The sequence below is a fragment of the Colossoma macropomum genome, unplaced genomic scaffold, assembly GCF_904425465.1.
Source record: "Colossoma macropomum unplaced genomic scaffold, Colossoma_macropomum, whole genome shotgun sequence".
Lineage (NCBI taxonomy): Eukaryota > Metazoa > Chordata > Actinopteri > Characiformes > Serrasalmidae > Colossoma > Colossoma macropomum.
Window position 1 is genome coordinate 50,543 of NW_023495570.1, and position 135,985 is coordinate 186,527.

A 135,985-nucleotide genomic window follows, 5' to 3' on the forward strand; every position below is an offset into this window, starting at 1 on the left:
AATCCCCCAGCTGTATATTATTACTCAGGTCCAGCTCTCTCAGATTTGAGGAGCTTGAGCTGAGAGCTGAGGCCAGAGCTGCACAGCTTTTTTCTGTGAGACTACAGAAACACAGCCTAGAAGAGAAAAGATAAAAAACTGACATCTCACACACACAAACAATGCAAATTACATTTAACTAGATAAATTTCGGCCTCATTGGTTGCCATTTTTTTGTAAGCTATCTTTCAAAAATGGCCATGAGCAATAACAGTTTACAATTGTTCTGTGTTGATATCATTCAAATACTAATTTTTGATAACATCTATGAAAACAATTCACATTTGTTATAAAACTTTGAGATATGAAGTTACTTTATTTTACAAACACACACACACACACAAATTAAAAAATCAGTAATTTGTTGGAAACTGTTTTGGGTAACCACTGATACTGCACTGTGGAGAGTGCAGTATCATCCAGTGTTGCATTAAATTAGTAAACACTGCAGTGACACATTTATAACTGAAAATACTCACTCAGCTCCTCTGGAGGCTTCGATCATTGGCAGCAGGCTCAGAACACCTTTATCCGATCTGTCATATTTACCCAGTTTAAACTCATCCAGCTCTTCTTCTGAGTTCAGCAACACAAACACCAGAGCTGACCACTGAAGAGGAGAGAATTTGAGTCCCTGGCTATGACTAACAAAGCTTTCATTTCTTCTATTTAGTATGTAAGTATGTTTGTACTTCCTGCACTAGAGAGTGATCATTCTGTTCATGCAGACAGTGGAACAGGTTAATGGATTTCTCTGGAGAAGGATTCTCTCTGATCTTCTTCTTGATGTACTTCACTATTTGATCATTTTTGTAGGAGCTGTTTCTTGTCTGTGTCAGTAGGCCTTGTAAGGGAGTCTGATTGGACTCCAGTGAGAGGCCCAGAAGGAAGAGAAGAAAAAGGTCCAGGTGTCCATTCTTACTCTTTAAGGCCTTGTCCACTGCAGATTTGAGAAAGTCTGACATTTTGGACTTTTTGAAAATATCAGAGAGATCAGTAATTAGCTGTTTTGTTCCATCTCTGCTGATGAAGGAGAAAAATGCATATAAAGCAGCCAGAAACTCCTGAACACTCAGGTGAATAAAGCTGAACACCTTCCCCAGGTGCAGCTTAAACTCCTCTCTGAAGATCTGAGTACAGACTCCTGAGTACATTGACACTTCTTTGACATCAATGCCGCACTCTCTTAGGTCTTCCTCATAGAAGATCAAATTGCCCTTTTCCAACTGTTGGAAAGCCAGTTTTCCTAGTGCCAGAATGTTCTGAAGGTCATGTTTTCCATGGTACTTTTGGCCCTTGCTTTTGATCTGGAAGATCAGGAAGCGTGTGAACATTTGAGTCAGAGTTTTGGGGATCTCTTTCCCCTCTGCTTCTCTCAACATCTCCTCTAGAACAGTGGCAACAATCCAACAGAAGACCGGTATGTGACACATAATGTAGAGGCTCCTGGAAGACTTCATGTGTGAGATGATTTTATTGGCCAGACTCTGGTCACTGATTCTTTTTCTTAAATACTCCTCTTTCGGAGGGTCATTGAACCCTTGTACCTCTGGAACCATTGTGATCTGGCATGGATGTTTCCATCTTCTAAATGAAAAGTCTCTGGTAATCAAGTCAGGAAGTATACTGCAGTGCTTATTAATTTATTTTAAACACAGAAACTGTTTTTAAACCTCTAATCACAAAAAGGCCCGTGTTCACCAAGACTCGCCATGCTTTTCCCCTAAAGTTGTTTATGTTCCTCTCTTCTCTAAATGGAGTGCTGAGTTACACTTTCACTAAAACCGGTTTGGACTGGTTTAGTTCCTTGAGAAGTGTCGGTTTCGAAAGGGGTGAGCAGTAAAGAAAAACAGAGCAGAACAGGGGGGTGGAGAAAGAGAGAGAGAGAGACAGAGAGAGAGAGAGAGAGTAATTGAAATAATTGGTAACTGCAAATTGACTGCCATGGTAACCAGTTTAAATAGCAACTTAAAGCTAATTAACTAAAATAAACTTATGTTTTTTTTTTTCACATTATGAAACATCATATATGACCTGTCTACATAATGTTATGCTAGAGTGAACAATACAACGCTGACAAAATCAACTCTAGCCAACAAAACAAGGACTTCAACCATGGGCGCCAACTTCGGTTAAACATTGGGGGGCATAAAAAGAGAATTTTGAGTTTGTGTTCTACTCTGATGACAGACGTTCTATTTGGAAGGTGGATTTACATTGAAGTAAGAGCAGGAATCATGGGTGAATATAAATAAATAATTTATAAATAATTATTTTTTTATATTTATAAATAATTCTTTTTTATTAGCCAGGAATTTCACTTTTCAAGTTACATTAGCAAAATCCTGGTAGCCCAGCAAAGGCAGTGCTACATTAGAACAGCAGCAACTTAATCTAGATGTAATGCCAGTAGGATCAGATGCACGTAGCAGCAAATAAAAATAAAATATAAGAACACAGTACAAAGTGATATGACTTATTACACATAACTGCTTAATGTCTTCAGTTGTGTCCTAACTAGGCCTGGCTTACTGATTCTGGCTCAGTAGCTAATAAGAAGAAGGCTGAGGCCCATAAAACAGGAGGGAGGCCACCACTACCCCCTTTCACATAGGCAGAAGAGCTGACACTGTCCCAGAACAGTGGCAGGCCTATAACTGATGGAATCCCTGGAGGAAGCTCGTCAGAGCCAACATTGCCACAGGATACAAGTGTTTATGTTCAAGGCAGTTTCATTACATTTAACTGTCATTAGCTCCTTTCTAGTGCAAAAACTGTGGAATGAATACAGTCTGAACACTTCTGTATGTAATACCATCTCTCCACAGAGATTGAAGGTGTTGTTGCAGTATCTGAGCTTCCAGCAGTTGTAAGTGATCCGACTGTCCCTAGATCTTGCCTGTTGGGTGTGAATATCTTTCTATAAAACAATCAATCATTGTTACAGGATGATGAAGAAACCATCTCCACTGCCTCATTTCAGGATTATAGTGGGAGTCATATATAGATATGTGTATAATATAAAGCATGGCATTTTATTTGATCTGCCATGATAATGTGTCTGTGACTATCCTCTAACAGAATGTTGCCAGCCATTCCCAAGCAGATGAAGGACCATCCTCCACCAGAGCTCAGCTTGGAACTGTAAGGCATCTTCATGTGCCTCACCAAATATATGAAATATTTAGAACATGCAATGCTATTTTTTGACCATAACATGTTGTAGCATGACTGTGGTCCAGGCTCAGGGTCAGGGTATGGTGTCATCAGGGCAGGCAGGGATACCCTCTATCTGCAAGACAGACATTGTCTTATTGGGGGGACAAGATGGTGGCGAGTTGAGCGGACATGTGGTTCTCGCGCCCCCAACATACGGCAGAAAATTAACTTTATGAGTACCTTGCAGGATAACTTTATTGACTTCGCCATCACAGGATAAACACATCTAAACGACAAAATGCCAAGAACATTAAAGACATTAACGAATTCTCAGGCAGAATACTCCAGGCAGAGCAAAGAATCAGCGACACAGAGGACAACATCGACAAGCTTCAAACAACTGTAAGAAGTCTCGAGAAAAGAGTGGAAACGCTCACCTCCGCGCTTGATGATCTCGAGAATAGAAGATGCAACGTATGTCTCACCAATCTACCCGAGAAGGCGGAGGGGAATGACCCGGTCTCTTTCCTCGAGAAATGGCTGCCGGAGATTTTGGGTCCATCCACATTCCCCGCACCAGTCATCATTGAACGAGCTCATCGACTCCCTGGATCAAGGGCGAACTACCCGAAAATTCTGATAATGAAGTTCCTCAACTTTCGTAATAGAGAAAGAGTACTGCAAGCAGCCAGGGCTGTTTTTCCCTGACTTTTCGGCTGAGGTGAGATGGCAAAGGAAAAGTTTTGATGGTGTTAAGAAGCTACTGAGAGAATTAGCGATCCAGTACAGGCATGTTTATCCAGCTAAACTCCATGTCCTTCATGGAGTACAACCACGTATGTTCAACACGCCAGCTGAAGTCGAATCTTTTATTGAGGATTTGCAGTCTAAAGATCGCGACAAATAACCAAGAAACTTTGAACTGTGAATAAAGAAATCTCCTCATCACTTTCAGGTGACCCCCTTTTTTTTTCTCTTTCCCTGTATATGTACATAGTTTTTTTTTTTTCCTCTTTGGGTCAGCCTGATGAGGAAGAAAGGACAAATTTTGCTTTAACTTGTGATGGACCAAATAGTAAGATGTTTGTTTTAAGTTATATGTCACGAAACTAGGTGATGGTGCTACTTGTTGACTTACGACCAATTTATCAAGTAGCCGTTGTGTGGGGGAGGGGGGTGGTACGGCGTTCGGCTTGTTTAATGACTGCTCCTTATTATAGGATCGGTAATGCCAGTTGTTCACTTGTTAACTATTGAAGGGAGGGGGGTAGTTTGCTGTTCTACACAGAGTAGAAATGTTCTAGTGTCATCTCAGCTAACCCTACTTAAAATGTACAAATTGACTTACAACTTTGATTTTTATTCACTTATTTTAACAATAATTTTAACTTACTCATTTTGTTCATTTATAAAGGTTATTGCAGAAGCAAAGGCTTTAAATAACTAGTTATCTGACATGAAGCTACAAATTCTATCATGGAATGTCAGGGGTTTAGGCAGACTCACTAAATTAAAACACGTAATGACGCGTATTAAAAATAGTAACGCCTCAATAGTATTTCTATAAGAATCTCATTTGATAGCAGGAGATATACTAAAAGTAAGTAGGAGGTGGCCTGGTCAGGTATTTGCCACGTCATACTCTTCATGCGCTCGGGGAGTGCTTATATTAATTCATAACTCCATTCCTTTCCAAGTGACTAAAGTTACCCCAGATAATTTTGGAAGATTTCCTATTGTACAAGGCTCTCTGATAGGAACAGATATAAATTTGATCAATGTCTATGGGCCAAACGATGATTCACCCAAATTTTATGACACCTTATTTCTAGCTACAGCTTCTTTACCAGGTAAATTACTTATAGGTGGAGACTTTAATTGTACATTAGACCCTAGGTTGGACAAATCCACGGGTATAGATAATACTCATTCTCAGTGTAGGAAGGTGAGACATTGCTACGTGAAAGATCTAAATCTGTGTGAGCCCTGGAGAAGTAAATACCAGGATAAGAAAGTTTATTCCTCTTATTCTGCTGCAACAAAATCACACTTGCGAATTGATTATTTCCTAATTTCAAATGATTTATTCCTTTGGTGCATGACTAATTACCACTCTATTGTAATCTCAGACCATGGTGCAGTTGCCCTTATCTTAAACTTTTTAAAACTTGCATCTAACCCATCAAGATGGAAACTACACCCCAAATGGCTCTTTTATCCTGACTTTATGAAATATATATAGACTCACATTGATTTATATTTTGAAACTAACCAATGCGAAACTTCGGCTTCCACTTGATGGGAGGTATTTAAATGTTATATAAGAGGCCAAATGATTAGCTATTCTAGTTCACAAACCAAGAAACTCAAATTGAAAATGCAATCTGTAGAAAAAGATATTAAAAATAAAGAATCTGAAGTTTATACAAACACAGTAGGATCACAGTATCTACAAAAAGAACTTACCTCTCTTAGAACACAGTATAACGAGCTCTCTCTTGCACAGGCAGAAAACAGCCTTATACATTTAAAACAAAATTTTTACGAACAGGGGGAGAAAGCAGGAAAACTTTTGGCATGACAGATCAAAGAGCTAGATTCAAATAGGATGATTACTAGTATACAAACTCCATCAGGAAATATATCTACAGACCCTAAAACTATAAGCATCACATACCATCACTACCTGCTATTATAAATTGATCAATGTGGCTTTATCCAAAATAGGCAGGCTTTTCGCCATAGCAATCAGAACCTGCTCAGATATAAAGGGTATATGTTTGTACAATCAGGAACACCGCATAGCCTTATATGCTGATGATACCCTCCTGTTCCTATCAAATGTCCAGAGTACTATTCCATCTCTTATACAGTTGATTAAGACATTTGGTAAATTCTCTGGATATAAAATTAACATGGCTAAATCCTCCATCTTATTTCTCCATGATAAAGACAGACTACAACCACCAATAAAACATCCATTCACTAACACGCTGGAAGGATTCAGATATCTTGGTATAAATATTACGGTTAACCTTAAAAACCTCATAGCTGCTAACTATGAACCTATCATAACTAAAGTAAATGATGATATAAAAAGATGGTCACACCTTCCAATTTCTTTAATTGGTGGGATAAACATTATTAAAATGAATATTTTACCAAAATTTCTTTATCTGTTTCAATCAATCCCACTTGCCCCCCCTTGCTCATTTTTTTCCTCAATGAAGAAATTGTTTACCAACTTCATTTGGATTAATAGAAGGTCTACACTTCATCTAACTTTACTTTATCTGCCTTATGAAAGAGGGGGGTTGCAAATGCCAAATCTGCTATGGTACTACCAGGCAGCACAACTGATATCATACTTTTTTTGGATTTCACCTCCATCTTACATCCCTTGGGTCCAGATAGAAGCAAGTGCAGTAGATGAATTAGCTCTAACTTCATATCTATATTCTGATTCTCCTAAAAAACTAAAAAGAAAGACACTCAGCCCGTATATTAAGAATACTATAGCTGTTTGGTATGAAGTGCATGCAGCTCTGGGTATTACACCAGAATTATCTCAATATTCTCCTATATTTGGTAATTCATCTTTTACTCCTAGTAAATTAATTGCTGGTTTCAAATTATGGATGAAAAACGGTATACATAAATTAGCTGATATTTATAATGATAACATACTCATGTCATTTGAAGAAATCAGGAGAAGATTTAGGATCCCACAAACCCATTTCTTTAAATATCTTCAACTTCAGAGTTTCATAAATTCCAAAATCCACTCTTTTCAGTTACCACCTAAGACTACTATAGAGCAACTAGCAGATAATAACACAGTCTCTAAAGGTCAAATCTTAACTCTATATGACATCTTGCAAATAAATCAAATGAAGCAACAAATTCTAAGAAATTGGCCTGGAGTCATGATTTACAAAGTGCCATCAGCAAAGAAGATTTGAATTATTGTTGCCTGTATACTCATAATCTTTCAATAAATACACGTCTCAAATTAATTCAGTATAACTGGTTGATGAGAACTTATATTACTCCAGAAAAAATGTGCAAAATTAACCCATATCCCAGACACATGTATAAAATGTACAGGACAAAAGGGAACATTATTTCATTGTTTATGGGAATATATAGCAATACAGAACTTTTGGAGGCAAGTAATAGGAATTATTTCCAGGATTATCTCCAAAGAAATACCCATCTGTCCAAAAATTTGTATTCTAGGTTTGAACCCAGAGACCCTATTGTTTAAAAAACATGAAAGCAAAAGGGTAGACCTCTGTCTAATATATGCTAAACGCCTGATTAGTACGCATTGGAAAAGTATATATGCACCTTCGGTGAATGCATGGCTGAAAGAGTTGTCTTCCTGTCTAATCCTGGAAAAGATAACTCAATAAAAGGAAAATGTGAAGTTTTTTATAAAATATGGAAATTGTTTCTGAAATTTATGGAGGAGGTAGATATTGAATCAGCACCCTGATATTCCAAAGCAAAATGTGTTCTTTAATTGATATATACATATTCATTTACTTATTTATTAATATTATTATTGTTGTTGTTATTGTTTTTATTTATTTATTTATGTATTTTATTATTATGTTATTTATTTATTTTTCTTTCACAATATACTTTATGATTCTGCATCTGTAAAGCCTTGTGTAGTAACGTCAGTTTGAACTAATGTTATAAGCTATACGATGGCAAGGGGAAGGGGGAAAGGGTAAGGTGTTTTTATGTAATTTATGTAATTTGTTTTAATTGGCTAAATATTTCAATAAACACCAGGAGTGTTTTAAAGGAATACAACATTACACTGAATGTGAGCCATATTTCTAGCAAAAGTGCCACAGGCCTACACTGATCAAATCTGTTGTGTGGTGTAGACCCCCGAGAAATCTATTAATCATGGACAGAGCCAAATATCATATATGATCTTGATAGAGGAGGTGAACAGTGAGCAGTCCATTAAGTGCTCATTTTTATTGAGGCTATAATAGTTATTGCCTGTACATTAATGCTGTGGAAGGATTTTCTGTTTACTTTCTGAAGGTGCTGTAATGTGAATGTTGGTTCAATGACCCTTGTAAACTGCAAAAGATTGAATGAATTTATTGTATGTTGTTTCTTCTTTTTTTTTTATTTGTTCTTTGTTAATAAAGACAAACCTGCAATTTTGTGTAATTCCTATTTGATGTGAAGTACTCGCTTGTACCCAGGGAACACAATAAAATTGTGCACAAAGCATTTTAATGCTAGGCATATTTTTCAGATGGACCGAAATACAGTCACCTTGCCAATGTGTTCAGCATCTGCTATGTTGTACAGAAAACTGGCAGTGGCAAAAAAAAAATTGAAGAGCGATGCACACAATCTGCTGATAAGTGAGGGCTCATCCACAATGTGTGGCTAAAGAATGTTGTTTGTGTATATCATTAAATGTTATGAGAAAATGTTCACAGAGATATTCATCAGGAAATGACATGTCTAATCTGGATCTAATCACACATTCAATGTCCACTGGGTCCTCAAGAAAAGAACACACCATGTTTGCATGAGTAACAGTACTGTAATCCTGGGTTAGGGTTGAGTAAACCTGTCAGAAAGAAGGATAGCTTGTGCAAAAGTGTGTATAGGCTGTGGTCACTTATTTTCACCTAGAAAATCAACAACACGTGCACCCAACCTTTGCATGAGACTGTAGCTTAATAGACTGTGTCAATCTGTTCCAACAATATTACTCCTAATTCTATTCTCAGTCAGTCCCCTGGACTGCTTAAGATTCAGCAATAACTGTAGTCAATGTTTTGGCAGATACACACTGAATAATGCATTCAACATCGCACCTATGAGCAAATGCTCTTTTATTTCTGAACAGGCACTTCAACAGGTGAGGAAATGCCCAGCGCTACCCTGACATGAACCCGGGAAAGGGGTAATGCAGGACATGTGGAGGGTGGGCAAACACACACACAAAAGACACAATTCACTACAAATAAACCAACTACACTAACAGCAGCATAAAATCAACAACAACAAATGTGTCTTTTCAACCCAGGAGCCTGGCACATCATGACAGCCACTTTGGATGGCCACACCCCCTAAACTCCTCACAGCAAAGAAGCCATGGTCAACAGTACATTTAATATTAAGAACATGGCTTCATTTACATTAACATTTATGGCATTTAGCAGACGCTCTTATCCAGAACGACTTACAAAAAATGCTTTGTCTATCCAGAGAAAGTATCTTTGCTAGTTACCAATAGGTTAGAAAGAAAGCCAGGCCTGAGCTCAGATACTGCTAGAATCAGAAAGTCATTATAGACACCTAGAGAAAAAGGAACAGAGTTGAACACAGACCAGTGCAATACAATACAATACATAAATGCAGTACAATACTTTACAATCAATACTTAATTCAGTGCTCATTTAAGTGCTGTATAAAGAGATGTGTCTTCAGACTGCGTTTGAAGACAGCTTGCCTTCCACGCGCCTTGAAGGATGGCGGGTCAAGCTGAGCTGTACTCGAAGCTTGAAGGGCTCATGGTACAGTTCGAGATTTCACCATTGCCATCAAGTAGGGAGGGGCTGGTCCATTTCTGGCTTTGTAGGCGAGCATTAGGGTTTTAAATCTGATGCATGCAGCTACAGGAAGCCAGTGAAGGGAGCGCAGCAGTGACGTGGCTGAACTTAGGGAAATTGAGGACAAGCCGTGCTGCTGCATTCTTGATGAGTTGCAGAGGCTTGATGGCCTGCATTGGAAGACCAGCCAAGAGCGAGTTGCAGTAGTCAAGCCTTGAGATGACAAGAGACTGCACTAGCACCTGGGTGGCCTCTCGCGTGAGAAAGGGTCGAATTCTCCGGATGTTGTACAGGAGAAATCTGCATGACCGAGTTAGGTTCACAATGTGAGTCAAGAACGATAACTGGCCATCCAGAACCACAACAAGACTTCTTGCCTCTACAGACGGGACAATCGGAGAGTTCTCAAATGAGATGGCAAGATCATGAGGACCTGTAGTTGCAGGGATGAATAGCAGCTCAGCCTTGCTAGGATTGAGCTTCAGGTGGTGAGCTGTCATCCATGAAGAGATGTCAGACAGACATGCCGAGATCCGACTGGAAACCTGTGTGTCAGAGGGCGAGAAAGAAAGCATTAGTTGAGTGTCATCAGCATAACAGTGATAAGAGAAGCCATGAGATGATATAACATTGCCAAGAGAGCTAGTGTAAAGAGAAAAGAGAAGAGGACCTAGCACCGAGCCTTGTGGGACACCAGTGGAGAGCCTGCATGGAGAGGATGTGGACCCTCTCCATGTTACCTGATAAGAGCAATCCTCCAGATAGGACTTGAATCACTTCCATGCAGAGCCAGTGATTCCAAGGTTGGTGAGGACGTCCAGAAGGATTGTGTAGTTGACCATGTCAAAAGCTGCTGAGAGGTCAAGAAGAATCAGGACAGATGACAGACTGGCTGATCTTGCTGACTGGAGCTTCTCGGTCACTGCTATAAGAGCATTTAGTCTTTCTGAGAAATATTGACAAACAGAAAGCCTGTATGAGGAGCAGCACCAAAATGGACCACTGAAGCTCCACCCACAAATGTACCATGTGCCGTTTTTCACTTCAGCCCTCAAGTGATGGTGAGATGATAGTAGGAAGACAGTATATTTTGGTTCTGTATGCATGTAGCAAGACCTCCAGCAGCTGGAGAACATTCTGACTGTCCACTGCAGTGGGTGAAGAACAAGAGAACAACAGGGATGATAATGCTATTAAACCAGCTCAGTGATGATGGTTCAACTTACACTATTTAAAAAACAATAACCAACAGGGTTGTTGGACTTACAAACTGTAAATATGTGTTGTAGTTACTTTTTGTAAAATGGACAAAGAAAGTGCATTTCAGTGAATGAAAACTGTTCGACTCAATGAAACTCAGATAAACTGCACTGAAATGTTTCAGTTCTGTTCCATCAGTACTTTAAGTTGAGGCAACAAAGTCTGTGTGCACTGAATGGAATTTGTTTTGAGTGGACAAATATGTTTATTAACCTTTTATATTTAGACAGTCAAGTTCAGTTACAAAACTTTCCAATCAAAAAGTTCCAGATACAATCCAGTAGGTGTTTACTTTACTATTTAGTTACTGATAACTAAGAGATTTTGTTATGAGATGCTCACAGTTGGAGAACAAATACTAACAAACCTGCACTGCTGAAATTAGCTTTATTCATAATTTACAGTTAAAAGGAGAACATTTTACAGTTACTACATGTACATAAAGCTTTCAGGACATATATATGAACAGTAGAGTAACTCTACATTTTAGTTACATCATTTTAAAACTTTCATTACACAAATTACTAATGAGTGTATAGTATAATACACTATAAACACACTCAGTATATTTTAAATTCATTAAAATAAAATACTTTCTTTTCAGTGAACTAATGTAACTGTAAGTGCATGATATTAAAAGGTATCACTTTGATGGCTCTCCTGCTACAGAACACTGACATAATCATGCCATAGAAGATGACATATGCTGCCATGACAGATTATGTCCATTTGTGTAACACTGTCATATTATCATTAGTGTTGTCATTACAGATGCTACATTGTTTGATATCATACTTTAAATTATCATGTGATATTAGATGTCATAACATCAAAGATTATCATATCAGTAATTACAGGTAATGATAACATTTAATAACCTGTCATGACAGCTTATGACAGCATATAATATCTGCTGTATAACATTCTATTACAGTTAATGAACAATAACAGAATTAAAATACAGTATGATTTATTTACATGCATTTAATCTCCTTATTTGCAGCTTTTAGCAAGAAAAAAGCAGAAGTTTTCTCAGGATGTGGTCAGAGAGCTGGAGGAAAAACACCCGTTTCACTTCTCGCACTCTCAGAGTGGACACTGCTGAGAGAGAGAGAGAGAGAGAGAGAGAGAGAGAGAGAGAGAGAGGTGAACAGTTCTGTTCTCTCAGTAAAGATGTGGCTCTGTGTGTTTCTGCTCTACTCTGTGCTGCAGGAATCTTCAGGTGAGTCTACACGACTGTGTGAGTTACTCTTCATGTGTATCACTGCTTCACTGTAGTGAACTGTAGACAGTGAACTGTAGATGAAATGTAGAAAAGTTCAGGTTCTAGATATGTTGTTATTATCATGTCTTTATTGTCTCTTTCTCCTCTCTGTCTGATCTCCTTTTCTAAGGATTGACTGTATTCTTGTCTGAAACTGATCAAAGCTGTTCTTTAATGTTCTGTTCAGTGCTGCTTTATATTAATACAGGCTCCAGTTCTGGCCTCTCTTATAGACTCAAAAGACTCTCAAGTCACTGAGACGCTTAAACAGAAGCTCAACACTTTAAACAATGTTGATCCAGTTCTGTAGATAGAAACTAAACACAGTCCTGGACAAAAGCACTACATTAATGATGATTCATACAGAGAAAAGCTTCAACACCTCAGGACTAAAGTGTGTTTGACCATTTCTAAAACTCTCCTGGAGGAAGTCCAGCATTTACAGCTACCTGTATGTGTGTGGTTGCTGCTGATCTTCCCCATGAGTTTGGCTAGTTGCTATGTACCTGATATTTCCAGTAGCTCTTCTAATGACTGTCACTACAGAAGTATAAAACCATGTGTGCTTGTTTTAGTGGAGTTTTTCCATATTTGTTTATTTATACATGTTTATAGAAATCTAGTGTGGTACTGGACATTTTAAGGTGGGACATCTTTAAGGTGGAGAATCGAAGAAAAAGTTAACTTCAGCCTTGAGAAATAAGCGTGACTGTGTGAATCTGCCCACAATACTATCGAGTTTACTGTTGGCTGAACAGAACAGGCAACTCTACAGAGTTTATTACATTTGTCTTAAACCTTCAGTTCATTATCAGCATTCCAGTCTCTGAGTTTGAAGCTGATTGTGGTTAAAATATTAACTGATGGCATCCTAAAGCATATCTAGCATATCTGCTCTTAAAGTAAATTGTTTTCTCCCCGTCTAAAGGCGAAACAATGTAAACAATGTCATCGCCAGTTTTCTGTGAGTCTAGTACTTACAGATGGCTCTTTTACTGGAAAAGCTTGGGCTCTGTGAAAATGTCAGCGCGAACATCTAACATCAAAAATGGACCATAAACAGTTTCATGCCTGCCATGGTGACATGCTTTTGGCTACAATTAGGTTTAGGTTTTTAAGATTGCTGTGTTTTTTATCAGCTGTTTGATTTAACATGCATGCCATCTTCATTTGGGTCTGCCTGCTGTGGTGGTTCTGTAAGTGTCTGATTTTACCTTGGTTTTGTCGTCTTCTCTGGACAGAAGTTGTGTCTGTGGTGAACAGGTGAATGACTTAGAGTCAAGGTGCTGCAGTGTTGGTTGTGTTTATGTGAATCCAGGTTTCTGATTGATTGATGTTGCAATATGTAGAGTGATGACTGCACTGATATTTGGAATATTTAGCCTGATGTAATGACACTGCAGGACTTTAGTACGTTGTGTGTGGAGTTTGGGGTGGGCTGGTCTGCATCATGTAACTCCCAGTATGAAAACAAGTCCCACTCTGGCCCTGGTCTTACTTAATGGAGTTATTTCATCTGGTGTTCAGTTTTGGCAGCTAAAATAAATATCAATAATTTTATTTCTTAGTAGAGATTCCAACAATGTACATCTCAAATTCTTGTAAAGATAATAATAATTCCAGTTTTTCACACTTTAGTTTTGTTTGACAGTTTGTTTGTTTTTTTTTGTTTTTTTTTTTCTCTCACAATGATAGCTGTCTAGTTAACTAACTGACAGGTTTTTACAGTGGCACCTTTCTACCTGAATGATTTTGATTATTTTGACTATTTTTTTACAGCAGTAGCTGTCTGGCTAATTAACTTACATTTTTTAATCAGTTACATGGTAAGAGATGTATTGTTTGATTATAAACTTTGAGCGGTTTAGGGTTTACTTACTTGAGATAAAATGCTGTAAGGTTTGTTTTCTAAATGAAGCTAAAATTTGCTTGTGTAACACAAATCTGTGAAAAATCTTATCTGGACCTGTCATATCTATAGTTTCTATATTATAGCCCCAGTTCTGAGCCTCAAAGCAGCCCAATGTTTTTAATTAACTTAAAAGTATAATAATCTAATGTAATAATGATATTTTTATTACAGTTAAATCTCTTGTTTGATGTGGGTCCCAATGTTAAATCTTAGTGTGTGACTGTGGGCAACACAATCGGTTACTGAGACACACATCAACAGTATGATTGGTCACCACTCAGTTCATTTGTATGACTTTTGTCCAGAACGAGAGAGCAAAGAGAGGATCAGGGGTTTGAAGTGTCAGTTATATGTATATATTTTCATCTCTCAACACATTAGAACATGTTCTGTTTGATGTCAATTATCAAAAAAAAAATTATGAAAAAAGGCAAATCATTTTTTTACATGGCATCATCGTTCACATACATCCTGCTTAAAACTTCAGCAACTTCCTGCGTCCCTGTGGGCGGCCTTGACTAAGAGATCAGTCTGTTCTGTTGTCTAGAGAGTGAAATGAGACCTAAAATCCTGCAGTGTGTTCAGAGATCATGAGTGCTCATATGTTCTGAATATAATGTAAGTTCTTGGTGATGTGATGTTTCTGCAGGTTGCACTGTAGAGCGAGGTTTGGGAGACACAATCACCAAATCTGTGGGAGATTCTGTGGAGCTGCCGTGCTCCTGTACAAAACAAACAAAGGTTGATCCACAGACAGTTCAGTGGGGATTTACGAGAAACTTCATACAAGGTCAGTACACAGCTGAACACTCAGTGTTTCCAGAGAACAGCAGTCAGAATCAGCGCTACAGAGACAGAGTTCAGAGACTGAATCAGAATAAACCAGGAACTGTAGCTCTAATCATCTCTCACCTCACTGAGGAAGATGAAGGAATGTATCTGTGTGGTAACAATGGGAAATATAACAGAGCCGTCACTCTCTATGTCTCCACAGGTAAGTCTAACAGAGGCTTAACTGGGATTCATTTTGTTGGGGGTCGGGTTCAGAAGATATGAAATTTAATCATCATGTATTATTATTTTACTTCTTCAGCCTGACACTTTCCATTAAAGATTACAAATGATTGTTATTGATAAGTCATTGATTTCCTGTTGCTGTATTAGTTAAGTGTTCTTTAATTATTAGTTATTACATAGTACCTTATTATGTAGTTATAATAAAGTAATTGAGTACTCTGTTAACTGATATACAGTAACTACATGTACATGGCACCTTCATGGTCATAAACAGTACAATATCATTTCATTTCAATTATATCAGCTTTAAAACGTTAATTAATGAATTAATTAAAAATGAACATGTAACGATCTGAGGAGCATAAACTTGAAGATATGATCGTGAACTTAAAATTTTTTCAAGCTACAAAGATGAATCTAAGCACCTGATACTGAAAAGACATTCATGTTACATTCATTACCGATCCCACATTAAACACCGTTCATGACTGATACAAATGAATGACATTTCACATTTCTATACATAACAGTAAACTGTGCATGAGCTTCATCAAATATTCACTAATATTTCATAAGATGATAATACTGAATGTGTAATATTACTGTACTGTACAGTTAATAAATGCTGAAGGAATATTTCATGTGTGAGTAAATAGTGCAGTTTGTTTAGATTTCCTATCAGTCATCAATGAAAATAAACACTGTGATCAATAATGAATGTAATCTGGATTCTTCTTACAGTGAGTTCAGTGTGTGTTTAGTATCATAGGCTGTTTATTCTCTGTACTGTTTATTAATATGCCATGAATGTATATGTAGTTCCTGTAAAGCATTACTGATTAGTGTTCAGTTTGTCAGTAGTTCCAGCTTATTTACTCATTAACTGTGTTTTAACTGCTGTTTATTACACTGATAATGAACTGATAAGTGTGTTAATGCATATAAATATGTAAGATAAGAACTAATGATCTGTTAATTAATCTACTGATTTATTCCTCTATTTTCCTCTACTCTGCAGCCCAGTATGGATCTCTGTCTTTGGGTTAAGCTTTTAGATTTTCACTACTTATTAAACTATGATCTCATGATTAAAACACGACTTGTTAATAATATCTTAATTAATCTACTCATTTAGTCTCCTCAAGTAAAGTGAGAAACATTGGTGAACTCTCCTGACATAACCATAACATACCATAAACATGACATAGCAAATGTCACATGCTATCACAGTGATGCAAGATGATAACAGAATCATATCAGTATCAACAGATAGTTGCTTAAAAACAATTATCATCAACTGTTTAGATTTGACATATAGTTCAAAGTGATATTTGATGATGGAGTTATTGATCTCTAAAAGAGAAGAACGTCTGAGATGCTGGTCTGTCTGCACTAAAATATCTGAATTTTATTAATTTACTCCATTTGTAACACTACAGAAATAAATGTTAGATTTCTCTGTAATATAAACTCCACAGCAGTGAGTGAAAATGTTTTTTGTTCATGTGTCCAAGTTCATGTGTCCAAGTTTCCTGTCTCTGTCCCACAGACCAACACAAGATCAACCCTGACAGAGTCACATGGATTAAAGATCAGACTGCAGTGTGTAATGATACAGAATCCTACAGAGGCAGAGTCTGGATGTTCAACCAAAACCATTCCAGAAATTTCTCTCTCCTCATCTCAGATCTGACTAAAGAGGATTCTGGACTCTACACCTGCAGCCCTGATGAACACACATCATCTGTTGTGCTAGAGGTCATAGGTCAGCCACTCAACTCAGTATACAGTTTCAGTATTGATCACACTGCACCAGTGTAACTGACTCAGCACCAAATCTGTTTCCAGAAGCTTCTCTCTGTAAGACTGAAGAGAACAGTAACAGTAACTGTAGCTGTGGAATGTGATGGTAGTGCAGATGTGACTGCTGTAATTAAACACACTGGAAAGTATTTTCATAACTGATAATAAAATATCTGAAAACAGAAAAAGCCATTTTAAAATCTGACACATTTACTACTTTTATGGAGCCACACTCTTCTGTGGAGATACAGATGTTTGTTTATAGAACTAAACACTCAGCTGGTCAGCATTAGTAGCACAGTTGCAGCTCTGCACAGTAGCCTCAGTGAAGAGTGTGATCTGGCTCAGCTTGTGAGACTCTATTCCTAACTGTGTGTTTGAGGCCACAGTGTGGATCTGAACTCCAGCTGCAGTTCACATAAGTTTCCTACTGCATGTATTACTGAGAGTAAATGAGAGCGGCTGCCCGCCAGCTGTGAGCTACAGGAGAATTACTCAGACTACAGCGGCTGGTAAAGCGAGCGTGGCTGAGTTTAGTGAGTGTTCTGGTATAAAGTGGTTTTGAGTGAAAAGCTGATCAAAACATTCTTTTCAGTTTAATCAGATGGATAAAAAGACACTGTTTCCTCTCCTGCAGAGCCCACTGTTCACACAGAACCAGCAACCTGATTTGTGGAAAATAATTATTTATCAGTGATTGTTTTTTTTACCTTGTGTTTTGGTGAAGTTATATTTAAAAATATAAACCCATCAGTCTTGTGAAAGACAGCCCTTTGATTAACATCTTCAATTGTTCTGCAGGGTCTGTCTCTGAGAGAAGACCCATTAAAATCAGAGTCTTAAACCTGCATCTCATTATAACCAAATATGAACTGTTTTAAAATGTAAAAGTGTAAGTCAGTAGTATTCAGCACTGTTTTATGAGGCTACAGGGTCTGTAAGTATTCGAGTTATTTCAACTGTACAAAACACCATTTGATTTACAGCTGTGGCATTTGGAAGATGCTCTTCTCCAAATTGATTCACATGTACTGGATGGTGGTGTCATTTTCTATATTAAACCATCAACAACAATGTACAATATACAGAGAAAAAATTAATAATGAGATCCACATAACCTGATCCAGATAACCAAGGACCTGTGAAGTATCTAAATATTAATGCCAGTTGTGTTTAACCTGAAATTTCTACAGCAGTAGATCTTTGGGGCCAGAGTTGGAAGCTCTTGATTTAAAGGCCACATTGGGAATTATTCTTCATGAATAAATGAATGTGATGTGAAGACTAAGGTTTGAGTTATTTTTTCACTGTGTGTGTGTTACTCTGGTTGCAGGCTGATGGTGATTATGAAAATGATCTTCCTCAAAACCAGAACAACATCAGCATAGGTCCAATCTACCAGAGCCTGGACCCCAAAACTGACCAATCAGATTCAGTTTACCAGAGTGTAAACCCCAACACCATCCAATCAGATTCAGTCTACCAGAGCCTAAACCCCAAAACCAACCAATCAGATTCAGTCTATCAGAGCCTAAACCCCAACACCAACTGATCAGATTCAGTCTCTCAGTGTCTAAACCCAAATACCAATCACACCTGATTTCTATTATGTAATCAGTTGGTCTTAGTCTGCAAGTCAAACAGTTGATCATGTGTGTTCCTCATTTATTGGATTAGATTGGACATCCCTGTTTTAACACAAACAAATGTGATCCAACCTAACAGAGCTGAAACCCAAGCACTGACAGAGCTTAAATCAGATTTAGCTGTCTAATCCTATTCTCAAAGTATTGCAGCAAAAAATAATTTGCAGTTATATTTTGTCTCGATCAAGATGAAAATGTGTATACATTTCTTCCAACACTGGCTCATGTGAGAAAATCAGAAGAATCCTGTTGAACTTGAGTGCAGTTCTGTAAGCCTTACCTATGTATTAAATTTAGTACGTTATAGATTAGGATTATTGCTTTCAGGAAGTATTGGTGAACTTGTTTACAAATTGGGTTCTTTTTTTGTCATGAATATTGTGATGCTGTGGCAAAGAAGAGTCAGGTGAAGCCTTGATTTCTGCTTCAAAAAAAAGCTTTTTATTAACAAAACAGCAGAAAAAGCACATAACACACACTGCTCCTAACACTGCTCTTAAACATAAACATGTAGGTACACACTTTACTTAAATGAACAGCACAATAACATAATACAGTCCCCTGCCCACACAGTCCAAACAATTTTTTGTGCATTGCCCCTGCAGTGGTCTCCCTGAGTGGGGATTTCAGTATGTCCACTTTTTTGATCAACAGAAGAACTGGGGAGCATATGCTCCTTGCCTTTGGGTGCTTCCAACTCCTCCCCTGGCCAGGCCCTGGAGGTGATGGGTCCTCCGGGTCTGGTGTGGTCTCTTGTTCATGGGGCTGGTATGGGGTAAGTCTATCTCTATGAACTTCAACAGTCCGTCACCCCATCCAGACCCAATTCACTACCTCGCCCTGGCATTCTTTGACCACACAAGGGTCCTCCCAGAGTGACTGTAACTGACCATTGTGGTCAGCCATTGTCTAGTACATATGGACTGCAGCACTTCTCTCCACTGTCTCAGCTTTCTCCTAAAGGGATGCACAATACTGACACCCCTCCCCTGCACAAAGGCGATGAGACATTGGTATTACCATATAGGTGACTGGCATGATGCTGAATGTATAAGTTGTACTTTAGTAGCACCGTGATCAACCTCACCACCTGACCCACAGGCTCTTTCAACTGTATGAGAACTGCAGATCAAAGAAGGCGTGATCAGTGTACAACATGAAGAGAACAACATACAGGTAGGACTGGAACTGGTGCAGTCCCACCCCAACAGCCAGCAACTTCCTCTGTGTTACACAGTAATTGCATTCTTATTACCCTCCTACACCTGCAAGAAAACAGCTCCAATGCCCTTGTCACTAGCATCAGTGTCCAAAATGTGAGAATGTCAGTTCCAGTACCAGCTGGACATGGATAGCAACAAGCACACACTTCCTCATCCCTGTGGAAGACAGCACACTTTTCCATAAGCTGATGTAACTGTGTGGCTATGTCCACAAACACACACATAAAGAGCTTGCAGTATGAGGGTAAGCAAAGAAAGCTATGCATGTCACTGATGTTCTGTGGCATGGGCTGCTGCCATACTGTGTCCACCTTTCCTGGGTCTGTTTCTACCTCCACATTGCTCACAACATGGCAGAGAATGTTTATGCATGAAGGACATTAGACATTTCTTATGGTGCAGCCACAGGCACGATACTCTGGAGTACCTGTTCCAAATTTGCTAGCACCGCATTGGAATTTAGTGTGTTGACCAACACATCATTGAAATAGATGATGCAGAAGTCCTTGGGGATGCTGGCGAGCACTCGATCCATCAGCTGCCTGAATGTATCTGGTGAACTTCAGAGGCCATTACTGTGAAATGCCATAGCCCGGTGCCAAGTGTGAACGCTGTCTTTTCTCTGTTGTCTAGAGCCAGTGCCACTTGTAAGTACACACTCTGCAGTTCCAGTGAACTGAATCCTGAGAAATCGACAAGCCGGACCACAGCATCATCAATCCATGGGGGCAGAAAAGAGTCAGGCTTAGTTACTTGGTTACATTGAGCCACTCGTAATCCACACAAACCCACCAGCTTCAGTCCTTTTTGTTTGTTAGGATATTGCCCTGGACATTGCCGCTTCTGGAGAGGAGCGGTCAGCGATGTTAGGTCACAAGCAAGTCCTGAAGTGCTTGTCCTTCCAGGGCCAAACACAGTTGAATTGCAATGTCTTGGTGGTGAATATTTAGCTTTTGTAAATCTCTGAATGTTTTTTTTTAAATGGTTGAGCTTGTATGATTATTTTATCCTTTATTATTTTACTTGAATCTGTACCTTTTGTTTCCTATAAAATTTTCTGAATAGTAATTTTACTTTAGCAAAGGTTCTTTCTGCACATTTATATCTAATTGCTGTTTGACAAAAACACTTAAAAAATAATAAATATAAAAATGAATAAGTTAACTATCAAGAAAAACACAAACACTGTTAAAAATCATGATTCAAATTCATGTTCCATTCATGCTCCACCCAGGCTGCACTGGAAAAGCACACAAGTTCAATGGTCATCGGAATGAATGGTTTGTCAGTGACTAAAGAATGAGGGTAACAGAATTCATGAAGGGGTTGGTCGCCAACCCTAAATAAGAAATAACCACACATTATTGCCGATATTTAGTTTGAAACGGATATTTTACCGTTTACCTTTTGTATATATGTAGAACTATTTGGGGACTAGTCTACCAAGCATATCCCCACACCCAGTTTCAACCACATCCACATTTTTGCCATTTGAATCATGCATTAAAAAACACACCAACCAGAAATTACCGTATATATCAGAGCAAAACAAATTCCTCTGCAATGAGCTTTAAGCAGGTATAATGAAACAGTGTCACCAGTTTCCAGAATGTCCATCTCTAATTCTTTTTCACTGCTGTATGAGATGATAGTTCATCAGTCATCCAACTGAAGTTCAGTTCTATTTATGATATTTAGCAAACACTCTTATCCAGAGCGACTTACATTTTTACACAGGTAGGTGAAGGTAGTGTTGGGAGTCTTGCCTAAGGACTCTTATTGGTATAGTGTAGGGTGCTTATCCAGACTGGGATTGAACCCCAGTCTACAGCATAGAAGGCAGAGGTGTTAAACCCACTACACTACACCCCCAGATTCACCACTTTTCTTCTGCTTTTCCTCTGAAGTCCATTAATAACAGTGCAGGATTCTGCACCAAAAACAGTCATAATTCATTTTTACATTACCATTTCAAACCTCTCTTTATCTCGTAGAATCAAACTGTATTCAGTACAGATGTATATTAATGAGCTCTGTTCTGATTGGCTGTTCTGTATTGTGCCACATTCAAAAAGTAGTCTGGGCTAAAGCATTCCTTATAATGTCAGTGTGAGTGGGCGGGGCTAAACTCCTTTGGCTGAATAGAAAGAAATATGTAAATGTGCTGGCTGTTGTGACATCACAAAAAAACACTGAATTCTAAAAGGGTCTCAAAAAGTGATGGTTTTTCTGATCTGAGCGCTTTCAAGCTGCATAACTACAGCCTCCTCTTCATCACTTGCAGCACTAAAGCTTAAACTGGTTGAGCTATTCTTAGGTTATAGAAATGTGTAATAAAAATTAGGCCCTGGCCATTTAAGGGGTTAAACAGGTTCCCAGGCATTTGTGAGCTGACCTGCTACTGTACATGTTTCCTGTGATTTGCTCTTCTCTTGATGAAACATTACGGTCATTTGTAAAACTTTGAAAACCATCAGTCTGCAATTTCTAGTGCCAATTTATTTGCTAAGTTTAATAGATATAATATGACATTTAAAATAACTTTTGTACAGGCCACCTTTTTTCTAGTATGTTAAATTCAGCAAATAAAATGTAATTGTGCATTAAGTTAATAAATATAATTAATAAAGTGTGTTCTCTTAGAGGATGTGTTAACTTATGTTGGCAGATTTATGCTGAATCGTGATGTGATATATTAAGAATGTGGCTTCAGTCATTTAGTCTTTCTGAGAAATACTGACGTAAACACACTTGAAGCAAAACCCACATGAAGAGCAGCGCCAAGCTCCGCCCACAAATGTACTCTTTCACAGCAGCCGTTTTTCACTTCAGCCCACGAGTGATGGTGAGCAGATAGAAAAATGGCCTAATGCTCTGTAAGCATGCAGCACATTACTGTAGTACAGCTTGTGAAATACACGTCTGTATTTTACTCAGTGTAACAGCATATGCAGTTATAATGGATATATTGTTATTACACATGTTTGAAAGATAAAATGCTGGTTTTCCAGCAAGGCTTTTCTGATAATAAGTGGAGATTAATTACTACATTATAATACCCTTCAAGATACACTACTGTAATTACATGAGCAGCACTACAGTAATCCATCTGTAACAGTGACTACATCAACAGAGCTTACATTGTTACTGAATATAAAGACCAGTCTGTGTGAACTCACTCCACCCTATTTGAGTGAATGGAAATCTGATTGAATTAAATTTGAGTGGACATATATGTTAGCTAACTTCTTATATTTAGACAATCAGTTTCAGTTCCAAAACTTTCCAGTCAAGAAGTTCCAAAGAGACACCGGTAGGTGGTGATGTTTCACAGAGTTTCTGGTAACATAAGATCAGGAAATGAGAAGAATATGCAGATTACACTGAACTGAATAACAGTCAGATGTGAATGTTTAAAGGAAACAAGCTGTTCAATTGTTCTATTTTCTTCTTTAATTATGAGCTCATGACTATTTAGTTACTAATCTTTAAGAGATTTTTATGTGCAAAGTTAGGAGACAAATACTAACAAACCTGCACTGCTACAATTAGGTTTATTCATAATTTACAGTTAAAAAGGAAGAACATTACAGTAACTACATGTACATGAAGCATTCAGGGCACATTCATAACACTCTATTGCAATTACCTCATTTTGAGACACTCATTACACATATTAATTAATGACGAATGAGTGTATTATAATATATTATAAACACTCAGTAATGTTTTAAGTGCATTCAAATAAAATACTTTCTTTTCAGGGAACAATTTCAATTCTAGGCTCATGATATTAAAGGTATCACTTTTATGTCTCTCCTGTTACAGAACACTGACATAATCATGCCATAGAAGATGTCATATGCTATCATGACAGATTATGTTCATTTGTGTGTCATAACAGATGCTACAATGTTTGATATTATGACTTTAAATTATCATGTGACATCAAGCATTATCATATCTGTCATTACAGGTAATGATAACATGACTGTTACATTAATAGACATAATCTGTATCGACAGCTCATAACAGTATATAACATCTGCTGTATAACATTCTACTACTGTAAATGAACAACAGCAGAGTTAAAACACAGCTGGATGTGAATCTGTCATTCATTCTCTTGTTTAATGCTATTTTACTGGCTGGTTTATTGAGAAGTTTATCCATCAGGGTTGTGCTTTGTTCCTGTGAATGTAGTTCAGTTTGAAAGCTTTTAGGAAACTTGGACACATGAACAAAAAACATTTTCACTACTGCTGTGGTGTTTATATTACAGAGAAATCTATTATTTATAATTTATTTTTGTTACAAATGGAGTAAATTAATAAAATGCAGATATTTTGTTGCAGAACAGCATCTCAGACGTTCTTCTCATTTAGAGATCAATAAATTAAATCAATTTTCTGCTGATACTGATATGATTGTTATCATATTTCTGTATTGTTTATTAACTGTACAGTATAGTGATATTACACATTCAGTACCATCATCTTATGAAATATTAGTGAATATTTGATGAAGCTCATGCGCAGTTTACTGTTATAGAAATGTGAAATGTCATTCATTTGTATCAGTCATGAACGCGGTTTAAATGTTACTGTGGTTTCAGTAATGAATGTAACATGGATGTTTTTTGAGGATCATGTGTTTAGAATCATCTTTGTAGCTTGAAAAAAATATTTTAATAAGATGATTAGATTTAAAGAGATGATTAGAGCTACAGTTCCTGGTTTATTTTGATTCAGTCTCTGAACTCTGTCTCTGTAGCGCTGATTCTGACTGCCGTCCTCTGGAAGTGATCAGCTGTGTATTTGCCTTGTACAAAGTTTCTCCTAAATTCCCACTGCACTGTCTGTGGATCAACCTTTGTTTGTTTTGTACAGGAGCACAGCAGCACCATAGAATCTCCAGCAGATTTGGTGATGGTGTCTCCCAAACCTTGCTCTACAGTGCAGCCTGCAGACACAACACATTACAAAGAACCTACAGTACATTCAGAACATATGAACACTCATGATCTCTGAACACACTGCAGGATTTTAGGTCTCATTTCACTCTCTAGACAACTTTTCAGGGTTTGGTGTGAAAACGGCTCCTCAGAGGTTCAGCTGAAGCTGATGGTCAGAACAGACTGATCTCTTGGTCCAGCCCTGCCCACAGGGATGCAGGAAGGTGTTTTAAGTTGGTGGTACTGAAGTTTTAAGCAGGATATATATGAATGATGACAGCATGTAAAATGATTTGCCTTTTTTCATTCTTTGATAATTGACATCAAACAGAACGTGTTCTACTGTGTTGAGAGATGAAATCGTCATTGGAGACTCTTACCATCTTAACACGCATATGAATTTAAGTGACATCCCATTCTTAATCCATAGGGTTTTATATGATGTTAGCCCACGCTTTGCAGCTATATCAGCTTCAACTCTTCTGGCAAGGCTTTCCACAAGGTTTAGGAGTGTGTTTACAGGAATTTTTCACCATTCTTCCGGAGGCACATTTGTGAGGTCAGACACAGATGTTGGACGAGAAGTCCTGACTCACAGTCTCCTCTCTAATTCATTCCAAAGGTGTTCTATCAGGTTGAGGTCAGGATTCTGTGCAGGCCAGTCAAGTTTTCTACACCAAACTCGCTCAGCCATGTCTTTATGGACCTTGCTTTCTGCACTGGTGCGCAGTCATGTTGGAACAGGAAGGGGTCATCCCTGAACTGTTCCCACAAAGTTGGGAGCATGAAATTGTCCAAAATCTCTTGGTCTGCTGAAGCATTAAGAGTTCCTTTCACTGGAACTTAGGGGTCGAGCCCAACTTCTTTTAACTTTTATGTTAATCCAACTTGACATTTGTCATAATTTCACGCTGCTGAGACTGATGTTTCTGTGCCAAAAAAAGAGACACATCGCAGCCACTCCGTGTTCGAAGAGGTTTCGGAGGAGACTGAGGCTGCAGCGTCCACAAAAACTTTAAAGTGGACATGAACCAAAAAAGTGGTCTTGGTGGTCTGATGATGGCTGGTGAGCTTAACACCTTTTACTGCAGGTTTGAAAAGCTCAGCTCCACACACCCATTCAGCACAGATTCACACCCTCCTGTTATTCAGCCACCTATTCAGCCTGCCCTGAAGGTCTGCAAGAAAGACGTGCATCGACTCTTCAGGAAAAAAAAAAAATACTGACTGATATCTGTCAACACAAATATATAGTTGAGCTAACATAATAATATTTGTTGTACTAGGTACAACTAGTTTCAATCAATAATCTGCCACTGTTCTAAGAAAGTAATATATATACATTATTATATATTAAGCCACTACATACTGTATCATGTCTTGAAAAGTTTGCAATTATTAATATACTCAGCTCTTAACAGAACTCTGGTCAATTTGTTTGTCACTTGCAGTTTGTGAAGATGGATTCCTCATGAAAATGAAGAAATAAGTGAGCAAAACTGGTAATATACACTCACCATACAAAACATAAGGATAAAGAATCCTGAACAAACAGCAAACAGCATTAAAAATAAATCTACAAAGTAACGAGAAAAAGCAAAGGTATATGAAAAGCAATACAAGAAAGAGCAGGTTACTGTGAACAACACTGTACTGTCTTTTTCAATAGCACACAAACTTCAAAGTTCTATTGTTTTCATACAATAGTTTTGCGAAGTAAAGAAAAAAGCAAAGCAAGTGAGTCAAAGATGTACTAATATTACAAAGAGCAGTACCATAAAGATACTGTAAATTAAAGCACCTGGGACAATTCCTGATCAGATGAGAACCAGAAGCAGCAGTGGAAGGATGGCTGTATAAGATAAAACATTTGGTAAAGGTTTAAAAGACTAGCTTCAACAACTGAAACAGCTACAGCTCCTCCTTAGATTTCTGTTTTTATCCTCTAAACTCATCGAAGATGCTCTTTGCTGGCCACAAAACTAACAGCCCCACACATCACAGACTGTAGTTAGCTAACTAGTTTCTGTGTTCTGTCATTCAAATACCAGTCACTTGACATCTCTCATTCAGATTTGAGCCCATCATGGTCAGCACAGGCTAGCCAGAGTGAACCGGTCATCCAGCAGAGCTATTAACTTAGCCTAAGCTCGTGCATACGTAGCTATGCTAGCTAGGTTATTTAGCTAGCTAGCAACTCTAACAAGTGTACACATTAGTTTATTATGCCATAGATTCGATACTGTCTCACTTTAAAGTTGTAATTTAGCTAAAAAGGTGTCTTTCTCTTATTTTGTCAGAGCAAACAGCCATATAAAAGAGGAGACTCGCTAGCGAGCTAAGTTAGCTAGTTAACGTTAGCTACCTTAACTGTTAGCAAGTGATGCTTATTTTCATTTTGACTTATGCAGAGTTCAACATTCACGAATTACAGAATGAGGTTTGAATAAATAGTTGATTGAAAAACTGTTGCTACGTCAAATAAACCAATACTTTATTCACCAAACGCATTTTGAGTCCTTTCGAAGTTTCCAGAAGCAGCTCTAGGCGTGCAGTTGTCGCCTCCGCGGTGAAACATTGGTGACAGCTCAGAGCTCAATACGGGTGGAATCAACAGCAAGATCTGTAGTTTAAGTCCAGGCTGTGCTTCTATCTTAATCAAAACTAAAATGCATTATCTAGCTGCTATCTTAAATTTGAAATACAGCAAAGGAAATTTGACGTTTGGTAAGCTGCAGTAACTTAAAAGAATGTGCAACTGCTACAGCAACCAGTTTCCTAGCAATAATTAAAAAGGTCTTACCTTTGGGAAGTTGAAGGACTGCAACCCCTGAAACGTGCAGTCACTGGTGTTCATGAGGCACAGAATGCGTTGGGCAGAAGTGTGAGGTGATTAAAATGAATGACCTCCCAATGAGTAAAATCTATCTTTCTGCATCGTTGTTGTTCCTGATAAAACATAAGTAAATTCTACTCAGTGTATCACAGCTAATTTTATTCAACCAAAACTATGTAAAATGCAATTAATAAATCGTTCAAATTATTGGATTCAGCTCAGGTTGATTTCTAACTAAACATAGTCGTTTTTGTTATGTAGAGGTTACTATTATGTATTTAGTAAATATTAATTAGCCCCAGTCCCACTTATTACAGTGTAGGACTAGCTAGCCTTGGAGCCTTTCGAGTGAACGATGAAGATTTTAGGCAGGGATTATTGTGGGGTGCTCCTGTGAGGTGGACAGCATGTTTCTTTCTACATTAGTGTTTGCCTGATGAACAGAAATTGCCTGGCCTGTGAGGTTCACTGCATTCAGCATTCGACAGTGAAACAGAGGTATTCATCTGTAGAACAGAATTAAATACAGTTACCATACACCAACATCTGTTCACCAGGGTGTTAATTATCTCCTCACTATTTAGGATTGCTGCTACTAGATTTCGTGCTGACTCAGTCATAGGGAGGCACTGCCTGCATCCGTATGGAATCTTATATATTGAAAACAAGATGGCGCAGGTGCCTTGATGACGTCAGATTTCATTTCATACTCTCAAGGTTCATTCCACATATTCAGACTTTAATTCCATATTCGCAAGTTTGATTACATATATTTAGTCTTTCATTCCAAATTCTCAAGTTTCATTCCATATATTCAGGCTTTCATTCCTTATATTCACTTTCCTCCCATATTCTTAAGTTTCATTACAAATTCACAAGTTTAATTCCATATTCTATATTCAGACTTTCCTTCCATATTCTCAAGTTTCATTCTGAGTTTTCAGTCATTATATACATAGACAAGGTTTGATAAAGCGAGAAGTGAAACTCTCACCTCACTGATTCTTGGTTTTGTAGGTGTGTTACTAGAATGTCATCTATGACATACATAGATAGATAGATACATAGATAGATAGATAGATAAAACCTATTTTTGTGACTTTTTTGTATCTCACATGACATAAATATACTAATTTCTCTTTATTCTGTTTGTATATATGAGAAAATACTGAAAGTATTTGTATCAACAGGGCTGAATGAATTTGCATTGTGTTAAATAAAGTTAATCTGGCCTGCCTTCTCTAATCATATCTGAGATCACCATACTGATTTTGAAACAACAAACATGTATGCAAACATTTGAACACCCCCGTTTTTTATTCATTTGCTGAGTTTAACATAATGTAAGAAAATAAAAGTGGTGACAAAGGAGGACACAACACACACACATTGTAGTTGGTTTATTTATAGTGAATTGTGTGTGGGAGGTGGGCTTTGTGGGTGAGTTTGCCCACCTTCCATGGACTATTCCCTATAAGTAAACCAACTACACTAAGAGCTAAACAACATCAATAACAACAAATCTCCCTTTTTAACCTGGGAGCGTGGTGTACTTTGCATGGCCACACCCCCTAATCTCCTCACAGCAGAGCGGCCTGTGATGGACACCACATTGTATTAAGAATATGACTTAAGTCATTCAGTCTTTCTGAGAAATGCTGACATAAACAGAAAGCTTGCATGAGAAGCAGCACCAAAATGGACCTACTGAAGCTCCACCCACAAATGTACTAGAGGCCATTTTTAACTTCAGCCTTTGAGTGATGGTGAGCAGATAGAAGAAAGACAGAGTGACATTTGGCCCTGTACATATGCAACAGCTCTTTTTCCAGTGTGTGAGGTGAACATTCTGGCTGACTTATATGTTGAGATAACAAAGTCTTTGGGTCTCATATATTGAGAGTCACTAAGAATCTCAATCCGTAAGTGAAAATGAATACAGTAACTTTATTGTTGCATGCATTATTAAAGAGTTATTATTATTATTATAGAGAAAATAAAAAGTGGGACCAGTCTTTGTATAGTCACTTTATTTGACTGAATGAAATTTTGAATGAATGGAATTTGTTTTGAGTGGACAGATATGTCAATTTACTCTTTATATTTAGGCAATCAAATTCAGTTCCAAAAACATTTAATTAAAAGTTCCAAAACAATACAGGGAACAAAATCACATTTAAGGACATGATATTAAAGATATCACTTTTATGGCTCCCCTGATACAGAATACTGACATAATCATGCCATAGAAAATTTTATTTGCTGTCATGATAGATTATGTCCATTTTGTGTAACAGTGTCATGTTACTCTTAGCATTAATTGTTATGACAGATGCTACAATGTTTGATATAACTTTACATTATAATGTGACATTAGCTCATCGCATCAAACATTATTATGTCTGTCATTACAGGTAATGTTAACACGACTTTTATATTAATAATTGTCACAGCAGCTCATGACAGTATATAACATTTGCTGTATAACATTCTATTACTGTAAATGAACAACAGCAGTTTTAAAAAAACAGTATGGCTTATTTACATGCTTTTATGCTGTAAAAAAGGGAGACTGGCCAATAAATCTTACACCACATTGACAGTGAAACTACTTTTTTCACAGCATGGTTCTAAATATTTCAATAATCAGACACTATGTGTACTGTACAATGGTCACTATGCATGGTACAGTGAAGCATTTTGATGAGTGACATCTCCTTATTTGGAGCTCTCAGCAAAAAGAGAAGCAGAAGTTTTCTCAGGATGTGGTCAGAGAGCGGGAGAGGAAAAGTGCCAGTGTCACGTCTCGCACTCTCAGAGAAGACACTGCTGAACCAGAGAGAGAGAGAGACAGACAGAGAGAGAGAGAGAGAGAGAGAGAGAGAGAGAGAGAGGTGAACAGTACTGTTCTCTTAGTAAAGATGTTGCTCTGTGTGTTTCTGCTCTACTCTGTGCTGCAAGAATCTTCAGGTGAGTCTACACGACTGTGAGTTATTCTTCATGTGTATCACTGCTTCACTGTAGTGAACTGTAGACAGTGAACTGTAGATGAAAGAGAACAAAGTGTTAGAGAGCAGACAGCAAAATGATGGTGAATCACAAAGCTAAAGCTGAGTGTAACATTCCAGAACTAGTCAGACATGTGTAGTTAAAATAAGAAGATGAGGCTTTACTGATTGGGTGGTAAGGCACAGACATTATCAAAAAACAGGCAAAAGTCAGATCCAGGAAGAAAAAAAAAAGATGAAAAGAGAAAAGCATAACAAGGAAAGGTCCAGGCAAACAAGATGCTAAAAGGAGTTAAGTTAAAGTTAAGTTAAAAATCCAGAAACAAGGTTCGATACAGAGGCGGTCAGGAAACACAGTGATGAATCCTCAGTAGCTCTAGTAACAGAAGCAATACCTTGTAACTAGCTAAACCAAAGCCCAAGCTTATATACTATCTATCCCAAACAATTATTACAAGGAACACTGAAGTGCGTTTTGGACAGTTTGCTAGTGCATCTCCCTTGTGATCCTCATAATTGTTATAAAACTGCAGCAATGAGTGGAAGTGGATATGGGTATTTTGTTGTGATTTGGTTCAACCCTCTGTAATCTATGCATGGATGAAGAACCCATCTTTCTTTTTAAGATCTGAAAAGCCAGAAGCGACAGGAGAGGTAGAAGTTCTAATAAAACCCTGCTGTAATGCCTCTTGGATATAAATGTCCAGGATTAAGGGGTAGATTCTCGATTTTGGCAGGGTGGCGTTGTCAACTAGATCTAAGGCACAATCATATGGATGGTCCGGAGGTAATTTGGTAGCATTTTCTAGCTGAGTTTGTTGTTTGGTCTATTGTTGTGTAAGGACTTTTAGAGATTGAGTAACTCATGTTGATGTTGTCCCAGCAAATGGCCCTGATTTAAAATGGCCTTCTGGAAATCCTCAGTATCCGCCATCTGCATTGGTGGCAAGGTATATTGGTAAGGCAGTTAAAATAAGAAGATGAGGCTTTACAGATTGAGACATAAGGCACAATCATTATCAAAAAAACAGGCAAAGGCAATCAATAAACACAGTCATGACCACTCAGTATCTCTTGTAATGAGAGCAATACTGCACAACTAGCTAAACTAATTTTTTCTCAGCTTTGTTTTTGATTTTTTGATTTTTGGATGTTTTTTAATTTAGGCACATGTATAAACCTTTGGACTTGGACCATTTTAATTTTTATTCATTCACTGTTCACAGAACTAGCTATGAATCATTCTACCAAATTGGTCAGAGTTGAATACAGAATTATACTTAAGTTGAACTTTACACCAAATCCTTTTGCTTTGCGTGACCCTATACCTTAATCATGTTTATTTTATTAAAACAAATGACATTCCATTTTGTCACTACCAAAATCATAACATCATAACATTACCAAAACTTTACAAAATTCTTCAGCAGTGACTGTGTCAGTGATGATAATTTTAGCTCCTTTTGAACAGAGCTCAAAAATGCTAGTACATGAATAACAAACACAGCTATGAACATAAAGCTTTGAACACACTAAAACCATAATATTTTTATTAAAATGCCTTTCTATAGTCATTATTTTTATTTTTCCACACCAATTTTAAGAATTTAGGACACATTTAACTCAAATCTATGGGATCTAACTGCTCTCCATGTACCATCAGAGGCAGGGATGCAGTCTCATTTTATGCCCTAAACTGCAGGGGTTTAGCTAATAAAAGACTCCATCTAAGGATTACAATTCTTTGTATTTTGATAGTGACATGAAAATGTGGGTTAAAACAAAGTTTTTTGTTGTGAATGAATGAATGTGGATTTTAGAGATTTCGGTCTTATGGTAATATGTTTATCAATGTGCACAGTTATATCAGAATTGAACAAAGTCTTGTAGAACAAGACGCAGGAAACATTGTGCATGCAGGCAAATGCTCTTTATTGAACATGAAATAAAGGCAGGAACAGGCCAAAGCCACAAAAGCGGGTGCAAAACTACATCTTGCTTCACTTGAGGCAGCTAAAAAGAAGAATACAATGAGTGTGTCCAAGCTTTTTGGTGGGCAAACAGACCCATGGCCGTCACATGGGGAAGATCTCGGAGCCCTGAGTGTGAGTAGAGCTAGCTGGAATCTATTTATGGGTCAGAGTCCATCATGGAGCCTGGTTTGAGAGAGAGAAAAGGACAGAGGGAGTGGTTAGTGCATGTCTTTTCTTTGGTGAGCTTCTCACCAACTGCTACCCACATGGCCCCTTTTCCCCCCTCTTTCATGATGTTGCAGCTGCACTCCCTTAAAAAGTAAAATAGTAAGGCAGAAAAAACTCACCCCTTGGTATAATGATCATACTCAAGCTTTAAAACAGACTGCCGGACAATTAGAGCGAAAATGGCGCCTGACTAAACCAGAAGTGTTCCAGTCCCCCTGGAAAGAGAGCCTTATAGACTATAGAAGAGCACTTGCTACAGCATGCTCAGCCTATCTCTCCTCTCTCATAGAAAACAATAACAATGATCCTAGATTACTATTAAGCACAATTTCTAAAATAACAGAGAACAAAACAGTTACTGAACCCTAGATGCCATTAGCCTATAGCAGCAATGATTTTATGAATTTCTTTAGTGATAAAAAAAAAATAAAAAATAGGCAGAAAATTCAGAATACACAATAAAACTCTACAAACCTGCTGCCTCATAATGCCAGCATCAATCTTGAGAATATTATAATCCTTGCAGAGAGGCTGGAATCATTTACTTTACTTCAAGAAAATGAACTAGTTCTCCGCAATGTTAGTGCGGCATTTGACACAATAGACCAAGCTATCTTACTAAATAGATTAGAAAACCTGTAGGGGTAACAGGAATGGCTCTTTCCTTTTTCAGGTCCTACCTCACTGATCACTATAAGTTTGTTAATGTACACGGTGAATTATCTGTCCTCGCAAAACTAAAGTATGGTGTTCTACAAGGCTCTGTTTTAGGACCTATATTATTCACAATATATTTGCTACCACTGGGCACCATTATCAGTAAACATGGCATAAATTTCCACTGCTATGCTGATGAAACTCAGTTATATATATCAAGCAAACCAGATGATAAAATTAAACTTAGCAAGATTGAGGACTGTATAAAAGACATAAAAGACTTGTTGTCGAGTAACTTTCTCCTGTCTAATTTTACACTTAAACTTAACAATTTCTCAGTTGCATCAAGCTCATCTGTAAAAATCTTGGTGTCGTGATAGACCGTGATCTGTCCTTCGACGCACATACAACTAATACTACTAGAACAGCCTTCCTGCATCACCGCAACATTGCTAGATTAAGAAATGCATTATCTCTACAGGATGCAGAAAGGTTAGTTCATGCATTTATTACTTCAAGGCTAGACTACTGTAATGCCCTGCTGTCTGGATGTTCCAGCAAAAGCCTTAACAAGCTTTAGCTAGTGCAGAACGCTACAGCCAGAGTCCTCACAAGAACCAGAAAGTTTGACCATATCAGCCCAGTTTTATCAAACCTGCACTGGTTACCAGTTAAATTTTGCATTGATTATAAAATTCTCTTACTGACTTCTAAAGCTCTAAACGGACTCGCCCCGCTGTACCTGAGTGAACTTTTCTCCTACTATGAACCATCACGCCTACTTAGATCACAAGGTGCTGCTTACTACTAGTACCTAGAATTAATAAAGTTACGTTAGGGGGAGAGCCTTCTCACACAAAGCCCCCCAGCTTTGGAATAATCTACCTATTAATGTTCAGAACTCAGACACAGCCTCAGTCTTTAAGTCTAGGCTAAGAACTTACTTGTATAGTCAAGCCTTTGGTAATTAGTTTTCCCTGTCAGATCTAGACCTGCCAGAGTCTCTGCTGCTCTGTTAACACTGTAATCTGTGATCAGTCACTCATTACAGAGCTAACTCTGTGTGTTTTTTTCCTTTCTTTGCTGAGTTGAACAGCTGCCCATCCTGTGTGTCTGATGCTGTTGCCTCTTCTGCCTTGATCGGGTGCCCACTGTTCACCAGCCTTCTGGACCGGCTTGACCACCATTGAGCTTCATGCTGTACAATGCTGTGCAATCCTCACCCTCAGATGCTGCTGCTGCCACTGCATAATCATAAACTAATCAAATTAACCATTGCCCCACCTGTTTTTCCCGCTTTGTACTATAATACTCATATTAACAATGTTTGCTATCTGGTGTCAACCAGAGGAGGATGGATTCCCCTTCTGAGTCTTGGTTCCTCTCAAGATTTCTGTCGCCACTGGCTTGCTCATGGGGGCTCGGACCTGGATTTTCAAGCCAGAGTTCTGGTGCAAGTCAACCCAGAGAACAGGAAGACATGAGAGACCATCGGCTTTCCTGTGCAGCAAGCCCAGCCTATGTGTGAAAGAGAAGTCAAAGCCCTTGTAGCAAAGAAACCACCTGCCTATGACATAAAACATAAAACCTTAGTTCAATCAAGGCACATTTTATGGCCAAAGCCTCATATTCTATGGCGGCATACTTTTATCAGCTGTATTCAGTTTCTTACTCAGGTAGAGTACTGGGTGTTCCTCCCCCACAAATTCTTGAGAGAGGACTATGCCCAGCCCAATCTCAGATGCATCAGTGTGGATGATGAGGGCTGAGAGAAATCAGCATTCCAGAGCATGGGAACTGTGGTGAAAGCTTTCTTGAGCTGTTAGAAGGCTGTTTCTGTCACTGTGAACTACTGCACCTCATCAAGCTGCATTTTCTTGGTCAGGTATATGAGGGGCACAGCTATGGGGGAGAAATCAGGGACAAATCACAGATAATACCTTGCCAACCCCAGAAAAACATATACCTGACTTTTGGTGGTGGGTCTTGGGCAGTCCTTGATGGCAGCCACTTTTCCTCTTTGAGGCCTCAATAAGACCTGTCCAATAGAATAATCCAGATATTGTGTTTCAGACCTAGGTGGCATTTGGCGGGGTTGGCAATAAGCCCACACCCCTTTAAGTCTTCTAATCCCTTGGACAGCTGTACTAAGTGGTCGGCCCATGATGTGAAATGGACACCTACTGTACATCATAGAGGTAGGCAGCTGCAAAGGCCTTGCAGTGCCTCAAGACCAAATCTATGAGTCATTGGTAGGTGACTGGAGCTCCATGTAGGCTGAATGACAAAAAATTGTAACGCCAGTGGCCAGAAGGGGTGGAAAATGCCATTTTGGATTTTGTCTGGGGAGACAGAGGTACTTGCCAGTAGCCTTTGGTGAGGTCAAAAAGCGCTGATAAACCTAGCATTGCCTAGTCAGCCTATGAGATCATCTATTTTAGCAAGAAGATAGGAATCAAAAACAGATACCTTACTGAAACAGCAGAAGTCATTGTAGAACCTCCCCATGTGGCTTGGGCACAAGCACTATGAGACCAGGTGCTTTCTGAGGGCTCAGTGACCCCTAACTCCGGCATTTTCTTGACTTCCTCCTCTATGGCCCTTCTCCTGGCTTCAGGCTAGCAATAGGGCCTGTGTCTCGCTACAAACCCAGAGGGCCATTTTAATGTCATGTTGGACCAGGTGCATTTGGCCCAGAGCAGAGGTGAACACTTTAGCATAATGATCCACAAGTTCTCTTGGCTCTTGCTTTTGGATAGGGGAGAGTTCCTTGCCCATCTGGACTACATCACATGGTGGTGGTACCTGTATCTAGGCAACAGCTGAGACCAGATCCTTCAATCCATTTTTTGTAAGGCTAACACAATATTGATGATTACTAGTTTACTTACTTGGTTGATATACTAAGCAATTTACAGAGCACACTCTCTGCATAATGGTGTATGAGCCCTGCCACTGAGCCAAAAACTTTCAGTTGGTGCTTGGCACCAGGATTACAACTCAGTCCCCTGGCTGGAACTCTCTGGGCTGGGCTGATTGGTAATAGGCCCTCTGCTGCACATGCTAGGCTGTTCCATATGCTCCTTGACTTGTGGGCCTGCATCTCCTGCACATAACTGACCACCATTTTAAAGGGAGATGGTAGATTTTTCCAGGCCTCCTTAGCAATGTCCAATAACAATCGGGGTCTTAAGCCATTAGGAGCTAAAAAGGCATGAAGCCAGTGGAGGCTTGGGGTGTTTCCCTTACTGCGAAAAGGATGTATGGTAGGTGAAGATCCTGATTCTGGCCGTCCTCATTGACAAAACACCTTAGCATCTGATTGTACCATTTGACCAGGCCAACAGTCTATGGAAGGTAAATGGAGTTATGTAAGATTTTCATTTTTTTAGGACATATTCATGCCTATGGGTGGATTTCAGCAGCTGTCCGACTGGGTCCATGTCCAGTGTCTTGAATGGCACTCCTTAAATGGGCAAGGGAATGAAGGGAGCTGGTAGCAGTATCCTGGGGGAGGTAGACTGACACCCAGCACAGCACTGACAAAGTTGGCCTCTGCTTCACTTGGGCAGGCACCTGCCGCACATCTCCATGAGTGCAGAAGGTGGATAGAGAGCTTTCTTGGATTACACAAGGCTTCAGCAGAGTGTGATGGATGAGGGTGATGCTGTTCCCTGTATCAAAGAAAGCTGGGTGCTGCTTTCCATTCAGCCTCAGTGTGTAAGTTGCTGGTAGATGTGCCTGGTGGACCGTGCAGCCTGCCAGTCTTTCAAGTTCAGCATGCATTGGCTCATCCCTGGGACTAAGGAGGTCATTTGGTTGGGCTGGCTTCCTTGGGAGTGGGCAGAAGTGTGGCTCAGGTTTCATGAGATCTTCTTAGTGGGGAAAAGTCATACTTTGGTCTGTTCTCTTTGTTCTGTCCATGACTAGTGTGGCTTCTGCTGCTTCCATGGCCTCAATCATAGCATGAGCAGAGGTAGAGCTTTTGAACCCTACAGCCTTCCATAACTCACAGGGTGAGGATTCTCATGAACTGGTTCATAGTGACCATCTTGGCTAATTAGTCCACTGAGTTCTGTTTGGGCTAAAGCCAGCGCTTGGTGAACCAGATAGGTTTGGCCATTTGTGGTCTGGGTAGCTGTGTATTGCAATATACCCAGCTGTGATACTCCCCTGTATTTTTTTGTGAGAATAACCCAAAGCCTGAAATCGGGTGCAAAACACTGATTACACATCATTTGAAGTGGCAGAGAAAAAGAAAAATATGATTTTGGTGGGAAGATGGACCCATAGCAGTCCTGTGGGGAAAAGTGTGAAGGGTGAGTAGAACTGGCTGGAATCTATTTATGGGTCTGAGTCTGTCATGGAGCCTGGTGAGAGAGAGTAAAAAGAGGTATTGGTTGGTGCATGGGTTTTCTTTCTAGAACCTCTCACCGACTGCTGCCCACGTGGCCCTTTTCCCCGTAACAGCTGCGCTCCTCGTATGCCACCAGCCATGTACGATCAGCCAGCCCTGCCCTTCCTTTGCATGTGCCGCAGTTCACAACAAAGGAGCTGATGTTTGTTTTGGTCTGGCTTTTCAGCACCTTGGTGAGTGCTCTGGAGCACTCTTTCTCCACTGGAATTCTTCCTCAGTTCTAAACTGCCATGCGGTTTCATCCAGTTTGTTGTTAAGTATCCTCAAGTTAGACATTATAATCACTGGGAGAGGATGTCTGCTCCTCTGCTGTCCAGAACAAGAGGGCAGAGAGAGGATGGACATCAGTGGTATGATGTGCCAGTTATGTGTGTGTACTGTTGTCTCTCGAAAATTAGGGCACATTATAACACGTTATATATATATATATATATGTTCCACCTATCACCTTTCAGTTGAACCCCTGAGGAGTCATTTTCTCACCAATCCAGGAACAGTTGTGTAGAGAGTGAAATCAGAGCTAAAATCATACAGTGTGTTCACAGAGACCATGAGTTTATGTTTTGAAAATAATAAAAAAAAAACACTTAATGAAAGTTCTTGGTGATGTGATGTTTCTGCATGCACGGAATTTGTACATTTAAATGGATCTTTGCTACGATGAAAAACCTGTTGAATATGAAAAGAAAACATTAAATGGTTGTATATTGCACCTAAAAGGGTTCCACTATTATTACAGATGAAACAACCTATTTTGGTACTTTACAGAACTCATTTACTAAGAATTTATGTTTATGGAAGTTCTTGGTGATGTGATGTTTTTGCAGGTTGCACTGTAGAGCGAGGTGTGGGAGCAACCATCACCAAATCAGTGGGAGATTATGTGGTGCTGCCGTGCTCCTGTAGAAACCTGCAGGATAATCCACAGACAGTGCAGTGGGGATTTACCACTTTCAGTCAATTTAAGTTTGTAGTAGGCGACTACACAGCTGAACACTTAGTGTTTCCAGAGAATAGCAGTCAGAATCAGCGCTACAGAGACAGAGTTCAGAGACTGAATCAGAATAAACCAGGAGATTTATCTCTAATCATCTCTCACCTCACTGAAGAAGATGAAGGAGCATATCTGTGTGGAATCAATGGGAAATACTCTAGTATTGTCTTTCTTTATGTCAGAGGTATGTATGTCTTTATGTCATTTGCTTTTTTTATTATAATCTCTGGCTCTTGTTTCCTACACATACAACAAGGAGACAAAGAAGTAAATGGAAAGTAACTGGACTTTTCAAATTATGCAACAACAACAACAACAAAAAGAAATGTTGAGTTACAAGTTTTTGTGGGACAGTGACAATATGTTGCATCTGACTATCACCTACTGACATTTTTAAAATTTGCTGCAAAAGTGTGTTTTCTAAACTGATCTTAACACAGACAGAACAGTCTGCACTGAAGAACACGCTGCACTGAATTTACTTGATTGAAATGTGTTCATCATTTCCACATCAATACAGTTATTCTTATAATTATTATAAAGTTGAATTGCTATTGTCAATAAGTTCTGATATGATACTTTATTCACATGTAAAATATGCATACATTTACTACTACTACTACTACTACTAATAATAATAATAATAATAATAATAATTATAATAACTTTATTTATAAAGCACTTTTCATATATGTAGCATCTCAAAGTGCTTTACAATGAAAAACAGAAACATTTAAGACATGTATAGTGATTAAAACAGAATAAAATAGAAAAATAAAATAAAATATAAGGTAAATGGAAAACATCTGAAAATTTGTGGGCATTATAAATAAAAAAAAAAGCTACATTAAAACTTTTTTTCAGATATTCTTAGAAGTCTATTGAACTTATGAAGACGATTGTAACACTTGCAGGCTGAACCAAACGCTCGCAGATGAGGCTAGTTTTGTGAGTTTTATTTACAAAGACGTGATCCAGAAACACAGTTGAAAACCAGAAAAGACAAGTTCAAAAACTGGAGATCCACAACAGAGCAAAAGGACAAGGCAAAAAACAGATTCAAAAACTGAAAACAGGTCATACACGAGAACAAGCTAACAGACAGAGAAAGGCTCAGTATGCAGAGCAAATGGTGATGATATGGAGAGGCCGGAGTCCGGAGAGACTGAACGGTGATAGGTGAATCTTGAGTCCTGAATCACATGAGGGAGCGAGGGGTTCTGGGAAATGCAGTCCGAGGCGACTGAGTTGGCTATAGTTCCAGCCGGGCTGGAAGGATTTGAATCTTGATCACATCTTGAAATATAAACAGTCAGTGAGGTGTCTTAAAGCCTGTGTCTACTGATTTTCATGATTTTCTTCTAACTATAGTTTTTGTGATGTTTTGTTATGAACTGGCAGAGAAAGAATGCTGTTGGTCTTTTCAGCTAAAATTTTTTAAATGAATTTTCTGCCATTTTCTTCAGTTCTATTAGAGCTGGTGGGACTAAATTTGGCATAAGTGATGTCAGATCTGCTGAAGTACTAATCAGAGTTAGTGATATGCATATATCAGCTACTCACGTTCCTCTCCCTCACACAATGTGACTGATCTCCTGCTGCTCCAAGTCCCAGACCAAACTCACAGCAAGCAGGTTATTTAAGCTTTTCTAAACATGTTAATGTAACCAATCATTAAATGTTCTGCTCAAATGAGGAGATAACCATTCGTTTGTACTGAGTGGAGAATTTATTTAGGATCTGGTAACGACTTATTACCTCTACCTAATTGAATTTTAACTGGAGTGCAATGTATCTTGGACTCTGTTGCTTATGAAAGATTTCAGGTAATTGTGCAGTAATAGCAATTAGAGTGACATGTAAGTATTAGAAATAAAATAAAATAAAACAATAAGAAAGGAAGGCATGATTCCTCATAATTAATTCACATTTCAGGAACAAAGAAGCATGAAATGTGCTTAGGGCATTTTCTTTAACCTTGAGCTTTATAACATTTGAGAACTTTAGCCTTGAAAAAAAAAGAAACACTGACATTATTTAATTCTTTCAGTTCAAAATATCCAGCTTTTAAAATCCCCGCTCAGAAAAAAAGAAAAAGTCAGGAAAAGCTTACTTCAATGAGATGTGGGGAAAAAAGAGTACAATAAATGTTATTTGGGAACCCAACTTAAAAAAAAATAAAAATTGTCAAAAAATGTGTACTTAAGTGATTCAGGTCAGTTTAAAGACAGATCTCTCTCTCTCTTTCTCTATTTCTCAATTCAACACAGCAGGTAAACAAGAGATAACAGGCTAGGAATGAACATGCTTTTGGAAAACTTTTAAAAACTTTCAGAAAGCTAGTACAAGCATTACTTAGCATTACATTAGCTACCCCGTCAACATCAAGGCTCACTGTGTTTCCCCACAACTGTATTTTACAGGCATGATGCACAATAAAGCACATAAGAAATTTCTCCAAAATGTCTGCAAATATAATTTTGCTGATTTATAACAGGAGCTCATTGTGACCTCAGTTTCAGAAGCACAGCCCAGAGGTCAGCAGGCTAACTATAGGTTATGGACACCATAGGAAATGGAGTGTTAGTGTTGAGTGTTCAAATATTGGACAGGATATGTCTGTGATCTACCTATCATAAGATGAAAGCCTGAGTTCCATTTTGCACTTTTACTCACCATTTAGTGAGCAGTTGAGTAGAGCAAAGTGGTCTATTTCCATGCAGAGGGGCTCAAATGTATAGCACTCAACCACACAGATTGACTGCTTCTAATAACAGTTCATGGGATTATTGTTATTGCTGAATGAATCACATTTAATCTGTATTTTTGGGCTCTAGTAATATGCCATGGTAACAGAATATGTCAGGGTAACAAAATATTGTCATACAGTATAACACCATGTTTTATATTAAAATGCAATAAATTTTGCATCTCAAATGAACGGTAAAAGATACATTTAATACATTTTTCATTTATTTTTTTGTCATACACTTTTGCATTTTTTTCAGTGTAAGGCAGGAACAAAATAAAATAGTCATTTTTTCTGGATAGTTTTTTCTGACACTCCAGGCATGGATATATAATTTTGCAGTTATGAAAAATGTGCACAAAATCAGTTTCTTTAAAAAAAACATTGTGTTATACTGAACAATATTTATTTGAATGTACCCTAATAACATCACAAAATATGGACTTATTATTTAATATAACTAATATAATGGCCTAGGTGACACTCCAATGAACATAAAAAAGCCCTAAAGAGTTGTAGCAGCATTTTTTCATTATTAATATTATTTTAAAAGTGTATTTATTTATTTATTTTTTGCTACTTCAAAAACATTACACATCCTTGACCCACATATATTTTGAAGACAGCACACTTTGCTGGCATACTTTGGCTCTCAAGCCTAGCTTTACTATTAAAACAAAGATTTAAACATTTGGAACCATGTTGACAGAGGCTTTACAGCTATCTGGAGCTTTATAAACAAGAAAAAAGGAACTTTTGGGATTCACTCTGAAAGAACGACACAGGTACAAATCATGCTGAGATTTAGTAGTAAGCATAGTACATGCATTCTCCGTGATCTATTCAATCTGTCTTTATGCTTCAAGCTGTCTTGGTTGTTGGTTGCACTGTGACAGTTTTTGAATGAGCATGTGAACAAATTCAGAAGATGATTCACATGGAAACTCTATGGAAGTTCTTTACATACAAAAATACATTTACTAAGAAATCATTTATTAAAGAAGAAAAGGCAGAAAGACACTTTTTGCCTCAGCATTAATTGTTTACTGTGTTGTTAGGTGTTGAGATGGTGATGATGTGTCTGTCTGTATTTGTGGGTCTGCAGGCTGCACCCTGCTGAGTTTTAGTGAGAGATCTTTCTCCAGATCTCCAGGAGAGTCTGTTGTGCTGCCCTGTCCCTGTCCCAAAGAACAAACAAATATAAACCCTGGAAAAGTCACATGGAGTTTCTCAAAGACAGGGACTGAAGATCCGACTGCAGTGTCTAATGATACAGAATCCTACAGAGGCAGAGTCTGGATGTTCGACCAAAAGCGTTCCAGAAATTTCTCTCTCCTCATCTCAGATCTGACTGAAGAGGACTCTGGAGAATATAATTGCATAGCTGATGACCACACACCATATGTCATGCTACGCGTCAAAGGTCAGCCTGTCATATTATTATACAGTCACTGATCACACTGCACCAGTGTAACTGACTCAGCACCAAATTTGTTTCCAGAAGCTTATCTCTGTAAGACTGAAGTAACAGTAACTGTAGCTGTGGAATGTGATGGCAACCAGACTGTATTTTTCATAACTGAACACTACAAAAAAACTCATCCTACATTCCTGAAAAAACAGGAATTGGATTTTGTTTGGAAACTTACAATACTATTGCTACTCCTGCTACTACTACTACTACTACTACTACTACTAATAATAATAATAATAATAACAATAATATTTATCTACATAGAACTATTAGTTGGACAACTCACTGTAAACCAGCAAATCAGAGCAGAGCTTATCAGATTTGATAGGAAAGGATTTGCAGCCAAGTGTTAAAAATAGATATTGTATTTATAATTGTTTTAGGTTATCCAACTACTATTAATCCTGTGAAAATGGTGGGGTGGGACTATGTAAAAATGGTTGTAATTACTAATTGGTTGATGCAGTATTTTTGGTAAACCCCTAGTATTAAAGCTGATTTTTATTTTCTGTCAATCACATCTTGGCTGCTTCATTTCAAATCCATTGTGGTAGTATACATAACAAAATTAAACAAACTGTGTCACTGTCCAAATACTTTTAGACATGCCCATATATATATATATATATATATATATATATATATATATATATATATATATATATATATATAATGTGTGTGTGTGTGTGTGTGTGTATTCATATATATATATATATATATATATATATATATATACACACACATACACATATACTGTAAACTATATGTATATATATATGTATTTTTCAATATTAGTCTGATACTGATTTTCATGAATGGTCCCTTTAGCCACAAATGCACACACAGTAATCATGAGAGAACTGACATGAAAAGAAATGCTGCTTTATATTCCTGCAGGCTGCACTCTGTCAGAGACTCAGGAGAAACTGATTATCAGATCTCCAGGACAGTCTGTTCTCCTGCCCTGCTCCTGCACTGACCAACACACCAAACCTGTAAGTGTGAAATGGGAGCATGTAGACTCAGGAGGGACTGAGGTATCCAATGAGACGCCACGATACACAGGCAGAATCCACATGTTTAATAAGAACCTTCCAGCTAATCTCTCTCTACTGATCTCCAACCTGACTGAACAAGACCAGGGAACATACAGATGTTCAATCAAGAACAAACAGTCCATCAACATCAGACTCAGCATTGTAACTCAACACAAGAATTCAACAGGTGGTTAATATTTTTTTTTTAACTGTAATAAGTCATAGAACAAAGGCTTGTACTTGTGTTATGTAATGTTGATGATTTCTAACACAGCAGCTCAGTGAGTTGGCATATTTGTAACAGTTGTAATATCTGCTTTTCTCTAATGATACTAAGATCTTATTAACTGGCTACAGCATAATCTACTTTGATAATTCTCAAAAACATGAATGACATATACAGTTAATTTAACTTAAATATTATGGAAATATACCATCATTCAATTACAGCCCCAAATCAGAAATAGTTGAGGTAGTATGTTAAATTCAAATTAAATAAACTGAAAACTGTGATTTATACATTTATTTTTCCACCTATATTACATTGAAAACAATGCTACAGCACATTATTTGATGTTTTAACATGGATTTTATAGTTCACAGCATGTAAAACATGATTAGGTACTGAAGATGCTAAGTGATTATGCATTTCAGTGATATTTTGTCACATTCTTCCTGCAAACAAGTTTTAAAGTGTGCATCATTATGGGTCTTCTTTGTGGCATTTTGTATGTTAAAATATGCCACACATTCTCTACTGGAGACAGGTTGGGACTGCAGGCAGGCCAGTCCAGCATCCACACCCTCTTCTTCCTCAGAAGAGAGATTACAATACCAAATACTGGCTTGGTCAAGAGAATTTGCACATGGCAACATAAACCCAAAACCAAGTAGAGAACTGCATGTGAGCTGTACGGTGGCCGAGAAGACCAAAAAACTGCAAATAAAAAATGAGCTGCAAAACACAAAACACTTTCATCAAAATGATAATAGGGGCTCTGCATTTTACAAATGTGCTGCAAATTTGTAGACACTCTGCATAGCACCCCCCACATCACTAGCTCTGCTGTGGAAATTGTCAGGAGCACGTCATAGAGAACCTCATCTTGGCCCTCAACTCCAACTCCATAGCCAAGAGAGTCCAGCAGCACCTCTACTTCCTACGGAGACTGAAGAAAGCTCATCTCCCCCTCCCATCCTCACCATGTTCTACAGGGGGACTGTGGAGAGCATCCTGAGCAGCTGCATCATCACCTGGTTTGGGAATTGACCCGCAAGACCCTACAGAGAATAGTGAGGACAGCTGAGAAGATCATCAGGGTCTCTCTCTTCACACGCTGCATCCGCAAAGCCACCAGCATTGATGGCCCCATCCATCCCTAATATGGACTTTTCTCACTGCTGCCGTCTGGCAGAAGGTACCGGAGCATCCGTTCTACCACTGTAAGACTCTGCAACAGCTTTGTTCCACAAGCAATCAGGTTTTTAAACTCACAAGGACTGATCTGAAAACCCCTCATCTCGAACATTGCTGCTACTACTGTGTTCTTCAAAGTACTGTATATTTCTACCTCAGTAACTGCTGTGCTCACGTATGTCATTTGACTGTGTAAACTCACAGATCACAGCATGTTAAATATCTTTGCACCTTATTCCACAACCCTACCTCATGCTCAGAAATGCGTGCTGTGCCAGCGCTGCACTGTCCTGTCTGTTCACTGTGTCTAATGTCAGTTTAATTTATCACATTTATTGTATTGTTTCTAGTTTAACGTTTTGCACACGTATGTCTGCATGTTTGCACTTTGTCTGTAGAGTGTAACTGTAAATGTTTAAATAGTAATACCAGATTAACTAGCACAGTACAGCTCTGACATGTCAGAGAGCAAATTAGCCAGCCAGCTTAACCATGAACTTGGGTTGTGAGTGTCCGAATGTCTGTGGTTTTATCTACTCCTGTCAGTGATTTTCCATCATACATATTCCATTCCCCTTGGAGTCTTCCAGAAACATTTCTGTTGTGTTGTAGCTCACCTCCATTGTGTTGTGACTAGCTTTGCAGCATTTCTGATGTGGCATGTGTTTCCTTTAATTGCATTGCCTTTGTAAAATGTAGTTTCGATGTAGCCATGTTGTTGAAAGAGTTTTCTGCATTGGCAGTGCGTTTATGAAACGTAGCGTCACAGTGATTTGATTAAAGTGCTTTCTGAGTTTGTAGAGTGTCTAAACGAATTTGCAGCACATTTATAAAATGCAGCGCCCATGTTGTCATTTTGATGAAACTGTTTTCTATGCTTTGCAGCTTGTTTTTATTTGCTGTTTGTTGGGTCTTCTTGGCCACCATAGAGCTCTATAAATATAAACGATCAGCCATAATAAGCCATAATAAGGCTGGGTGGCCGGGGGTGGCCTAGCAGGAGGCTGGGATGTTACAACACCGTGTCTATTTCCACTGTGTGATGGTCCATCCCAGATTGTCTGCCTTAGGCTTGTGCCCTTTACTCACTGAAATTCCTACAGATTCCTTGAATCTTTATACTATGTTACGCACAGTACAAGGTGAAATTTCCAAATCCCTTCTTATTTTTCTTTGAGAAACATTGTTTCAAATATGCAAGATACATCTTCTAGATGCGCTGGGACGCATCATCAGTGATGTATCCTGGGATCCTCGGGTGTTTCGGGTCTCTCAACATCAGCCCAGGCGACCCAGCCGGGGTTGATCAGGCCCCGATTTGCGTCCCAGCAGCAACTGCCGATGAATCAGCCCTCTTGATTCAAAGCCACCTGGTGGCTTTCTCTGCGGCTTCGCTCGCAGATTGAATGGTCCTCCTCTTTGACACCCCCGTAATGCCCAGTTGGTTGAGGACTTTACAGAGTGAGCATCCTGCAAAGTCTCTGCAGCCCACCTCTATAGGCTCATAGTATGTCTTCCAGCCTCTGTCCTTGCACTTTTCCACCAGCTCCTGGTACTTGGCGTGTTTCCTCTCGTTTGCTTCCTCAATACGCTCTTCCCAGGGCACTGTGAGTTCCAGCATGATCAGTTGTTTTGTCACTTCAGAGGTGACAATCATGTCTGGCCGAAATGATGTTCCTACAATACGTTGTGGGAATTTAAGCTGCTTGCCCAGGTCAGCTAATAGCAGTATAACCGCCTTAAGCACCTGGTCATGCCGCCAACAATAGCAGCTTTCTCCCAGGGCCTTTGGGCAGCTGCTGAGGAGATGTTCTAGGGTTTCTCTACCAGAGCACAGGGGGCAGGAAGGTGTCTCGCTCTTGCCCCAAACGTGTAGATTTGCTGGGCTTGGTAGGGCATCGTAGACAGATTGCACAAGGAACCAGATGAGACGGCAGTCCCCCTGCATGATGTTTGACCAGATAACCTTACGCTGCGGTATACTCTCCCACCTCGTCCATGCTCCCTGCTACCTGAGTCCCATTGTTCTAATAATGCGCTCTTCCTCCACGCCTGCTCGGACCTCGTCCTGGATAAGGTGGTGCCTCTGCCACCTCCACTGCTTTCTCTGCCCTCCATTTTCTCCCTGTTCTCACTTCAATGCCAGCTGATGACACCTTCTGGTCCCTGGATTCCCTGTATTGTAGGGCTTCTCTTGTTCGTGCCATCATGAACTCTTCAGTGAGGCCGCTGAATTGGAGCTGCAAGGTGTTACTGGTCCCATACAGTGCTGCGCTGTTGAGGCTGCGGGGAAGGCCCAACCACTTGCAAAGGAAGCCGCTGATCTTCCTTTCAAGGGACTCACCTGTTGTTAGTGGAACTGCGTAAAGCAGTAGAGGCCACAGGACTCAGGGCAGAATCGCATACTGGTAGATCCAAGCCTTAAATCTGCCAGGCAGACCTGACTTATTGACCTTAGTGAGCCAGGCCTCAAGGTCTTTGTTGGTCTTCTGAATGGCAGCAGTGTCTCTCAGAGTTGAGTCAAACAGCTTCCCCAGACTCTTGATGGGTTGCTCTGTGATGGAAGGGATGGCAGTTCTGGAAAGGGAAAAGCGGAATTTGTCAACCACCGTCCCTTTCTTAAGTACCATGGATCTTGATTTGGTCGGCTTGAAACATTTCAGTCATTATCTAAAGCATTTGATGGCAAATCGTAATTAGTCACCTGTTGGCATCAGCTGTTTCAAACCACACCATTATTTAATTATTGTACCTCATTACTAACCATGAATTGCCCTGGTCCCAACATTATTTGGAATGTGTTACAGGCCTGAATGGCAGGAATAAATATATATACAAATGAAACAAAGTTAACCATCCAAAACATTCAAATATCTTGTGTTCATACTAAAAAAAAGTGAGTGAATTTTAGAAAACAGTGCTTTCTTTTTTTATTTGCATTCTCCATACCATCCTAACTTTTTCTGATTAGGGGTTGTAAATAACCATGGTAAAATCCTTATTATAGTTAAGGGTCAACAATGCCTGTGCCAGGAACAGTGTACATGTACATGTGTAATCACCAATGTTTAAGCCAGTCTTGAGGGGATAGGTGAACTGTAATCAATCTAGTAAGAAAGAATGAAAATGCAAATGTCAATCAAACTGTGCCATCTGAGAGTTTGTGGTCGCTTAGCCCAATGTCTTCTTCTCCAAAGCTAATTCAAAAAAGGCAGTTTGACAATGCTCATTACATCTGAAGAAGAAGAACTAAGACATAATTTTGCTCTTTTTTTACCCAAGACATGATGTCAATTTTTTAAAGTCTGATGCTGTGGTCTACTGAATGTCCTAAAATGTGCAGTGAGCTCCCACAGAAATGTGCTAATTTTCTATCAAGTTTAATAACACTCTTAAATAAAGCAATAATTGTCTGAGATTTTAATATCTACTTTGACAAACTACATCTTACACTCTGTTGCTTTCACTCAAAATATAATGTGGCCATATTGAAATAATATGAATGATCCAATATTATTATTTAGCATAGTTTCTAAATTGACCAAGAACCAAACAGCTACTGAATCTCAGATACAAACAGACTACAGCAGCAAAGATTTTATGAATTTCTTCAATAATAAAATCAGGATCAGGCTAAGAAAGGATTAGGCTAAAAACTCAAAATGCACAGTTAACCAGTTAAGTTAACAGTTAAACAGTTAACCATAAGTACAGTGTAACTACTGCAGAGAGACTGGAATCCCTCACTTTACTTCAACAAGCTGAGCTATTTAACATCCCTTTCTCCTCAACATCTTCCACTTGCATTCAATTCCTGCAACTTTACTCAAATACATTTTGCCAGAAATAACAAAGTCTCTTCTGTCAATAATCTGTCAATAACTCATCTCTTAGCATTGGCTATATTCTAAAAACTATCTAGCAGTAATTAGATCTCTGATTAAGAAACCTAATCTTGATCCCTGCGAACTCTCGAATTATAGACCTATGTTAAATCTTCCCTTTATATCAAAGATAGTTGTGGCACAACAACTAAATTCCTATTTGCACAGGAATCACATATATGAAAAATTCAGTCTGGATTTAGGCCACATCATAGTACAGAGACGGCACTAGTATAAATGATCTCTTATTATTCTCTGAGCAAGGAAAAGTATCTTTGCTGGTTCTGCATAATCTTAGTGCAGCATTTGGTATGATTGACCATTCAATCTTACTGGATAGACCAGAAAACCTTGTAGGAATAATAGGAATAGCTCTTTCCTGGTTCAGATCGTAATTGACTGATCGCTATCAGTTTGTGAATGTAAATGGAAAATCCTCTGCATGGTGTTCCACAAAGCTCTGTTTTAGGAACTTTATTATTTGCATTATATATGCTACTACTGGGTACCATTATTAGTAAACACAACATCAATTTCCACTGCTACGCTGATAACGCACAACTGTATATATCAACCAAACCAGAAGATAAACTTAAACTTAGTTTGAGGACCGTGTAAAAGACATAAAAGACTGGATGTCGAGTAACTTCCTCCTACTCAACTCGGACAAGACAGAGGTCCTTCTTCTTGAGCCTAAAGCTGCTAGAAACAAACTGTCTAATTTAAGGCTTAAACTTAGCTTCTCCATTGCATCAGGCACAGCTGTAAAATCCTCGGTGCCACGATTGACCCTGATCTGTCCTTCAATGCACATATAACGAATATTCCTAGAATAGCTTTCCTGCATATCCATAATATTGCCAAATTAAGAAATGCACTGTATCTACCAGATGTAAAAAGCTAGTTCATGCATTCATTACCTCTAGGCATGGATTACTGTAATGCCCTGCTGTTTGAATGTTCCAGCTGAACAGTACAGGCCCACACAATACACACATAATGACATATAACACAGCACTAAACTCATTACACAGCAGTACATTCCTTCACAGCAAAAACATTAACAAGCTTCAGTTAGTCAAAATTAAATTCAAAATTAGTTTGTCCCTAGATAAAAGGTGCAGATCTGGGGGTTCATGGGCATAGAGTATTATGGTAAACTGGGAGTCTTGGTGCTGTCGTCCCGCTGCTCCCACATGTTTGTTGACAGCGGTGCTGCACTCTGCTGCACTCCGTTAACATTGTATACTGTAATCAGTCTGTATTAACAGAACTAACTGTGTGTGTGTTTCTTTGCTGAGCTGAACAATGTCCCATCCTGTGCAGTCTGATGCTGTTGCTTCTTCTTTCTTGATCCGGTGCCACTGCTCACCAGCATTCTGGACCAGTTTGACCACCATGGAGCTTCCCACTGTACAACACTGTGCAACTCTCAATTGCATGCCACTGACCCTCCTAACGATGACGTTGCTGCACAGACTGGAATTATTTAGCCATAGCCATTGCTTCACCTGCTTTTCCCCTTTTTTGTATTTTTAATATGTAATACTGATGATCAAACCTTATTCTCTGTTTATTTTGTTCTTGTGTTATTGTTTGCTAATCCTGTGTGGACTGGAGAAAGATGGGTTCCCCTTTTGAGTCTCAAGGTTTCTTGCTCTTGCTCTTAGGGAGTTTTTCATTGACAACGCTCATGGGGGCTTGGACCCAGATTTTTCTGTAAAGCTGCTTTGTGACAAAATCTGGTGTAAAAAAACGCCATTGACTTTAAACATTTTTACTGTCACTAGGGTCTGATAACATGATAACTCAGTTACTCATCAGCATTCATCTTTCTCTTTATCATTACACAATATGTCTTAATGCTAATTAACTTTGTGTATGTTGTAGATTTTCTAAAGTGTGTTTTTGTAAAAGTTTACATTGTTCTTTGTCTGGACTATATTCTGAAAGTGCTCTGAATATGTTCTGAATATGATTGTTGTGTTTCATCTTTTGCCCTTGTCTACAGATTTGTTCACTGCAATTGTCATCACTTTGAGTGTCTTTGTGGTTCTGCTGCTGATTGTAGTGATTGGGGAATCAGCACTGATCTACAAACTGATCCACAATAGGACACGAGGTATTAAACACACACCCATAAACACAGTTCATAATTATGATTTGAATGTCTGTGCTTATAAAAGTAGCTTTGTTAGGAATGTAATACTTTAATATGAGTATAAATTAGATCCCAGTTTTGAAAGATTTCCTCTATTGAAGATTAAATCCACCAGTCTGGAATAAAGCTCTTTGACTAACATCTTCAATTGTTCTGCAGGGTCTGTCTCTACAAACACTGAGAGAAGAATACAGAACACAGTGAGTGAAAAGACTTATTAAAAACAGAGTCTTAAACCTGCTTCTCATTATAACCAAACATGAACTGTTTTAAAATATAAAAGTGTAAGTTAGTAGTATTCAACACCATTCTATGAGGCTACAGGGTCTGTAAGTGTTTGATTTATTCCAACTGAACACAATATCAGTTGATTTACAGCTGTGGCATTTGGAAGATGCTCTTACACAGAGTAACTTACATGTAGTGGATGGTGGTGTCATTTTGTACATTATACAGACCACCAACAACAACGTAAAATATACAAAGAAAAATTTCAATAATTTTTCAAATTTTCCATCATAAGAAGGTAATAAAATATTGTGGACTGTGCACACTACAATTCATAGGACACAGTTGGAAAAAAATAGATGTTGAATTAATCATGATGTTTGAAGCATGATGTTGTAGCATCTGAAGATGATGTCATGGCCACATTGGGAAGTATTCGGCATGAATAAATGTGATGTGAGAATTAAGGTTTGAGTTATTTTCTACTGTGTGTGTTACTGTGGTTGCAGGCTGATAATGATTATAAGGATGATCCTCCTGGAAGCCGGTACAGTTTCAATATGGGACAAATCTACCAGAGCCTGGACCCCAACACCACCCAATCAGATTCAGTCTACTACAGCCTAAACCCCAACACCAACTAATCAGATTAAGTCTACCAGAGTCTAAACCCCAAGACCAACCGATCAAATTCAGTCTACCAGAGCCTAAACCCCAACACCAACCAATCAAATTCAGTTTCCCAGAGTCTAAACCTCAAAAACAACTAATCAGATTCAGTCTACCAGAATCTAAGCAAAATACCTATCAACCACAGTTAATTTATGAAAACTTCAAAAAACAAATAATTAAAATCATTCTGTGGACCAGGAGTGACCACTCTTATCAACAAAGGGCTAGTGTTGCTGTAGGTTTTCATTCCAAGTTATAGATTATTGCTTACAAGAATTTTTCCTGAACTTATTTACAAAATGGGTTTAGTTTGTTATGAATGTGTTTCTATCTAGAACCTCCAATGACTTTAATGTCATGACATACTTTTATCTACTGTATTCTACATTTCTACAATTTTATCTACAATCTACATTTACTCTCTGAATGTTATCCATATCGCTCAGAATAAATACAAACCTATAAATTCTTTAGTAAACATATGTATTTGAAATGAATATCTGTTGGAGTGTCCTAAATGTTATTTTTCAGCATTAACAATTCTGTTGTACCATGGTGAAAAATTAGCTTTTGTATATCTCTGAATGTATTTTAAATGATTGAGCTTTTATGAGATGTTCTAATTGGATCTTATTTTGTCCTTTAAATCTTTTCAGTTTAATAAAAGAAAACTGAAACTGTTCATTTTGTTACCTTTAATATTTCTCGAATAGTAATTTCTCTTTAAAGCAAAAAGCTATTTTTATTTGTGGTTCCCTGGGACTAGCTGAAAAGCATTAAAGTTCAATCCTCAATGCCAAAAAAGTTAGGACAGTTTGTGAAATGCAAATAAAAACATACAGTAGTAATTTGCAAATCTAATTTGACCTGTATTTAAACCAGGACAAAGAAAAAATATTTGATGTTTTTTTAAATATTGATAGATAATGGTGATGTTGTAATAACCCACTACTGGCTGGCATGGGAGATGTGGCCATGCAGAGCAGGCATGCCTGAAGGCTCTTGAGAAGGATTTTTATTTATTGTAAATGAGTTGTTGTAGTTAGCTAAATGATGTGCACGTGTTATTTGTGCTGTTCTGTGCTGAGCAGTGGGGTGGCTGTTGCAGTGTTAGTGCCTGCCATCAGGTGAAATTGTATGGCTATAAGTGACATTGTTCACACTGGTGTCAGAAGTGAGAGAGTGCCCCCCAGTGGACTGGAAAAGAATGGTGCTCCATGAGCTCAAGGTGTATGGTGCAGAGAACCAAGCCAGGCTGAGGACTGTGAAAGAAGAAGTAGAGTGATGAGGACAGGTGGCAAAGATGTTGAAAGAAGCAGCATGGTCCAGTGAGGACCTGCCAGTTTAGCAGGCCTGGTGTTGAGATGAAATAAAGAATACAGCAATATTATTAACTGCCAAAACCTGTCCACATTTCTGCTTTTCACAACAATTTCCACCCTGAGGAACCTGCTGTTAGCAGACTGGCAAACTAATCTATGCATTAGCATACTGACCCAACATTTTTTTGGAATTGAAGGACAAGTGTATATGTGTTAAAAGAAGGCAATTAGAGTACATTTGGACATCTATATCTGAGTCTCTTCAAAACGTGATATGATGTGCTGCTTCACATTGCCAGACAGGTTCTAAACGAGTGTTTAGAATTGAATTTGGTTAACTGGTTGATTTGGGGGCGATTACTTTTTCACATAGGGCAAGGTAGGGCTAAACAGCATTTTTCCTTCAATAAATGAAGCTATTATTTAAAAACTTACTTGGGTTATCTTCATCAAATTAAATTAAGTAGTTTTAAGTACTAAAAATCACAGCACTGTTCAAACCAGCCAGTGAATGGGTTAGTCCTGTTAATTATCTGTCAATTAATCTACTGATTGTTTTTGTCATTAATTGTACTATGATGTGTTCTTTCCAGAACATTTTTGTTACTAATTATACTACAAACTCATTATGATGACTCGCCTCAAGTGGAAAATATACCAAAATTATATTAAACACACACACACACACACACACATATATATATATATATATATGCTCAAAAATATCTGTAACTGATAAACAAGTGGCAGTAGCTGGTATCACTATCTTTATCTTCACTGTTTAGGTCTATGTTTAAACCACTAACCAAAAATAAATCACTGTGTTAATATTGCGAGAGTAATGAATATAGTTTTAGAGACTGACTGATCAGTGTTTTAGGGTGTGAGTTAAGGTGTGAGTGGTAACACTTTACATTAAGGGTCGCTAATCAATCATTAAATATATAATAATCAACTATTAGTTTCCCATTATTCAGTTATTAGTTAACTCTTCATTAAGCATTAGCTATTACTTAGTAATTGATTAAGCACTTATCAATTAGTAATTAAGTACACTGTTAGTTGATACGTTAGTTTGTCGTTAGTTTGGGGCTTACTTACTCATTATCTGTGTGCTAACTGCTGCTTATTACATTGTTAATTAACTAAGTATTTTTCTTCATATAATGAAGCAACGTGATAACTTACTAGCACTTATGTGTTAATCACGCTAATTATCTGTTAATTAACTTTCCATCACCTCCATATATTCAGTTGCTTCACTTTTCTCACTTTGGTTCTTGTTCATTAAAGATGCTTATGGTATCTGACCGTAAGATGAGCGCACACAAATTCATGGACGGTTTTGTTATTCATCACGTTCATCTTGGCATATCTGTACTCATATCTGGTAGGAGTGCATGTAAATTTGGGCATAAATGCTGTACATGTGGCTAATTAACCAAAACTATTATCAACATAATCTGTAATTGCAAAAATAAGAACAATAGAAAATTTCAATAATACTAATTTGTGTGCAGGACAGTCCAGTACAAAAGTGGATGTACTAACTTTACATGCACATTGATATAAACAAGTGCTGCAACTATTTCATGTTCCATTTAAAGACACATTACACTGTGCTTTTGTTTCATACTACTGACTCACAACACAGCTTCGGTCATACACTGCAATAATACAGCGTTTATTTTAGGGAATTCATTACACTAAACAATCACTCTACTATGTTAACAACACTGAGTATTTTGTTTTATTTCACATTTTATTTTTTCCCTGTTGTTTTCATTTTAATACTATTAAGTTTGGTCAGCAGGGGAGGAGTGCACTCACTGCTGGACATCAAACTCCACCCACGAGCACGGCCATTAGCTTTCATGCCAAACACTGCCGTTTTATTGGCTGGCTACTGAAACATCTGCATGAATTAGTGTGTGCTTCATGTAAATGATATGTAAATGAGGTGCTGGTCGGCTGGTTTCATGCACTGAAGCTGATTTATCATTTATGCTCAAATCTCCACTTGTTTCCACATCGTACAAAATTGTTATGAATCAGACGCAGAGCAGTTCAAACCTTATAAAAGGCAAAAAAGGTGTTCTTTTTTACGTAACTTTGATGATTAATGGGCCCGTTTGACAAGATTCGTGATTACTTCCGGTTTAAGCATTAGCAGGGTAAAACTCACTTCCTCTCCATAAAGCTACTGCAGACGCGCTGTCAGAGTGTTTAGTAGTGAACTATAGTGATCGAACTCTGAGCTCCAGCAGCTGTACTGTAGTTTTCCTGCTCGGCTGTGACAGTGAGAGTAAGAAGTGGACAGAGGCGCTGATTTAACTGTAAACAGAGCTAAAATGCTGTAGGTTGTTTTTACTGCAGTTCTGCTGCAGCTGCTTCACATCAAGCAGTCTCTGTGTTTTTGTACAACACACCAGCGATTCGGTAATCTTCTGTTTTCAAAAGAAATAAGAACTTTTATTTGTAGCATGAATGTTATAGACTCTGTTTATATTAAGCTAGCTATACTGGCTAGAAGCTACTGCTAACCAAACTAGCCCGGCTAACATGAAGCAGCTTTTTCAGATGTTTTTTTCAGCTCGGAGTCTCGTTTTTGACTGAGCAGTGAAAGGTGGATGTTTTCTGAAGTGCTGCTTCAAAAATTGCCTTGAAACCATAAGAATAATGCTCTTTGGCAGATCGCTAACATAGCCAGTGTCAGAGCTAACTTAGCTTTAAAGTGTGCTGCTCATATGAAGCTGGTGCTCCTGAAACTGCTAAAGGCAGGCTAGCTAATTAGCGACTGTAGCCTGCTAGCCTGCCGTAAGCTAATACAGTTTAAACGATGTCTATCAAACAGACTTTACATATAAAAGTTTTTGTTTGTGTTTATGTCAGAAGTCGCTGTATCCTGTAGCTAAATGTGTCACAGAACCTGCTCCACGTTAGCCGGCTGGTGGCAGCAGCTAATGAAAGCTAACTAGCTTCCTTATTTTGGGAATACAGCTACAGTTAGAAATGGCTTCTAGCGTTGCTAGCTAGCTACAGCTAAACAACATCTACCAAATTCATACCACACAGAAGAAATTTTATTTCTTTTGAAAACAGAAATATTACAGAAATCTCTGGCATGTTGTACAACTACAGAGACACTGCTTGATGTGAGCAGCTGCAGCAGCAGTAAGCAGGGCTGCACCACACACAGCATTTTAGCTGTGTTTACAGTTAAATCAGTGCTTCCATTCACTTCCTTTTGTCATGATAGTGCACGAACACTAACATATGTCTGTTGTAGCTCAGTATTTGAGCATTTTGATCTTTACATTTTGACCATTAATTACTTCTTAAATTCCACTTAATCAACGATTCATTGCTTCTTAAATTCCTCTTACTTAATCATTAATTACAGCTTTTGTGTTGTCACTTTACTTGGAGGGACACAAAAGCAGTAATTAATGGTTAAGTAAGAGGAATTTAAGGAGTAATTAATGATTAAGTAAGAGGAATTTAAGAAGCAATGAATGGTTGATTAAGTAGAATTTAAGAAGTAATTAATGGTCAAAATGTAAAGATCTAATGGCCATTAATCATCAAAGTTACGTAAAAAAGAAGTTTTTTTGCCTTTTATAAGGTTTGAACTGCTCTGTGTCTGATTCATAACAATTTTGTAGGATGTGGAAACAAGTGGAGATTTGAGCATAAATGATAAATCAGCTTCAGTGCATGAAACCAGCCTACCATCACCTCATTTACATATCATTTACATGAAGCACACACTAATTCATGCAGATGTTTCAGTAGCCAGCCAATAAAACGGCAGTGTTTGGCATGAAAGCTAATGGCCGAGCTCGTGGGTGGAGTTTGGTGTCCAGCAGTGAGTGCACTCCTCCCCTGCTGACCAAACTTAATAGTATTAAAATGAAAACAACTGGAAAAAAATAAAATGTGAAATAAAACAAAATACTCAGTGTTGTTAACATAGTAGAGTGATTGTTTAGTGTAGTTAATTCCCTAAAATAAACGCTGTATTTTTGCAGTGTATGACCGAAGCTGTGTTTGTGAGTCAGTAGTATGAAACTAAAGCACAGTGTAATGTGTCTTTAAATGGAACATGAAATAGTTGCAGCACTTGTTTATATCAATGTGCATGTAAAGTAAGTACATTCACTTTTGTACTGGACTGTCATGCACACAAATTAGTATTATTGATATTTTCTACTGTTCTTATTTTTGCTATTACAGATTATGTTGATAATAGTTTTGGTTAATTAGCCACATATACAGCATTTATGCCCAAATTTACATGCACTCCTACCAGATATGAGTACAGATATGCCAAGATGAATGTGATGAATAACAAAACTGTCCATGAATTTGTGTGCGCTCATCTTACGGTCAGATGTGACCATAAGCATCTTTAATGAACAAGAACCAAAGTGAGAAAAGTGAAGCGACTGAATATATGGAGGTGATGGAAAGTTAATTAACAGATAATTAGTGGGATTAACACATAAGTGCTAGTAAGTTATCACGTTACTTCTTTATATGAAGAAAAATACTTACTAGTTAATTAACAATGTAATAATCAGCAATTAGCACACAGATAATGAGTAAGTAAGCCACAAACTAACGACAAACTAACTTATCAACTAACAGTGTACTTAATTACTAATTGATAAGTGCTTAATCAATTACTAAGTAATAGCTAAAGCTTAATGAAGAGTTAACTAATAACTGAATAATGGGAAACTAATAGTTGATTATTATATATTTAATGATTGATTAGCGACCCTTAATGTAAAGTGTTACCAAATTATTAAATAATAGTATATGAAAACAAAATATATATTGTGGTGTTATTGTAGAAGAAGACGATGTGGGAAATGGAGTGCTTCAAACAAGCACTACAGAGATGTCCAGTTTAGTGGAGAAGGACAGAGGAGAACTGAACCAGCACACAAAGAACAGACCAGCTAAACGGTCTGTGAATGGCTGAGATACAAGAAATGTAATACAGGTTCATCAGCTCTGGACAGTGATTCAGTCGCACTGTTGTCATTTAGGCTGATTGGCCTGACGGATCCCTCCCCACTCCCTGTCCCCTCTCTCTCTGTTCCTCTCTCTCTCTTCCTTCCTCTCTCTTGTGATACAGAGTTCAGTTATTGTCAGGCGGTCATAGTCATGGTATATTGTGGATTTTACAATGGCTTCAAACGTGGCTCAGCCAATCAGATTTTAGGAACAGAACTATACATTTTATAAGTAACATTATTAATATTATCAAATCAATATAATCTATAATGAGCAGAATCTAGCATATGTTCAAGTTCAATATACTTGATGTTGTAGCCATTTTCTTAGATTTCTTGAAATTAGAGCGCTTGAACAAGCTTCAATATTATGAAATGTTTGCTTATTTGTGACTCTGTCTCTAATGGGTCATTTCTCATGAAAGGTGATGTTTGTTTTGTTCATGTACAGCATGCGCACAACAAAAGAACTTCACACAATGGAAAATAAAAAGTGGAAAAACAAGTGTGACAGAATTACTGACCAGAGTTTATGGGGAACCTGTGTTATGCTAGGATTCTCGTATCCCAGCCTTATATAGCCACATACCTAAAGAACAAAAACATTTTTTACATGAATAAACCATATGGGTTGACACATGTTAACTAAAGTAGCTGTCTGACAGACACTTGCAATGAAATATATGCAACAGCTTTTACATGTTTCCTATGGCAGCTCAGTAAGTGACAGGACACCATAATAGTAAAAGGACACCCTACTTCTTTAGCTATGCTAAGTTTGCCAGTCAGCTGGTTCCTCAGAGTGGAAGTTGAGTTGTGAAAAGTGGAAATTTCAACAGGTTTCAGGAGGCAGATTTGGCAGCTGATAACTACAGACATTGAAAATGAAAAAAGATGATGTTTGGATGAAGTATGTTTCTCATGTATGCAGGCAACATTCTCCTTTTTCTTTTTCCACTAAACTTAATGACACAACTCATCAGGGCTGAAGTGTTTTTGTAGCTGGAAGCTGCTCTATTTTGATTGGCTTTCAGAACTGAAGATTTCAACATTAACCAAGCTTTTCATATTGGTTTATGTGCTGAAGTACACATTTGTTTTTATTCTCTAGTGGTTATTAAAAAGAAGCATAGGGAAAGTATTTTTATTAGAATTTAACTAAATGACAAAAATACTGTAATTTAATTCTACCCAAAAAGTACTGTTACAGAAGAAAATGTACTCAAGTACTTTAACAAGGATAAATGTAATTCATTACTTGCAAGCAACACTGGAACTACGGAAAGTGGGAAAAATAGTTTGAGAAAGGCTGTACAAACGAAAGGTTGACCCAAAATCGCCATTTAACATTCACCTTTCAGGAACCGTTTCGCTTTCCAGAGTTCCAGTGTTGCTTGCCGTTGATTTATGTTGATTGAGTGTGTGTGCCCGAGGGTCTGAGTTAAACGTGAATGAGTTGAGGCCCAAAGACAGTTTCCAGGACTGGCGAAGATTAAAAGCATGAGGAAATTTATTGTTATAATCTTTAAAAAGATAAAATATCATATCAGGGATAATTGAAAAGTTTCAAGCCTATTGGATAGGATACACTATATTCTGTGGCTTAACATAAGTAAAAGGTGCTTTAAAAGTATCTTTTGCTAACTCATACCAGCTGTACAGAAGATTATCACTGCCAAAAGCAAACTGGTCCATGGTTTGCTGCATGATTAAAGAAGGGTTAACAAATTAATATTTAGTAAATGTAGAGAGTTAGTACTTTAGGAAACGTAGTTATAGTGGTAACTATGCAGAGGACGGACAAAAGCAATATCTAAAATTGTAGCCAATGTGCTAGCAACAATTAACATTCAAGAAAGTCTGAAAGAGCCAAATCTTTGACCAAATTTATTATTGAGCCAAGATTGTAGTCTGCCTCTCTACTTGTATAAATTCAATAAAATAAAGCATTCTGCATCACATATCATGCATGGTTCATTATCTTTTCACAGACTGGCTGTTGTCAAGCTGAAAAAGGCTAGGCTAGAATCGTTAGGTGAGGTAACAGACTGTTAAAATTTGTCTGCTAACCTAAAAGACTGGCTTCCTTTCTTTGTTAATTCATATGGGCTACTGTGGTTTTCTGTGGTCTTGATATGGCTTTAATTTAAAGTAGATGGCAAATTGCTGAGCAGCAAGTTGTGACTCGTGGAGGAACTGAACAGTGACTGTGTTGTGCCAAACTACGACTCCCCTTTTCCCCACTCATGACACATAGGTGTATGGATGCTATAGATTACAGTAATGTTTTGGTCCTTTCTATGTGTAAGTAACAGCTAATCTTCAATATAGCTTCACAGTAAGCACCAAAACAGGACCTTAAGTCAAACAAATAATCTCACAGTGAAAGTTTATTTTAATGTTATAAACTAAAGACGATTGTTGTTGCAACACTTGGGGGGATTGAATGCCTTTCAGTCATAATGATAAGCATTTTGATAAGTATTATGAGAACATAGTTTAAACACAGTTTGAAGTTGTGCATACCTCCATTACAAAGGTTTTTGATTTTTTTAGAGCATATCCTGTTACACACGTGTAAAATATAAATTTTTAGCATCAGCCCAGAATTCTCATTTGGTGCATCCCTAACTCCAATCAATAACTGTTTTGGATATAGAGATAGACAATATTTGCATTGATAATTAGTCATAAGGACGAAGATTAAAGGAACAGAGATGCAGCATTGACACTCAGATCCATCATATGAAGTTAAAAAGAAGAAAAATAAAAATCTTCCTTAATATCCTCCATTTAAACCTATGTAGAATGTTTTCACTATTTCACAATAATCAACACAATACTTAAATATCCATGCTCATACTCTGACAAGAATAGGTTCTAAGTTTCATAACACGTGTACCATAATCAGAGTTACATCAAATATAATTACTTGACATCTGTAGCATGATAATTTCTGCATCCATATACATTTACCTGATTTATGGGCACAGATACAGCAAGGCATACCATTATGTAGATTAACAGAATCGATGACACTAATCATGGGGTGAATGACGGGACTGGACGGGGGAGTTGCACCCAAAGTCCACCACCATTTCCGGTGTATTTTGCGTAGTTGCTGCTGCACCATGAGATCAGGGGTCATTTGATGTGTGTTTTCCTAGCTGCAGCTGCTGTCTCCTATTTGTCAGGTAGTCCATGATCCACTGAGACATGGGATCTTGCACAGACAGCTGGGACTGTTTGACCTGGAGCAGCGCTGGCACTATAGTGTTGAAAGCCAAGTGGAAGTCCACAAAGAGAACTTTTGCATAGGCTCCAGGGCTGTCAAGATGCTGTAGCATGAAGTGCGGGCAAATTCATCAGAAGTTTAGTAAGAGGTTAGAGCAGGGGGAAAGAGGTGAGAGAGCCAGGGTGGGGGAGGGGGCATGGGACCAATAGAGAGAGGCTGAATTTTGTCTTTTGTGTGTTCAAATCTGTGGTAGAACTCATTCAACTCATTCTTGAGCTGTAATTCATTCAGGATAAAGGGAGTGCCCTGCTGTTTGTCTAGCTTTATTTGGCCTCTTTATAGTGAATGGTTGGGTAAGAGTCTTCTACTGAGTTAACATTGTTGTAGTCCTCACCAACTGCAGCACTGTACTTAGTTCCAGTGTTTACAGATACTTAACCAGTCTGTGCACTGTGCACAGTAATACTGTGCACTGTTACTGCTTGCCAGTGGCCTTAAGATCAGTTGTAATAAAGATCTTTGAGTGACTCCTTCCTTCTCCCTTCCTTTTTTTCTCTAGAGAACACTTCCAGACAAATTAGAATACCCCTCAAAAATATTTTATCCACTGGCAATACCACTCAATCAGGAACTATAATTCATTTTCATTCAGATTCATTCAGGTCATACTTGACAATTAATTTATTTGGAAACACACAATTCTCTAGAATGACATTGTATCCTGCAGCATTAGGTGTGTGTGTGTGTGTGTGTGTGTGTGTGTATGTGTGTGAGTGAGAGAGAGTTTTACTCATGTATTATCATTTTCTCCCAGCCTAAGTGAGTGTAATCTCACAGAGGACATCTGTGCAGTTGTGGCCTCAGCACTCAGCTCAAACTTAACAAGCGTGAGAGAACTGGACCTGACATACACTATACTGCAGGATTCAGGAGCGATGCTGCTCTTTGCTGGACTGGAGAATCCACACTGTAAACTGAAGATACTTCGGTAAGATAATTTGTTGTTTTTCTCACTCTGGATGTACAATTTACACACATTACATTTCTCTCTCTCTCTCTCTCTCTCTCTCTCTCTCTCTCTCTCTCTCTCTCTCTCTCTCATCCACCCACATGCACACACACAAACACATAATCATGGACATGTACCCACCCAAACACATACACAGACATTATTCACTTTTGTTCTTTTATCGCAAAGGAAATGGAAGTTCATTCTAGTGTTTCCATTTAAAACAAGAACGGTGATCTTTCATGCTAAACAGCTTCCTCGTTCACTTGCCATTGGCTCTATGCATACTGGAACACTTTGTGTATGCGTTTCATTTGGCATATCATCATTTATCTCCTAGACTGTGTGATTGGAATCTCTCGGAAGAAAGCTGGGCAGCTCTTTCCTTAGCTCTCAGAAACTCCTCAAGTCTGAGAGAGCTGGACCTGTGTAAGACTGAACAGCAGGATGTATATGTTAAGTTGCTCTCTGGTGCATTGGAAAATCCACACTGCAAACTGGAGAAACTGAGGTGAGTTTTTAACTGCCTCCCATACATCGCTTAGGATTAGGATGATCTAGAGGATCTCAGCTTTTCTATTTACACAGTACTGTTTGAAGTTTGTGTGTTTGTGGGTCTGTGAGTTTCTTAAATTGCTCAGAAACTTAGTCATTGGAGACGATCATGAAATTTATAAAGTGTTAATGTAAAAGAATCTCTTGCTATGTTCAGACACTTTTGCTGCTGCTCCTGTTCTTCCCCTATAACATTTGTCTGAAAGCACTCCCCTAATACTCCCAGTAGCTGATTAGTTGCTACACATGCCCCACGTATTTACATTTGTGTGTCCTTCTCCTCCATATTTTTATTTTAGATAATGTATGAAATACTAGAAATGGCCTGAACAGCAATTTACAGCCTTTGGACACTTGTTGGTGTTTCCAGACAAGTACTTGAATACTATTCTCAGTGCTACCCCTAAAATCAACAATGTTTGTGTTTCATAATAAACCATAATTTTAAATATGTTTGTTCATTTTAGAAGATCCTAAAGCTGCCGACAGACAGACTGTTCATGTGAGCTTTAATATTTTGTCAGATATAGAGATTAATCTGGCTGCGTTAATGGTTTTTGCAGCAACGACACAGAAGCAACTTCTTTTAAAATTTATGTTTAGAGATGTATTTTCGTAGTCAGGTGACCAGACTGCACCTTTTGCTTCTCCACACGTGCACCCAAGGGGACAGCATGTACCCTAAGAATGAGACTGTGGTTAAATGGAGCTATTTTTTCAGCATTCACATAAAACGTGTTCTGGCAACCTGATGAAAATGGCAGTCATGCGACTGATATGCTCAAGGAGATTGTCTGTGCATACCAATACAATTGTGTGGTGCGCGTCATGAAAGAGCTCATTGACAAAAGATGGAAACATGAATGTGACATGGGCTAAAGTTAAATCATACGGCATAGGCAAGTACTTATAATACTCACTGTAGTTGCAACTGTGGACAGGACCAAAGGCAGGTGTAGTGGATATTACACTTTAATAAAACTCAAATGTTTTTTCAGTAAAAACTGAGATATATTGCTTTGTAATAATAAGCCAAGAAAGTATTGTCAAAAAATTTCTGCTGTGGTTTAGGTATATATTATACAGATAAGCTACGTCACATTAATCTGTTAACTAGTGTTATTGCCCTGTAATTACAACACTTGTCTTAGTCTGCGATGATCAAAATGAGTTTGAAATATAAAAAAAACTGCAAGAGCAGAGTCATAAGTTAACCATGTCATTATTAGTTTCCTACCTAATGTTTAAGGTCTTCTGTGTGAGGAAACTGCTACAGCAAATCACATGAATGATCATGTTTTGCCTGCTTATATAGGGAGATTCACTCAAAAGAGGTCCCGAATATTCTGTAATAACTCTCGCTAGGACTAAGCAATCTGAACGAAACAATGTGTTCTGTATATGGAGCTTTGAACAAACTGGGATGCTCCTGCATCAGAGTGATGAGGTATTTGCCAGACAGTTTAACCTCTGTTTGCAACTTCCGGGTGCATACCCCCATTCACGTGTCTGGCAGAAAACAGAGATCACTTCCAGCATCGCGTGTAATGCAATCGATTAAACATACGTCAAGATATGTAGCATATTTTTTGGTTCAGATTACTTCATACTAATGGGAGTTACAACAGAATATTCAGGGCCTCTTTTGAGTGAAACTTCTTTTATAATAAATTAACATGGCAGCAAAAATGCTAATTTCTGTTAGCTTATGCTGATTTCAGTGTTATATTAGCAGCACTCATAGCTGCAGTGACTTAATGAGTTAAAGGGTATTGAAACTACTGTAGCTGCACACTAAAAAACTAATCAATCTCAAAATAAAAAAAAAGAAATCTAAAAATCAAGTGCTGTATTTGTATGATAGTCTAACAGTCAGTAAATATTTTATTTTAAGACATAGTGGCTAGGTTAAGTAACATTTATATTGATCTGATATTTTTCATCTAAAATTAGCAAAATCTAGCATATGTTCAAGTTCAATATTCTTTATGTTGTAAGCATTTTCTTAAATGTCTTGAAATAAAAATGCTTACAAGCTTAAGTATTATGGAATGTTTGGTAATTTGTGACTTTGTGATGTCTCTAGTGGCTCATGAAAAGAGATGACATTTGGATGATGTATGTTTCTCATGTATGCAAGTAATGTTTTCTTCTCTTCCTTTTTCCACTAAACGTAATGACACCAAACTCATCAGGGCTGAAGTGAACTAAATTGACTTGACTTGATAATGACCCAAATATAATAAAGCGAGATTATATAATAAATATAATAAAACTGTGTTTATGCCCATCAGTAGCATTGAAAAGATATTTTACAGTAAGCCAAATGACTCTAACTGACATTTTGACATTTATGTAAATGATTTATTGTAAATGACATTTTTTCCAAGTAATTTTTGGCCATTTATTTTGGTCCATCCTTCATGAAATTTACTCACAATATAAAGGCCAACATGCATTTTCAAATTATGTCAAAAACTGAAAATGAGCAAAAATGGAGATACAAGATTTTGTTCTGTTATATATATATATATATATATATATATATATATATATATATATATATATATATATATATATATATATACACACACACTATATTGCCAAAAGTATTCACTCACCCATCCAAATAATTGAATTCAGGTGTTCCAATCACTTCCATGGCCATAGGTGTATAAAACCAAGCACCTAGTCATCTAGACTGCTTCTACAAACATTTGTGAAAGAATGGGTCCCTCTCAGGAGCTCAGTGAATTCCAGCATGGTACCGTGATCGGATGCCACCTGTGCAACAAGTCCAGTCATGAAATTTCCTTGCTACAAAATGTTCCACAGTCAACTGTCAGTGGTATTATAACAAAGTGGAAGCATTTGGGAACGACAGGAGCCACCAGCCAAGAGGTGGTAGGCCACGTAAAATGACAGCACGGGGTCAGCAGTGAAAGGAACTCTTAATGCTTCAGCAGACCAAGAGATTTTGGACAATTTCATGCTCCCAACTTTGTTGGAACAGTTTGGGATGTTCCAAAATGACTGCACACCAGTGCACAAAGCAAGGTCCATAAAGACATGGATGAGCGAGTTTGGTGTGGAAGAACTTGACTGGGCTGCACAGAGTACTGACCTCAACCTGAAAGAACACCTTTGGTATGAATTAGAGCTGAGACTGTGAGCCAGGCCTTCTCATCCAACATCAGTGTCTGACCTCACAAATGCGCTTCTGGAAGAATGGTCAAATATTCCCATAAACACACTCCTAACCCTTGTGGAAAGCCTTCCCAGAAGAGTGGAAGCTGGTATAGCTGCAAAGAGTGGGCCAACATCATAATAAACCCTATGGATTAAGAATGGGATGTCCCTCAAGTTCATGTGCATGTGAAGGTATATCAAATGTTGAAAGAGACATTTTGTTTTTTGAAAAATAAATGCCTATTTTGGGACAATGGCATGTTTACCACTGTGTTTCATCACCTGCTTCAGGTGCTCAACAAGTCGTGGTCTCCTTTGTCCTATTTTTCATTTCTTAATGTGCCAAATGTTATCAGTGGTGACAGGTCTGGACTGCAGGCAGGTCAGTTTAGCACCCAAACTCTTTTAATACGGAGGAATACTGTTGTAAAACATGCAGAATGTGGTTTGGCATTGTCTTGCTGAGATAATCAAGGCCTTCCCTGAAAAAGATGTTGTCTGGATGGCAGCATATATGTTGCCAAAACATGTGTATATCATTCAGCATTAATGGTGCCTTCACAGATATGCATGTGACCCATGCCATGTGCACTAATGCACCCCTATAACATCATGAATACTGGCTTTTGAACTGTGCACTGATAGCCCGGAGGACAGTGTCCATGATTTCCAAAAAGAATTTCAAATGTTTATTCATCGTACCACAGAACACTTTTTCACTTCTCCTCAGTCCATTTTAAATGAGCTCGGGCCCAGAGAAACCTTTTTTTATATATGGTTTCTTCTTTGCATTTGAGTTTTAACTTTTGTGGATGCCGCGACAAACTGTTTTCACAGACAGTGGTTTTCAGAAGTGTTTCTGAACCCATGCAGTGATTTCCACTACAGAATCATGTCTGTTTTTAATGCAGTGCTGCCTGAGGGCCCAAAGATCATGGCCAGCAAATACTGGTTTACAGCCTTGTCCCTTACATACAGAGATTTCTCCAGATTCTCTGAATCTTTTAATGATATGTGCAGAAGATGATGAAAAGCAAAAGTTCTTAGTTGTTTTATGTTGAGAAACGTTATCTTGAATTGTTGAACTATTTGATTGTGCTGTCTTTCTGAGAGTGGTGAACCCCTCCTCATCTTTACTTCTGAAAGACTTGGCCTCTCTGGGATATGATTTTATACTCAATCCTTACTGACCTGTTGTCAATCAACCACCAGTTGTTTTTTAGCATTACTCAGCTTTACGAGCATTTTACTGTCCCCATCCCAAATTTTTTGGAACGTATTGTTGGCATCGAATTTAAAATGGGCAAATATTTTTCAAAAAACAATAAAATTTCTCAGTTTCAACATTTGATATGTTGTCTTTGTACTATTTCAATGAAATATAGGGTTTAAATGATTTGCACATCATTGCATATTGTTATACATGCAAAACATCGGATATCAACCCCACTGGCTGATATTTACATGTAAAATATTAGTCATTAGCATCAGTCCAGAATTCTCATTTGGTGTATCCCTAACTCCAATCAATAACGACAATATTTCCATTGATAATTACCCATGTGGACTAAGATTAAAGTAACCTAGACTCAGCATTGACACTCAGTCAGTCATATGATCAGTCATGAGTGAGCTTTACGACTTAGAGTAACTACACCCCCTATTTTCAGCTTCGTCCACTCTTGGCTCAACTATGAAAAGTGTCCAAAAATGGGAGGGGCATGCTGGGAGGGGCACTGCAGTGATGTTTGGGTTCGGAGGTGGGGCTGCGAGAAAAACTGCAGAAGAGTTAACATAGCACCAATGATTAACAGCAAGCTGGAGAGGCATCTGAATGTCTGAAAACCGTGACAGCTAGCTTCTAATTGTCTGTTCAGAAGGTTCATATTTGATATATAATCTGAGTCCTGATTTCTTAGATGCACTGAATTCCGAATGAATAAGTGGAATTCTTTGGACATTGTCTAATTTTCATTCAGTTAGACATCAAGGTGGCAGACTGCATCGTTGGTCATTCAGGGTTTCCTGCAATGGCCCTAATTCCTTATGTTCTGCGTTCGTGGCATTTATCTGTGTTACATCCTATTGAGTTCCCACTCAAATTCACATTCCCCTTCATAAACTGAACCCATGGTGCACACATTTATTGAACAGATATCAACGCCAAGCAACACTGGAACTATGGAAAGCAAGGAAAAAGTTCAAGAAAGGCTGTGCAGATGAAAGGTCGACACAGTCAGTAACAACTGCCATTTAACGTTATCGACACAGTCGGTAACAACGGCCATTTAACGTTAACCTTTCCTTAACCATTTCACTTTCCATAGTTCCAGTGTTGCTTGCCGTTGATTTCTGTTCAGTGAGTGCAGCACCTGAGGCTTTGAGTTGTGAAGGGAAATGTGAATCAGATGCTACATCGGTTACTTTATGGAGACTCCTCACTTAATCGGTCCAACATATTTATTACAAACTAAGCTTAAATTAATGGGGTTATTTACAGTTGGTACAGACATCTGGCATATTGCATCCTTGTGAGGTGGTACTGGGGGTATTTAGCTCAGCATGTGAGTAGTTATCTCCTTGCTTTAGACTCCTATGCTTTCACATTTATGAGAGCGGCATGAGTAGGGCGTCATCTGGGGCGGTAATGTCGGTTGACTGAGTTAGATACTGTAACATGTCATCATACTTTGGCATGAAGACATCATCTGCACCTATAGCAGAGTTGACCAAGAGGGGAGCTGCAGAGGCAGAACTGACCACGATAAAAATTATATTTTAGATTTGGAAAGATGGTTGGTATATTTTATAATTACAGAGCAGTGTGTTTCCACTGTTTATGAAAAAAGGTCTTAGGGTGTAGTTTGTCTTTCAGAGTAAAGTGAAAGTAACTTAACTTTTTCACAATACTTCTAATACAAGCCTATGCACAGCAGGATCAATCAGGTACTAAAATGCATTTCAAAAATGCTTGAGCACGAGTCAGTTAGGTTCACCAATGGCAAACTCAACAGTCCATTTCTTCATGTACCTTGCTTTGTGCACAGGGACATTGTCATGCTTAAACAGTCCACACTTACACATTGTTGCCACAAAGTTGGAAACACAATTTTCTAGAATGTCATTGTATCATGCAGTATTAAGTGTGTGTGTGTGTGCGTGTGTGTGTTGAGTTTTACTGATGAATCATTATTTTCTCCCAGGCTAGATCGATGTAATCTCACAGAGGACAGCTGTGCAGCTCTGGCCTCAGCTCTCAGCTCTAGCTCCTCAGGTTTGAGAGAACTGGACCTGAAATTCACTGAACTGCAGGATTCAGGAGTGAAGCTGCTCTCTGCTGGACTGGAGAATCCACACTGTAAACTGGAGACACTTAGGTAAGATAATTTGTTGTTTATTTTTTCACTGTGGATGTACAGTTTACACAGTCTTTTTCTCTCTTTCTCTCTCCCACCTGCACACACAATCACATTAATGGACATGTCTGTGTATGTGTTTGGATGGGTATGTTGTTTGCTTTTGTTCTTTTATCGCAAGGGAGAGAAAAGCTAGATGTGCTGCACTTGAACCATCCAACATTAATTAAGATCAGTAATCTAATCAAGATACTGCATCATGTAAACTGCACTGTTCGCTTATACAACTCCCTCTAAGGTCTCACTAGAACTAAGCTTGAATAAAACGCGAGGTCCAGGCTTATATAGAGGATTTGATGCACAGAGAACATGCTCAAAAGTGGTAAGTGGTAAGATATATGCTTTTTTGGTTTAGGTTAAGCATTGGAATAGAGAAAAAAAAGGTTTATTAATGTTTTCAGTCAAAACAAAGAAAAGCTCATGAAATATTTGTAAAACATTCCAAGTGGATGGAGCATGCTCAGTTGGAGCAGTTAGAAGAGCATCTCTTTGATTGGAACATGGCTTCTATAATATATTTTATGATATGAGCTGCATAGCCGCTCCACAATATGCTATTAAGGACATTATTATTAGAGAATAAAATTGTTTGTATAATAATGTGATATGTGAGCCATTGACTGCTTTGAGAAACTGATGCCTCTTGAATGCAATTTAGTTTGAGCATTTGACTGTCACAGTGCTAAATTCTGTTGTTGCTGGTGGGACAAAACTTTGTCTCCATTTTGTTTTGTTTTGTTTTTTTGTTTTTTTTGTATATATATTTTGACATAATTTGAAGTCACCAGCTGCCCTTACATTGGGCAAATTCATGATGAATGGCCAATCATCTCTCTCTCTCTCTCTCTCTCTCTCTCTCTCTCTCTCTCTCTCTCACTCTTTGTCAAAAAAACCAAAAAAAAATAGAGGCTGTTTTTGCTTTTTGGAGAGAAAACGACACTTGAAGAGTTAAGTTGAACTATCTTTTTTTTCTGATGAAGCAGCAACAGTTTATTCATAATTCTGATGTATACACTGTGTCTCACACAGGTGGTGTCTCTTAAGTGAAAAGCAGTATGGAAAAATGAATTTTCCAAAACTACACAGAGCACCTAATGTGTTTGGATTTAAATTGTAAGCATATGGTTTATGCTTAAAACACATTTTCTTTTAATTTGAGGGAGACTTTACATTTATTCCATGCAGTTACTGCATAATAAGGTTTAAAATCTGAGTATGTAAATTTAAGCAGAAAATAAAAAATACCCAGGAGATGAAGTAAAACATTATTCAGTAACACTTTACAATAACAACCCATATAAACAACAACTTAATCATTGTTTAATGGTTTGGTAATGAGAGTGAATAATGGTAAAATATTTGTGCACTGACAAAGTTGAAGTACAACATGGTATCTCCAAAATAGTAACTTTTCAGGAGAAGAAAAAGTTTCAAAGTATGTTTATGTAAAGAGATTTTATTCCAAGTAAGTGTTGGCTTGGCATGTAAATAGTCAGGGCTCAGAATGGTTTACTATAGGAGTGTTTAGCTGTATCCTTCCCAGGATTTTCAAAGCCTCTTTTTAACGTGAGGATCTAGATAACAAAGCTTGCAGGAATTCAGCATTGATCTTTGATGTGTCTTGTGCACAAAATTATAAACATAAAAAAAGTGAAAACATTAATTGTAACAGAAAACAGTTGTTATTAAACATTTCTGCATATTTTTTCTCTTTCCCCATCAACCATCCCTTCTTCATGTCTCCTCTCTAATAGATATATAGATATATAGATAGATAGATAGATAGATAGATACTTTATTGATCCCGAAGGAAATTTAGCAACCAGTAGCAGTCACACAAAACAGGACAGTAATAGTAATAAGAGTGTAAACAATATAAAAGGAAGAATAAATATATATAAAAAAAATATCTTATCTACAGGCATATATACAAATAGGAAAAAAGTGGCAGTGCAATGTTGACTGTACCAGAAGGCACTGGTAACGGCATATTATGACAATACCGACTAAATATGTGCAGATATGTACAGGTAACAGCATATAGTGACAATACTGAATAAATATGTGCAGATGTTGGTTGCTAGCAGCTCTTCCTGTGTGTAAACAAAGTTATTTCTGCCTGTATGCTTGAAAACTGGAAAGGCTGCCACTCACAGCGGCGCTGGAAGCATTATGATCTGCTTAATGTCTACTTAGAGAAGCAATCAGTATGATTTTTAATATATTTTACTAATACTGTACTTCGTATTGCAAACCATTCCATCTGGGTAATCTGATAAGCATTTAAGAGGCTGATACATGACCCAAGGCAGAAGGGGCTGGTGAAATATTGGGGTTCAGGCTGATTTTTCATGTACAATATTGGGCTCAAATTCGGTCTATTTTCCAACATTTTTTTTATGTAGTAGATTTACCCTTTCCTGCCTGAGCTCTCCTCTCCAACACGTGCACTTTTGCACTCTCTTTCTCTAGTAATGTTATAATCTATAGCTGCGTTAATATCAGCACCAGAGTTCGAGGAGTGGATGAATCTGCCCTTGAATGAAATCATGGATAGGATGGATGTGCACTAGGAATGAAACGATTCTGAAACCAAGAATGAAACCGAGATACAAACGTTCATGAAGTCAGAACTGTGAAACCGCTTCCCCAACCTCAACCTGCTACCACCACTGTTGATGTAGCCTGTTGAGCTCTCATTATGTAACCTATATAACAGAACTCATTTTTTAAAATTTCATAATTAATACAATAACACATGCAAAGGTGGATTAAGAATTATTATTCCATTTAATGTTAGGGTATAAAAAGCTATATTTTGTAAATATACAATATAATATAATACACACATGCACACACACACTCACACACGCATACACACACACACACTCTTACAAACATTCAAGTCAGCATTGTGTGAACATTTTGGCTATCCAGTGGAGTACAGGGATGACCAATGTGTCATAGATAAAACATATGCAGTCTATCATAACATTTTAACACAAAATAAAACACAAGATAATGGCCAACTGGCATTTTCAGTTTGTTAAAAAAGGAAAACTATAAAAATAGAGATACAGTGTTTTGTTCTGACAACAACGATATGTATTAATAAATTGTATTGTTTAATTGACAAGACTAACTTACATACAGATGACATGCTGTTATACATGAAAGAACCACCTAAGACTTTCTAGCAGATTTTGCAACATGGCTCTTGAGATTCAATTCCATTCAGCCATAAAAGCATTTGTGAGGTTGGCCACTGGTGTTGGGCAGTCCATTTCATCCCAGAGATGTTCAGTGGGCTCTGCACAGGCTAGTCAGGTTCATCCACAGCAAACTCAGCAACCATTTTTTTATGCACTTTGTTTTGTGCACATGAGTATTGTCTTGCTTAAACAGGAAAGGCCTGTCCACACTTCTAGAATTTACAAAGATGGTAACACACAATTATATGATTATAAATCTCTCTATTAAATATAAATAAATATTAAATTTAAGTCTCAGATACATGATCAAATCACAGATTTCTAATGGCAAAGTTTTCTAATAAATGTGCATGCATAGTGACGTAAGAGGAGTTTTGCTGTCCAACAATAAAGGTAACCAGATGTCAGCATTAAATATGTGTAATAAGGCTGAAATGTCATGTATTAGTTTTAATTAATAATTAATTAATGTTTGGTCACTGCAATCTTTGTAGTCTTAGTGACTGCTATAAGAGCAGTAACTGCTGTAATGTGATGTTCAGTTAATGGTGTGAGAAACAGAGAAACAGTTCTATAATGTTGTGTCATGATTGCTGTCCTAACTATACACAAATATTCAAGCATTTGTTATCAAAAATTAACTAGACAAAGTTACCCTTACATGCAGTAAAACTGAGGGCCCTCAGACATGTGTGGGTTCACTTTATAGCTATACAAGTATGCATTAGGTGTATTTAGAAATATAGTAAATTACTACAGTTGTATAATACAGTATGATTACTATAAATAAACAGTATACGGGTGTAAAAAATGCTGCGTTACCATCATATACACTGAAATTTTTTGTGTGTTGTGACTATTTCGTTGAAACTTTTACTTTAGAAGTGTGGTTGAAAGCATTGGGAAAGTGTGTTTTGTTCATCATTTGACCCTACACAGCTGCTTCTGGGCAAAAATGAAGCAGCATGGCCAGCATAAAAAGAATGCACTTTAACTGTCTGGTTTTTAGGTTTTACAAGTCAAAAAAGTCACTGGAATTGCTGTTGGCTATTCATACTGGGAACATCGTCTTCTATTTACAGGGATTTTCATGGAATGTTTGAATGTTTCTCCTTGAAAAGTAGTTAATCTGATAATGTCCTGGGTTTGGACCATGAAAAGGGTAAGAATGAGACTTTCACATTTTCTCCACTGCAGGGTCGAACGGTTCTGAGGCGAACCGTTCCAGTAGCATTTCCACACGGACACAGTGCAACATGGAATGCTTAAAAACCAGACTCTGCGCTGATTCTTCTACACTGTTAGTTAACTGTGTTCAGAGCCACAGGACCATTCACTGGGATGATGTAATGACAGCTATTCGCTGATTGTTTCTATGTTAATGTCGGGATTGTTCCACTGCATCTTGTTGCATTCAGTTCGCTCACACTGTTACCAAATACCAAATAACAACAATTTCTGAATGTTAGCTGGTTAGTTTTAGCTTAGGTAGCATGCTGCTATCTCTGCTCACCACAGAACTGGTTCGATTCTGACCAACATATGCTTCCCTGAGACAAGTTGATACTGACTCAACTCTAAGAAAGCACACTTTCACAGCTGGTGTTGGAGAGGCAAAGTGGAAGTTAAACATGAGTGATGTATGGAACCATAGCTGTCTAGCTAAGCTAATGCTAGCCAGCTCCTCCTAGCTTGTATAGTGAGATCCAGACACCCCAGTAGACATGACAGGAATCACTGTAAATCCTAAAGAAATAAGTGGAAAAATTATTAACTTCATAATAAAAATGAATTGAATGTTTTCACAGTATAGCCAATACAAACATTTATAAGAACTTCTAAATAAAAACATTGCAGCAGTGGGCTAATTAAATCATCATCAGTCTGAGACAATGCTGACAGCTAGACATGGAGTTTCTTGGGGAATTTTGTTTGGTGTGGACATATTTCACCTTTTTCTTTAGTTTGCTTCATTTTGACACGTGAACACTAGACCTGTATTCAGGTCGATGCACTGCAGCTCCAAGTCACATCTACCAAGTACATTTCTATTCCTTCTTTCTCTTTTTTCCCCTTTTTTGACATCTCTACAACCCTGTGGTATTTTAACATGTTTAACCTACTGACAACCAGAATGGTCAATCCGATATTTTTCAGGACCTAATTTTCAGGTTTTCAGTGTCAGCATTTAAGTTTTATTTTAAAAAAAGTTTTTAGTTTAGTTTTTTCTTTGCCACTTGTAGTTATACACAAGTGGGCTTGGGGTGAAAAAGCTTAAGAACCCCTGGCTTAGGTTAAGGCTAGACTAAGCTAACACTAGAGTACAGTGCCTCTCACTGCAGTACAGGCTTTGCCAAGTTCTAGCACACTAAAAAAACCTTTTGTTTAGAGAAAAAAGACTCATATCTGAGATCACAAATTTGAATGTCTGGTGCTGAAGTGACAAAGATAAAAAAGAAAGTTCTTTGGCTGTGAGAGCTGTACTCTTCTGAGCAAAGCTAATGTTAGCATAGTTAGCTGGCTACAGGTGCAATACACCTCAGTACAGGGTTAGTTTCGGTATCTGATGCTCAAGTAACACCCATTTAAATGATAAAGGATCTGAGAGCACGCTGAGTGTCCGGTGATGGAGTGAAAAATTAAATCAAACATGTTTTGTGGTACATGTGTGTGTAGGTATTAGCATGTTAGCAGTTAACCACTCTTTTGTGTAGTTTTCTTAATTATTTCCTGGTTCTGATTTACCAGTACAGAAGATGGGAAAAGAAACTGGAACTTGTCTCCTAAGTTTGCATCAGCATGGAATGGAACCATTTGGCTCTACAGTGGAAAAAAGACCATAGTGTTTGGTATGTGTGTGTGTGTGTGTGTGTGTGTGTGTGTGTGTGTGTGTGTTGAACTGTAAATGTGAAGAGTTGTTCTTTTTCTCTCTGCAGTCTGGGTGGCTGCAATATTACAGAAGAAGACTGGCATGCTCTGATTAAAGCTCTGAAATCAAACCCCTCACACCTGAGAAAGCTGTATCTGATCAACATATCAGTATCTTCAGTACTGAAGGAGCTCTCTGATCTACTGCAGGATCCACACTGTAAACTGGAGAAACTACAGTGAGTTACTGACTTACTGTCTCTACACACACAAACACAGTAAAACAGAGGGGTGTACTATAAAGCAGCATTTCTGTGTTAACAAGCTAACTTACTGTTTAATTTTACTGTTAATTTTCCACTTTATTAATTTATTTTTAGGTTGTGTAACATCAAAACAGCTGATTTTGTGCTGAATATTTGCTTTTTTGTTTTGTTTTTGTTTTTTTTTTTTGGCGGTTGCGTGGAAGAGGCAATTTGCATATCCTGTCTGAATCAGGCTAGTCGTCACTGCACATAACTGAAAAAAATAATAAAAAAAAAAAAACATTAACCCACACCAAAATGCACTCTTCATGGAAGAATCTTTCATTAAATAATCTTTAGTTGTTTCATGACACTCAACTTGAGGACATCAAAGTTCTCCAACTTCTTAGTTGAGTCAAAAGTTCTCTCATTTGTGGTTTCTCAGTAAACAATATAATTTGTTTCCCCATTAGCTGGGACTCTTTCTATGACCCAATCCCACCAGGCATTTTCTCCTCATGGGCTTCCAGTTATAGAAAGCAGAGGGAGGAAGTTAAAACCAGAAATATTTTACAGTGTATTAAATATTTAAAAAAAAAAGAAATCAGGAGCTTGTGAGTGGTGCAGTGGGCTAAGCATTCAGCCCTACCAGGATTCTGCAATTAAACCCTAGTGATGCCATAGCCATCCATAACTGAGATCCTAAGAGGAAAAAATGTCTGATAGAATGATTGAAAGTATCTCAGCTAGTGGGGAAAATAAGCAAAAACTCATACACTGTACATAATTTACAAATTGAGATAAAAAACTAAAAAATACGAGTTAAGAAAACTTCTGAATAATCAAAGAGGTTTGAGTTGGTGTCCTCATGTTCCATCAGTTACTTTATGATTTTTAGTTGAGATGATTTTCACTTTTAACTGTGAACCTGTTGAAACAAATCAATATATCTAGTAGGGGTGGGAATCTTTAGGCACCTCATGATTCGATTTGATTATGATTCAGAGGGTGCAATGCGATTATAAAATGATTATTGATGCATCTTGATGCATCTTTTTTTCTATACAGGATTTCTATTTTCTCACTGTGTGAGGACTTTGTACTTTTAAAGCAAAGTATTTGTAATGATCCATAACGCAATTACTTCCAATATCTTTTCTTAATAAATCAAATGGAAGTGATCTAGAAGGCTCTCATTCACTGCTCTTGTTTGAGACACTGCTGCCACTAATCTGCGATAAAATGCACTGTTAGGGTGACATGAGATCCAGTGGTAATGGATGTCCACATGTTACAGCTGTCCTAACCATTTAATTCAGTGATTTTATAACTTCGGCTTTGGTCTCGTTGTTTAGAGTCAGGGCTCACTGTGTCAGTAAAATATTTTCGAGACTGGACACTGAATCTTGGCTCCAAAGTGTGCAACATAGCATGAAAGCCCTGGTTCTCAATGACTGAGAAGACTGCAGGTCACATAGCAGTGAAGTCTCACCTGGCTAGTAGCTACGAAAAGGCAAAGAGATTTAAGATGAACATTTGTTTAATGGACATATTTGCATTTATAAGCAGCGCAGTTGGTTTCCTGGAATGTTAAATCTGCAACGAGAGACTGTCAAACACTAAAACATTGCGAAGATGAAGTTGCTTCTCTTTCGAATTTACCCGTTCCACCTAAAATCGTGCAGCTACATTCGGCGCCTCAGGCAGAATTTAAGGTGGAATGGGAAAATTCGAACAAGAAGCTGGAGAATAAGAAGTGACTTCAGCCTTGTAAAACAGCCGAACGTTGAGAGACATTTTACAATAAGCTGCTCTAGTTCTGAGGAAAAGTTTTCTGATGGAGATGCGAGGAAAGCGGCTATAGCTGAGCTAAAGCTTAAAACAGAGCAAAGTAAATCTGCGCTCTTGTTTATATTTTTAGCCTGTACTAGGACATCAGCACCTACTGAGTCATACTAGACATTAAATGTTGTGGCTCCCAAGGTGGTTTGATTTTTGTTGAAAGGACAAAATGGCTCTTCTTAACATTTGGGTTGTGACTCCTGACCTAACCTGTCTTTTAATGCAGAGGGAGCCAGTTGGTTTTCTCGCTCATTCATGTGTGTTTTTGTTATGTGCCGCCACAGACTGTCGGGTGCTGCACTTACCCACTTCCAAGTTCAGCTTTTTACGTTCTGTCAACATTATGGTATAAATTAAATATTTAGAAAATCGATTTTTGACATTTATGAATCGATTCAGAATCGTCCGCATCGTGATGCATCTAAGAATTGAGTTTTTCCCGCACCCCTAATATCTAGTATAACAGAGGGGGATGGAAAGTCATCAGTGTCTTTGTTTGCTGACAAAGTGTTGCTGTACTTGACAGATCCACAGACCTCAATTCCTTAAACATGATTATTCAGAACAGTAAATTCCTACATTATAAAAACCTAAATAAATTTTTGGCAATGCATTTAAATATCCCTCCAAATACTATATGGAATTATTCTTTTCACCCAGATGACTCTGAGCCTTATTGCTCTGGTTTAAAACTGAAGAACCTTGAGAGGTTGAGCACATCTCAAACTGCAGAGAAACTTTAGACACCTTACATTTTAACTTGGCAGCAGCCATAAAAACATATTAGTAGCCACAAGACACACTAGTATGGCATTCTTCTGATTTTTGCACAGGCCAGTTTTATTTTTTCTCAGGGTAAAATCAATAAACAGTAATTGTGCATTAAAATGTGCAGAAGTGTATTCTCTGTAGAAGAGGTGTTAAATTATTTTCACTTGGACAATCAACAAAACATGGAATTTGACTGGGATGCACAAACCTTCGAGTAAAAAGTGTAGGTATATGTACAAATGTTTGGAAATAATCAAAACGACCTCATATAAGAGTAAATAATCATATATTATGTGTCTGAAGAATACATACATACATACATACATACATCATCTAAACTGCTTATTGTCTGAAGAATAATGCGTGTGAATGCATGAAGATTAGAGAGAGAGAGTAATGATGCCCTGAATATAGTGGTATTTGCTCTCCTGATTGTAAGTTGTTTGATAGGAGTGTTTGCTTTTGTGTCATGAAAGTGTGCTATTTTGGCCTGTAAGCCTCTGTTTAGTATCACATGTTGACTATTTTGAGAATATTAAATCTGAATAGACAAAATTGTTCAAACAACTGAGAAAACTACAATTTTGTCTTTTATGTGCCTGTGTGTGTTGAGCTATAAATGTGAAAAGCTTTTCTTTTCACTGCAGGCTGGCTTTTTTTTTGCTTGTAGCTGACCTTGCTCCTGTGCTTAAAGCTCTGAAATCAAACCCATCGCACCTGAGAGAGCTGAATGTGAAATGGAGTAATCTACGTGATTCAGGAGTGAAGGAGCTCTCTAATCTACTGAAGGATCCACACTGTAAACTGGAGAAACTACAGTGAGTTACTGACAGTTTTCATTAGGAAGCTGATTTATGTGCATATAGTGAGGAGATAATACTGAAATTGTGTGCATCAATATTCAGAGTATACACAAACCTACAGACAAACATAAAAAAGAGGCGTGTCTTAGTTATCCATTATTCAGACTCTGAACTTTTCTCTTGCATGATATCCAGTCTAGCCAGGAGCTGTCCAGCTTCACTGCTTGAACATTTGTTTTAACCACCTTATTTTACACTGATATTCATGTCTGAGTGATATACAAACAAAAGTTAAACACAATCACTTAAATTACTACAAAAAGTGTAACAAAATGAAAATACTCACTGAAATATTTGAAATATAAATGCAAAAACAAATGGTCATTATTCAGATCATTATCATCACAATAATTTAAAAATTATGTTTAAATGATAATTTAAATAAATTAATTCACTTGCCTATAAAGCTATTGATGGTGTTGAACAGATCACAAGCAGTACTACAGTTTTGCCATTGCTTCATGAGTTTCATGTCAACTCATTTATAGTCTGAAAGGACACAATGTGGATTTACATGAAAAGCATTCAAGCAAAGCTGTTTTCTCTAGTTTTAGTTAAACTAAACTAAACTTTTAGTTAACTAAACAGTTAAAAACAGTTTAAATCATCTGAAATACTGAGTTTTACTTTTACTTTTCATTGTTTCATTCAAAGTATTTAAGTTAAACCAAAGAAAGTTAAATAGTTTGTTCTCAAAATAGATTCATATATTTTTGTATCACAGCATATAAACTTTCAAAATATTTTTTAAGGAATCTCGGTATTATGTAGTATTCTTACATTTTTTTCAAATGAATTATTCATCTCTAAATGCAATATTTCAAGCCATAGGCTTTTTATAGGCCTCTGCATCTACACTTTATTAAAATATAGTATTTCTGTTTTCTTCAGTAACACTTTACTTGAAGGGTGTCTACAAAAAACGTTCATAACATCCTACATAAACACTCCATAACATGCTCATTAATGTTTAAATCAACATTCATAAAGACATTCATGCATGTTTCACATGACATTAATATGGACTACCATGTTATTTTACTCAGATATATTTTTTCAAAACATGTCCTCAAATGTTATTTAAAAACTATATTATTTTCAGTGAAATGCCTCATTTCTGGACAGCCAAGAAAAAATGACCTGGCTTTGCTCCTTTGGACAGAAAGTGCTTTGTATCGCGTCTTTCAAACTTTTCCCTGAATAATAATACTTATGATTAATAAATAAAATGTGATTAATATATGACAATTGCAGATGTGCTATGACCCCTTTATTGGTCATTTTCTTTAATATGAGGTATTTGTCTATAGTCTATTACATTTATAAATCTTTTATAACACTCCAGAAAACCAACAAAAAAAAGACAAAAAAGTCATTTTTGGATAAATAATATATAATTATTTTGTTATTGTGGGGTATGTTACGTTCAGAATGTGTTACTGTTTAATTTCTATGTATCCAATGCAGTAAATGTTTAATTCTAGAGGAAAAGTGCATAAGTGCAGTGCAGCTCTGAAAGAGATTAATTTAAATGTCACTTTTTTGTCTTGTGTATGATATTTAAATAATTTCATGTTCTACACATTGTGATTGTGTTATTAGTTACAACCCATTCTTAGAGATTTTATTTCTGAGAGATATTGTGAGTTCACAAATGTGTAAATTGTGTAACAATTTTTATGAATGTGTTTGTAAATATTTTAAAATGGATAATCCTGAACATTTATTCCACCCAAACACTGCAGCTTGCCCTGTGAGCAGAAACAGCGCTGTCTTCGTCTCTGTTGAATATATTAATTACAAAGTGCAGTTTAGGGAAGGTTGTGGTTGTCGTTTATCATCCTCCTTCCTTTCAACCCAAAACTGCAGCTGCACAGAAGAATCTGCTGGAGCTTGCTAATTCTAAAGCCCTGCTGTGAAAGGGAGCTACAGTGTCCTTAAGAGCCACCCAAATCAAAATCACCTAATGAGTGCTTCTTGGCGATTATTACATAAATCTAAGCACATGAAAAACCTGTCAGACAGTTTCAAAGAACTGTTATCCTGCTAGTGCACAGGACAAATAAAACAGTCTGTACTACATTTATTTTGTTTGCACAAAAATAAAGAACAGGCACACATAATTAAAAAGAAAATGTACAATTAAAAGAAAACAAGAGAACGTTAATTATGGGAACAAATTAAGAAATCATGACCTCAAATAAAAGAAAATTAGATATAAATTGCAGAACATTTACTCAGATTTATTTTTATTTATACCCTTGTCCACTCTGGGGCTTCGCAATTATATATATTTAGCTATAAGTTTCTGATTAAAATAACGAGTCTGAGTCGATCAGAGGATTGTTTGAGAGACGAAGTTCCAGATCAGACATGTGCAGTGGGGGGTTTAAATTGGTAATTTAAGTGGACACAAATGCATGATTTGAATGGTGTTTTTCTGAACTGGATTGATTGAATTTTTGCTGAACCTCCACATAATCACTCTGGACACACAGGGTAAGTCCTGCTGATCGCTGTGATGAGTGAATCACATTGCTGTTTTAACCTTTTTGTTGCCATATGAAGGCCAAAGCAAATATAGCAGTGGATTTGGCTTTTTCAGGTGTTGGATTGCTGACTGGGGCTTGTTTACAGCTGAATTTTCTCACTGTGTAGTGACAGCAGGGTCTGCTGGGTCTGCTGAGTGTTTGTGTGAATCATATTGCTATTTTAGCCCTTTGTTTGAATGCGAAGACTAAAAGCAGAGCAATAATTTCAGGATTTTGTGTTTTTTTTTGAGATGGATTAATCGCTGATGCTGATGTCACAGCTTGGCAACACTCAGATAAACCTTTATAAATAGGTGATGTGTGTGTGTGTGTGTGTGTGTGTGTGTGTGTGTGTGTGTGTGAGTGTGAGTGGTGAGCTGTAAGTGTGAAAAGTTTTCTTCTTGTCTCTGCAGGCTGGAACAGTGCAGCATTACCAATGAAAGCTGTGCTGATCTGTTTAAAGCTCTGGAATCAAACCCTTCACACCTGAGAGAACTGAGTCTGAATAACAATAAACTAGGAGATTCAGGAGTGAAGGAGCTCTGTGATCTACTGAAGGATCCACACTGTAAACTGGAGAAACTCAAGTGAGTTACTGACTTACACACACAGAAATATTAGTCACTGATGTAATAATAATCTGAAAATCATAAGCTCTTCTAATCACACAATTGCCTGTATTTGTGTATGTGTGTGTGTTTCATGGGGTAATTTGTAGTATATTTGCTTCATATTTGGTGTTGGTGCACAACAAATAAATTCAAGAGGAAGCATATCTGTGAAAGCTTTAATGTAGAATTTAACAAAAGAGGCTTAGGACAGGGTTCATATTCAGCAACACAGACATATCTATATAAATACTCTAAAAGTGCAGTTATTCAGTTCCCTCTGTCTTTGCCAAAGCAAGAAATTATAGTTATGGCTCAATCCACGTTTTATACATGTTTATTCTGGAATGTCGAATAGGAACGTTTGATGTAAATGGAACATTTCATATAGTAGACAGTAGACAGATGAAAACATTAAAGCTTAACATAAAAACATAACTTCAATATTAGACTGTAAATAGAGAGGCACGTGGCTGCATCGATTAATGGAGATTTTTTGAGTCATTATATTTGTTGGAACATCATGCTCTACATGCTGTATGGCCAAACTAAGCTTGTGAGTTTTATGTATACTTGAGATGTTCTAAAACATTGGTCCATTCAAGGCCATGTGTTACTGTGTGCTCCATTTGAAATGGTATACTTAAGCAATACATACTAAATTCGATCCAGTATGTACTACTCGACAGTTAAAGAAGTACATACTTTCAGTATGCAAGTGCACAGTATCCACACATTCTCGGACACCCTGCATCTACCATCTTACCTATAACTGCACATTCTTTTATCTGTGACGTATCACCACTAGTGTCAAAGTTAAGAACTTTACTCACCCAAATTATTTTGCTTCTTTTGTTTTACTTTGTCTGCACCTCAGCCCAACGAGCCTGCCTGCTCTCCATAAGCACGACCACTTAATAGTTACACCACCATTGACTTATTAGTTTATTCAAGTTTTAGATTTCAAATCAATGTAAATAAAATTTGTCCTCAGAGAGACAATAATTTGTTATAATTAATTTTAACATGAAAAACAATAAATGATGAAGCATATAATTCATGCAAACTGCACTTTTTTGTTAATTTATTCAAAGAACAGGAGTTCTTCAAGGGTTCTTTAATAAGGAAAGAACCCTACTAAATAGAACCATGAACAATTTACATGATTCTGAGGTTCTTTGCATCATTAAATGGTTCTTCAGATTGATGGAGAATATGCTGTAGATGATTCTATATAGAACCTTTTTGAAAACGTTTATATATAGCACCAAACTGAAACATGCTAAAAAATTAGCCAAACCCAATAATTAAAAGAATAGGATGAGGCTAAACTGATCATTTCTAGTTTGGAAAGAGTAGTAGGGAGGGAGTAGATATCATAAATTGTATATCTAATTAAACAGCCTGGACAATCTATTTAAATGAAAATCTTCACTTTTACCTGCATCCACACATACTCAAATATTTTACTTTTTACAGTGGACTTTGTAGTTGTTTTATTTAACTGTTTATAATTTTTTAACAAACATGTCTAAAAGATGAAGCCTTTTTTCCTCTGTCAGCTTCTGATATCTTTTCTCTCAGTGAATCCAGTTCTCCTATCTTCATTTCCAGCTCTAGTTTCTCATTTTTGCCCTTCCTCTTCACCTTCCTCTTCTTTCCTCCCTGTCCTCAGCCTCTCTCCATCATCTGCTCTCCTGTTCTGCTTCTTTTCACTGTCTACCTTTTCTGTTGTTTTCTCTCTCCTCCATTTTTCTTAGCAGCTGCCAAAAGTCCGCTTCTGTTCTACTGTCCTTTATGGTGGCATCTGAACTCTCTGCTCTAACTGAGGGGGGTAAAGGTTCAGGTTTTTTTTTTTATATTTGATGTGTGCAGTTATATGAGTAACGCTTTACAATACAGTTCCGTAGAAACAAAATCATGGATGAATATAGTAATTATCTGTAAAGAACAAGGCATTTTTCTTTAATTACTTATGAAAGAATCAATTGTTTTCGCAGGTTAAACATCAAAGTACATTTACAGAATGAACAGACACACTAACTAATACAGTAACTAAGACTTACAAATACAGTGGCTAATATTAACTAATACAGTAACCATGATTAACTAATACAATGTACAACAAGATTAAATTAAGTAGTGACTAAGATTAATTTAAGTAGTGACTACGATTAACTAATGTAGTGTCTAAGGCTATGTTCACACAGCATGTAAGAGTGGCCCAAATCTGATTTTCTCACCAAATCCAATTTTTTTTTTTTTGGCTGTTTACACTATCTTTTAAAAATGTGACCTATAGGCGACATCAGTCTGATCAGATCAGCTCCTGAACCGACCCAAATGTGCAAAAGAACAATGCTTTGCTGTTTCAGCATTTCTTTTGAAATCTCTTCAAACATGGAGGGTTTCGGTCTCTTGTAATTTTTGTACAGAAATATCATCCCAAATGTTTGAGGTCTCAGCAGCGTGAAATTATGACGATTGTTGAGTTGGATTGACGTAAAAGTTGCATGATTTCTGATCTGGCTGTTCAGACTGAGTCGCATTGCCACAAATCAGATACGTGAAAGCGTCACATGTGAGAGCGTCTCAAATCAGAATTGAAAATGTCAGATTCAGTGTTTTTATCTGTTTACACTGACACACAGACACACATCTGTGTCAGATATGAAGAAAAAAAATTAATTTGGGCCACTTTTACCTGCTGTGTGAACGCAGCCTAAGATAAACTTAAGTAGTCACAAAACTTCACTTAAGTAGAGACTAAGATTATCTTAAAACCTGACTAACTTGTGTAGTGACTAAGATTAACTAATAAAGTGATAATCAATATGTAAGTTAAACTTAAGTAGGGACAAAGATATAGATAAGATTAACTAATATCATGATTAAGATTAACTTTAGTAGTGACTAAGATTAAATTAAGTAGTGTACCAAGATTAAATAACTTATGTAATGATTGATTAATATAGTGATTGTGATTAGCTTAAGTAGTGACAAAGATTATATATTTACTATGATTTAACTAACATGTTATAGAGTCTTATGTAGTGAGTAAGATTAAGTATTCACTCACAGGGTGAGACCCTCAAGGGTTCATCTCAGTACCTTTAGTCAGGGAACATAACTGTACCGTAATCCACTGAAATGATATGTTCTAAGTTGTACTGACTCCACACACCCCGTCTCGTCTCCAGGCTTTTATTTTATTGTTCTGTTTTAAAACATTAGGTTATGAAAAGGTGCAAATACATACAAAAATTGGACCTTAAAATCACTGTTGTACCTTTTGAGGGAACATTTACATTGTTTGTACCTTGATGAACAAAAAATGTACCTGCACAGAACCTTTATTTCTAACAGTGTGCCTTTTTGCTGGTTGCTTTCAGTTTATGGCATATGCATCAGCAAAAATGCTAACTTCAAAACACGCAGTAACATTAGTTTAAATTTCACACTGTTATTTGTCAATATGTGTCAAACAATGCATATGCAAAATGATACTAACACTAGGACAGTGTGCTTTGAGAGTTTCATATGAAGCATTATGGCATTTAAAGTTCGTGTTATACCCAAGCTTGAACAAAGATTTTGTCCCAATCGAAAATATGAACATTTTCTATTCCACCTCAAATGGTGCAGCAGTTATATCCTTGCACGTGTACAGGTGCCCGGATCATTTGTCTTGCGCTATGTTTGACAACAATATCCCGCAAATCCTTGTTTGTGTAAATGTAAGCACTGCTACAGACATTTAGATTACATGGATTGCTAACGTAACTTGTTAACAAATGGGAGAGGAAATGAAAAAATAGGCCATACAGCTGCTTTCATCTCTGCTGTGATGACGGCGGATTAATGTGGTCCTTTTGACACATCAAGATGCTTTAGCATTTGCACTACAAATGTAATGTTGTATGCATAATACATATGAATACACATTTTCCTCAGTTTATATAAAAAAAATAATTATTGTTTAAATAGGGTTTGAATAATATTAAATTGTAAATGCAATTATTTAATATTATAAATATTTAATAACTATTAACCTTTATTAGGATCTGATCTGCTCTTGGTTTTTGCAGCTAGAAAAATGAAAAGATTGTAACAAGTTAGTATAGCTGCAGGCTTTAAAACAGTACTTTAATTTCTGTCAGCTTTCACTACATTTCACTAATTATTGTTGGTTAACTAACATTAGTTACTTAATTTACATTAATCTCAGAATGCAGACAAAATACAAAAGACATTTAAATGTATTTTGGAAATGTATATATTTTATATGTGGTCAGGAGGCATTAATTTTGTTAAAACTTGCTGACACTAGCTAATGTCTCAGTATAATTCCATATGCATTATTTAACTGTTTGAATGTCTTCATTATTATTATAAATGTGAAAAGTAAAAATAAGGCAAATATTATAGTGATTTGACTGGTAATGTTTTTTGATATTAAAATGGTTAAATATTGAAATGTGTTTAAACTGGACTTTTATTAAATTTATTAAACCAATTCATTTAAAAAAAAAACAATTTGTGAATGAATGACATCAATAATGTTCTGTTTCACCTCTCAGCTCTAATCTGAGATTCTGAATGAGCTGAACGGGGGTAAGACTGAACTGCAAGATTCAGGATGGTGGTGGGCATTACTGGACCATTAAAAAATTATTCACTAAAATTATTTATTCTCTCTGAACTGCTCACTGGTTTGTGTGTCGTGTAGTGTGTGACTCACACGACATGAGTGAACTGAATAGACTGACTGTACAGTTACACAGGCTCCAGTTTGGAACAGAGATGAGCTGTAAGTTTTTCTCTTTTCTCTGCAGGCTGGCTGACTGCAGTATTACAGAGGAAGGCTGTGCTGCACTGGCTTCAGCTCTAAAATCAAACCCCTCATCACAGCTGACAGAGCTGAACATGAAACGTAATACACCCGGAGAGTCAGGAATGAATGAGCTCACTGCTCTACACAAGGATCCTCTGCAGAATCTAAATATATCTTAAAACCTATATAATCTACACATGCATAAGAGAGAGAACCCAAGACACCTCCAACAAAACAAAACCTATAGAATAAAGAGAAACATTGAAAAATCACTTTTTCTATCAATGATCACTGTAATGATTGTTTTAATGATGATTATATGATCATAACACTTAAAATTTTGATTAAAGGTTATACTTCAACTTTTGGGTTTTTCTATCTTAGGGAACAGTTTTAGAATTATTAGAAACTTTAACATTTTTATTCTTAACATTTATTACAAGGCACTTAGTAAACACTTTACTGTATCTCTGACATGTTTATTTTAAAATGCCCTTTTGTTATGAAACCAGAACAGACTTTCTATTAATGTTAATTCAGAGTGAATGTTAATTCTGAGTGATTTTAAAAATTATTTAATTAAATGAAATTGTCTCAAACCAAAACACTTTGCATCTCTAGAAATTGTATTGTTTTTTAAACAAGTTATTGCTGTCACTGCCATTTTCACCTCTCTGATAAAGTAGGTCATCACTGAATAGAGTTATGAAATGACTAAAACTTGTGAGAAGAGCAGTGATGCTGACATGGTAATGGGTGTTGTGCTGCTACAATTGTGTCAGGCACAGATTTTTAAACATCTCAATGTCACTGCTGTGTAGAATAGTCCCCCAACCAACAATACCCAGATATCAGAAACTGGCCACTGATGAAGAGCTAGAGCAGCGGTGCACAACTCCTGGAGGGCTGGTGTCCAGCTCAATTTGGTGCTTTTCCTGTTCAAACACAACTACTGGCAACAAAAAACAAAAAGACTTTCTTTTACGATATTAATGTCATACTTCATGGCATCCATGTTGATTCGTTGTTACGTATGCTGCACCTCACACTCTTGCATGCTGTGACATGTAAGTGTAAAGTGGAGAAGAGAAACAGTAGCACTGTTTGATCAGGTTCAAAGTTTAAAACCATTTTATAAAAATATCAACACAACCAAACTGTGTCAGCTAGCTGTCATGACTGGTTGAACCCACAGGTACTTTCAGTGGTCATACACTGTAAAAAGGAACTTATATTATTTTGATGTTTGCATTCATCAGGTGTTCTTTCACTACAAAACCCAGCATGCATTAAACAAATAAATCATACACTGTAAAAAGTGTCTCATCAGACATTTGTATATACTTTCTCACACACACACACACACACACACACACGTAAAAGCAACTATATTAATGCACATGGAAGAAGACACTTTGTTAAACTGACTCGCTTATGTCAATAATGTAGCGCTGAAAAAAGTTTATCTGTATAGCACTTTTCTAGACAAAACCAGAGTTCTCCACAACATACAATATAAACCATGGAATAATTACAAGAAATAGTAATAAAAAAACACAAAAACAGATGTAACATTAATATAAAGAGAAAAAAAACAATTCAAAAATTAAAACTAACAAAAGTAAGAGAATAAAAATAAGTCTTTGTGAATACAGACCATGCCTTGGTAAGTGAGATAATGAGAGGAATTGAGTTCAGTACAGCTTCTTTGAATCACGAGAAGGCCAACCCCCCTATCAAAGATCAAGTGCAGGCGTGGACAAGGTGGAGGAGAAGGGGAGGAGGAGGGGTGCGAAATTTAGTCATGAGTAGGAGGAGTGAAGGACTGGTATTTATAGGAAGCTGAAATTGGGAAGGAGGAGTTTAGGCGTGGTCTTTCCTCAAACTTCAGTTATGTCATAACTCCATTTAAGGCGATTCTTAAAGAAAATGCACTGAGGCAGACAGTCTGTCATAAATAATGTGTATTCCAGGGTTAAGTAGCTTCGACAGTAAAAGCCTAGTCTACTTTTATTTATTTATTTATATATTTATTTATTTAGTAACAGTATCAATTATGGTACAAAAACATTATTTTTCAGTATCTTCCAAAGACAGGCCTCTTCTCACTAGCAGTGTTTCTTAAATGAAAAAAGAAGGACTAAACAAGTTTTTAGATATGCAATGGAAAGTTCAGACAAGGGGTGAAAAATAATAGGTTCCTAGCATACTGTTTAACTTTTGACCAGGGATAAATCCTGCTGCAACTCCCCCAAAACATCAATTATGACATAAGTCTATGTTTTGTCTTTATGCAATTCAAGAAAGTTTACAGACATGCAGTTTTTAATAGCTTTTAAATGGATTGACTAGCCAACTCATATCACTGCACTACACAGACAAATATAACTGCAGATTATCAATATAAACTCTTCAAAATCAAGAGAATCATATTTGATACAGGAGTTTGAGACCTCCACATCATTGGGTTCATTTTTTTCCTGAAAAACCTGATGAATAAAACATTGGTTATCGTTTACAGTACATAATCACTTGCACCACTGCATTGTCAACCGCATAGTATTTATGCAATTTACTTCTTATCCTTTACTGCACATTATTTTTAATGTTTTAGTATATTTTTAATTTTATTTTATTCTATTATTTATCTTTACTTTCTATTTATGCATCTGTAAATACTGTAAGACAATACTTTGCTCCTGTTCATTTTGCCCTTGTTCTGCTCTTTACTGTGCTCTGTATTGCTGCAATAGAAGACTTTCCCTCTGGGATTAATAAAGTGATCCATCAATCTATCTATCTTCAATTGAGAATCCATCCAAAATGTTTATTGAATACTTCAATAGGAATATTGACTGAACTGATGCAAATTATTACTTATTATTGTACAATTTTTATTGTAAACTCATGTTGAAAATGTGTGTATCAAATTATATACAGCAGGTTTTAAAGGTAATTTCTGTAAATCCATCAATCATCATTTTATTGCATTTCATGCATTATGCATTCTATAAAGCAAAATGCACTCTAAATTATTTAACTAAACTAATTTAATGTTTAAATGACAATTAGAAATATTTAGAGTACAAACTGAGGTATTTAGAGCTGATATTGTAGTTTTTATATATGCCACTTGCTCTATCATGATCACTGATGTTGCCGTGGCTCACTTGCTGATAATTGCCTTTGCTCATTGATCTTCATGAAAAACAAATACAGAGAAGAAATACACTATATTGCCAAAAGTATTTGCTTGTCTGCCTTCACACACATATGAACTTGAGTGACATCCCATTCTTAATCCATAGGGTTTAATATGATGTTCTGGGAAGGCTTTCCACAAGGTTTAGGAGTGTGTTCATGGGAATTTTTGACCATTCTTCCAGAAGCGCATTTGTGAGGTCAGACAACGAAAGGTGATCTCATTGTTGCCTATGAGAAACTACAGAAAGATCTTTTTAATTTTATTTAATTTTTCCTTCCTATGGGAAACCTCAAGCAAAAAGGTTGGATTAAAATCAAACCCCCTTTTTTGTTTTCTGATTTGGATAATATGTGATTCATATGTTCGTGACATCTAGCTTGGATGTGAACTGCAGTTCACTATAAATGGGTTTCAGTCAGCCTTTCTTGGCATGCTTGCTACTAGTTTGGAATGCTATTGCACGGCTGTTCTGTGGTATGAAAAGCAGAGATCTTATCACTTCTATTTTAGTTTCACTTCATTGGCTTCCTGTTTCGAATCCAGGACAAGGTTTAATGTTAATTTTTAAAGCTCTTGAAGGCAAGGCTCCTCTCTAAATTACCAACCTGCTCAATCTAAATAAAATCTTATAATCAGCATTTTTGACAGTTCCTTAGTCTCAGTTAAAGCAAAAAAGGTGACTATAGCCCTATGACTATGGAACAGTCTACTTATCAACATAAAGCAGACATATTCCCTCATCCTTTTTAAGAATATAGTAGAAAACGGTTCTTTTACTCATTAGTAGAAATGGGTGGAAATGGGCCAGAACTGACCAGAACCCTGTTCTGGGAATAAAAGTCAAGCGTTCAGGCTCAGATTTCGAAAATCTCGGTATCACTATTTTTAGAGAAACTGCATATAGTTATTAGAGCTGGGTGATATGGCCTAAAATGTTATCACAATAAACACAATTCATATCGTCCGATATCGATACATATCGCGATAAATGTCAAATCATTATTTCTGTCAAGTTTGAAGGCTGATTTTTGCTCCAGGATGATTAATTGCTGTTTTAAACTAACCTTTATTGTCAGAACACGACAAACACTCACCAAGCAGTGGAACATTTCACAAGTCTGTCATGGGAGAGTGGGAGAAGGTTTCTGGTTGGCTGTTTTTATCAGCTGGAAAAGCACAGCTGGAGTTTTTGTAATAGTCATAATTTTAGAAAGAAAACATTATTTTTAGCTGTCTGGTGACGAGCGCTTGGCTATCCCGTTACAAATGCTAAACAAGTGGCCAATAACAGTGCTGAACTGTTTATTTTCTCAACAACATCAACTTGGTATGAACTGCAAACATTAGCTGGCTCGGTAGGTCAGTGATGGATTACCCGCCTTACTGCCATCACTCCTACCACATCCATGTCAGAGCTTATCACAGTATTCAGACACCAGCTAGCAGACGACTGGGTTTCTCTATTCTATCGTAGTAGTTTAAGGGGTGAACCACAATATACCAACACCAGACAAACAGAGTCCTCCTTTTAGGTATGTTTGAACTGAAATCAGTGCTTTTGTGTCTTGTTTGATCTACAGTATCATCAATTCGCCGTGTTGTGTGAGTGACAGAGCTGCTTCAAGTTAGCCAGCAGCTAAAAACAGCTAGCCTGGTGCTCTCCCACTCTCCAATGCCTCACAGCTTCCTCGGTTTACTTTAGTTTAAATCAGAGCTGTAACTCGCATGAACACACTTCATTCTTTCACTTTCGTTGCTTAGGAATGCGCTAATACTAAAATATGACTGAGATGTAACAGTGCTTTAGTTGTAAGGCTAAAGCTTGTTATTGATGTACAGAAAAAGGTGAGTTCACTGTAGGACAGTACAGATACGCCACTTATCACTCACACTTAGTCACAGGAGAACAGATCGCCGGTCGCTCCACTCAAACTGGGAATGTATAACTGCACGTTTCAGACGTTGCTCAAGTGTATTTGGCGACCTTTTTTAATTTATTTTACTTATTTATTTTTATTATTTTTTTACACGTCGCCCCCTCCCTCTATACCTTCAGCTTCCTCACAGGTTACTAAATGCAGACAGGTGAGTTGTCTGTTGCTGAATACTGAATGGAAAAAGGGATCATGGAGGACCATCACTACTCTTTACAAGCAGAAAAGATGGGGAGTGGGCAGCAAGTAATGTTAGGCCATGTAAAAAACACAGGAACAAAACAGAGACCAGCGACAACAAATAACCAGAAACGGAGTAAACACTGGTGTTGTACTTTCCAGCTGGAAAACCTTCATAAGAAAAGAGGACACTGAAGTTCCATGTTTTCTGCTGGAAAAACACACTTTCGTTCTCCCTTATATCTGTGCCCAGTCAAACATTATCAGATACCATCGACATGACTAAAAAGACTCACTTACATTTGAAGCTTAAACAAACATTAAATAATGCTGCTCAGTGCATTTGGTAGCTGACATGTTACTTAGACAGTAACAGTTATTTGTCCAAACTGGTTATGACAACAGCTGTGTCAGTTACTGACTATACAGAATCCAAAAACAAGCATTTCTTACAGTTACCAGTAACAGACCTTAGACTCCCACATCTTTTGACTGACACTGATAAGACGGACCAACATTTTACTATAAAACCAGGAGAAGGAGATTTCCTCTCCTCAACAGCAGGGGGCAGTATACACTCTCCGTATCACTCTGAAAACAATGCCCTACTGGTTGACCGGTTGTTTAAGAAGGCAAAGAAGAGAATCGCTTATTGCTTCTTTGAAAAAAAAAAGTTCAGTGACCCCTGATGTCAGGTAGAAGTGCGAAGCCTCTAAAAAATTCAAGCCCTTGAAATATTTTCATATTTTTAAAGTAGAAATTACACTAGATTAAAGCATTTATGGTGTTGATTAACAAGAATCTATCAATTAAAATGTTATTTTAAGATATATTTCAATGTGAGAATGCATCACAAACAGCCAAAAAAATTTAGGTTCAGTAAAACTTGGCTATTTCCACTCTTGTTCATTAGCATATGGAAACACCTTATTGTGTTGGTAAACCAGTGTTTGTTTTATTTGCTTTCTTATCTGCTCTTCCTGAGAACTCTACCTCTAATCTAGCAAGTTCAGAATAGCACTGTAACCTCACATACACGTGAAAAATTTGATGTTTAAAAATTTTGATGATGGACAATTAAAAAAAAAAAAAGTTAATAGCTGTGTCTATGGGAATGTCCAGCACGTCAGCATCAGGCACAAAATTACACCTTGTGTAAACATGTGTGACTTTATCTCATCTAATCTCTATGACAGTAATGCTCACTTACCTGCTCTTACAGAATGCTGCTGTCAGAACATACACATAAAAGCTGACGAATCAAAGTAAAAGTGCTTTCATAGATAGTAATAGGATTATTGAGAGCATCACTAGAGAAATGCAAATGGGGACTATTGACTTGTATAGAGTAACACAAAGTTCAGCCTATTCTTTAAAATGCAAGTTGCTAAAAACAAATTAATGTCTAATGAGCATTTTACAAATTTAATATACAAGAGATGTAAAACCTATAAGGCTAGAACTAGGCTGAGCAATCCTACGTTTTTTAATAGAATAAATAAATAAAATAAATCTTTCTTTCCCAATATGGCATGAAACATCATAAAAAATATTACAAAAAATCATCATTTTAAGCTATTACAATCAGATATTTTGCAACACAATAAGTTAATTACACAAAAACAATGAACCAAAACCTGTATATACCGACCATCTTAGACTGAATGGAAATGTGTGACATTAAGTTCATATAAAGATATCTTTTTATTCGAGAGTAAGCATGAGTGTGTTTGTACCACTTAAAATAAGCTTGAAATGTCCAGACAGCTTCCTTATGTATAATGTACTGTAGTCAGAAATGTTAAATGCACAGGGCTGCACACACAAGATAAAGAAATTCCCGTACACCAGGTCATTAAATTCCCAGAAATGCTAAATGGGCAGTGTCCAGTTCACAACTAATATGCCTAAACAACTTCATTCACACATGCAACTGCATACAATGAACTAATCAATTCATTCTACTGTCATTAGTTTCTTCTGAACCCAACAGGTTCTGGAGTGAAACGGCGCATTCTCCAACACAGCCTTTTATACAAATAAAAATGAAAAAATCAAATATACCTAACTGCACCTGTCCAGGGTGTATCCTGCCTTCCGCCCAATGACAGCTGGGATAGGCTCCAGCACCCCACCGTGACCCAGAAGGATAAGCGGTTTAGATGATGTGTGTGATGTCTAACTACTGGATAACAGGTTTGCTTTGTGCTGCATGTCATGCTTATCACATTCTTTCATCACTCATGCATTCCAGAAATAAAGATTGAACAACATGCAAATGTCAAGACTTTCTGATGTACCCTTGGGGGTACATTATCCCCAGTTTGGGAGCCACTGATGTATGCAAACATTGTTAAAGTTTCAAAATATTCTAATCTCTCCTTAGTCTATGTATGGTAACTACTTTGCTAAATCAGTACATTTTGAAACCAGTGCATTTGTATATATCTGCCTATTCAACCTACTGCAGTTTAGCACCACCTATTCAAATTTAACTTGTAAGGAGTGTTTCTGCCTTGACTGCATTTTGAATGAGGGCTAAAACAAGTCAATCAGACCAGACGTTATTTACGCATCTATTTAAAGGCACAGCTGATTTAATTCTAAAGGATGAAAGTTTGAAAAATATCATATAATAGTTGTTTTTGGTAACAAATATGCATAGAAGTGTAATAAAAAGGAAATAAAAATACATGAGTAAATGTAAGCCATGGGTGCCTTTACATAATACTTATTGTAATGCCCTATTTACACACTAGATGGTGCCACTTCCTAACTTTTATAATTGCAATAAAAACTATCAACAATGAAATATTCAAATTAGTTGTATTCCTAATCAAGTTGCTTTTTAAATCCGTATCTTATGTATAATGTACTGTAGTCAGAAATGTTAAACGTTGTATTCCTAATCAAGTTGCAGTTTAAATCTGTATCTTATGTACTGTAGTCAGAAATGTTAGAAAAGAAACAAGATAATCTGAGAAATATAACACACATGTACCTAAAGATAAAGTCAAACAGGGTGGTAGCATTAAAGGGTCTGAATAAATCCAAGAGTAGTACTAGTTAGCACACAATGGAACATGAAATGCAATAGAAACAACCTTAGATCAGTAGCCAAAGTTCCAACTCAGAAGTTGGTGACTGAAACTAGACCCAGTCCCTGTCACATATGGTCCTCAAGGCATATTGGTTCTCCTTTCAGATGGGAGGTGTTTGAGTGCATTGGGCAGATCCTTCCTGGGCATTGGCATGCTGTTACATGACAGCTTGACACAGTTCATACAATAGCTTGATCTAAAAAATATTTAATAAGTTATTACAACATCCACTTGTCACCTTCCTCATTTGTTTGTCATGTATTGGCTGAACAACAGTCTGTACAATCAAGAGGGCACTGTTATAGCCTGAAGCAAAAGGGGCAGGGGCTTAAACTCCCATAGAGGAATCTGTGCATTTGCCTGTTTACTTCCATCCACTAACAAAATTTTAACAAGTTGTCTCCGGATGTGTATTCTTGTTATGAGATCAACTCTGTTTCTGCAAGACTAAACCAAGATTCTAATGGTTGTTAGAGAACAAGAACTTAAGAGAGTTTTAGTGCAATCATCTGTTCTTCATAAGGTTCTTCATACTGACAAAGCAATGCAGTCTCAGATCTGCTGGGTGCATGTTTATGTCAGAGACTGCGACCAGCACGTGATGAATTGCATTACTTTTCCGGCCTCAGTGCTACAGTGCAGACCTCTAGAGTTAGTGTTTATTAAATTCTATCAACATTTACATAGATTTTAGATCTCATAAGTTGCTGGAGATGCAGTTACTGGTGTATAGCAAGAGATGTCATAGGTAGATCACAAAGACCTGTGCTACAGTTGCCAAATTTGACCAATAAGGATGCAAACAGGTTATGCTGCAGAATCAGATACTGTCTGTGTGTTCTATACAGTGTTATTCTCTCCTTATTATCCTTAGAGTGTGCATGTGGTTTTCAGATGCTGTAAGACAAAGAACAGGACAGAATTATCTGACTGCCTATAAATAAAGCTCATTTAGTGAATTTCTGTATGTGTGTTTATACCAGTAAGCAAGAAACTCACTCTAGTTTTGCCAGTTTATAGTGTGGATTCTCCACTAGAACAGAGAGCAGCTTCACTCCTGACTCTCCTGGTTTATTCAGGCTCAGATTCAGCTCTCTTAGTTGTGATGAAGAGTTTCAGAGCATGAAACAGATCAGCACAGCCTTCCTCTGTAATACTGCAATATTTCAGCCTGCAGAGAGGAAAAAAAGGAAAAACAATGCTCACACATACAGCTCTACAAACACACATTCAGAACACAAAATAAAGTAAGGAATATTCAAACTGTTCACATGTGTCATATATATGACTCATACACAAACGTGCAAGAATAATGATATGTTAAAGCACCCTAAATAAGGTTTTACAAACAAAAATAGCTTCACTGGGCAAAAACAAGGGATGCATTAGATTGTGTGAGAAAAGCAGGATTTGGCTGTGTGTCTGACAAGAAATTCACAGACAAAAAGAATGTGAGAAGTTGTTCATGTGTTTGTGTAAACATAACAATGTATCTTCATTACTTTCCATAACTTTACTAGAAATGACACATGTACTTTAAAAAGAGAAGATCTGTGATGTGCCATCACAGTGAGAGAGTGAATTATCTCACCTCAGTGTCTTCAGTTTACAGTGTGGATTCTCCAGTCCAGCACAGATCAGCTTCACTCCTGAATCCTGCAGTTTATTGCTACTCAGGTTCAGCTTGCTCAGAGTTTGGTTTTAAAGCAACATTATGTAACACCTTTGCCCTACAACAACAGCTTCATAATCCTTTTCACGATATTCTGTCTTATAACATATTAATAGGTAGAATAGCATCTCTGTCACTGCCACCCCAGGCTCAGAATGCCTGTTATGGCACTATAAAAGTGGATGAAAGGGCACCAACACCTTTTGCAAGAACTGTGTAACAGCACCACATCACACAAACCCCTATGGTTCTTCAGCTAGCTATTAGATGTAGCTTGGTATTCCCAGTACAGACATAGCAGAGATGGCCAAAAGAATTAAAGAAATTTTGTCAGTGGCAGCTAGGAAAAGAAAAAGAGAGAGCGACTGAGCAGGAGACCAGACAAGAGTAAATCTTGGACTGGCTTTTACTCGTTTGCAACAGCAGAGTGTATATAAAAGCAGAGTGTATGTCCCTGATAAATGTTAATTATGAAAGATTGCAATTGCAACTCTGTCTTACAGAGTTTTGTAGTGTTTCTGGATGCCAAAAGTCATCTAACCTAAGTCCCAGTTCAGGCTAGCATGCAAAGAAATGAATTCATCTCACACCAGAAAGTTTGGTCAGTGTTTTTTGTCAATCTCATGCCAAATATTCATCGAAATTTTGCAACCTCCTGTAATTCTCTACCTTTTAGGTCAACAGTTGAGCCCAAGAGCAAAACATAACAATTCTCACACAATGCTTCTTTAAGTCAAAATATGTGCTGAAGGTGTAGAAGGTTTCACTGAAAAACTATTTTCTAGGGTGAACAGTTTTATCTAAAGTAAAGAATATGTTAACAAAAGCTAGAATAAATGCAAGAATTAAGGTAACATTTCAGCATAGGGGGCATTATAATGCCCTTGTAAAGTGATTATTACACATTAACCAGTCAATAGTTCTTAAATAACTTCATTACTGCATTATTAAGCATTGTCCATGAAGGCCTCCTTTATTTATTACCAGTTTTTTTTTTTTACTATTTATTACCGAGATGCTTAAAAACAAGCAGCCAGTTATTTAGTAGTTAATGGCTTGGTAAATTAGTTACCAACTATTGGCTTGATAAGGCTTAATAAGAGCATAATAATGGATGCCTAATATGTGCAAGGGATTATGATGTGCAATCAACTACTAGTTATATAAACACTTCACAAGGGCTTTTTTATTTTATTTTTATTACAACCATTATGCATGACTGTAGATGCAACTTTGTTACCTTACTCTGCTAACTTGCAGGTTAGCAAGCTGAAGACTACACAGCTAGAAGCAAAAAAGGCAATATACCACATTTTTAAACCGGAAAATGTTGAAAGACGATTATGTTCACACTATTATGTTCACACTTGCAAAGTTTGCATGGCTAGCTATTTAGGTCAAGTACACATCTGTGAGAAAGTCATGATCTCACCTCAGTATCTCCAGCTTACAGTGTGGATTCTCCAGTCCAACAGAGAGGAGCTGCACTCCTGAATCCTGCAATTTATTGTTACTCAGGTCCAGTTCTCTCAGACGTGAAGAGTTCGTGCTAAGAAATGAAGCCAGAATTGCACAGCTTTTCTGAGTGAGACTACACCAACACAACCTGAAAGAGAAATCTCTGTATATAGAGATTAAAAACAAGAAATGAACCCCAATAATTCCACAGTCACATGAGTCACATCTCCCTTGGAATTCAGGGTGTGTGTATATACACACACACACACACACACACACATTATATAAAATTTAGTTTAGCACTTTACATAATTGTAATATTGTTACACACAAACCAGAACATTTAAATGATAAAATATTATCCCATTTAAACAATTTTTATTCTATTTCAACATTACAGTGAATTTGAATGAAACTGAATTCGTGATTATCTGTTCTAAAAGCACTAAATCAAGCAAAATAATTGTTGACAGATTAATGGATTTGGTAGATTTAAAAGTTGAGCCTGGTCTTTTTCTGATTAAATTCTCAATCTGAGAATATAAATGTCTTTTGTAAATGTATGAAGAATGACGGTCAGTTAAAGACTGTGTGTTGTTGTTTTAGGCTGCACTCTGTCAGAGAATAAACAGACTGTTCCAGTCGGTAGATCCTCAGGAGGGTCTGTTCTTCTGTCCTGCTCCTGCACTGACCTGCAGGACAGACCTGAGAGAGTTCAGTGGAGAACACCAAACCACAAAGATCTCCATCAGCGCTACAGTGGCTGAGTTCAGACGTTTAACCAGAGCTCTCCAGGAAATCTCTCTGTACTGATCTCAGACCTGACTGAAGAGGACGGAGGAACATATTCATGCTGGATAAACCAGAATCAGTACAGGAACTTCAGCCTCACTGTTAAAGGTAAACTGCTGAATTCTATCTCTTTCACATTCACACCTGATAGATAAAGTCTGAATATCTCTCAAACACTAAAACTAAAACAAATAGTCACAATGGAGCTTATTGTCAAGTGACAGCAACACAATAACAATACATAAACATAAGAAATTTTCAAATGATTTCTTAAAGTGGCATTTGTGTTTTTATCCAAGTGATCTGTTGCTACAATACCCAGCCTGCATTATGCAAATATGTCATACAAACGTTGGGATCCCACTGTGAAAGAAATCCTGATTGGTCATGTACCAGCTAATAAAACAAATAGATACAACAGGACAAATGACTTTTGCTTTAGCAGGTACACTGTATTGCCAAAAGTATTCACTCACCCATCTAAATAATTGAATTCAGGTGTTCCAATCACTTCCATGGCCACAGGTGTATAAAACCAAGCACCTAGGCATGCAAACTGAACTTCAAACTTCATGTGGCCTTCAGATTTGCTCAAGAACAGCATAGAGAGCTTCATGGAATGAGTTTCCATGGCCAAGCAGCTGCATCCAAGCCTTACATCACCAAGCGCAATGCAAAGCATAGAATGCAGCGGTGTAAAGCGCCGCCACTGGACTCTAGAGCAGTGGAGACGTGTTCTCTGGAGTGACAAATCACGCTTCTCCATCTGGCAATCCGATGGACAAGTCTGGGTTTGGCGGTTGCCAGGAGAACGGTACTTGTCTGACTGCATTGTGCCAAGTGTAAAGTTTGGTGGAGGGGGGATTATGGTGTGGGGTTGTTTTTCAGGAGTTGGGCTCCTTGGCCCCTTAGTTCCAGTGAAAGGAACTCTTAATGCTTCAGCAGACCAAGAGATTTTGGACAATTTTGCGCTCTCAACATTGTGACTGCGCACCAGTGCACAAAGCAAGGTCCATAAAGACATGGATGAGCGAGTTTGGTGTGGAAGAACTTGACTGGCCTGCACAGGGTCCTGATCTCAACCCGACAGAACACCATTGGGATGAATAAGAGCGGAGATTGCGAGCCAGGCCTTCTTGTCCAACATCAGTGTCTGACCACACAAATGTGCTTCTGGAAAATGGCCAAAATTTCCATAAACACACTCTTAAACCTTGTGGAAAGCCTTCCCAGAAGAGTTGAAGCTGTTATAGCTGCAAAGGGTGGCTGACATCATATTAAACCCTGGATTAAGAATGGGATGTCACACAAGTTCATATGCATGTGAAGGCAGACGAGCGAATACTTTTCGCAATATAGTGTACTTCAGGTTATTTCACAAGCTTTCATTGAAATAGTTGGGTTAGGCTACTAATACAAGAGAGAAGACCTAACAGACTACTTTTCCTAACTCCTGTAGGGATCCCTGAACAAACCTCAGCTGGGACAACAGCTTCTCCACCTTCTTCTACTCCTGGTAATTTAATAATAATACTTTTTTAATTTAATAAACTTTTTTAATTTAATAAAATAACTTTTTTACCAGGGTTTAAAATTTCTTAGGGTGGTTAATGCAGAAGGTGAATACTGACATGATGACTGCTGACTACACAAGTTATAATGATGCTCTATTTAGTGATGTATTGCTTGATGAAAATGTATTAAAGTTTACTTGTGCTCCATTAAGAGTTACTTTTTCTATGGCCTGCAGTTTATATAGTTACATAAATATTGGATAATGTTTTTGAATGACTAAAGCAAAAGTAAATTTATTCAGTGATTGCCTTGTTTCACGCTGTGCCTGACCATTTTTTAAGGAAAACTGGAAATAAGACTAATAGCTTTTTTTTTTTTTTTTATCTTATTAGTGGTAATGCAACTTAGGCTGTTTAATTCAAATATCATTCATTTTTTATCTGTTGAATGTGAAAAATACCTACTACAACTTCAGCTATATATTTACATGGAAACTTTGACCTACATTTGCTTTCAGTTCATATGTATTTAGAGAGGTAAAAACACATTTAAACATGTAAAAAAGTAGCTTTAAATGTGCACCCACAGAACTTATCTTAGGGCATATTTGGGCACATGAGTACTGCCTAAGCTCCCTTAGTTCCTTCGCCAAAAAATGATGATGCAGATGAAGTCCCTTTTTGTCCATGTTGGCAAATTTAAGTTTGTACAAGAAAGTAAAACTTTTAGCTCTAGACACTTGAGGGCCATCTTCAAATAGGGTCCTTTGGAACTCAGTTTCACTAACCCCCCCAGCTATGATGTCCGTGTGTCAAAAAAAAGTTTCACAGGAACTTTTAAGCTCTCACCACATCAAGAATAGTAAACTCAGGGACATCTGATTAAGATTTAGTGTTAACAGTCATTAGTAGCATTCTGAGCTTCTGTTTCAACTCTTCTGTGCTACATACTGCCTCTAGCAGAAAGAAAAACAACAGTGATCATACTTCACTTTCAGGCTATATTTATGATTCACTTAGTGCTATGATTCTTTTAGCAAACTCCCATCTATCCCATCCTATAGCCTGAAAATTGCAGGTCCCTATGCAATATCCAGGAGGCAAAAACAAACTTTAAAACATTGTGATGGTGTAAATAATATGCATTTCACTGAGTTTCCCCATTATAAGCCTGTACAAAAAGTATGTCCTATCAAGTAGTCTGTTATTTATTTTATACGAGCCAGACAACCCAGTGTTCTGTCGTGACCAAGAGCTGTCTCTTCTGCCCAGGGCCTAGACATTTATGAGCATCTCTAATAAATTGTATGCTATTGCCCTAATAACTATCTATAGTCTTACTTTGAAAGATTTAAAACTATCAACAAAAAGTAAAAAGGATGAAAAGGAATAAAAAAGAAGTATAAAGAATAAAAAGACTTCCGGTTCTTGTGGAAGGAAGGAAAAGGCCTTCTCTTTATTGAGCTTTAAGTGGCAAGATGGTTTCCGGACAACCACAATGCAAAGATAATCTCAAGGCATCCCTATTTATTGCCCTTTGGGGTGATGAAGTAATCACCCCACCCCTTTTACAAAATTCCATATCATCTTAGTCATCTAATACAATTCCCTTTTATTAGTTTTCACTTCAGCTATAGTTTATACTGTCATCCAACAATTCCCTTCCTTTCAACCATAACTTGTAGCTGCAATTTGTTCAGTTTCTTTTTTGTGAGTTCATCCTCTTTTAGAGGTGATATTCCAAATGCATGCATAGCCTGTTTCCCAATCTTACCTTTTTTAGGAGATCTCCAAATGCTCAAGTTGGCCAAAATTTAGTCTATTGATTATTAATCAGGGAATGTTTTATTAAATCTTTCCATAAGTTCCTAGAGTGCTTCATAAATTAGGGGCATGTTTGATTTATTGTCCACCCTTAAGATGGTCAGAGGTCATTTGAAATGGACTGTAGTCATGACTAAGTAAATGCATTTCCTAAATAATGACAAAAGCCGTGGTGTCAGATTATTTCACATCCTATTCATAAATCGTTTGAAGATTTACTCAGAGTTCTCCAGTTAAATGAAATTATGGTTTCTTGGTTATACCAGGATAATATTTTAAGTCCTGTTCTTATAACAACCTTTCTCATTTCAGGTCTGATTATCAAGACTCTTGAAGCTTGCAAGGTCTGGAGACACGTTACTGTGAAGCATATTGACTTCTCCAAATCTCTCAATAGCCCTAACTAACTGTACAAAGTTCAAAGTGTAATATTACTTGCTTTTTCCTAGGCTAATGCCACCCTAGACTGTACAAACAACCTCTTGAGTCAGATTGACAACATCACAGATCAAGTGTTACCAAAGAAAGTAAGTAATATTTTTGGACCTAATAGGTCATTTAGAAGTAAACTATTACTCAGATGCTTCTGACTGGTTTCTCTAAATGCTGTTTTAACACTTTTATGACCTATTTGTCTTAGCCAATAGCATTTGGCTTTTGTATATACACTTCAGCTTCTTTCTTATTGTTGAACAGGATGTGGAGGACACACTGAATTACCTTATCACTCAACAAAACAGTCTCATTACTGGAAAAACTAACCAAGATGGACTAGTTTCCTCTTTCAATAGAATGCTGAATGCCACTGAGAAACTGGTGTCTACTTTGGTGAAGACAGTAGAGACCAACTCTTCTGTTAGCATCTCCCTTAAAAATATAGGTAACCACATAGACATGCATTGTATTGTGCTGCTCATCAATGCACATATTTGTATATGAACCCACTTACCTACATTATGTTTCTCTGTTAGAGGTTTGTGTTTTTGTAGTTGGACAAAATTCTTCCTTAAAGGAAATGCTTCAGCTTCACACACCACATGCTAAAATGGACATGGATCTGAATGGGATTTCGAGAAATAAAATTAATCAAGGTATGATCAGTGTTAGTGACATTGGTACCAACCTGTATTATTGTCTTCCTCTTAGGTACAGTGCTGCTTGAAAGTTTGTGAACCCTTCGCAATCATGCGAAATTTGGGATATAAGTGACCTACAATGTGATCAAATTTTCATTTGGCTCATAACAATTGAAAAAGAGAACCCAATGAAATAAACCCCAAACTTGCATACGTAATTTTTCATTCATTTACTAAACAAAATGATCCTATATTATTTTGGTTGGTTGGCAAAAGCATGTAAACTGCTAGAAGTATCAGTTTGGTAATCTATTAGGGTCAGGAGGTCCAATTAATTGTTTGACAATCAAATGTCAGTGTAACTGACCCTAGGAGATTTCTGAAGACCTGAGAAAACAATTGCCAAACAACTTCACTAATCCACTGTGAGGCAGATAGGAGAAAATTCATCACCATTGTTACTCATCCCAGCAGTGGTCATCCAACAAAAATGACTCCAAGTGTAAATAATATAATAATAATAATAATAATAATAATAGTAATAAAAATAGTATGTAAGAAATCACAGCACAGAGAAAGCCAATATTTAGTTAACTAAAGACCACCTGGTGCCAGAAGATCATTTAAATTATGTTATATGGACAGAGAAGATCTTTATGGCTGAAATGAGAGTTCTTATGTTCAGCAAAAACTGAACAGGGCATTCCAGCATAAGCACCTCCTCCCAGCTGTGAAACATGATGGTGGCAGTATCATGGATTGGGGCTGTTCTGGTGCTATTGGACTGTCACAGCTTGCCATAATTTGATTGTATCAGGACATTTTACAGGAGAATGTTTGGGCATCCATCCATGAACTGAGTCCTGCAGAATGACAATGACGCTAAAAACACCAGTTAATCAAGAAAGGATGCTTAAAGCAGAAGACAATTCATTGCTACCCAAGGTGGTCACAATAGTTACTGAAAACAAAGGATCTCATATTTTTGCCAATAGACATTAAATGTTAGATCACTTTGCTCAAGAAAATAATGAAAAACTATACAAATAGTTTGTGTTATTTGTTTCATTTGGTAGTCTTTATCTGTTGTTATGACTTGTGAAAATCTGATCACACTAGAAAATAAAAATCCAATAATTAAAAAAACTAATAACAAAAATAATAATATGCAGCAGCCTGAGCATTTATACATAAAGGTCTTGCATGGTTGTTAATAGTCATACTTTTTCCATATATTATAACTGCAGTTTTAGAAATGCTTGAAAAAATGCAATGGAAAAAAAATGATATTGTATAATGATTGTATGGTATTTAATCTGTGTTTTAGGGCACGCTGCTGTAGCCTTCATGAGCTACACCAACATGTCGAATTTGAGCCTGTTCAATGCCAATACATTCAACACAACAAAATGCATCACATCCGCTGTGGTTTCAGCCACGCTCCCAAAAACCAAAAACAGAAGCCTCGACACACCAGTCAATTTCACCCTGAAGCATCTTAAAGTGAGTTATTCCTTTCTCTTTAGATGAACTGATAGCATCTGATTGTATGTATATATGTATGTATATATAGCTCCGGACATGTTTATTTGGACCTAAGCGTTTATCATTCTCTTCTGAAACAGCAAAAACATACAAAATGGTTCTCTTTTTTCATTTCATGTCAGTAACTATAAACTGAATATCTTGTTTAGAGAACAAAACTATGCATTCTGTTCTATTTTCATGCAAATGTTTACAGGATATCAAATAACATCTGTGAAAACATTTTGAGCGCCTCCATTTTTATTTCAGAAAAAAATGTAATAACGCACTACAGAGAACACAGTTTATTTGCTGAACTTGAAATGTAATAATATAAAACAATATAAAATGTGACCTGTAATTAATGTTTGTTTTTTTCAATATGTTAAACTCAGTAAATAAGTTGAAATTGTGCAATCAAATTTGCAGAAAAATGCCACATTTAAGTGTGTTCTCTGTAGAAGACGAGTTAACTTACCTTAAAGAAATAAACAAAACAGGTGCCAGGTCTTTACACATGTGAGTAGGATGCATCCTTTTTTGTGGCTGAAACTGGTGCAAAAGGCTCAGTATATCTGGCCAAAAACTTTAGCACAGTAAAGCTCCAAACCTATAAACTGACACTAAGCAAAAGACATAAATAGTATAAAAAGTGATGGCAAATGTTTTTTTATTTTTATTTTATTATTATAGATGGTTTTATAAAATCTAAGATCCAGTAAGTTTGGGGCTGCATTTTAATCTCACCCAAATGGTGGCTTTAATGGTTTGTGTGTTGCGTTTCAGATTAGAAATCTAAATTATGCCAAGAAATGTGATACAATTCAAAAACAATAGTCACAGTGGTTTAAACAATCAATTGTGCTTTCTGCTTGCTTGATAATATTTTTACATTTAAACTGATTTCATATATTTTTCCAAATCTTAATTTTAGCTTTTTTTACATATACATTTCAAAAAAGCTGATGTTATTTTTTATCATTTTTTCCCTGGGTCTCTTGGTCAGGCGTTGAATCCCAATTATGTACATTCCTGTGTGTACTGGAATGAAACTGATTGGGTCACAGATGGCTGTACACTTACAACGACCAACAGCAGCCATACTGTGTGCTCCAGTACTCACCTATCAACCTTCGCTCTTATCATGCAGATCAACCCATGTCAGGTAATCAGAGAAGATTTACTCTGGATATGGACCATAAATCTTACCAAAACATCAAGTTTACAACAAGATAGTGTATATGCTCATGTGACAACACAGAGAACACCGCCCTAATCAGATTCCCCTACTCCAGTGAAAAATGTCCCAGCTCACCACCTAGTCAAACACTGCTACCACAGCGAAAAGCGTCCTGGTCTAATAACAAATCATAATGTGTGTGTGTGTGTGTGTGTACATATATATATATATATATATATATAGAGAGAGAGAGAGAGAGAGAGAGAGAAAAAGCCAGTTATATATAATGTACATTACTTTGAACCTATGTTGGTAGTATGTGCAAGTATCTATGTTACTTTGTAAATTGTAGAACTCAGGTATGCAAATCTATGTTACTTTATAAGTGTGATAGAACTCAGGTATGGATATCTACACCGATAAGGCATAACATTATGACCACCTCCTTATTTCTATGCTCATTTTCCATTTTATCAGCTCCACTTACTATATAGGTGCACTTTGTAGTTCTACAGTTACAGACTGTAGTCCATCTGTTTCTCTGCATACTTTGTTAGCCCCCTTTTACCCTGTTCTTCAGTGGTCAGGACCCCAATGGACCCTCACAGAGCAGGTACTATTTGGGTGGTAGATCATTCCCAGCACTACACTAACACTGATGTGGTGGTGGTGTGTTATTGTGTGTTGCAAAATATCAAGCCAACAGCGTCCTGTGGGCAGCGTCCTGTGACCACTGATGAAGGACTAGAGGATGACCAAACTGTGCAGCAGCAGATGAGCTATCATCTCTGACTTTACATCTACAAGGTGGACTGACAAGGTAGGAGTGTCTAATAGAGTGGACAGTGAGTGGACACAGTGTTTAAAAACTCCAGCAGCACTGCTGTGTCTGATCCACTCAGACCAGCACAACACACACTAATACACCACCACCACCACCACCACCACATCAGTGTTACTGCAGTGCTGAGAATGATCCACCACCCAAATAGTACCTGCTCTGTGAGGGTCCATGGAGGTCCTGACCACTGAAGAACAGGGTAAAAGGGGGCTAATAAAGTATGCAGAGAAACAGATGGACTACAGTCTGTAACTGTAGAACTACAAAGTGCACCTGTATAGTAAGTGGAGCTGATAAAATGGACAATGAGTGTAGAAACAAGGATCATAATGGTCATAATGTTATGCCTGATCGGTGTATGTTACTATAAAAGTGTGGTAGAACTCAGGTATGGATATTTATGTTACTTTATAAGTGTAAGTGTATCCATATCTGATAACTCATGTGCAGAAAGCTGTCTTACTATATAATTGTTTTAGAACTAAGGCATCTATGTCTGACACTCTATAAGTCTAAGAAAAGCTATCTTTTGTAACTTGTTGGTTAATTTGACTATAGATTTCCTACTGAATATTAATTTCAGAGTGAACATCGCTTTGAAGTGATCAACATGGTGGTCGTGTCATTTGGGCTGGTGTTCCTGGGATTGGCTCTGTTGACTTTTGCCCTCTGTCGGAAGAACCCGAGAGTGATCAACACGGCTCGGATCAACCTGTATATAAGCCTGTTATTGGGCCACCTCCTCTTCCTGCTCACACAAACATTAGTGAAGAAAAAATACCAGGTGAGTGTCATTACCTACACACACCCTCCACAGGAAATTATTGCATATTTGTAGCTTCATGTAAGGGTTATTATTTTTACAGATACTCACATCTAGTCATGAAATCTGTTTATAAATGATTTTTTCCAAATATTTGGTTAGGTTCCATTTTATTTTCCCAGTATAGGTTACGTGTAGAGTTGAGGTTACGGGCAGGGTTTACAGTGAATGTTAAGAATAGGTTTGAGTTTTGAGTCGGAGTGAGTGTTAAGGTCAGGTTTTGGTTTAGTGTTTCAGTTAGTGCTATGTTTAGAATGAGTGTTAGGGTAAGTTTAGGTTTTGGGTATAGGTTAAGGTTAAAGGAAAGGTTAGGGCCCAGACGCTCCAATCTAATGTCAAAGAACTAATGCCTAAAGCCTGCAGAAGATTGCCTTCCATCATCTCACGAATGCCTCTTGTTTCCTGTGAAAGCTTGCACTTTTGCACACAACCCCAAACTACTACTGATGGTAGACATGCAGACTTAATGCACCCAGATAAAAGAATAAAGCTTCACGGCAGAAGATGATGGTAGTCTGTATTTTAAATTGAAGAATTAAAAATGGCTTGCTAAGGCCTGGAATGACCAGCCCAGCAGATAAACATGGGCTAATAAGCTTCTCCACGAGAGTTAGGCTTTAGGTTTTAATATTTATGATGGATACAAAGTAAAAATGCAACACAGGAATAAAGAATATGATTTGAAAGTCTCACAAGCTTAAATTGTCTGTGTTTAAGCTAAACTTAGTGATGAAATGAAATACAGTACTGTATGTGTAATGCTAACCTAACATAGACAAACTTATTAGTGAATGCCTTTACAAAAAAATTACATATTCCACATGTGAAGTGTCTGAAAAATACATGATCACACAAACACTTAACATGTGAATAATGTGATCACATGATTTTTTTTCAGATAAGCATCTTTTCATATATGATGAAGTTTTTTTCACAAATACATGTGAAAAATAATCTGACATGTCTATAAAACATTTGACTTTGAAAGAAATGTACTTTTTTATGCAAAACACAGTTTCAGTTATTACAAAAAGATGAAAGAGAATGGAAATTCTATACATTAAACAGTGAAATAAAATGCATTGCTGTTCCAAGAATTGACTTAGTATTCTATGCTATATCTGAAGTGATTTATCAACCTGAGCTCCTCAAGAGCTCTCGTGTCTGGGTTTGTTCACAGACAACAAAATATTTAAAAAATTTGCAATCTCAATAGACAAACACTGACAGTAGAGGCTCGCACTGATGAGCTTAGTGACTTTAAACATGGCACTGTCACAGGATGCCACCTCTGCCACAAGTAAGTTTGTGAAATTTCCTGTTAGACTTGCCTCTTCAACAACAGCAACAACAGCTCAGCCACGAAGTGGTAGACCACGCAAAACTGACAGAGTGGGGCTGCTGAGTGCTGAAACCCACAGTGCCCATACTCTGTTGAATCACTCACTAAAGAGTTCCAAATAGCCTCTGGAAGCAACATCAGCAAAAGAACTGCACAGAGTCAAGGGTTGGGGGGGAGTGGGGTAAAGCACACCGCCACTGAAGCAGTGGAAACATATTCTGTAAAGCAATGAATTATGCTTCTCTATCGGTCAGTCTGATAAACGAGGCTGGGTTTGGCGAATGCCAAGAGAACATTACCTGTCTGACCGCTGTAAAGTTTGGTGGAGGAGGGATGATGATATGGGGCTGTTTTTCAGGGGTTGGCCAAGACCCTTAGCTCCAGTCAAAGGAAAACCTTAATGCTTCAGCAGACCAAGACATTTTGGACTATTGTACGCTTCCAACTTTGTGGGAACTGTTTGGCGAAGATCCTTTCCTATTCCAGCATGACTGAGCCCCAGTGCACAAAGCAAGGTCCATAAAGTCATGGCTGGGTGAGTTTGGTGTGGAAGAATATGACTGGCCCTCACAGAGCCCTGACCTCAACCCCATCAAACACCTTTGGGATGAAGTAGAACTGAGATTGTGAGTCAGGCCCTCTCGTCAATTCATAAATGCTCTTCTGGATGAATGGACAGAAATTCCCACAGACACACTCCAAAATCTTGTAGAAAGCTTCCCAGAAGAGTGGAAGCTGTTACAGCTGCAAAGGGGGACCAACTCCATATTAAGGCAAATGGATTTAGAATGGAATGTCATTAAAGCTTCTGAGGGAGTAATGTGTAGGTTTCCCCATACTTTTGTCCATGTAGTGTATATAGTATAATAAAGACAAGGAAATATCAACAAATAATCTCTAGTTCACCATCAAAATTAAGGAAACAGTAATAAGTTGTATATTGTAATAATATAGTGTAAAGTTGCAGGAAACTGCAGCACTAATAATATTTCTGTATTTAATTCACTCTTTCTGCAGTTGGCGTGTGCAGTGTTGGCAGGCATTGTGCACTTCCTCTTCCTCTCTGCTTTTGTGTGGATGTTCATTGAGGCACTGATGCTCTTCCTCGCTATAAAGAACCTATCACGTCCTAAATCAAAGCATAAGGAGGTGCTTAACTGGAAGCTTTTAACTTCGGTTGGATATATGGTAGCTTTGGTTGTGGTGGGCATGTCTGCTGGAGTGGTACCTGACGGATACAGCAGTGAAGAGTGAGTGTGGAGAATAATACAAATTTAATGTCTTCAGATTTATTTTCATTAGGCGTTGTGAGATGAAGTTTGGTTGTTGTACTTCAATAATCAGCAGCACTATAAAAAGTACAAAGAAATTATAGTTGAAATTCTATTTTTAAGTACTTGAGTATGAGTACTTTATCAAAGTCTTACTCAGTTAAGAGTGGACGTGTGGAGCCAAGAATACACTTGTACAGTGAAAGTCATAAAGTATCTGCATTTAAACATACTCGGCTATGTAAAAGCACATAGCAAATGTTTTAACAGAGGGATTCAAAGTTTTCTTTTTGGTGGTGTGTGATGTTAACTTCCTTCTTTGATCTCACCCTCACTTCTCCTTAAGCATGGAGTAATGTTTAATAGATTTTTTATATACTTACACTGGAGAACAACTAGAGAAAACAAAGCCTTGAAACAGATACCGAGATTAAAGGCAGCCTGAATGTAGCATCGTGAACTCGAGACTGAGCGGCGAGCGGCATGTGATCACCCCTTAAATAGGGTGCCCACAGCTGCTGCTGCTCAGCCCTAATTACTTAGTCTTGGCTCTTCTGCCCCTCCTAGTGGCCGGAGGTGGCCTAGCTGGACATTACAGATGTGGTGTAGTGGTGACTAATTGTTGGTACTGGTCCTCACACAAAGACAATTATCATAGTTGTTTTGTTTTACACTGAATATGAATTTGCTTGAATGTTTTACCAAAGCAATATATCCAAATGTACACAAATTTGTCAGAGAAAAGGAGAAAAATCTCCTGATCTGAGTTTTGTCATGAGTACTTTGAATGTCTAAATGAAAACAAAAAGAGTAAAAACATCCTTTTGGAAATATAACTGAGCAAAAAGTACAAGCAATTAACTTCTATAATATTTAAGCAAAGTAAAAATCTCCCCATTACAACTAGTCAAGTATTGATCGACCCCTTTGCTCTCTTTAGATGCTGGCTTACGACAAGCAAAGGTTTCAACTGGAGTTTTCTGGGCCCTGTTTTTTTCATCCTTGCAGTAAGTACACATGGAACCACCCATTACAGTCACAGTTAACCCCTTAAAATGCCAGGTTTATTACATACTAATGCTTATTATTCAGTAACTAAAGTGACTTCAATGCAAACTAGTTGAACTATTCTTAGGTTATAAAACCTTGGACCCATGGGTGGGCATTGAAGGGATCAAATCAGCGAACAGTGTTCTTAAATTACTAACAAATTAGCTGTTGAAACAGTTAAACCTAAGCATAACCTAGTTTTCTTTACATTTACAGTCCAACATGATCCTTTTCAGTTTGATTGCTATCAGTCTGCGATCTTCTCTGGCTCGCCTGAACAGTCAAGTTTCACAGATAAAACAAACCAGGTAACACAAGCCGTACATCTTAAATTATGTTAGTGTATATAAATAGTATGTAAGATGATTATTATTATGAAGTTACAGGCAGATGTCAATCTGAATTATGAAACTGGTGAAATTTATCTGTCTGATGGTATAATTTAAATTTCAATAAAGCATTATTAACAAGATATATCTTATAATTTGAGATTTGATCTAAAATACCTTTGATTAATTCCAGTTAGTAATGAATTTCTGGGTTAATTACCAACTACTGGCTTGATAAGTCTTAATATCATTATGAAGGCAGTATAATGCAAACCTAAACTGAAATGCTACCTTAAAGTTTTGCAAATTTTAGATACTTAGTCATTCAAACTTTTGGACCATATTCCAAAACAAATAGAAAGAGAAAACCCTAAACTTCTAGTCTAAACAGACACAAACATCAGCAGAATGTCCATCCTCTCTTTTTTCTCTTTGTAGGACTATTTTCTTTAAAACCATGGCCCAGTTTGTCATCTTTGGTTGCCCCTGGATCCTGGGTGTCTTCACGGCCAACAGTGAGGCGCTAGAGATTATCTTCTTGATCCTCAACTCTCAGCAGGGCACTTTCATCTTTATCGTCCACTGTGTCCTCAGTAAAGAGGTTAGCCATCACCGCACTACCCACCATACTGAAACCAGACAAAACTGTATGACGTTTATCATGACATCTGTGACAACGTTCAAGACATGCAGTCTAATATTATTATAGCACATATGGGCACATATTAGCCTCATGGGTTCTGCACAGTTGTGTCTTTTGTGTAGTTCAGGATCTCTTGTAGTCAAGCATGGACAATCCTGCAGGAAGACCAATGCTTATTTGATCTAATTTTGTCCTGATTGTACTTGCATTCTGACACTGTTTGATGTTTCTTTTCAGGTAAGGCAAAAATACAGGAAGTTGCTGTGTGGTAGCTGTGTGACTACTTACTACGTAACTTCTGTCACTGAAGTCTAAACCACACAGGGATGAAATCCAAATCTACATGCCTGTTGAAATCATAGCTATGATAATAATGTTCTGGTGTTCAGTAGGTTAAAGACTGAAGTAACTCCAACGTAATTTCTCAAAAAAACTTAACTTCTTATGCAAATGTTATGTAAAGAAGCCTCATATACAAGAGTTCTTTTTCCATAGGCACTGAGGACTTGTTTATGTGGTGTTGCAACAACAAATACAGCATTTTCATTTATTATTCTATTGGTTATTTTTATTTTTTTTTTAAATAAAAACTGTTAATTTTTAGGATGAAAATCCCAGTCTATGCATATTATTCTGTTAGTAAATAATGAATGATATGAATGATAATGGAAATATATTTTTTCCCTTGTGTGGTAATGATATAACATTTATTTGCTGCATGCATAGCTCATTTTCCAGCTTTAATACACACCACAAATATACAACCCACAATTATACAAGTTGGGACGCTGTGTAAAATGTAAATAAATGTAAATAAAAACAAACTGCAATGATTTGCAAATCTCATAGACCCTTATTTTATTCACAACAGAACATAGAACACATATCAGATGTTGAAAGTGAGACATTTTACCCTTTCATGAAAAACATTACCTAATTTAGAGCTTGAACCTCCAGCCTTTTGTTGCCCCGTCCAACCTTTTTGAGATGTGTTGTTGCCATTAAGTTCTAAATGAGTTAATGTTTCCATGAAATGGTAAAATGTCTCACTTTCAATATGGTAGCAGGTAGCTTTCATTTTAGACAACAATTTTTCAATGCATAATGGGCATTACTGGGCATTTCAAGCAAATGTTCAGGACACAGTTTACCAGATTGTTGTTCTTGTGTTTTGGGATTTAGTATTGAGTGTTTCTCATGACCATCCTTGTTCAGGATATTTGGGATTCACTATGGCATACTGTATTCACATTTCTTAAAACTTTTCTTTTGGTCTGCTCTGTGAAAATCTAGTAAACTGTGAAGTTCGGTCCATGCTATGCGCTTGCTACGCTGCATTTGTCTCAGGCAATGCTGAAGAATATAAAAGAGACAGATATGCCCTGCATAGATCTATCAAAGAAACACAGAGATAGGACAGATTGAAGCTGGAAGGATACTACACCACTGTGGACACCTGCCACAACTAGCCACACCACTCTGCTAGATGAGCTGAATGGGTGATATGCTTGCTTTGAGGACCTCAGTATCGGCCGACAGAGGGGGTTTTTGCTACACAGAGGCCACAAAACAGACGAGACAGCCTACAGGAGGGAGGTGGCAGATCAGGTGGCCTGGTGTCAAAACAACAATCTTTCTGCAAATGCAGACAAGACCAAGAAAATGAATGTTGCCCCAAGGTGAAAACTGCTCAAATATAGCAAAACATTACAATTTTGTGAAGTATTTAAGAGAGTTACTAAACAATATTCTGAACTTTGCTGTACAAAAACACCATCAGTGGTGGTTGTTCTTCAAATCTGACTTTAGTAATGGGTCATCGGAAAGACTTTCAGCAGAAAGTGAAGCAGAAGTTTTCTCAGGATGTGGTGAACATGGCCACAAGTATGCAAAAGAGAGAGAGAGAGAGAGAGAGAGAGAGAGAGAGAGAGAGAGAGAGAGAGTATAAATAGGATGCAGTTAATGAGCTGGAGAATAAAAATGACTGCTGATCTTTGATTTACTCTCCGAGTGGACAGTGCTGAATCGGAGATAAAGAGAGAGAGAGTTTTTCAGTTTCTCATGAAAAATGTTGCTCTGTGTGTTTCTGCTCTACTCTGTGCTGCAGGAATCTTCAGGTGAGTCTACACGACTGCAGTCTGTCTTCATCACTGCTGGACCAAAGAGCCGTTAGCCTCTCTTCTGATTTTTAATACCACAGAATGACTGCATTCTTATCTGTAACTAACAGAAATAGCTTTATATTGTCACTGTATTTATTAGTTTATCTTTATACATGCTGTTTTTTGACTGTTGATAAACACAGTATGTACCTGAAGACAAGAGAGGTTTGATAAGGATAGAAGTCCAACATGATCCTTTTCAGTTTGATTACTATCAGTCTGCGATCTTCTCTGGCTCGCCTGAACAGTCAAGTTTCACAGATAAAACAAACCAGGTAACACACGCCATTCATCTTAAATTATGTTATGGTCTTTTTTGGTCTATTAAATAAGCATTTCGTTTTTTTTTATATATATATATAAATAGTATGTAAGATGATTATTATTATGAAGTCTGATGTTACAGGCAGATGTCAATCTGAATTATGAAACTGGTGAAATTTATCTTTTTGATGGTATAATTTAAATTTCAATAAAGCATTATTAATATACTATAGCTTATAATTTGAGATTTGATCTAAAATACCTCTATAAATGACTCTATAATAAAGAATTTGTCCCATATGATATTTGATAACTCTGACTGCAAGATTACACTTAAACAATAAGAATTCCAAGTCTAAAAACATAGATATGGCCCGAGTTAATAATTGTTATGTTTTCTCGAGATCTTGAGTTATTTATGTCATTATTACAACATTGCAAACACTGGTTCCCCCGGGATAAAGACATCATTTTCTTAAGATCTTGTGAAGAAATGCCACTGTTTTTAAATCCATTTATTTATCCAGTTAGTAATGAATTTCCGGTTAATTCCCAACTACTGGCTTGATAAGTCTTAATATCATTATAAAGGTATTATAATGCAAACCTAAACTGAAATGCTACCTTAAAGTTTTGCAATTTTTAAATACTTAGTCATTCAAACTTTTGGACCATATTCCGAAACAAATAGAAAGAAAAGAAAGAAAACCCTAAACTTCTACTCCAAACAGACACAAACATCAGCAGAATGTCCATCCTCTCTTTTTTCTCTTTGTAGGACTATTTTCTTTAAAACCATCACCCAGTTTGTCATCTTTGGTTGCCCCTGGTTACTGGGTGTCTTCACGGCCAACAGTGAGGCGTGTTGCGGTTATTGCAGTTTTAATTTGATTATGAATAAGATTATTATTGCTTAAACTTAAGAGGAAGTCAGAGTAACTTGGATTTAGTTTAAAGTCTACAGACCAATGCGGGGAAGAGACAGACACTTGTGCCGAGGATGCTTCAATCAAAAGTGAACTTTATTGGCTAAATATGACACTACAGTTGGAGAACTTGGTTAATAAACAAAAGAAAAGAAATAAACAAACAAAGGAATGGCTCAGGTAATGTAACATTTCACAGTTTAAAATGGTATGAAAAGAAGGCTGAGGGCGCTTCTTGGGAAAGCAACTCGAAACTTAAGGACAAAGGATCTATAGAGCAACTTTGGAGTCGGGAAACCGGACTATGGGTCCTCCGAGATGGGTCGCTTGAGAACCGGCTGGAGCTCACCTGCTGGCTTTCCGTCGCTGGCCCTGGAGCCTTGGTGGGGACTTCACACAGGCAATGCACCACGGTCGATGAACAGCTCTGGACGGCTCAGCTACCCGAGGATGGAGCTTGAAGCCTGGGCAGTCTCTCTGTGGTGAACCGGCTCTGAGGTTGAGGCGTGGCCCAGGAGGAGATTCCGGGTTCCTGGCTTGCTTCTTGGGGCTGCTTGTGGATGGAGCTTGCAGTGAGGTTGCACTTCGGTGGCACATGTTTATGTGGTGTTGCAACAACAAATACAGCATTTTCATTTATTTTTCTATTGGTTAATTTTGTTTTGTTTTTTTTTTAATAAAAATGGTGTTATTTTTTAGGATGAAAATTCCAGTTTTCCTTGTGTGGCAATGATATAACATTTATTTGCTGCATGCGTAGCTCACTTTCCAGCTTTAATACACACCATACGACTCACAAATATACAACCCACAATTATACAAGACACTGTGTAAAATGTAAATAAATGTAAATAAAAACAAAATGCAATGATTTGCAAATCTCATAAACCCATATTTTTTTCACAACAGAACATAGAACACATATCAGATGTTGAAAATGAGACATTTTACCCTTTCATGAAAAACATTAACTAATTTAGAGCTTGAACCTCTGCCCATCTTTGAGTCTGAGACACTCTGCCTCTCTAAAATGCTATTTTTATACTCAGTTATGTGAGTTAATTGCAAATTGATCCTCCAGCTGTTTTTTATTAGTACCACTTACTTTTCCAGCCTTTTGTTGCCCCTGTCCCAACTTTTTTGAGATGCATTGCTGCCATCAAGTTCTAAATGAGTTAATGTTTTTATGAAATGGTAAAATGTCTCACTTTCAACATGGTTGCAGGTAGCTTTCATTTTAGACAACAATTTTTCAATGCATAATGGGCATTACTGGGCATTTCAAGCAAATATTCAAGACACAGTTTACAAGATAGTTTTTCCTGTGTTTTGGGATTTAGTATTGAGTGTTTCTCATGACCATCCTTGTTCAGGATATTTGGGAATCACTATGACATATTCATATTTCTTAAAACTTTTCTTTTGGTCTGTTCTGTGAAAATTTGGTAAACTGTGAAGTTCGGTCCATACAAAAGCGCCAGCTATAACCTATATAGTTCTATCAAAGAAACCAAGAGACAAGACAGATTGAAGTTGAAAGGATACTACACCACTGTGGACTCCTGCCACTTGTGGCATGGCCTGCAACACATCCCAAATTTTCAGCAGAGGAGGAAGAGTGTCAGAACTAGCCATACCACTCTGCTAGATGAGCTGAATGGGTTCTATGCTTGCTTTGAGGCCCTAAGTATCGACGACAAAGGGGGTTTTTGCTACAGAGAGTGCACAAAACCGATTGCAGATGGCAGATGTGGAAAGGGCACTGAGGAGAACAGACTCATGGAAGGCAGCTGGCCCAGACAACATTCTCAGGTGTGCACTCAGGGTTTGTGCATCAGAGTTGGCTGATGTGCTTGCAGACATATTCAATCTGTCCCTCGCGCAAGCTTCTGTACCCACCTGCTTCAAGTCCACCACCATTGTACCCCTCTGTTTTGAAAAGATATTCATGACTCACATCCAGGAGATCATTCAAGACAGCTTGGACCTTCTGCCGTTTGCGTACCGTCAGAACTGGTCCACTGGTGAATGCAGTCAGCAATGCCATTCACACAGCCCTCACACACCCAGAGGGCAAGGACACCAATGTTGAAGCACTGTTTATTGACTGCAGCACAGTATTCACTATGGTCATCCCACACCAACTCTCTGAAAAGCTCCTCACCCTCAGACGACCCCCTCCCTTTTGCAGCTAAGTGCTGAACACTCTTATAGATGAACCCCAGTCAGTCAGAATTGGCAACTGCACATCCAGCACAGAACCTGTAAGCATAGGGACCCCCCACTGCTGTGTGCTGAGACCCCTGCTGTACACCTTTTTTACACATCACTGTGTGACCTCCCAGAAGAACACCAGCATCATCAACTTTGCTGATGATATTATAGTCACTGGACTGATCACTAGTGGGGACGAGACAGCCTACAGGAGGGAGGTGGCAGATCAGGTGGCCTGGTGTCATGACAACAATCTTTCTGCAAATGCAGACAAGACCAAGAAAATGAATGTTCATCAAGATGTTCCAGCAGAGGCTGTACTTTATAAGAAGGTTGAAGAAATTTGGCATGCCAGACAAAATTCTCAGCAATTTCTGCAGGTGTGCGATTGAGAGTGTCCTTACCGGCTCCATCAGAGTCTGGTAGGAAACTGCACTGTTCAGGAAAGGAAGGCTCTCCAGCATGTCATCAGAACTGCACAGTTCAACTCAGGTGCATCCTTCCTCTTCCTACAGGACATTTACCCCACCAGGGTCAGGCTTCACATCATCAGGGACAGTACACATCCCCCAACTCGGCTTCTTCACACTTCTACTCTTAGGATGCTACAGGAGTCTTGTTGTCCTGGACAATAGAAATACATAGAATTTGTCATTCTATGTATTTCTGTTTTCCAGGACAGCAAGAAGGCCATCAGGCTTGTGAACAACTCTTTGACACACTGCCCCTTCTCCTCACTCTGACTGGTTGAACTCTTGAACACACACTCCTTATTTATTGAAACTCACTGAACTCTACATACATACATTTATTGCTGTTGTCATTCTATTGTTATTTGAAATTATGCAAAAGGCATTTTATGACCGCTGCCCTCTGTCACTTTCGGTCCACTGATCCCTGCTCTTTGCACAGTACTGCACATGGAACTTTACGTTCATGTTCTTTGAATGTTACTACACAAGTAGTGTAACACTTAAGTTTACTTATTTATGCCAACCTCTTCATTTATGTGTTTGTTTTTGAACGAATGATTAGCAAAGTATGAATTTCATAGTACAGTGCTACCACCTGTTTTACTTAGCATATCACAATGAAACACCTGAATTTTGAATGTTGAATCGTACATTACTTTCATTTGCTAGTCGTTCATTCAAACGGGTTCTGTGTTTATCAGAAATGGAGAAACCACATTCCTAGAAACCACGTTCCTTTAGTCACTTCTCTTACCCACTTTATCTTTGAGTAATACTGATAAAAATATAACAAGCAAAGCAAAACATTGCAAATGTTGATATGTTGTTGAAATATGATGTGCAAAAACAGTGGTTGTTCTTTAAATCTGACATCAGTAATGGACATTCAGAAAGACTTTCAGCAGAAAGAGAAGCAGAAGTTTTCTGAGGATGTGGTGAACATGGTATTGCGAAAATACATTCAGAGAAAAAGGCCACATGAGAGAGAGAAAAAGGATGTGTTTAGTGGGCTAGAGAATAAAAAGGCTTGCCAATCTTTAATTTATTCACAGAGTGGACACTGCAGGGTTTTAGTTCCTCAGTAAAGATTTTGCTCTGTGTGCTTCTGCTCTACTCTGTGCTGCAGGAATCTTCAGGTGAGTCTACACGACTGCAGTCTGTCTTCATCACTGCTGGACCAAAGAGCCATTAGCCTCTCTTCTGATATTTAATACCACAGAATGACTGCATTCTTATCTGTAACTAACAGAAATAGCTTTATATTGTTACTGTATTTATTAGTTTAACTATGTGAAGTGTGAAACTCTCACCTCACTGACTGTTGGTTTTGTGGGTGTGTTGCTAGAATGTGAGTGAGTTTAGCTGCAGGAAGAGGTGTAGTCTAGATCTATGGTCTGATAAAACAGGTAAGAAAAGGCATCACGTATATATTTTTTTAAATGTGAGCTAATGTAAAAATTTCTCACTAATTTCTCTTCCATCAACTCTGAAGTTTTAAATGTTGACATAATGCACTGCAGCACACTTTTACAATCCAAGTGACTATCACCCAACAAAACTTGCTTTTCATTTGTATAAAGTTGAAAAAGCCCAACTTCCTTTATCCACAAAAATGAATGAAAGAAAAACATGCCTTACTTTGCTGTAATGTAAATGCAGACAAAACAACTGTGTAAATTATGTGCTAAATTCTATTCAGCAGTAGCAAACAGCTGCCTGAACTGAACATTGTGATGACTTTCAAGATAAATATGTAAGATTTTCCTAATCGCCTCTCCTACCCGCCACATTAAAACAGTGGGCTGTGATTGGTAGTCTTGCCTGTCAGTCAAAGTAAAACGCACTGCCACTGGATTCTGGAACAGTGGAACCAAATTCGGTGGAGTGATGAATCACACTTCTCTATCTGTCAGTCTGATGGACGAGTCTGGGTTTGGTGAATGCCAGGAGAATGTTACCTGCCTGACTTCACTGTACCAGCTGTGAAGTTTGGTGGAGGAGGGATGATATGGGGCTGTTTTTCAGGGGTTGGTCTAGAACCCTTAGTTCCAGTGAAGGGAAATCTTAATGCTTCAGCACCAAGACATTTTGGACAATTATATGCCTCCAACTTTGTGTGAACAGTTTGGGGAAGAACCTTTTCTGTTCCAGCATGACTGAGCCCCAGTGCACAAAGCAGATCCATAAAGGCCTGACTGGGGGAGTTTGATGTGGAAGAACTTGATTGACCCTCACAGAGCCCTGACCTCAACCCCATCCAACACCTTTGCGATGAACTAGAGCAGAAATTGTGAGCCAGGCCCTCTCATCCAACATCAGTGCCTGACCTCACAAATGCTCATCTGGATGAATGGGCAGAAATTCCCACAGACACTCTAACTGAATATTATATATATATATATATATATATATATATATATATATATATATATATATATATAAGCTCTGAACTGAATATTATATATATATATATATATATATATAAGCTCATTGTAATAATAATATATGTTACATGCAGCAAATAAACAGTAATTCTGCATTAAAGTGTGCAAAAGTGTGTTCACTGTAGAGGATGTGTAACTTACTTTCACTTAGAAAATCAACAAAACGTCATTTGACGTTCGACCAGGGATGCTTTATCAGCCAGTTCTACAATGTTACTCCTCACTGTATCTACTGGGCTGCTTAAGCAGCAATGATGTCATATAATTATTGTAGTGTTGGTGCAGAAGAAGACGTGTACCACATTGCACGTATGAGCAAATGCTCTTTTATTTCATAACAGGCCTTTCAACAGAGGCAAGGAAATGCCCAGCGGTACCCCAACACGAAACCAAGGAGGGGATAACAAAGGAGGACACAACACACATGGTATAGATGGTTTATTTATAGTGAATTGTGTGCATGGAGGGTGAGCTGTGTGTGTGAGTTTGCCCATCCTCCAGCATGGTGCACCCTCCAGCATGGTGCACTTTGCATGGAGACACCCCTAATCTCCTCACAGTAGAGTGGCCTGTGATGGACACCACATTATTTTAAGAATATGGCTTCAGTCATTCAGCCTTTCTAACATAAACAGAAAGCCTGCATGAGAAGCAGAGTCAAACTGGACCTACTGAAGCTCCACCTACAAATGTACAAGCAGCCGTTTTTCACTTAAGCCCTCGTGTGATGGTGAGATGATAGAGTGACGTTTGACTGTGTATGCGTGCAACAGCTCTGTTTCCGGTGTCAGTGAAGAGTGAACTGCAGTGGGTGAAGAACGAGAGAACAACAGGTATGATAACGACCTTAAACCAGCTCAGTGATGATGGTTCAACTTACACTATTTAAAAAACAATAACCAACAGGGTTGTTGGACTTTAAAGTGAATCTCACTTTTTATTGAGAGTCACTAAGAATCCCAATCCACTGTAACAGTGATTGTCACCAGCAGTTCTATCATTATTGCATGTATTATTAATGTGTAACTACAGACTTATTACAGACACTTAACCTTTTGTTTTCTGTTTGGGGTCCCTGAGACCCCAGAGCCTCTTTAACATCTCACAAAACATACTTAGCCTTTAATAATCAGCTTGATACTTAATGACTTTGCCTAATTTTATAGAAACTGCAAATAAAAACATTTTTTATACTGATATTGTGACACACACACACAGAGCAGTTAACACCACTGCAACAGGAAAGACAAAAAGCCACAGGTGGATTAGTCAGTTTGGACAAAGTCACTGTCATGTGTATCTACCAGTGTGTGTTGTGTGACAATACATCTCAGCAATTATGCAGCCTGGACCAACCGCTTGAGTGATGCTGCATTGTGGCGATGGGGCTCTCTGCACTGGGGACCTGAACAACGTGACATCGCCCTTTGTGGCGAACAACATCTTCAGCCTTCGCGGCTTCCTGGGCTGACCTGCTGTGTGTAGTTGTGGTGTGAGACTTTCCCCCACTGCTAAGGACTCTTTCCAGTCTAGCTAAATGACTATCATGTAGTCAGTGAAATTCCCTCTGCTAGCTGTTGGAACCGTGGAGTGTGTGTGTGTGTGGGTTCTGTGTTATGTATTGTTGATTATGTATTGATTGTAAAGTGTCCTTGAGCATAGGAAGGCGCTATATAAATAAAAGTGATGATGATGATGATGATGATGATTATGACCAGTGAAAGACTACCTGTTGGCCTATGGTGTTTCTTTTCAGCATCACTGATCTAAGCACTTACAATGTTTTTGTCCTTTGGTATGAAATCAACGGTGATTGGAACAGTGGTAAAATTGGCAGTAACTCTCTGGTGGACTCCATCTCCCAGAACCCTCTGGACTGTGACCTTAGAACAATCGTCATATTAGAGATCTGCCTTGCCTGATTATTGAATTGCTTCGCCTGCCTTTGTATGTGATTAGTTGAGCATATATACATTTAGCATATAAGCCTGGGCTTTAGGTTTGCTCAGTGCCAGGTGTTGCTTCTGTTACAGAGCTACTGAGTGGTCTTTCTTGTGTTTCAGTTTTTGGTGGTTCTGACTTATCTTCGGTGTTCGACTTTGCCTTTTGCCCCCTTTTATATTTTGTCTGCCTTGTCTGATTTGTGTGACTTTTCTACTTGTACATTTTGCCACATTTGGATCTGACCTTTGCTTGTTTTTTGATGACAACTTTCGAAAGCGAATCAACTAATAAAGCCTCATTTGCCTTTTTGATCCACACACGTCTGACTCGTTCTGTCACATTGCAAACTGAAGGAGGATTTTCCTAAAACGGCTGGGTCAGGCCTTGGTGATCATGATTTTCCATGATAATACAAATTTTCTAATCTGTAAATGAGTTTTACTAATGAAAAGATTTGATGGGAGTTTGTTGGGGTGAAAAGTCTGCTTAATTTCAGAGTACTGAGTTAAAAAATCTTGGGCAGAGATATGACAGTGTTCCATAGAAAATTGGTTAATTTTGAACTCGTCATTTTATTTTACCCACACAACACTAGGGTCTCTGGGGCCCAAACAACAAGGCAGAGCAGTTTGAACACTCGCTCTACTATTTTTGAGTGAATAAATGTGAATGTGTGGAATTTGTTTTGAATGTGTTATGACCCTTTGGGGTCACCACTGGGGGAGCTGTCTATAAAAGGGAGACATCCAGGATGAAGTGCGGTGCTTTGCTTCTGGCATGGCTTCAATTGCATTCTAGATTCCCTGACCTGTCATTTGAAAGAGGATTCTGCTATAAAGCTGTGTCTTTGTGAGAGCTTGTATGTTGGTGTATGGCTTTCTGGTGCTTTGTTCTTTATGAGATTTTCAAAAAGATAGACTATGCTGTAGCACTTTCACTGAAGTATGCTGTAAATGCTAGGTTAGAAATTGTATTTGCTTTTCTTTTGTTCGTTAGGCAAGTTAAATTTCCCTAAATCTAAGTTAGTTTTGTTTGTTATTTTTACCTTTCCTCACAAGGAATAAATACATTTCACTTGCTAAAGAACACTGACATAACCATGCCATAGAAGCTGCTGTCATGACTATGTCTATTTGTGTAACATTGTCATCATTGTTATTGCTAATTATTATGACAGATGCTGCAGTGTTTGATATCATGACTTTAAATTATTCGCTGTTATCACATCAAGCATTATTATGTCTGTCATTACAGGGAATGATAGCATGACTATTATATTAATAGATCTAATCTGTCCTGACAGCTCCTGACAGCGTATAACATCTGCTATCCAACATTCTATTACTGTAAATGAACAACAGCAGTGTTAAAATACAGTACGATTTATTTACATGCATTTAACCCTTAAAAACAGGTACTGACCATTACATTTTACAGCACATTGACAGCAAACATAAAAAAAAACTGTTCATTGGTCAGTACGGATGGTCCAGTGAAGCATTTTGATGAGCAAAATTATTTGGAGCTCTCAGCAGAAAGAGAAGAAGTTGTTCAGGATGTGGTCAGTGAGCTGGAGAATAAAAATACCTTTTAACATTCTCAGAATAGACATTACTGAAACAGTGTGTGTGTGTGTGTTGGGGTTAGAAAGACAGAAGTGAACAGTTCTGTTCTCTCAGTAAAGATGTGGCTCTGTGTGTTTCTGCTCTACTCTGTGCTGCAGGAATCTTCAGGTAAGTCTACACGACTGTGTGAGTTACTCTTCATGTGTATCACTGCTTCACTGTAGTGAACTGTAGACAATGAACTGTAGATGAAATGTAGAAAAGTTCAGGTTCTAGATACGTTGTTATTAGCATTTCTTTATTGGCTCTTTCTCCTCTCTGTCTGATCTTGGTTTTCTAAGGACTGACTGTATTCTTGCCGGAAACTGTTCAAAGCTGGTTTACCAGTACAATTCTAATACTAATACTACTAATAATAATAATCTTTATTTTTAGAGCACTTTTCTTGCTGGTGGCAGCTCAAAGTGCTTTACAGACAGATATATTTTAAATGTATCTTAAACGTGAACTGAGCTTGACTGTCTATTAAAAGGTGAATTGAGTTCCACAGTTTAGAAGCAGAGTAACTGAAATAATCTCTCCACGTTTTCTGTATTTTACAGAAGGCATTTGCAGAACGCCAGTATCTGCAGATCTAGTGTCATGCGCTAGAACATACAGACAGATTTTCTGTAATGTAAGCAGGTGCTAGGTCATTTAGAGCCTTAAAAACTAGTAGCAGAACTTAAAAATCTATCCGGAGCGATATAGGTAGCCAACGCAGGTCTTTCAAAACAGGAGTGATGTGATCTCTGTTTAATTTTGGTCAGGATTCATGCGGCTCTATTTTGTACAACTTGTAGGGGATGTATTGTTTTCTTAGGGAACCTAGTAAAAAGCACATTACAGCAATCATGAATGCATGAACATGTTTCTCTGTGTTGCCCTGAGAGAGGACAGGCTGAACTTTAGTGATATTTTTTAAATGATAAAAAGTTACTTTAGTGACTGCATTTACAGAGCTCAGAGCCTAAGATCGCACCCAGATTTCATACTTCAGGTTTGGTATATGAAAGTAAAGAGCCAACCTTTTCATAAAGCAGCTTTCTCTAAGTTTTAGTACCAACAAACAGTATTTCTGTTTTTTTCTGGATTTACTAATAGAAAATTTTGTGACATCCACTGAGAAATATCACACATGTGGCTGGTCAGCCTACGGAGTCTTGATTACCAGAAGGAATGGAAAAGTATAAATGTGCGTCATCAGCATAGCTATGAAAATTTATATCTATATAATGACATCACCTAGAGGTAACACGTACAAAGAGAAAAACAAAGACCCTAAAACTGAACCCTGTGGGGCTCCACAGGGAGTAAAACTGTGCCTGAGAAGCCTTCATAGTATTTAAGACGGTGGATTAGAATCTTGTGATCAATGGTATCAATCTTGTGATCAGTGGTATCAAGTGCAAGATCCAATAAGACCAGAACAGAAAAATTATGCGCACCAATGCTGAGCCTAAGAACAATGACGATGTGTACTAATGTCTCAGTACTACACTGTTAAAAAAAAAAAATTGTAAAAAAAAAAACGGTAAGATGTCCGGCAGCAAATCAGAATGGATCTGCTGAATTCCAGCACTGCTGATTTAATTTGAAGAAGGTTTGATCAGATAAGCTGGTGCTGAATCTCAGATGGCTGCCTCCTGTCTGTATAGTGCACTGTGTGAATCATGGAGTTTTGATGTTTGCCAAACAGTTCCTGTAATTTTACAGTAAAATTCTGTACAGTAGATTACTGTAAAAGTACAGCTTTTCCTTGTAAATATTCTGTGTAATTTTACAGCCAAAGTTTAGTAGAATTACAAATTTTCATCGTTAAAAAACATCTCTAGAATGTATTAAAATCATGGAAATACTGCATAAATACACAAAGTTTAGAATTTGAGGGTTGCTATCTTTTAAATAACAGTGTAATTAAGTTATTTCATAGAATTATTTAATCAATTTACAACATGCACCTGTCAAAGTACAGATTTTTAAAGTAAAATAAAGAAACATTATTTAAATTAACGGCCACTTTACTGTCTTTTCAATCCTATTAAATATTTATCAACAGACATAATCTGTCAATAAATGTTCTTATCCTACAAATTTACAGTGGATAACAGTTAAATGTTGGTTGATCCGCCTACCAACTATCACAATGTACTGTTTATCTACAAGATACTGTTACAGCACTGTATTCTACTGGTTAAATACAGAAATACAATGCAAAATTACATGTAATTAACCCAATATTAAAGTAGATGGTTAACATTTTTATTTTATCATTCAGTATATTCACAGAAATTTGGCATTATCAAAAAATTATATACCATAATTTTGTGGTCATTTTGTTATATTCCAGTTTTTATACAGGAGTGAATATACTCAATTACATGAACATTCTGCACAATTACCTTTTACTTCAGCAGATAAAAGAATGGTACTTTAATTTTACATAAATACACAACAGCCAATACACTATTGCTCTTTTAAAACAATGTAAAACCTTTGGCCAGAACAATAAAACCTCAACAATAATACATACTTTCAATCTTTTTATTTTGACAGTTGAACTTTAACAATCATGACATCACCCAGCAACCTAGCATTCAAAATAAACACCAAATGGGGGCAAAAAAGATAGCTACTATGAATCTTTCTACAGGTTTAAAGATTTATAATGTCTGTCTAAAACAAACTATAATGTGAATTAGAGCACTAATTACCTTCTGTATCATTCTTGATTTATCTGTAGTTTGGACTGTAACAGCATACACTTATTAAAAGATTCAGATTGGAACTGCATGAGAAAAAAGTTTCTTGATTTCATTTACACATGCTCAAAACAAAGCCAGCAACCTGAAGGACTAAGCAACCACACTACACTCAGGACTCAGCTACACTGAATATGCCTCTAGAATGAGGACTTTTAGCTAATACAAAGTAGAAGTGTCAATAACAGAACCTAGTACTGCAACAGTTATTACAGTCCTTAAAAGGGGCCAACACACAGTTGTTAAGGGCATTTTCAACAATGACAGTAAGATGGAAAGTGTGCTGACAACACAAACCCCGAAAAAACTGGGTCATTTTGTAAAACGCAATACGAACAAGAATCTGTGATTTGTTCATTTTCTTAAACTTTCATTTAACTGACAAAAGTACAAATAAATTATTTTTGATGTTTTGGCTGACCAACTTAATTGTATTACTGAACATAAATAAATTTTGAATTTGATGCCTGAAACACACTCAAAAAAAGCTGAGAAACCACTACTCAATGTGTGTGATCTTCAAGCCCTCAGATGACACGAGAAGGGAGGGAGTACTTTAGGAGTATTTTGGAAAACCGTTGTGACTGAACAGTCCGCCGCTACATCGAGAAATGCAACTTTAAAACTCTAATGTGAGAAAACTGTACATCAGTTCTATGCAGAAACATTGGTGAGTTCTCTGGTGCTCCAACAGCATGGCTTTATAGACACAGAGTGTGTGTGCCTTACAGGCCTGGCTGCAGTCCAGATTGGTCTCCTATTGAACATGTATGGCACATCATGAAGAGCAGAATCAGACAACAACAACCACAGACTGTTGAGCCAGAACTCAATGAGTCCTAAGCATGAATGGGCAAAAATTCCACTTACAAACATGTAACAATTAGTATCTTCATGTCCCAAACAATTAAAAAGTGTTATTAAGAGGAAAGACAATGTAACAGAGTGGTAAACATGCCTCTGTCCCAACTTTTTTTGAGTGTGTTGCAGGCATCAAATTCTAAAATTATTTTAAATAAGTTAGTCAGTGAAAACATTTTACAAAATGGCCCAACTTTTCTGCAAATAGGGTTTGTATTTTAAGGATTGGGACTTCATGATCACATCAAATATCTCATAGAACGACATGTCACTGTTCATTCTCACTGTGAACTTTTGTTTTCTTCAGTCTCAGTCCACTCACCCTTAACTGTCTCTAAATATCAGTTTAAAAGAACTCGTAGAAAGATGACAGTCATCTGAGGAGGCATCCATAAGGAATATAATTCCAGGCTTTGGACACTGTGGGATCTCTCAATGATCTTGTTAGCTACCATTAAAGCAGGGACCACTGCCTCACCTGTGAAAAAAGAAAATCAAACGTTTCTCTGTTTTAGCCTGTAACCTGACACATCCTGTGCACTTTTAAATCAATTTAGCATGCATACCACTGTAACGTAAAATGCAAAAAATCTGAAATCATGATAACTGTTGTTATTACTGCTATCATCTGTAATTGTAGTATTAATATCTAAATTAGCTGATCAACTGGAAGTTACTGACTTTTGATGACTGATTTGCCACTTTTCTCTGCTCTATGTCATTGTAACTCTAACCTTTAAGATTTTGTTGTCTGATAATTTCTAAAAAAAAAAAATAATAAAATAAAAAAAAAAAATCTTGAATCATAGTATGTGCAAGCTGTAATGAGAGCTGAACAATTCGGGGAAAATATCTAATTACAATTTTTCTGACCAATATTGCAATATGGATTTAAATGCAGTTATCTTCTATAAATTAATATAAATTATTTTTTTTTTGGCCAAGATGACCAGAATATCCACTTTTTCTGGCTTGAGGCGCTGGAACACTGAGTGAGCAAGACTACTATTTAGTGGTTATCACATATACAGCACATGCATTGATCAAACTCATCTACAGGCAGTTCACAAGCTCTGTATGATTTGTTGAAATTTCCTCATTTAAACCTTGTTAATATATATTTTCTATAATAAATATTGCAGCTCTTGTGATTTAAATACAAGTGATCAATCTGTCAGGCCAAGCTGTAGCACAAACAGCAACATTCCAGCCCTCATACTGCATCATTACGTAACTTCCTAATGTTATGTGAACATAACCAAAAAACATACCTTGGTCACGTCCCTTTGCTTGTAGGAATCTTTTGAAGACGTGGGAACACAGCAAAATGTGTCCCTGATGCAGCACTGAACGGAGGTTTTCTGACAGGGGCAGAAGTGAAAAAAAAAGAAAAAAAAAAGAAAAAAGCACAAGAAACAAAACAAGAGTTAAAACTGTAATTACTGTTTAAGTAGTTCCCAAACATTTTCACTGGGTGTTCATCACTACCCTAGTCGGGTAGTAAAAGGGAAGTACCCTTTGTACTTCTGTCAAGAGCTAACATCTTTCACCTTTACCGTTACTGCCAGGTTAGCACATTAAATAAGCTCAGTAATACAATAGTGGCCACTACAAAGTAATGTTTGAAATTGTTTGCATAAACTGAACTTAACAGATGCACAATCACATTACATTTCTAAGACTAATGTACCTAAACTTGTTAAAGGGATTAACCAGGGTTGCCAGGTCCAGCAAATTCAACTTCAAAAGGAATTGTAAATTGCATATAAACAATACTATGCAAAATTCCCAATTATATGTATTATATGTAAATCTATTGATCTGGGCAGTAAATGTTATTATTTACATGAAATACAAACACAAATAAAAAATCTCACATGGCTCCCTACTCCCTACATAATGCATAACATAGGCCTTAACTTATAGCTCCTGCATTCACACACTGCATACTATAACAAAGAGATACTGGTGATTCAACTACCTGCACACAATTCACTACAGGACATTTACTACATTCACTACAGGACATCAAAACTCCATGATTCACACAGTGCACTATACAGACAGGAGGCAGCCATCTGAGATTCAGCACCAGCTTATCTGATCAAACCTTCTTCAAATTAAATCAGCAGTGCTGGAATTCAGCAGATCCATTCTGAACTGCAGTGAGAAATCAGGAATCAGTACTGTGTTCCTCTAACCGTTTTCTTCTAACCGGCATATTAATACCAGCTAAAACACTTTTATTGCCAAGATGAATTGTTTTAAACAATTTTCTAGGCTGCCTGTGACTTTTGCACAGTTCTTTATTTAAGGTACTTTACTGCAGAAATTATTTCACTAAATACTGAACATTATAACTTGTCCAAATACTGATGATAGACGTCAGTAAACGTTTAGGTTTCTCCTTTGTTTCTGTTTGCACTGACAAGCTAGCTAACGATTACTGCACTTCCCTCTCTCTGTCTCTCTCTCTCTCTCTCTGACTCTACTTGTAGCGCCGGTTCTTCCTCATTATCGTGAATAACTCTCTCTCTCTGTCTGCTGTACTCCACTGTACCTGCCTGTGTGTCCTCAGGTTTACGGCTATTCAGTCACTCATACAGCGATTCCTCGGCCGCGGTTCATTCTGAAAGGAGCCCAAAACACCACGACTTTCAAAACTTAACTCACGACTACATTTTCAAACGACCCAATTTGGCTTGAAACCCGCGAACCTCTCTCTGTCTGCACTCTCTGTCCGGGTTTACAGCTATTCAAACACTCCTACGGCGGGTCGTTTAATCCGCTCATAAGGCCGTTCATTTTCTCCTGTCTGTAATCAGTCGATTTGGCTGCTACTGCCGCTTTCAAACGAGCTCAATTCGGCGGCGAAACAGCGACCCTGGCGACTCTGGGGTTAAGTCCTCAGCTGTGTTCTGATAACGTTAAATCCGGACACTTAGCCAACTCAGCTAAACCTCCTGTTAGCTTGCACTAAATCACTTAAGTTAGCTCAATACTCTTAGCTCACTGCTACTAAGACTGCTATTCGTAATAAAGAAACTGAATGCAAACTAAGCCGTTTCATTCGCAGCAAAGCAGCAGGTATGAAAAAATAAAACCAAGTCACCTCGGAGCTGAACATGAAGACATGGTGTGAACAGGGACTCCGGGGCAGCCGGGCCGGTTTCTTCCTCTGTGGTTCAGTGTGAACGCGCTCCCGGTGCAGCTCGCGCTCAGATTCAAACAGGGATTCTCGACATTCATTGGCTGAACAGACCATAAACACGACTTTGTCCAATGAACACACAGCTGTCTGCTAAACTTTTTTTTTTTGTGGTTTCAAAACTTCAATTCTACCAAATATAAGACAACAATATACCTTTGATATATTGATATATTGGTGATATTACAATTTACTGCCTATTTTAGAGAACTGTTATGAATTACTGAATGGTTTAATAGTTTGATAATTTGAACTATTTAAACCTCATCATTTTAGTCAAAATATCTGGTCTGATGCTGGTTGCCACTTGATAATATGGAACTTTAAATTAATTTACCATACATTTACTGTTTTAAAACAACAAATTACTGTTAAGTTACAATAGGCAATGGACTTGTTATATTATTATTACCCTGTATTGAAAGTAATTTTATAGGACAGTTCTGTAAATTAATGTTTATTAGGTGTTATAATGTGCTTATTACTTATAATTACAGCAAACATGCGTTAAAAAAAAAAACAATGTTCTGTATTTTGAAATAAACGCACACAGCAGGAAAAATGTAAAACAACTATATTGGTCTGAATTTTTACACTGATAACTGTGTTTTTACCCTTTTAACTGTGTTTTTACAATGATAACTACTAAATTCACACTCAAAATTCTTAAAAAATGGTACAACTACGTTAAAAAAACGGTGGATTCTTGTAATTTAAAATAACAGACTTTGACTGTATTTTTACAGCAGATTTATTGAAAAATTAAAAGTAAAAATTTCAAGCAATGTAAAAGAGGTTTTGCTTTTCATTTTGGTAGTAATTCTGCGTTTCACTACAGAAAAGCATTTCATTTCATATTTGTCCACTGGAGTGACTGCATTTTAATTTGGTACCCACCTATTTATTACTACCAAGCATAAAGACTCACAGACAAAAACAAAATGTAAACTTTTTGCATAGAAATTTCATATTAGAGAAATTATCAACACAGCAATGTGTGGCTGCCTACCCCACAATATACAAAATGTCTCATTGAACATAAAATACCAACAGATTAGGCTAACATAAGCTTGTGATTGCAGCATCAGGAAGAGTGTATTTTGTTTCTATGGGCAAACAATTGATGAAGCTCCTTTATGTACTGTTGATGCAGGACTAGTACTAAAATTGTTGAGAAACCCTGCTCTAAAAAACCTAAACCATTTACAAACCCATTATAAAAGGTATTTTTATTCTAAAGTGGTACACTTCGATTTTATTGTTTCTCTTCCAATAATTGCATTTCTATGCCTGTGCTATTTACTCTCAGCATTGAGTCCTTGTTGTTTATCTTAAAAAGAGAACCTCATGCATTAAAAATGACTTTTTTCATTTAGGCACATTTTTTGGTCTTTGTCACCCAGGATTTATTACTCAGAAACAACTAAACACTTTGACCAACTTGAGTTTTACTAGTGATTGTTCACAAAACTAGAAGAGGACCTTTCTACCAAATTGTTGGAAACACATTTTTTGGGCTAAATCACTTTCAACAACTCACTTTCTGTTTTAATCTCCTGTTTCTACTGTTAGCTGTTCTGTTAAAAAGAGAATGTTATCATTTTTTGCAGAGGCAATGGGCAGAGTAACAAGTTTGCTGTAACTGGCATAATGACAATACATTTATTTATACTGCAAAATGGTGGTTTCACTTGTGAGAGTGATGTTTGGGAAACCAAAATCTGCAGTTCAAAAATCCCAGACTATGAAGAAATGTTCCTCCTGTGATCTGTCTTATTATCTGTGTGTGTTAATGTTGATGAAAACTAGAAATAGCCTTGGTGCAGCTCACACACACTGGGTAAAGCATTTGGGAAATAGAAACTTAAACTGAGGAGTGATGATGCCCTGTTGAACAACAGGGGGCACACTCACAATATTGTTTCTCACTTTGTTTATCTCACTTTAATTTTGTTTTGATAGCTTTTTTTAGTGGTGGACAGTAACTAAGTAAATGTAATTCATTACTGTACTTAAGTAGCTTTTTCATGTATCTGTACTTTACTGAAGTATTTCCTTTTTGGGCAACTTTTTACTTTCACTCCACTACATTTCAAACTCAAATATCTCACTTTTTACTCCGCTACATTATGAGAAATCTGTCGTTCCTTTTGGTTTATGTGTGTATAAAAACATAACATGTCCAAATAAAAGAAGCGCAAGCAAGAACACCAATCAGGGCACAGTGCACACTTTGTTTTGAGCTTGTTTTGACCTGTTGGACATACCGACCCAGTGCAGCACACGGTTCAACATCAGTGCAGCAGCGTAAAAGTTTGGGAGAGTCTATTCAACATAAATGATGAACTAACCTAACTTTGTGTAAACAGACCACAATATAGAAATATGTACACATATGCAGTTGTGACTGACATTTCTTTTTTTCTGAATTTATACAAACACTTTCATTTTATAGTAAATTAGTTTTGGCTAGTTTATGTTTATGAACAGAGACCTACAGATGCAGTTTAGTAAAGGAAAACTCATTTGTGAACCTGAGTTTAAAGCAAGCTTTTATTAACCTTAAACTTCACTGAGTTGAATTAAGTTAATTAATCTTTTAGTACTTTTAATTTCGATACTTTTGTACTTTTACTCAAGTGGATGTTTACTAAAGGGAGGAACTTCTACTTTTACTGGAGTAATATTTTACCTTGAGTATCTCTACTTTAACTCAAGTACATGATTTGTGTACTTCGTCCACCACTGAGCTTTTTACATCATTAACAGTAGTTTACACTGTTCACATTGTTGATGTTATTTTGATTACATGTTTACACTTGGGCTGTGAGCAAATTGTTAGTTGCTTGGTAACCTTTGTAACAGTTGATCGAATTTGATTGAGTAGTTTAGGATTGCCTAACTCAAGATTCAAGAACACACTGGAAGATATGTTCTAAATTAATATTTGTTTCTGTAATATGAATTTGTGAAAAATCTTATCTTGACCATGAATGTATGAAGTATGAAGATAGGATGTTTCTGTAATATGGCTTGCTAAAACTTCAGCACTCTCAACTTAAAACACCTTCCTGTGTCTCTGTGAACAGCACTGGACTAAGAGATCAATCTGTTCTAACCATTAACTTCAGCTGAACCTCTCAGGAGCCATTTCACACAAGTCCATGAAAAGTTGTCTAGAGAGTGAAATCAGAGCTAAAATGTGCACAGAGTTTATGAGTTTATGTTC

General features: G+C 37.4%; 1 protein-coding gene and 1 pseudogene across 1 annotated transcript; one reads left to right on the top strand and one right to left on the bottom strand.

Moving 5' to 3' along the window:
- Window positions 1–46,944: 46,944 nt before the first annotated feature.
- On the bottom strand, window positions 46,945–48,433 carry LOC118802478 (annotated as a pseudogene).
- Window positions 48,434–58,839: 10,406 nt separating this feature from the next.
- Window positions 58,840–116,067, top strand: LOC118802479 (adhesion G protein-coupled receptor E3-like). Its single transcript, XM_036563020.1, has 19 exons — window positions 58,840–58,907; window positions 63,007–63,180; window positions 63,542–63,712; window positions 70,149–70,219; window positions 79,970–80,117; window positions 83,107–83,261; window positions 104,128–104,159; window positions 104,265–104,342; window positions 104,512–104,695; window positions 104,787–104,906; window positions 106,219–106,394; window positions 107,422–107,580; window positions 109,020–109,220; window positions 111,619–111,851; window positions 112,813–112,879; window positions 113,139–113,230; window positions 113,690–113,852; window positions 114,132–114,185; window positions 116,002–116,067. The coding sequence occupies exons 1-19, from the start codon at window positions 58,840–58,842 to the stop codon at window positions 116,065–116,067; spliced, it is 2,412 nt and encodes an 803-aa protein (XP_036418913.1).
- Window positions 116,068–135,985: the final 19,918 nt, after the last annotated feature.

Excerpts from the sequence above, each read along its gene's own strand:
- LOC118802479 (XM_036563020.1), top strand. The coding sequence starts at position 58,840 with ATGTCCAGTTTAGTGGAGAAGGACAGAGGAGAACTGAACCAGCACACA. Across the intron at positions 63,713-70,148 it reads TGCAAACTGGAGAAACTGAG|GCTAGATCGATGTAATCTCA; the intron begins GTGAGTTTTTAA and ends ATTTTCTCCCAG. Across the intron at positions 107,581-109,019 it reads TGCAGATCAACCCATGTCAG|AGTGAACATCGCTTTGAAGT; the intron begins GTAATCAGAGAA and ends TATTAATTTCAG.